We start from the raw sequence: 144,179 nt of genomic DNA, 5'->3' as shown, positions 1-144,179 counted from the left end.
ATACCACATGGTCTCTCACACCTTCCAAAAGAATTCTCCTGGCCTTCACAACATCTTTCTTCCATTGGGCTGATTATTGTGCATCAGAATGCTCGGGTTTCACAATGTCAATTTTAACATATTTTAACACACCATTATGATCAAGCACCGCTTCCATTCAGTCCTTCTATGCTATGAAATTCGAGCTGTCCTCAAGGGCATACTCCGATTTCACCCTGTTGAAAGAAATTCTCTCGAATCTGAAGGAAAAATGTTGCATTGAAGATGCAAATCAAAATCTTTGAAGGAGAAGATTAATTCACTGGTTTCTAGTGTGATTTCCATTTTGATACCATGTAGAAACTAGTAGAAAATTTTCACTACTGATGTATTTGAACTGAAAACAAGAGATTATAAATTTCCTCTATTATTTTGCGAAATGAAACTCACAATTTAGAAACACATGCAACCATTAAAACACCATAAGAGCACAATGATTTATAGGGGAACCCAACTCGGAAAAACCCCTTCATTGTTTTTCATTAATCAAATAAGAATCAGAAACTATTACAATGTCTTTTTTTTATCCTGAAGCAAACCCTACACTGTAAACTTTTTCTTCTACTAATTGTCTTGCCCTGGCCAACACTTAGCCATTTCAAGGCCCCAACTTGCACCTATTTCCTTGTACAATTCAAGAGAAATTGACCTCCTAAATAATAGGGAAATTCTTTGTTTCCTAGCGCAAATCCCAAAGAATTGATCACCTGCTTAACTGTCAAGCCTAGACACTGAAATAGTATACATTTGATAATTACAATGTGCCTTTTCCTCCACTTCTTCTAGGCAATTCGAATTCCATGTATGTATGTGCTATTTTTAGCTGATTGACTAGTTTAATAGAGAGATCACCAAGTTAACAACCATTCTACTACTCAATTAACCTTCAACTGACTCAACTAGTTGCTTGAGCTCAGTTAACTGAGTTCAACTAAACATAACTGAATTATATTGCTAAATTTTGGCAATCACTTCATGCACAACTCTACTTCTAGCCTCTAACTCGAATTTACTAAGTGAACTAGTAGATAAAGCCATGTCACACAAGTTAACTACAGTGCAAGTCATCCTACTAATGTGGAAAATCAAATTACTCAATTTGACTAAGGCAAAAGTCAAATTGAGTCTTTCTTGCTACATTTTCTAACATAGGAAAATGAGAAGAATATAACCAAATTGAGAAAATAGTGAATTTAGAAACAACATTGAAGATTTATTCTAGATTTAGATACTTATTGGTTTAATAATTAGTTCACATGTTTTTTCTTCTTTTTAATTTCAAAATCAATATAAATAATGTAGTGATAAATCTATGAGGACTTTAACAATGAAATTAGTGTATTGTATTAATATGCAAGATTAAATTCTTGACATGAGAGGTAAATCTATGTTTACTATATTTAAATTCCAGTTCTTTCAACATTATGTAAACTAAAAGGAGGTCTTATGCATGTATAAAATGTTGATTACATATTTTTATGGACCATAAGATAGCAAATGGGCATACATTGATGCATGGGAGGTTTTAATTTTTTCTTCATGGATAATGGAAGAGTTTTGACCTTTCTTTCCAATGGTAATTAGAGATAAAAGTTGAATTAATAAATATTTTGTGGCTAAGAATTGAGTGATAAATAATGCGATAGTGATTAAGAGACATTTGTTTGATTTTCTAATAGACTTGGTGATGCAATTTTATTCCTATTTAGATTATGTAAAATACATATTTATTTTTATGTATTTATAAGTAAATTGTTTAAAGTAGACATGTCTTTATCATTGTGAACATGGTGTAATATTAGCTATGAGAAATGCGAAAACATGAATTTTAATGACTATCTTGTGGTAAATATGTGAAAGAAATAATATTTCTTAAGTTGTTCATTAAGAAATAATCAAATATATTATTTCTCAAAAAGTTAAATCTAATATAGTATGATTTTTGTATTATTTAACTCATATTTATTATTAAAAAAAAACAAAACAAAAACAAAAACCAAAACCAAAATAGCACCAAGATGATGTACATGTCAAAATATTTAATCTCTTTTAGTGATTGATAAATTTGTGATTAAGATGGATCTATAGTGGTTTTATATCTCTATATATAGATCGACCATAGTGTAATTTTTCATTGTTTAAATTGTTATTTTGAATGATCTATTATTATTAATATATTATATTAAAGTTTGAATGTGCTACTCCCCGATGGGGGTGAGAAACAAGGCAATCATTCCTACACATGGACGATAATGTTAGACACCTGGCTGATGGTGTAGGGGTCGACCTCCCTGTCCTCTCACGATGTTCTTAGTACATGCAAAGTTAATTTTGGGCATGTGAATTTCCTATCACCCGTGTTGGGGGGGGTAGCAGAAAATTGTTGAGGGTATATGGAAGGTGGTGAACCTGTCATGGCAAGCAATTTGGTTGTTGTGGTGGTTTGTTAGTTGAGGCTTGAGCTCGGATAACAATGTGAACCTTTGCATTTGACATCTTGATTGGGACTGGTGGCGTTTCTGTCGTCGGTGCCCCCTCCTCAACGTTAAGGCTACCAAATTGGTTGCTTTCTTTTCTCGTGGGTGGCCTCTCGCTTCTCTGAGAAGGATAAGAGATTAACGCACAATAGTTTGGTCGACCTGCGAGCTTGGTAGTGGGTGGTTGGGTACTCGAGCTTTTGGCTCTCCTCTGTATCTTCAGGGCATCATGTTTCCTCTTCTGAGCGGCTCTCCCCTAGGTTTCTACATCTGTAAAGGTCTCCCGTGGTGGTCGGGTGTCTGCTCTCAAGGCTTATGGTTAGTGCTATGCCTGCAAGGGGTTGGGGTCTATGAATTGCGAGTTAATAGTTTCACTGTTGGTCTAGGTTCTTTGTGTCTGGATGCTACCCTGGCAAGTTTGGTTAATGCTCTTCCAATGTGGTTAGGGGGCTTCCTTGTAGTCGTAATTCATGTGTGGGTTAGCAATTTATTGCTCATTCTGTCTTTTCCTAGTGACAGTAGCCTTATTGAGATACGTCCGAAACCACCCAACACTTGTTCCCTCCCTCTGACCAAGCGAATTTCATCTAGTTTGGGAGGGCGAGGATCTTATTTTCAGGTGGAAATGATGGCAGAAGTGTCTCCAAACTCTGGTTGGTGTGGTCACACCACTAGTAGAGTGGGTCGAGTGGTTTCTGGAGGTTGTGGTGGTCGTGGTGGTTCATTGGTTGGTCATGGTAGTCATGGTGGTCCATCGGTTGGTCATGGGGGGAGCACAATACAGACTTCGAAGAGGGGTAGGGGGACGCAGCGAATGGGCATTGGTAGTCAAGGTAAAGCAAGACGGCCTGGGCATGGAGGCATAGAAGATCACCATTATTGTCTAGCTAATTGTCAGGATTTGATCCAGTCTATACTGGACCGCCTGGAAACCTCAAAGAGGGCGCAATAAGAAGAACATGAAGCACTCATTGCTACATTGAACAAGATGCATTATTTCCAATGTCATGTTCGAGAACGGGTCGTGGTGGTATGGTGTGGCCACAATTAGCTAACAGATAAGGTGGAGAAGATGGAGTCATCGATGGCGTACTTTGAGGAGCATGTACAATGCTCCTTTAGGGACTTCTTCGGACAATTTTGCTTCAATTACTTCATATGACTGATCATGGTTACAAGTGTTTTACTTGTTTTACGTGTTTTCTGGTGCTTTTGGCCTCCTAAGTCGTGGATTGTGTCTCTAGTTGTTCTTTTGTTCCTTTGTCATATGTTGATCGCAGTAGTCAACAAAACTGGTCGAGATGAGACTACCTACATTTTGAAACTGATGTATTCCTTTTTTTATGGATGAATAAAACTTTGACTTTAAAAAAAATGAATGAGTTATACATTTTTGTCTTATTAAGAACTAACTTAAATATTTTACCTTTAATTATTTTTTACTTGTGAGTATTGAAATATTTTTCTAATTAGGTTAGAATGAATATGAAAGAACTATCTAAGCAATAGAAAAACACTTGTGGTAATTTTACAATTATAGTTTCAACCATACTAAACTTTGTAATTTATAAAAAAAAATCTTTTCATTTTTTTTAAAGTAAGTCACTTTGCATGTAATTTCATATATAAAATTTTGATATAAGTTCACCAATACATAATCTATAATAAATATTATTTCATAAAAATAAACATCATGATGGTAACCATATAACAAACATAAATATCATCTAAGATACACATTCAAGTTCGCTACCATCATCTAATTATATACACCTCTAACACATATAAACGTCATTAACTAGCACACAAATCTAATAATCTAATAGGGCATCATCATTGTGATCACATCTCACAAAACAAAAGCATTGTAATTTAACATCACCACCACACACATCCTCAAATTAATATACATCTCATGTCAAAAAACTGCTATCACATACACGTATATCTGCAAGCACATTAAATGAACATATCTAACATGACCCAACAATATACACATAAACACCAACATATAAATTAAGTACATAAACATGAACAAAAAAATGCACCATATATATATATATATATATAAAACAATTCAAATAATTGTTATCAGATATCTAGTTTGTAGCAGACGACGATGGATGGTCAAGTACTACCTCAACAGTCAAATTATCAGGTGGAGGACAATGTGGTTAGTTTTCTCTCTCAAGAGAAACACAAGGCACCTCCGCCAATACTGGGACGTAATCATCAGGCAAATGATGAGGAGTTTTACTACCTGAAGGATCACTGACACCCTGACCATGATTCGATTGGGTAGTACTACTAGAAGCATGATCACCACCCTCATCATCATGATATGACTGGCTAGCATTGCATGAAGGCTCATGTAATGTATTTGTTGCATGCCCCGCATCCCTCCTTGTTGTCAGTAGCCTGGTAACTCTAACGATATGATGCATAAGAGTCATCATATCGTGTAGACAAACCCTAGAGAGCTCCAGGAGCCTAAGATCTACCCTGATGTCCCTCAAAGGGCGAACTCCCTACTCAACCAAAAGTCTAGACAATCGGTTGCAGTACTCTATCCTAATTTTGAGTCCAACCCTATGGGCCCAAATTCCTATGCCCCTATGCATCTAAGGATGTGCCTCATCACCCTCTTGGGCCTCGCCCATCTCTGCATCTGATCCCTTTGGTGGGGGAGGAGGCATGTCCCCAACAAATGTGCTGATGTCTACAAAATGTATAGTACACAACAATAATTATACAATTTCATTAAACAAGTTAAAGAACGTGTTAGAATAAATTTTATTCTAATTAATTAAGACAATAAAATTAAAGTAGACTAATTTAAAGAAAACACTAACATTACCTCTATCATCTACAGGCTCATCTGGGGTGAAGTGGATGTTGGGACACTGTTTCCAATCCATCCCCGCATAAGGACACGACACCAAGGTAAACGTGTGGTCATCCTCACTAGGCAGTAGAACCAGTGCCTAGGCGGAAATCCTGGTTGAATACTCTGGCAAGCCTCTCTTGGGCATCATTTGGCCCCACATGCACATCCGCACCTCAATCATTGGCCTAGGAGGGCAACGGTCAAATGTAGACCTCGTCTAGGGAAATATCTCAAAAAAAAAAGGTTCTAAAGCGGAAGGGAAGTTCGTCCTCCCATGTACCTAAATCCCTACAAAACTACTTCAAAAAAATGACAGACCATCTGATACATTGTGGTGCCTACATAAAAAAAAAAAAACTGACATAATACAAAAGAGGGCAACTAATGTGTTTCCCATCACTAGTATAGTGTGCAATGATGGTCATTAATAATGAGAGGCACCTAACCTTCTATGCAACAAAAGAAGCAATCCGTAACTGTCCACCATGCACCTAAAAATATGTTGGACAAGCTATATGACACCCAACATATCTCTGAGAGCGGATAAGCTGACTCTCTATTGCAACCCCATGGGGGACATAAGGGAACTCTGAGAAAATCCTCCCCTCTCCTGGATAGGACAGTGATAAAATATATATCCTCCTTAGAGGTCCTATACCACGTCTTAGGACTGACACAAAAAAATTGTGCCTAGACATTCCACCGATGGATCAACTATGCGCCTTCAGGGATGTAGCCTCCTCATAGTACTTAAGGAGGCCTGCATTCCTCGAGAGCACTCGAGTCGTTGTGCTAACAGGGCGAGGGTATAAATCCCTCTCCCCCTCTCATGCCTCCCATGGTAAAACCACATTGTATTGGTTTGTCATTTTCTCCTTCTCCTGTTGTTTCTCCCTCTATTGACGTCCATGATACATGATTGACATAGAAAATTCATCAACCTCATAATAATAATAATAATTAATAAATGAAAAATGTATTTATAAATCTGGACACATAAATTTCAATTAAAAAAAAACATCCCCGATGCACCCAAAAAACAGTAATGCACCAGCTTGGATACATTGTCAAACACAACAACACTGACAATAATACATACATACATATGATGCACCACTTTTAGTTTGCATACATACATTTTCAACACGGTGCGCGAGAAAACCTTACCCCCCGGTGCGTAAGTATAACCTTTTCGCACCGGTACGGAACGCACCAAGAGCACCGTTTCTTTTCCTTTTTTAATAAAAACCATATAGTGGTGCTCTTTTTAAGACGCACCAGGGCGTTTTAATAAATGAATCGCAATGGTGCTTCGTGGCAATATAGCATAGTGATTTTTTAAAATTAAAAATCGCATATCAGTTCTCTTTCTAAGATGCATGAGGGCATTTTAATGCATGAACAACACTGGTACTTCGTGGGAAGATAACACTTCATTTAAGGAAAAAAAAAAAAAAACCCTATAGCGGTGCTCTTGTTAAGACGCATCGGGACGTTTTAATACATGAACCACACCGATGCTTCGTAAGAATATAGCACCACATTTTTAAAAAATTAAAAACCCCCTAGCAATGCTCTTTCTAAGATGGATCACAATGTTTTAATACATGAACAACATTGGTGCTTTGTTGGAATATAGCACCATATTTTTTTTAAATTAAAAACCCTATAACGGTGCTCTTTTTAAGTATGCATACAAGAAAAGCATCGGTGCTTCGAGAGGATATAACACCGATATTGTGAAAAGAATTTTAGGACCGATATTTTTTAAATTTAACCTTTATCTGGTGTTATCGGCTAGTGTAAGCACCAGTGCATTATATATAGGTGGTGCACTGTTGTTTTAAATAACGCTTCGGCGATGCGCTATACTCTGTACACACCAGGGTGTTAGAGTATTGGTTTAACACTGGGTCGTCGTCATAGTATAGCACTGAATTGGGTAAAATGAAGTTTATGACTGACATTTGATCTAGGTGGATATTGATGGCCACCTGCCTATTCCACTTGGAACCCCACCATTGTTTCTTTCAGTTTTTCAATTTCCTTAATTGTAGCACAATTTACTATTTTTGGCAGTTTTTGAGCCCTAAACTTTTGGATCCGTTTTGAGGCCCTAAACGAAGTTTTTCTCGAAAACGGCCTCCCCAGATAGATCTTTCTAACGAGGTATCGTGCACATCAAATAGAGATTGTATACCAATGTTACAACCTCGGGAAGTTGATGTACCAATTTACCCCAACGGGGCCCATAGTTTTGGGCCTCATCTCATAGGGTTGGGTTTTTGGATGTTTAGGGTTTTCCATTATTTCTCAATAATAAATAGGCCTTTGAGCCTCATTGCAACACAATTCATAGGCATGTAGCTACCACATCTCTTCTCAGAGATAAGCTACCATCGCCCGAGCTAGTTTATTTACATTTTGTATGTAAGCATATTTCAGTTCTTTGATATTAATGAAATGAAGTTTTATTTCTGTTGCATCTTTGTGTTTATGTTTATATATGTATTCTGTTGCATTCCTGCATAAATTTGAATCAACATTGTTGTAAATTTAACTATTTTCTAGTGCTATCAAGTTGTGTACGCACTGATGTTCTTTTTTATTTAGCGCATCGTGTTTTTTATTTTTATTTTTTATTATTATTATTTTAGTATGTTAAAAAAAATATGCCACAGCGCACCATGTTCTATCAGTCACCGTTGCTCATATGTATAGTAAAGCATCAGTGCATTTGTATATTATAGACGCGCCATTAAAAAAAACATTCACTAGAACATCCATCCACCCACCTCTGCTGCAAACAAATTTTTGTGCTATTTTTATAGGGGCTTCCGGAAAAACCTCTGCTAGAGGATCTTTTCCTTGTAGTGAGACTTAAAAAATTAGAAGAACAAGAGCAATATTGATTGCATGTAAAACTATTTTCTCGAAATGAAGGCTTTTCTTGTTGCAATGTTGTCACTAAAAATACAATATTTAAATTACCAGAAACAAAAATTGAAAGCCATCATACAAAACTGATGTTTTGGATTACAACTTGTACAACAAATTTACATTCAGTACAATACAAAAATAATTTATGAGAAAATGATTATATTGTTCATTCATCAACGTCCATGATTATCAAAATTGAAGATTTATGCCTACAATATCCTTGAAATTTGCCCCCAAAATCTCATTGAAATTTGTCGGGAACATCCCTAAAACATGCCTGGAATGAACTGGGGACAACCAACAACTCCCTGAATCCTCACTCAAGTTCTTAGTTTTTTGGGAACATTTCCTAAGGGTCCCCAAGTCCTTGAAACATGGAAACACATGGTATGCGGGTTTTTTTGGTGGTACGTGTTTCTGTGCAACATAGTTGATTCCACATATGTAATTATATCATATGATAGTGAATACTTTATATGCTACAGAGTTTGGTTATGCTTATGGTGAATTCATAGGGAAATTTCTCAATGCCCCACCATCCTAAGAGGCACTAGGGTGGGCAATTGCATTACTAATCACAACATATTCCACTCTTTATTATCTTTTTTAGTAATCACACCAATGTACCTAGACAACCCATATAAAAGAGGAGGTGGCCAAATGAGCACATGTATTCATCCCACAACTAATCAACCATGGTATTTGTAGAAGCATACTACCTTTATGAACACCCCATTGGTATGAGGATCATGGTATATTGAGATTTATATGCTACCCATGCATAAAACAAAGTTCACACCTAATGTATAATAACACACAAGAAAAAAAAAAAGATTTTAAGGTCATGGAAATTGTTCCAATACACAAAACATGGCATATCCCACAATTTCTTATCCTATTTATCATCCACTCTAATATTAATACCTAATTTTTTTTTGTTAACTTTATTTTATACTAGTAGCCAAAATTATAGGATTACAAGGGTGGAGATATCCGTGATTGTTTAATTATACATTGCAACATAACCATATTTAAGGTTATTTCACCCTCATGGGTCTATGTGGATATTGAGTTTAATTTTTATCCTAGATTTTATGCTACGAGGTTGAAATTGAGGATGTAAAATGGATGCATGCCCATACAAAGTTCTCATGTACCAAATTTGAGGTGTTGATTAAATTGCAACCTCAAAAATCACCTTTACCATTTTGTATTATCTATATTGTCTATAAATTACAAAGCTAAAAAAATATCCTTTGAGCATTTTGTAATTTTCTTTTCTTTTATTTATTTATTTATTCAAAGAGAATAAAAACTTTCACAACTTAGGGTTAGTCATAATATATCATCTCAAAAACAAATACAAGTAAACATGCCATTGGATTGTATTAAAATCTTGTAAGAGTAATTCTTTAGTGGGTCATGAGATGGAAAATTTTCACCCATGTGAACTGGATTTGGGACTAGGCATTTTTTTGTGTTTAAGAAAGATAAACTCTTAACAAATTAAAGGTAATTTTCACCCTACGCTAGGCAATTTAAACTAGCTACTAATATTTCAAAGAAGACTAATATCCTTAATATTTAATTTAAACTAATGACCAATATTTCAAATAAACTTATTATCTCTATCTAGTCCTTACTATATTAGGTCACGTGGTTTTCTTAACACACCTCAACTCAATTTTAATTTCATTCACTCATTGTAATAATTTCCTCAATTTTAATTTTGTTTAAGATTAATCAAATATCATTAAAAAGAAAGTATTTTGGATATATGTACTAACTACAGTGGTTGGGAAGTAAGTTTTGCACTCTCTTCATATAGGTTTAATTATCATTGATTCTTTGGGCTGTTGTAATAAGATTAGAAAGATAAACTTCCCAAACCCCATACATAAATGTCTTACCCTTATTAAATCATAAGTTACCTTACTTTTCTTTCCCCTAGAAAAAATCGTAATTTACATTAATATGGTGATGAATATTACATGCTACATAATCAGACTATCATGCCAAAAATGATTGTTGATCATATCAACAAGTCACAAAATGTCTATCAAACTAGTACTGATATATATATAAATACATTGTAAAGCAAAATTCAGATATACTTAAAAGTCCGAAAACTATATTGATGAGCTGAATATGTGGCGAGTACTATAGAATGTTGTATCATATAAGTAAAAGGATAACAAAACGATGTTGTTCAATTTCCACGATCTTGGGTCTAGGTTAGAATCTTAGAATCTCTGATGCTACCAAACCAAGAATCTCAACAAGAACTACTTTGCATAGCGGAAAATATAAAGCAGTAGATCACATGTACACAAGTATATTTTCTTAACAAATATTGTACAGTAATGTACAACCCAATCTTCGTTATATTAAACCATATTTGAATAATACAACAGTCTATGGTATACAAGATATAATGACAAACTTCGTTGCGGAGACTCTCATGTCGTATCTTGTCTTGTCGGTCCTTCGCTCCCATACTGCTCACTAGCTGCCCCTTAGTCCTTTAAAGAACAACACATCGAGACTCTAGGAGGGCTGCCACCTAACATTGTTGCATGTACACGGGCTCATAAATCTGCTCTCTGGGTATTCCTAATTTCCGAGCTCCTATCTGCCTTCTAGTAGTCTCTTTCGTCCATCAAAGAGCTACTCATTAGGCTGAAAACTTCACCCAATCATGCACCAAACAACGTCCTTCTTGTATGTTTCTCTAGGGCTACTTTGGGTAGCCAATGCACTTCCCTCCAATCAGATCAATGGCTCCCAATACTACACTGTCGATTGTGCTCCTAGGAAGACTCTTCACCTCCTTGGAAAGTATTCCACATGGCACCAAGAGGGTGCAAGTCAATCTGATCCAAACCGGTCACCTCTTGACCAATGTTCCTCCACAAAACATTGTTGCCATTTATGTTCGCATACTGTTGTTTTTCGCAGTCCTGGTTAGGGAACTCATTGCATCCCTAAACACACCCCACAATCAACAAACCAACCCTTTAAAGGTTGTGACCCACCTTGGAAAGATTCCTCCCATGCCACACTTCCTTCTTAGGGCATTGTTGACCTTTGACATCCCTCACACAATCCCTAGTTATGTGCTATGGCCTGCAGCCTAGCACAACAATTGTCCTGTAGCCTCGGCCTCCAAGAATTGTGCCCAAACAATCCTCCAACAACAACATTCTGCTCCTCCTGCACTCGACCTGGTTGCCTACCTCTTCTGCACTTGAGAACAACACCTCAGATCTTGTCTTGGCCCTTAAAACAGTCACCCAAACCCTCACTGTCACATACCTTTCTGTGTTGCAACTAGACTAGAGCTATCTCTCTCCACTGAGTCCTTCTTCTTGGAGGAAATGTTGCACACTTGGATGCTCTAAACACATCACATCACCCTCTATTTATAGCCAAAAGAGGGGCTCCAACGAATAGATGAAGAGACACGTCTATTGGACTAATTTACTTCAAGCCTACATGACTTGAAAACCAATAATTACTTGTCAACTTCAAAAAATCATTTCTCCACTTCTACAACTCGGAATTCGACGATTCTCGAAGCATTGGAGTCTCCTTTTCACCCTCTATCATCTCATGCAATCACATGTAGAAATGTGCTCCCAAAATTTCCCCAAACATGATTGAGTGCAAAACCCCATCCTTGGGTTCCAATCCCACAAGCAATCCTTGTGGCACTTGCTCTCCAAACCCTGAACCATAGGGCTTGGAGTACCTCCCAAGCTACACAAAGAAACACTCACTCTTAGTGAGGTAGGTACTTCCAAGACTAGGAAGTACTTTGTCTTCATCATCACTACTCGCAACACTTACCCAACTCCTGGGGCTCACAATCGCAGTAATCCCTGTACGGTGAACTACACCCTTCTTGGAAGTGTCACTATCACTATTGCAAGCACCCTGCTTCTTCTTATCTTGTAACATCTTCCACTCTCTCCATGATTCCTTCTTTGCAGTTGTAGGATCATCCTTTCTCCCCACTAACCACACGCTCTTCTTGGATTGCAGAGTCTCCCTTTGAATATGCAAGCTCCCTCTCGAACTAGACTCCCTCTAAGTCTCTGGAACCTAGACCTTCTCAGGAAGGTGTAACATTTTCTCAGGAACCTGTACATGCTCTTCTAAAGCCCACACCTGCACCTGCACCTTCTCCTACTTCTCTGGAACCTACACCTTCTCTACCTGCTTCTCTCCATGATCCACAGACCTGCTCGTAAATTAGTAGAGACCATGCTCTCTAACTCTGAGTACAATCCCATCAGACTTAGAGCCGATGGGCCTTAGTCTTGCCTTCCCATCCTGGAACAAGACCTCAAACCCCTTCCCCTCGATCATCGAGATGGAAATCATGTTATATTTGAGTCCTGGTACAAACAGTACATCCTGGACCCGCATCACACGTCATGTCTCCATCTTGAATGACACAACTCCCAATCCTCAGATCTCAAATTGATTCTTGTCACCCAACACCATGTGTAACTTCGAGTCCCATTCAGCTAGTGATCAGGTGCTCGGTATTTAGCTCAAAAATCAAAGTTTTCAGATTGGCTCAAAACCTAAACGACCGCGTTCGTCTTGGAAAAATGATCCCAACGCAACTCGTTTCGTCGAAAACCGAGTTCGTATGAGAAAGTTATTGTGTCATGATCGCTTTACTAAACAAGCGAAATTTTAAAAAAAATGCCCAGTCACTGCACAGTCAGTAGTCTGTACTGCTGATGTGGCAGGTGACTAGGCATGGTCAATGATTGGTCAACAACAAATCAGGCTTGGACAAGTGTCACCATATGGTTGGGTTGTACATCGGTGATTTGGCACGTTCTTATTGGTTTGATTTTAGAACAAAGGAAGAATGCCACGTGGCAAGCCCAAAAGCCGCCACATGGCACCTCCCATGGATTGGATTGGTTTCTAACTATGGAGAAAAATTTATTGGCGATGGTCGGGGTCGAACCCACGACCTACCGAAAAACCAACCTCAAGCCTTAACGGTTCGCTCTTTATAATGGTTCTTAACCACTAAGTTCTTCGCATAAATTTAAGTTGTATGCGTTTGAAGGCTAGCAGTTAGGGGAGGGCAACCCTCCCCCCATATGAACACAACTCCATAAACCGCAAGTAGTTGCAGTTTAGTCTAGCGGCTATCCACCAATCAACATATAGTTAGCATGTGAATAAGGCCATAACTCCGACGGTCAGTTAACCCAGCAGTTCCGCTCCAACATTCAATGCGACAGTTAGCATGTGAACAACGGTGTAACACCTAACGGTTAGGGGCTCCCACTGACCCTAACTGCAATGGTTAATGCGACTACACCATTCCATGTGAACAGTCCATCATAAGTGTCGAATGACACGGTTATGCTTAGCACTAATCCTGCGTTAAATTTAATTAAGCGCAATTTTGTATTAATTAACTGCAGTTTAAAACTTGCGGTGATTTTAGCAGTTCCCCTAAATTCGGGCCTGCCACCGAATTTAGCGAGACTAACTGGAGATGTTCCAAATTTAGAGGAGAAAATGTAGGACAAGACTAACTGAGCTCTAAAGAAGTCAATTTTCTACCAAATTGAGCTTAGAAAGAGGTGTTCTTGGCTAATTTGGACATTCTAAACACATTGGTGTAGGTATCAGGAGCCATATAGGTAGTGGAAGGATTCGAAACGGAATGATGGAAAGCCACCTCCATCTCCACCATCCTCATCATCTTCCTCATCATCTTCACTATCTCACACAGCATCATCTTCTACTACCATCACTGAAATTGTCGATACTCATTCAAAAACCCCAAAAGGAAAGACTCCATTACTGAAATTGGACATAAAATTTGAACTTCCCATGTACAATGGAGAGGTGAATGCATAAAAGTTGGAAAATTGGATTTGACAATTGGAGGTATACTGCAGAATTCAGAACCTTCAAGAAGACGACATAAATATATAGTTGGCTTCATTGAGGCTAGAAGGAGCTGCACTAGTTTGGTGGGAAGCAAAGACTCAAGAGGAAATGAGGATCCATGGTAAGATATCCATCACTTGGGTTGAATTTGTTTCTACAATTAAAATACAGTTTTATCCTTTAACCTATATGCAAAAATCTATTATGAGTTGGCAGAATTTTAGGCAGCTTAAAGGCCAAACAGACCAAGATTATATACAGGAGTTTAGGAAAGGGGCTTTGTTATTAGGAGTGAATTTGAATTCCCAAGACACACTGCTGAAATATATTGGGGGTTTACATTCTGTTAAATTGGAAACTAGGGTCAAACTCCATGTGGGTCAGAGTATTTATGGCAGCTGATATTTTTATTGGATCCCTCTCGTCGAGAGGTGTAGGATTGATCTAAAGATCATTTGATTCCGATAAGTATTTATGGAGATATGAATTTATTTTGATTATGGATTTATCATCTAGCTGACCAGCAACGGCTCAGAAGCCCAAACAACATGGCTATTCATCACCTACGTTTTAGTATAAATTGAAGAGGACATGAGGTCATTTGGGCATGCACATTCTTCATGTGCTCCCCTCTCCACGTCTTGGGTTTTTGGAGAAGGAGAGACACTAATGAAGGATGCCCTAAGATGATGCCCTAATGGAGAACGTTGTCATAACAACGCAGGATTTGGCAGCGTGGTTTAAGGATCTATATGCAGTCGTGAAGGAATAAAATACATTGCTCATCAAAGACCTAGCCGCAGTCAATAAGCATATCACACAGGCCCTAGATCTGGCAGCGTAGTTTAAGAGATACGTGGATATATATATATATATATATATATATAGACACGCAGTCATTCTGGCAGCGCAGTGGAGACATATATGTACGCATAAACAGAAGTCATAATCCCGCAGACATTGAAGACATCCACGCAGTTCCTATACGCTGAGCAGGCAATCTATACGCTAGAATGACGGACCTTATCCACGCAGTCCATACGCTGTAATGAAGGCTATATATATGCACAGTATGGTAACCTTATCCACGCAGATTATACGTTGGAATGAAGGACCTTATCCACGCAGTCCATACGTTGTAATAAAGGCAATATATACGCACAAAATGATAACATTATACACTGTCCATGGAAACCTTTATACACAGTTAATGAAGCTGCAGTAAAAACCTATGTGCAGTCACGGAGACAGTCATACGAACTCGGATACTTCTGATGTTTTGAAGAGTAGTTACAAGATAAATGTTGAAACTCTGTCCACTATAATAATCATACCGTTAAGGGAATGAAGTAGCATTGGAGCCGTAGTCAAGGTTGTCAAAGTCGCAGTCATGTTAATGAAGCCACAATAAGGGTAACGATGAAGCTGCAGTCATAGAAATGAAGCCGCAGTAAGGACAATGAAGCTGCAGTCAAAGTAAATGAATCCACATTTCTATATGGGATAAATCTAGGGTTATGTTGTGTCCTCGAATATAAGGAGCAGAAAAATCTAGGTCAGCCTCCTCTCGGCATACTTATAATAAAAATGATGCCCTCAGATGGATATAAAAGATAAGTCAGTGTGTGATCTACTACTGCCTTCACTATGACATACCTGTAGCAGCCTCAACAAGATGTATTGCAGAGCCATGGAAGAAGTTTCCATCATAACAAAGATTCTTGACATACACAAAGAAGGAGACTATATCATCACAACATGAGGCAGTCTCATCATACTTCAAGGAACAATGATAATGATCATAGTCTAGATCATGACTGAAATTGATCATACATAGATGTGATCTCATAGTCTCGGAAGAACTCAGTGCAGCATGATGCGTGGGCAGCATGAAGCATAATGATGTGTGAGCAGCATGAAGCAACATGATACATGGGTAGCATGATGTATGAGATCATGGAAAACATGATGTACGGGAAGCATAGTGATCATGAGTAGCATGATGATGCATGATGCAGCATGATGGTGCTACATGGTAAGGTGCAGCAAATGAACGAAATGGATAGAAGTCATCACCTAGGAGAATCAGTTGAAGCAGAATGTCTTCAACTGATCTCATGTATCATCGTTATAAGAGATGATCTATGCTCAGATCTAGATAAGCCAAAATGTTGACTTCTGGTGTAAATGTACTATCTCTCTCACTTTCTCTGCTGAACTTTGAAGAACATAAAAGAAGAATTGATCAAGGGTTTCCCCACACATTATGGGGTTTGTCCCTAGCTAGCGCCACATCCTGTGTCCTCTTGTCTTGGTTTGTCTTCTGCGATTTATATTTATGTTCTATTCGTAGTTTATCTTAATGCTGATGTGATTGCTAACTATGAAAATTTAAATAAATTGCTCTAACATAGAACATACCTAAAACTAACATGGGATCAGAGCTGAGGTGAAGATAATGCCCAAGCAAGAGTGAAAGAGCAATCACCAAAGACAGATGGGACAAGACAGACGGATCAATGGGTTCCTCATAATTCACCTAGAGTGAAGTCGAAGCAGAGAACGTTATCAGAATGACGCGGCGGAAGTTTCTAATGGCCTACCTAAAGATCACTTCACTGGGAAGTTCAGATCTAAGGGTAGAAGGAAAGGTAGATGTCTTGATGATAAGTTTGGCCCTTATGCGAAGGAGTGTTCGAATGGCAGAGATGTAGGTCATCAAGGACACAACTGACTCTTCAAAGCAAGGAACCCCAGGAATGGAAGCCGAAGGTTTTAAGGTGGCATTTGTCAATGGAAAGGTATGTGTTCAAAAATAGAATTTTCAAAGATGCTTTTGAGTTTAGGGTTGTATTAAGTTACAGGAAGTCCACTGGGGACCATGTCCATTAACACAGCACCGAAGGTTTGTAAGTCAGATGGTGACAGGGAAGCCTGAATTCAAAAAGAGCATGAAAGTACATGTTTGAGATGTACCGAAGGAAAATCTTACAAGGGGACCATTCCCCTCATGTAGCAGGTCCACAAGTTTGAAACAACTCGTGGAGTTTGAGATTCATGAATAGGAATCTCATGTATATAGGTGGAAGAAAGCCCTCTATGGCTTGAAGAAAATCACCCCGGGTGTAGTATGAGAGGACTGATAGCTGGATGATGAAGCTGAGATTCACTAAAGAGTGAAACCGATCCAAACCATTATCCAAAGGTTATGGATGATAGACCTCTCATACCGGCACCTTATGCGGACGGACTATTTCTGACAGTTGCAGACCCTCTCATTTGTAGAAGTAAAAGGGAGTTGGATTCTGGACATATGTTTTGCAGTTAGCACGGGGAGCTCATATTTGGTTGAGCCTCACTGGATGGTGCCAATAATCTTCTGAGATGTCTTCAGGGCACAATCTCTCATGGATTGAAATACACTACCTAAAATATGAAACTGCATGATTATTCAAATGTTGATTGGGCAGGTAGTGTGGAGGATCACTGGAGCACTTCTCAGTGTTGTTCCTCTTCGGATTCTGCTTCGATATCATGGATGAGTAGGAAGCAGAAGTCGGTTGTTATAAGCACCGTCGAGACCGGATACATATCTACGAGTATGATCTCATATGAAGATGCTTGGATGGGGAAGCTCCTTAGTGAGTTGTTTGTACACATGATGAATACCACTGTGATTCTCCGTAACAACCAGAGGTGGGATTCGATTATTGAGGAATCCTGTATTCGACGATTGCTCCAACAGATAGACATTAGATATTATGTTACCCAGGATATGGTAAGTCGATGAGCAATGAGGCTTCATCGCACTGAGATGATGTACAGGTCGCTAAAGCCCCGGGGGAAAGATCAAATCTGTGATTTTCTAGAACGACTTGGAGTCGTCAAGAGACCCTTGTACAAGGGTCCTGCATGTTGCACATATTGAACTTTGGGAGCTCTGGGGGCTTGTGGTTCTTACTGGAGCAACATTCGACCACAGGGTGACTCACCCTCCCCTGGTGGTGCGCACTAGGAAAAGATGATTCACTCTCTTGTGGGATAGGATGATTCACTCTCCTGTGAACAGGATGATTTGCTCTCCTGTAGACAAGATGATTCGCTCTCTTGTGGGACAAGATGATTCGCTCTCTTGTGGAACAGGATGATCCGCTCTCCTGTGTAGCAGGATGATTAGTTCTGTTGTGAGGCCTGGATTGATGTGTTCTCCATGGTGATTGTAGCAGGATTGATGTGTTCTCATGTGATGCCTTGATTGATGTGTTCTCCATGGAAATTGTAGTAGGATTGATGTGTTCTCCTGTGAGGCCTGGATTGATGTGTTCTCCATGGCGGCCTGGATTGATGTGTTCTCCATGGTGATTGTAGCAGGATTGATGTGTTCTCCTGTGAGGATAGGATTGATTAGTTCTCCTGTCGAGGCATCCTACCCACGCAGTCTGGGACTCATGGGAAGTACCTCTCATCTGATCAATGAGAAGGGAAATTAAGTTAGGGACCATAGTAGTACCGATGGATGCATCGTTGTATCTACCGTACTCCCTACACTAGTATGACCTCCATTGATCTGGGATCAATGATACTGGTCTGGGACCAGTGGTACATACTCTGAGACTGACTTTGTGTCAGTGCAAGACTGGTCTGGGACTAGTGAGAGTGGTACATACTATGATGCTGACTTCGGGTCAGTTGAGACTGGTCTGGGACTAGTGAGAGTGGTACATACTATGATGCTGATTTCGGGTCAGTTGAGACTGGTATGGGACCAGTGGTACACTCTCTGAGCCTGCGATACTGGTCTGGGACCAGTGGTAGGAGTGGTACCCACTATGATGTTGACTTTGGGTCAGTTGAGACTGGTCTGGGACCAGTGGTACGCACTCTGAGACTGACTTTGGGTCAGTGGAGAATGGTATGAGACATTCTCAATCAATTCTTCTTCTTCATAGTTCAACAGAGCTAAGTTGAGTAGAGCAGAGCAAAGCTAGTAGAGCCAATAGAGCTGAGCAAAGCAAAGCAAATCCAGCCGAGCTAAGCAAGAGTAGAGCAGAGCCATCAGAGATGTGTAGAGCAAAGCAGAGCTAGCAGTGCCAGCAAAGCTGGGCAGAGCAGTACAGGGCACTGATGGCAGAGATAGTACAATCGAACTTATGGATAAACAGATGGAGTTCTCCCTAGTTGAGAGGAAGTGTTAAATTGGCAGCTAGGGACAAACTCCATGTGGGTCAGCATAGTTATGGCAGCTGATATTTTTATTGGATCCCTCTCATCAAGGGGTGTAGAATTAATCTAAAGTCATCCGATTTCGATAAGTATTTATGGAGATATGAATTTATTTTTATTATGGATTTATCATCTAGCCGACCAGCAACGGCTTAGAAGCCCAAAAGACATGGCTATTCATCACCTACGATTTAGTATAAATTGAAGAGGACTTGAGGTCATTTGGGCATGCACATTCTTCATGTGCTCTCCTCTCCACGTCTTGGGTTTTTGGAGAAGGAGAGACACTAATGAAGGATGCCCTAAGATGATGCCCTAATGGAGAACGTTGTCATAACAACGCAGGATCTGGCAGTGTGGTTTAAGGATCTATATGCATTCATGGAGGAATAAAATACGTTGCTCATCAAAGACCTAGCCGCAGTTAATAACCATATCACGCAGGCCCTAGATCTAGCAACATAGTTTAAGAGATACATGGACATATATATACGCAGTCATTCTGGCAGCGCAGTGGAGACATATGTACGCATCAACAGAAGTCATAATCCCACAGACATTGAAGACATCCACGCAGTTCCTATATGCTGAGCAGGCAATCTATACGCTGGAATGAAGGACCTTAACCACGCAGTCCATACGCTGTAATGAAGGCTATATATACGCACAGTATGGTAACCTTATCCACGCAGATTATAGGCTAGAATGAAGGACCTTATCCACGCAGTCCATACGCTGTCAGAAAGGAAATATATACGCACAACATGATAACATTATACGTTGTCCATGGAAACCTTTATACACACTTAATGAAGCCGCAGTAAAAACCTATGTGTGGTCACGGAGACAGTCATACGAACTCGGTTACTTCTGATGTTTTGAAGAGTAGTTACAAGATAAATGTTGGAACTCTATACGCTATAATAATCATACCGTTAAGGGAATGAAGCAGCATTGGAGCCGCAGTCATGTTAATGAAGCCGTAGTAAGGGTAACAATGAAGCTGTAGTCATAGAAATGAAGCCGTAGTAAGGACAATGAAGCCGCAGTCAAAGGAAATGAATCCACATTTCTATATGGGATAAATCTAGGGTTATGTTGTGTCCTCGAATATAAGGAGCAACAAAATCTAGGTTAGCCTCCTCTCGGCATACCTATAATAAAAATGATGCCCTCAGATGGATAGAAAAGATAAGTCAGTGTGTGATCTACTACTGCCTTCACTATGACATACCTGTAGTAGCCTCAACAAGATGTATTGTAGAGCCATGGAAGAAGTTTCCATCATAACAAAGGTTCTCGACATACACAAAGAAGGAGACTATATCATCACAACATGAGGCAGTCTTATCATACTTCAAGGAACAATGATAATGATCATAGTCTAGATCATGACTGAAATTGATCATACATAGATGTGATCTCATAGTCTCGAAAGAACTCAGTGCAGCATGATGCGTGGGCAGCATGAAGCATAATGATGTGTGAGCAGCATGAAGCAACATGATACATGGGCAACATGATGTATGAGATCATGGAAAACATGATGTACGGGAAGCATAGTGATCATGAGTAGCATGATGATGCATGATGCAACATGATGGTGCTACATGGTAAGGTGCAGCAAATGAACGAAATGGATAGAAGTTGTCATCTAGGAGAATCAGTTGAAGCAGAATGTCTTCAACTGATCTCATGTATCATCATTATAGGAGATGATCTATGCTCAGACCTAGATAAGCCAAAATGATGACTTCTGATGTAAATGTACTATCTCTCTCACATTCTCTGCTGAACCTTGAAGAACATAAAAGAATAATTGATCAAAGGTTTCCCCACACATTGTGGGGTTTGTCTCTGGCTAGCGCCACATCCTGTGTCCTCTTGTCTTGGCTTGTCTTCTGCGATTTATATTTATGTTCTATCTGCAGTTTATCTTAATGCTGATGTAATTGCTAACTGTGAAAATTTAAATAAATTGCTCTAGCATAGAACATACCTAAAAATAACACATTCCTATCTGAAACATACTATCCTTATGTTTAATCCAAATAACTTAGATGAGGTATGTGTGCAAGCCACACACCTTGAATCTAGAGGAAAGAAAATTCAGGCAGAGGGTAGTAAGAGGAAGCCATTCAAGGGTAAGGATAGAGAAAAGGGTGGAAAATGGAAGGGAAAGAAGAATGCAAGTGTGAAGAAAGAAGGGGAGAAAATCAAATGCAAACACTATTCCAAAGAGGGGCATGATGAAGCCCACTATTGGAAATTGCATCCCAAATTAAGGCCTAAGAAACAAAACAATAAGGGAAAACAAAAGACGACCGATACCACACAACATGACCTTGGTTCATATTCTAGTGATGAGACCATGATTTTAGCCATGGTTACAAAAGGAAAAGAAACTGTTGCAAGCACTAGTTCATCACATAGTCAAAATAACACTCCAAATGAAGGGTCAAGAATAGAGTTGTTTCATGTTAGAGTGATTTCAAATCATACAAAGATTGATGCATTATTTGATAGTGGGTCACAATCAAACTTGATTTCAGAAGACCTGGTTAAAAATATAAATCTTGAAACTGTACCTCACCATAAGCCATATCCATTGGGTTAGATAATAAACAATGCAAACTTACAGGTTACAAGGAAGTGTTTATTCAAGTTCTCCATTACTGAAAAGTTCATTGATGAAGTTGAGTTAGACGTAGTTCCACTTGACATCTCAGGAATCATTTTGGGTAGTCCTTATTTGTATGATAGAAAAGCGGTATTTTATCACCATGACAACAAATACATATTTCTCAAGAATGAGGTGGAGTACATAGTGAGAGCCAATTGCAAAATGCTGAACATTTCTTTGGTTAATGCAGGGCAAATGAAGAGACTAGTAAATGCAAGTAAAAAATTTGTGCTTCTCATGATCAAGAAAAAGAATGATATTGATTATGAATCTTTTGAAGGTTGTGATGATAAATTGAAATATGATTTTTTGATGTGGCAACCAAGCATGGTGAGATGTTTCAGGAACCAAAGAGGTTACCTCCCAAGAGGGGAATTTAGCATGAGATTCAGTTGAAACAGGATGTTCCACTTCCGAACATTGGCATGTATCGCATGTCTATTATGGAGAGTTTGGAAATCAAAAATAAAATTCAAGAATTGCTGAGAAAAGGTGTGATATTCCCATCTACTTCCCCATGTGGTTCACGCATTGTCTTGGTGCCAAAGAATGATGGAACTTGGCGCATGTGTGTGGATTTCCGTGCACTGAACAAAATCATGGTAAAGAATAGTTATCCACTCCCAAGAATTGATGATTTGCTTGATCAATTGAGGTATGCAAAGCATTTCACTCAGTTAGATTTACAAAGTGGTTATCATCAAGTTAGGATAGCTTAAGAAGACATTTGGAAAGCTGCATTTAAAACTAAACAACGATTGTTTGAGTGGCGTGTTATGCCTTTCAGTCTTACAAATGCTCCAACTAATTTCATGAGGGTAATGAATGATGTGTTAGGACCATTTCTAGATGATTTTGTCATTGTCTACTTAGATGATATCCTCATATTCAGCAAGTCAAGAGATGAACATGTCATGCATGTAAACAAAGTACTTGATGTCTTGAGAAAAGAACAATTGTTTTTAAAGATGTCGAAGTGTGAATTTGGCAAGACTTCTTTGGTGTATTTGGGACACATTGTTGGAGGAGGTGAACTGAAGATAGACCCCTCTAAGGTTGAGGTCATTCTGAATTGGCCCAAGCCCAATACAGTTACAGAGGTAAGAAGCTTTTTAGGGGCAGCACAATATTGGAGAAAGTTTATTGCTAATTTTTCTTCCATTGTAGCTCCATTACATGCATTGACAAGTGTTATGAAAGTCTTCCACTGGGGATATGTACAGCATAATGCATTTGATGCTTTGAAGCAAAAGATAAGTTCAGCACCATATTAGCACTTCCAGATCTTAGAAAGCCATTCGAGATTCAAACGGATGCAAGCGATTATGCCATGGGATCAATTCTATTGCAGCATGGTAAGCCCATTTCATTTCATTTTGAAATATTTAATGGAGCTGTAACTAACTATCCCACATATGACAAATAACTTTATGCATTGGTACAAAGTGTTAATAAATGGAAGCACTATTTAATGGGAAAGGAGGCCATCATCCTTACCGACCATCAACCATTGCAGTAGTTATAGTCACAGTCAAAGTTGCAGCAGTCGCGACATTTCAGATGGATGGGTTTTCTACAACAATTTCATTTGGTTATCAGGTATAAAAAGGGAATCTACAATAAGGTAGCTGATATGCTTTCAAGGCCTATTATAAATTCATCTGTCATACTCAAGAATAATTCTATTTTCCATGAAAGTTACATAGAAAAGTATGCAAATGATAGTGACTTTCAAGAAGTATATGCAAGCTTGAGTCAAGGAAATGAAATTGAAGAGTTGGATTATCATGTAACCTGGGCAAGTTGTGTATTCCACAGGGAGAAAGAAACAGTATCATAAGGGAGGCGCACACTTCATTGATTGTTGGACACTTTGGTGTAGGCAAGACAATAGCGAATCTTCAAAGGTATTGCTATTGGCCACGCATGTTGGATAATGTTTCTCATTTCATAAGAAGATGTTCTTTATGTGCTATAAGTAAGCCAAGCAATATGAAACTTGGTTTATACACTCCACTTCCGGTACCTTCACATTCATGGGAGAGTATCTCAATGGATTTTGTAGGAGGTCTTCCATTGTCAATGGAAAGGTCATGATTACTTGTATGTAGTTGTAGACAGGTTCAACAAAATGTGCATACTAACACCATGTAAAAAGAAAATTACATCTGAACAAACAACTCATCTTTTCTTCCAAAACATTTGGGTTCATTTTGGTCTTCCTACTTCTATTGTAAGTGATCGGGATTCTCAATTTGTTGGGAATTTTTGGTCAAATTTGTGGGACACAATGGGCAAAAATTTGAAGAAGATCACAACCTTTCATCCACAAACTGATGGACAAACCAAGGTGGTCAATAGAATAATTATTCATCTTCTTAGAGGATATTGCATCAAATATCCCAAGTTGTGGGATGAACAGTTGCATTACATACAACATGCATACAACAAGGAAAAGCATTCTTCAACAAACAAATCGTCATTTGAGGCATGTGTATGGGTACTTGCCAAGATCACCATTGGACTTCATCTTTGAGAAAGATGTCACCTTTGAAGGTCACAGTGACATCGATAAGGCAAGGAAGTTCATAGAGAAAATTCAGTTGATACATCATACAATGCAGGAATAGCTTGAGAAAAGTCAAAGCAGCTACAAAGCAAGGCATGACAAACACTAGGTTGATCACAAATTTCAAGTTGGTGATGAAGTTTGGTTATATATTAGCAAAGAGAGACTTCAAGGGGAAGGTAAAAAGCTTAAACCAATCCATTATGGTCCTTTTAAAATTCTGGAAAATATTGGTAACAATGCATTTAAGCTTGATTTGCCTCCTTATATGCAAATATACTTTGTTGTTAATGTTGAGAATTTGAGATTTTTTGAGCCTCCTTTGATTGATGATCAAGGAGAGCATGTTCAACTTCCATTAATAGATGATTTATTGCCAGAATATCTTGATGAACTTCAGCAGGATCTCATACTTGACAAAAGAACCAGAACTTCAAAGAGAGGGGATGTTGAATACCTTAGAGTGGGACTCAAGGGACAAAAACCTTCTCAAGCCAAATGGTTGCAGATCGAGAAGGTGAGGAAGTTGTACCCTCACCTGCTGAACAATTGATAGTATCTTTTGGGGTCTAAAAGGCTTCTAGTGGGGAGGAATGATAAGGTGCTCAATATTTAGCTCAAAAATCAAAGTTCTCAGATTGGCTTGAAACCTAAACGACCACGTCTGTCTCGGAAAAACGATCCCAATGCAACTCGTTTCGTCGAAACCAAGTTCGTATGAGAAAGTTATTGTGTTCTGATCGCTTTGCTAAACAGGTGAAATTTAAAAAAAAAATTCCCAGTCAGTGCACAGTCAACAGTCCATACTGCTGACGTGGCAAGTGACTAGGCATCGTCAATGGTTGGTCAACGGCGAATTAGGATCGGACAAGTCTTACCATATGGTTGGGTTGCACAACGGTGATTTGGTGCGTTCTTATTCGTTTGATTTTAAACCAATGGAAGAATGCCATGTGGCACCTCCAATGGGTCAGATTGGTGTCTAACTATGGAGCACAATTTATTGGTGGTGGTCGGGGTCGAACCCACAACCTACCACATACCAACCTCAAGCCTTAACCATCTGCTCTATACAATGGTTCTTAACCACTAAGTTCTTCGCATAAATTTAAGTTGTATGTGTTTGAAGGCTGGCAGTTAGGGGAGTGCCAGCTCGCAGGCCAACCCTCCCCCCATGTGAACGCAACTCCATAAACCACAAGCGGTTGCAGTTTAGTCTAACAGATATCCACCAATCAACAAACAGTTAGCATGTGAACAAGGCCATAACTTCGACGGTGAGTTAACCCACGGTTCCGCTCCAACATTCAATGCGATGGTTAGCATGTTAACGACGGTGTAATGCCTAACAGTTAGGCGCTCCGATGGGTCCTAACCACAATGGTTAATGTGACTTCACCATTCCATGTGAACAGTCCATAATAAGCGTTGAATGTCACAGTTATGCTTAGCACTAATCCCGCGTTAAATTTAATTAAGCGTAGTTTTGTATTAATTAACTACAGCTTAAAACTGATTGTGATTTTAGTGGTGCCCCTAAATTCGGGCTTGCCACCGAATTTAGCAGGACTAACTGGAGATGTTCCACACTTAGAGGAGAAAATGTAGGAAAAGACTTACTGATCTCTAGAGAAGTCAATTTTCAACCAAATTGAGCTCAAAAAGAGGTGTTCTTGGTTAATTTCGACATTCTGAACACATTGGTGCAGGTATCAGGAGTCATAGAGCTTTGTAAACAACATTTTTGCCACATTGAGCTAATATAGAGGCCCAAGCCATGGAAGCTGGACCAAGGAGATGTAGCCCAAGAGGGGTGAACTCCTTCATCAAAACACTTTGTTAATGTGTCTATTTGATGATTTGTTGCACTGTACACATGTTTGTTGTTCAGTATTTGTTTCTGAAGCTATTTTGCTCATGAATGTCTTTTTAAAACTCAAGGAAAAGTACATGATTGTATGCACAAACAACTAATGAAACCTCAGCACAAGAAGCAATAAGCATGCACATATTTATAAATTTGTAATTGTTATTAGCACAACAAAAATAATCACACAAAAATAGATTAGCTAGAGTCTCAAAATCCCCATGTGACCCTGTCATATGCTTCGTCGCACCACTGTCCACGTACCATCCATCCTCATTGATAGTACCTTGCAAGAAATGAGAAATCATAGCAAAGTCCTCCTCTTCCAATCTCCTAGAGATATCATCTATCTCAGTTGAAGTGGCAACACTGGCGGCCTACTTTCCTTTCCTTTTCTCATCATCTCCCTTCTTCTTCATTGGACATATCGACGAATAATGACCCATCTTGCTACAGTTGAAACACTTGACTTTACTCAAGTCCTTCTTTTGCTTACCCTTCATTCATGTTGCAAGTGCCACGTCATCATTGAAAGACTTATTCTTTGGATGAAGATCTTCATCTTGCACCTATTCCTGAATGAAGTAATCCCACAGCCTATCCCAGTCTGGCAGGTTCTCCCTGGCAATGATTCCTTTGATGAAGGTCTTCTATTCCTTGGTGAACCCTTTCAAGGCAATCCTTACCATATCTCCATCTGAGATAATCACACCGATGGAAGCAAGCTCATCTTTGACATGAGACAATCTCGTCAAACACGAGTTCATGCTTTCACCCTTTATCATCTTGGTGGACTTCAACTTATCCTCCAATACCAGTACCCGGTTCTCGTTCTGATTTTGGAACAAATTTTGAAGAGCCATCCACATCTCATGTGCATTGTTCTCCCCAAACAAATGAGGTATTAGGGCATCCTTCACACCATCTAGGATGCTCAATCTCGCCCTCACATCCAAATCATCCCATATTTCCAACTCCTTAGGGTCGGTTGGATTCTTGATCTCTTTCTTGGAAAAATCCCAGATCCTGTTGACCTACAAGACCAACTTGATCCTTTCCTTCCAAGGAGTTGTTGAAGCCCCGAAAATCGGGTCGACAACAAGGGGGATACCCACCCGGTCCGGACCTTGGTTGGCAGCTCCTTATCCGTTTGGTATAGCGGGTCCGACTGGGGATAATGGGACCAGTTTCCCAATTTAAGGGTATGCGTGTGTGTGTAGAGTTGGATGATGCTAATCTAAGAGTACATAAAGCTAATTTAATTCAAACTTCTAAACTAACTCTATGCTATTGTAATCTAATGAGAAACAACACATCTAATCTACGCTAACTCGGGGTGAATTTCTTCTATTATGCGATATAAAGAGATTTCAAACAATAACTGGTAATAAAGATCATTCAGCTATCATAAGAATAGAAATCAATTAAGATAAACCACTTTGCATAAAAAGTTAGGCAAAACAGTTGTGAACAGCGTATCGCATAATAAGTTATTCATATATCAAACATAAATAAATGACTCCACCGTACAGAAGTGCCAAATGGTAACTCATACATTCATGCAGTAACATATAAACAACTGAAAACTGTATATCACTTTAGGAATATAAGCAGAAATGGCCAAGAGATAAAAGTACCATTTATGACTAATCCTACTCATAAGCTTCAAGCAAAAACGATTTATCTCTACTTGTTCTAACATCTACTAAGAGTACAAAAGTGCAACATCAGTAGTAGACATTAAAATGCAAACATTAATAAATCTCAATCCATCCATTCATCAAAACCTCCTCTGAGGGTGCAGAAGTGCATGTTCGGAGGACAAGTTTTTGACAAATTTCTGGACCCTTCTCCAAATGCATGAGAAGGGTTAAAATACTACTTCCTAATTCTAATAATAGTGTTTTTACAAAATTTAGGATGCGGTTTTCAAATGACCGTCCTTTTTCTAATCTAATTTAAAAGAAAAAACAACATTCTAAAATAAGGCTACTTCTGAACTTGGTCTTTAAAGCTGCAAGTGTTCATCATGGGCTTGAGGAGAGTCGGCTGGCTGACTTATGCGCTGAGCTGGGCTGCGAAAATAGAATCTATGAGAGCTGGCACTACTTTTTCGGCCGCGTTTATGATGCACTTCACAGTCATCCATTGATTATGCGGCTTGACCAAGTATGCCCAGTAATACTCCCAATTCAACCTGTTTAATGCTTGGATCGCATTTCCCTTTTCCTGTGCTTTCTGCTTCCAGTCGTAGTTTATTTGGTAGGTACCCTGGGGTGGTCTCTTCATACATCATTCTATACAAGGGTAAGATAAGCCCGTGACAAATCTGGTAGAAGTGTGGGACGAACTGAGAATCCCATAACACCTTATGATAAACATGGGTAGGTAATGGGTCCTGGGTAGTCCATTTCCAACCCATAGTGGGAAATTTAGACACATAACAAATAGAAACCATAACATAAGCAGACAGATAAAAAGGAGGATAGATCCTTTGAGACAAGGATCTTTTAGACCGATAATTGATAATAGCCATGTATAGATTATCAGAAAAGATCTTAGCCCAATCCATAATATCGGCGTTTGTGGCAGCATCTATTAATGGTAGCCATTCAGATGAAAACTTATTGATATCCGGCATCCCAAATAATCTACAAAGTATGGCCGCAACAAAACAATACGGAGAGGTGAGGGAACCAATGCTGTACATACCGTTTTTGTCCTTTTTGAGCGGCTCCTCTTTTCTGGACCAATCTTTGGTGGTCTCTGCCAGGTTTGGGTTCTCTGCCACAAATTTCTTAACGAATTGTGCATTGTAAGTCACCTGCGGTTCAGGAAGATGGCACATAAGCTTTAAATCTTGCGCAGCGAATGATCCGATGAGCCCATGTCCTTGAACCTTGAATTGTCTGTTGTTCATCTCTGCATTGTCAAGTATCCACTTGATCATATCCGTATATGGTAGAATTTTGGGCCTTGCTGCTATCCGGTGAAGAAATGAACATGCTAGCTCCTCTAAGGACGCCTCGGAAGAGCGTTGTGAGCCCGCGACAGCATCAACCTTCATTATTCTAGGATTTTCTTCTTCAAGCAGCCTGTACATGCTTTCCCATGTCGATATCCCTGCGTCTCTGTTACAGGCTGTGTCTGTATACAAAGGCGCCATCTCCTTCGTCTTTTCCTTCGCCTCAGAGCCTTGAGCTTTATTTTTCTTTCCCATTTCTTCCTGCGTTTGGCTTTGAATCGTCTTAGCTCTTCGTTCCTGCAGATTACGAGTGAAATGGAAATGACTGATCAAGAAAGGTGATGGGAGAGTTTTAAATGCAACAGATATATCAAATATGCCACCTTACATGAAGTAATTCTTTACAAAAGCACGCGTCCTCATTTCATTTAATAGCTGACAACTAATTCATTTACTATCATTAAAAACGCATGATCTCGAGTCAGATTATGGTAAGTGGCTTTTCTTTGAATGGCGTGCCCGAAAGATTCGTGATGAAGTGATTTATGATTTGCTTACGTAACATCACAGATTGCGCGAACATAATATCGCAGCGATCGCAACATCGCAGGTCGCAGAAGTTTAATGTTTGCCGAATCTTGCCAGCTCATTTCTGCGATATGCGATCTTGCGATCTGCGTTATCGCAGATCGGCAAATCTTGAAGTTTTTCCTTATGAGTATCACTTTATTGCGATGCGATATTATGCTTAACACTAGAGTCTTGCGCATACCGATATTATAGAGAAATGGAGGCATTTCCTACCTTTTTTACAACGCGGCTTTAAAGATATTTCCCTTATCATAGGCTTAGGTCAAAAAAATATTCAAAGGACCTTTCTAAGCTTACGATGGTAACCTTATTTTGAAGAAAGGAAACTCTTACTTTTTTCCTAAAATTTAACTAAGGGTCCCCATTCATTTAGTATTTTGGACAACACTTAAATGAACAAGGGGGGGGTGTTGCTGGCCACAACAATTGGCGATTCACTTGGGAGAACCAGTTATCTCTGATCTTCTATTGACGTTTTCAAACTTCCGAAACAAAAAATTTTCTCAGAGAACTTAAACTTTATTATAAAAAGATAAAGCATATTATACTTCAAACTGTCAATGATATTTCGTTTCAACCTCTTTCTATTTTAATTACTTGTATCCTCAGCTTGTCCTTGCATTTACATCAGCCATTACTTGGTCTTGTAAAACATAAAATAAAGTTTCCCCTGTGTAGCAGCCTTTTAAATATGCTCCTTTGTCGCAGGTAGAGCCTCTGCTGCCAGCAGGCGTCCATAGCCTCGATAGGGTTACCTATTACCCAGTAATGATCCTTTATCATGCTTAAGGCTATTTACAACTTTTCAGAGAAAAACCCATTTTGACACTTTTTTCCTTTTTTATTCTCTAAAGAACAATGTCTTGGTTTGGTGGCCAAATTATGACACAGTCATTCACTTGATTTACACTTTTGCTGAACAAGTTGGCTCGTGATGAGACCCCTTGTCTTTTGATTGCAACAATCTTGAGTCGTTGCCCTGTTTTGGTAGACAGTATTGGCAAAGTCAGCAAGTTATAATATCTGTGATCATGATAAGCCGGCTCGTGATGAGACCTCTTATTCTTTGAGATATAGTGTTTTTTCGGATTGTTCCTCTGAATGCTGCGATTTCCTTTAGCAGGGAGGAAGTCAAATTTTCTTTCCTTAAGAAAGTTCTGGACGACAATAATAGAGTTTTTTGGAAATGGCTGTTTCTACAGAGAATCTTTATTTCAGTATTGATACCTTTCATTGTACTGACATAAAACAATTTCTTCACTAAGATAGCTTTCTTCAAGTTTCTTGGAGTTGAAACTAGTATCATATCTGGGTTAAAGTTCTATTGATAATAAAGATCAAGTTTCCAAAAGATTTGCTGTTCATAGAAGCAGAAGTTCAAAATCTTGATAGAGAAAAGGTGTCTTTAGTAAATGTCAAATGCTTGTTAACCATGGCAAATTTTATTACGGAGAAAAATATTTAACGAAATGAGAGGTAGACATTCCCTAGGGTTATGTACAAAATAGGGATAATCTCTTCTCTTATTTTGCCTACCAACTATTAAAAGTAAACCTAATAACCTAGCTAAATTACTCCTACTCCTATTCTAACTATATACAGAAAATTAACTAGGTAAAATGATATTTCCAGTGGAGCCATCTTTTCATTTTTATTCCTACACGTATGTAACTTTCAAACATCAGTGTTAAGAAAAAAAAAAATCTTGGACTGTTAATGTTGGATGTGGAATAAGAATGTGTAACTTCAGTTGGAATTCTGTCTGAAATCTCTTTCTCATGAAAACTTCTTTCCAACTGGATACCTATTGGATCATAAAAATCAGGATGAATTTCTGTTATGGATTGATGATCTCGTAATAGGAAAGATGACAAGCCAGGTTGCGAATATGATTTTTTAGTTTTAATGGCCTGTAACCTACTATGCGTTGAAGTTGAGCTTTTAGCAATTTCTTGTAAAAGGAAAGTTTCCATATATGAATCACTAAATAAGTCAATGAAGAATAGATGGAAATTTCTAGAAAGAGATTTATCAATTGGCGCGAATTGCCGACAAGTTTCGAAAGGTACTTTCCTTCGTTGATGGTGTTTTGGATGCCAAATAAGTTTTCTAAGGAAGTCTAATATTGATTGATCTTGGAATTGAAAAAGTTCTATACTTCCTTGACACAGTTTAGCTTTCCAAAATGGTAGCACATCTTTCGAATGTTCTTTGATAAGGTGCTCAACATACCACAATAATCTATCAAAAGTCTAAAAATTTAAAACACAATCCGATTTTGTACAAAATGAGTGCAAGTGAGAAAGAAAGAAATGATTATCTGTACAAATAGTGTTACAACACAACTGGGATTGACTTGGAATATCTTGTTTTTCACAAGAACTGGCCAGAATTATGGGACCCGAGCAATTTCGAATTTCGTCTTGTGAATCAGAAGACAAGTTATGATTGTGAACAGGCATGGGGGTTTCCTCATGATATGAATCATAGATCAGGGTATTGTCTTGGATAGTAAAATCATGCAAATGATCTTTTACTTTGAAATGAGGATTGACTGATATGATTTCTGAATTAGAATATTTCTCATTATCTGAGCTTTGTTGAGTTACTTGGGATAAATCAACAACATCATCGTTGTCAAAGTAGCTATCATAAATGATTTTACAAGTTTCCCGAGATTTCTCTTTTTCGTGATATATTTTCAGACAAGGAAGGTCAAGTGGTTCTTGTTTGAAAATGATCAAAGGATGTTCTATAGCTGTCTTTTTATCTTGAAAACCTAATGATGATTCACTTGAATAATCCTCTGTACTTTTTGAGATATCTTTAATATTGAGAGGGGAAAAATTATCATCACTAAAAACATCAGGATAAAGAGAAAAATGCGATTCTGGAACAATGCATTTGAAAATATCGTCATGGAAAAATCTTTGTTCATCAGATTCATCATAGACATCGGGCTTTAGATCATACCTTTGTGTACTGATACTTTTTGAAAGAGAAATAGTTTGTTGTTCTAACCTTGGCATCTGCATTTGTTGATTTGCAACGATATTATCTGACCTTGTATCGAAGTCATCTCCTGGTTCCAAGGCAGGCTTTCCTCCAACATTCTCGCTTTTGTCTTCTTGCATTAGAGCATGCATGTCTCCTAGGCTTTGGGAACTTTCTTCATCATGGGTGATTTGTATATTCAAATTGGAATCCTCATTCACATTAGAAGAAAATGAGACAAAGCTTGAACTAATTTCTACTTGATCAGACATAGGAGGCAGGGAATACTCAGCATAATCTGAAGATTCTTCATCCATGAGTTCACTTTCAAGATCATACTTTAGACAATTAAGATGAAATCGCATATTAAAATCCCTAACAGATTCATCTTGTTTCCGTAGATAATCAATTTCATCATATATCTGGTCATAGTCATAACAATCAAATTCAAAAATGAAAGTCTTGACGAATTGGTCCCAGCTGTGAATTGATGCAACTGGGAGGGTTCTGCACCATTTTCTAGCTTCCGCTATGAATGTAAGAGTAAAAATTCTGCATAAAACGCCTTCATCAATTCCTTGAATATCCGAACTTGAAACTCTTTGAATAAATTGAAGAGCATGATTAAAAGCAGAAGAATTATTCTTACCATTGAATTTTACCTGAGACAAGAGTCTTACCACTTCAGGTGGAGTGTTGGAAGAGGTAGGAACATGGATGCAACTCCAAATGGGAAGTTTGTGAGCAGCCATCCTGATTCAGATGTTACAATTGAAAATCATTCCAACAGACACTATGTTCAGGCCCTCCTTCTAGCGCCAAATATGTTGAAGCCCCGAAAATCGGGTCGACAACAAGGGGGATACCCACCCAGTCCGGACCTTGGTTGGCAGCTCCTTATCCATTTGGTATAGCGGGTCCGACTCGGGATAATGGGACCAGTTTCCCAATTTAAGGGTATGTATGTGTGTGTAGAGTTGGAGGATGCTAATCTAAGAGTACTTAAAGCTAATTTAATTCAAACTTCTAAACTAACTCTATGCTATTTTAATCTAATGAGAAACAACACATCTAATCTACACTAACCCAGGGTGAATTTCTTCTATTATGCGATCTAAAGAGATTTCAAACAATAACTGGTAATAAAGATCATTCAGCTATCATAAGAATAGAAATCAATTAAGATAAACCACTTTGCATAAAAAGTTAGGCAAAACAGTTGTGAACAGCATATCGCATAATAAGTTATTCATATATCAAACATAAATAAATGACCCCACCGTACATAAGTGCCAAATGGTAACTCATACATTCATGCAGTAACATATAAACAACTGAAAATTGTATATCACTTTAGGAATATAAGCAGAAATGGCCAAGAGATAAAAGTACCATTTATGACTAATCCTACTCATAAGCTTCAAGCAAAAATGATTTATCTCTACTTGTTCTAACATCTACTAAGAGTACAAAAGTGCAACATCAGTAGCAGACATTAAAATGCAAACATTAATAAATCTCGATCCATCCATTCATCAAAATCTCCTCTGAGGGTGCAGAAGTGCATGTTCGGAGGACAAGTTTTTGACAAATTTCTGGACCCTTCTCCAAATGCATGAAAAGGGTTAAAATACTACTTCCTAATTCTAATAATAGTGTTTTTACAAAATTTAGGATGCGGTTTTCAAATGACCGTCCTTTTTCTAATCTAATTTAAAAGAAAAAACAACATTCTAAAATAAGGCTACTTCTGAACTTGGTCTTTAAAGCTGCAAGTGTTCATCATGGGCTTGAGGAGAGTCGGCTCGCTGACTTCTGCGCTGAGCTGGGCTGCGAAAACAGAATCTATGAGAGCTGGCACTACTTTTTCGGCCGCGTTTATGATGCACTTCACAGTCATCCATTGACTATGCGGCTTGACCAAGTATGCCCAGTAATACTCCCAATTCAACCTGTTTAATGCTTGGATCGCTTTTCCCTTTTCCTGTGCTTTCTGCTTCCATTCTGCTTCCAGTCGTAGTTTATTTGGTAGGTACCCTGGGGTGGTCTCTTCATACATCATTCTATACAAGGGTAAGATAAGCCCGTGACAAATCTGGTAGAAGTGTGGGACGAATTGAGAATCCCATAACACCTTATGATAAACATGGGTAGGTAATGGGTCCTGGGTAGTCCATTTCCAACCCATAGTGGGAAATTTAAACACATAACAAATAGAATCCATAACATAAGCAGACAGATAAAAAGGAGGATAGATCCTTTGAGACAAGGATCTTTTAGACCGGTAATTGATAATAGCCGTGTATAGATTATCAGAAAAGATCTTAGCCCAATCCATAATATCGGCGTTTGTGGTAGCATCTATTAATGGTAGCCATTCAGATGAAAACTTATTGATATCCGGCATCCCAAATAATCTACAAAGCATGGCCGCAGCAAAACAATACGGAGAGGTGAGGGAACCAGTGCTGTACATATCGTTTTTGTCCTTTTTGAGCGGCTCCTCTTTTCTGGACCAATCTTTGGTGGTCTCTGCCAGGTTTGGGTTCTCTGCCACAAATTTCTTAACGAATTGTGCATTGTAAGTCGCCTGCGGTTCAGGAAGATGGCACATAAGCTTTAAATCTTGCGCAGCGAATGATCCGATGAGCCCATGTCCTTGAACCTTGAATTGTCTGTTGTTCATCTCTGCATTGTCAAGTATCCACTTGATCATATCCGTATATGGTAGAATTTTGGGCCTTGCTGCTATCCGATGAAGAAATGAACATGCTAGCTCCTCTAAGGACGCCTCGGAAGAGCGTTGTGAGCCCGCGACAGCATCAACCTTCATTATTCTAGGATTTTCTTCTTCAAGTAGCCTGTACATGCTTTCCCATGTCGATATCCCTGCGTCTCTGTTACAGGCTGTGTCTGTATACAAAGGCGCCATCTCCTTCGTCTTTTCCTTCGCCTCAGAGCCTTGAGCTTTATTTTTCTTTCCCATTTCTTCCTGCGTTTGGCTTTGAATCGTCTTAGCTCTTCGTTCCTGCAAATTACGAGTGAAATGGAAATGACTGATCAAGAAAGGTGATGGGAGAGTTTTAAATGCAACAGATATATCAAATATGCCACCTTACGTGAAGTAATTCTTTACAAAAGCACGCGTCCTCATTTCATTTAATAGCTGACAACTAATTCATTTACTATCATTAAAAACACATGATCTTGAGTCAGATTATGGTAAGTGGCTTTTCTTTGAATGGCGTGCCCGAAAGATTCGTGATGAAGTGATTTATGATTTGCTTACGTAACATCGCAGATCGCGCCATCGCAAATCGCACCATCGCAGATCGCGCGAACATAATATCGCAGTGATCGCAACATCGCAGGTCGCAGAAGTTTAATGTTTGCCGAATCTTGCCAGCTCATTTCTGCGATATGCGATCTTGCGATCGACGTTATCGCAGATCGACAAATCTTGAAGTTTTTCCTTATGAGTATCACTTTATTGCGATGCGATATTATGCTTAACACTAGAGTCTTGCGCATACCGATATTATAGAGAAATGGAGGCATTTCCTACCTTTTTTACAACGCGACTTTAAAGATATTTCCCTTATCATAGGCTTAGGTCAAAAAAATATTCAAAGGACCTTTCTAAACTTACGATGGTAACCTTATTTTGAAGAAAGGAAACTCTTACTTTTTTCCTAAAATTTAACTAAGGGTCCCCATTCATTTAGTATTTTGGACAACACTTAAATGAACAAGGGGGTGGGGTGTTGCTGGCCACAACAGGAGTATAGTTGGACAACCCTTCCAACCTGTCCTCATACTGAAGACCTGCTTGCAACTTTGACATTGTAGTGAGCCCTTCACTTACAATGTGACTAACTCCCTCTCACGCTGTACTTCGTTGCACACAACTCTGATTTACTTACTTCCAAATTAGCTCAGACACACTCTAATACCATGTTCAATTTCCATGATCTTGGGTCTAGGTTAGAACCTTAGAATCTCTGACACTACCAAACCAAGAATTTCAACAAGAACTACTTTGCATAGTGGAAAATATAAAGCAGTAAATCACATGTACACAAGTATACCCATTTTTTAACGAATATTAGACAATAATTTACAACCCAATCTTCATTATATTAAACCAAATCTGAATAATATAACAGTTTATGGTATACAAGGTACAATAACAAAATTCACTGCACAGACTCTGATGTCATATCTTGTCCTGTCGGTCCTTCACTCCTGTACTGCTCACTAGCTGCTCCTTAGCCCTTCAAAGGACAACACATCAAGACTCCAGGAGGTCTGCCACCTAACATTACTGCATGTCACATTTGTTGCATGTACACAGGCTCATAAGTCTGCTACTTGGGTAGGCCTAATTTCCGAGCTCCAATATGCCTTCTAGTAGCCTCTTTCGTCCATCAAAGAGCTACCCATTAGGCTACATACTTCACCCAATCATGCACCAAACAACGTACTTCTTGTATGCTACTCTAGGGCTACTTTGGGTAGCTAACACACTACCCTCCAATCAAATCAATGGCTCCCAATACTACACTGTCGATTATGCTCCTAGGAAGAATCTTCACCTCCTTAAAAAGTCCTCCACACGACACCAACAAGCTGCAAGTCAATGTGATCCAAATCGGTCACCTCTCGACCCAACGTTCCTCCACAAAACACTACGATCATTTATGTTTGCATACTGTTGTTTGTTGTAGTCCTGTTTAGGGCACTTACTGCAGCCCTAAACACACCCCTAGTCAACAAACGAGCACTTTAATGGTTGCGGCCCACCTTGGAAAGCTTCCTCCCATGCCATGCTTCCTTCTTAGGGCAGTATCCACATTTGACAGCCCTCATGCAGTCCCTAGCTATGTGCTATGGCCTACGACCTAGCACAACAACTATCCTGTAGCCTCAACCTCCAAGAATGGTGCCCAAACAGTCCTCCAACAACAATGTTCTGCTCCTCCTGCACTCGGCCTAGCTGCCTGCCTCTTCCGCACTTGAGAACAACACCTCGGATCCTGTCTTGGCCCTTAAAACAATCACCCAAATCCTTGTTGTCATGTACCTTTCTGTGTTGCGGCTAAGCCAGAGCTATCTCTCTCCACCGAGTCCTTCTTCTTGGAGGAAATGCTGCACACTTGGATGTGCTCAACACATCACATCATCCTCTATTTATAGCCAAAAGAGGGGCTCCAACGAATAGTTGAAGAGACACATCTATTGGACTAATTTACTTCAAGCCTACATGACTTGAAAACCAACAATTACTTGTCAACTTCAAAAATTCATTTCCCCACTTATACAACTCAGAATTCGATGATTCTTGAAGCGTTGGATTCTCCTTTCCGCCCTCTCTCATCTCATGCCATATCATGTAGAAATGTGCAACTGGAATTGCCCCAAACATGATTGAGTGCAAAACCCCATCCTTGGGTTCCAAGCCCACAAGTGACCCTTGTGGCACTTTACTCTCCAAACCCTGATCCCCAGGGCTTGGAGTACCTCCCAAGCTACCCAAATCAACAAATATCACTTGTGAATCTGCCATATCCACTGTGATGAGTTAGGTATGCAAAATGTTAAAATATTCGTCACTACGATCATGTATGCAAAATGTTAAAATATTCGTCACTACGATCATGTATGCAAAATGTCAAAATATTCGTCACTGTCTGACTGATGTGTTTAATGTATCCTCGGTAAATGGGCGATGATAATACTGATAATTCTCTAGCCTTCACTGTTATGTCACATGCCATACATCGAACGCTAGCTGCGAGCCCTCTTTTGATAGTCAATTTGAAAGACAGTTCTGCTCCGTGTAAATATGTTGACAAAATGGAATCAAAATGAGATTTAAGCAACATAACTTCATCCAAAATGCCTTTGAGTGTGTGTGTGTGAGAGAGAGACATGTGGATTTCTGATTAAACTAGTCAACTACCACCTCTGAGTCACCAAAAACCTAAAGGTGCCAATAATTTTTTTTCAATAGAGAAAAGGAGGAGAAGTTTTAAACTGTATAGCTCTACAAAATTGTTTGAACCCTGACCCGGTCCAACTTTTTAATTCAAAATGATGAGAGACATTGAGGTGAAGAACAACGCCCCCTCCGCATATACCTTGCTACGAGGAGCCATCAAAATATGCCCAGGCGAGTGAATGATCAATAGACTCCGCGATAATGGTTCGAGGGCCATGTGTATTTACATCATCAAGAAGGAGGTTATATATCGCCAAGATTTGTGCCGCTGTAAGTTCAGGAGAGAAAGTACTATTCTAGAAAATATTTCGATTCCGTCTAATCCAAATGCCCCAACATGTAATCAGAGGTATGTTTTATAACTTTTTTGGTGTTGCCTCGTTCCATCGTTTGTCCCAAGCCTGAGGGAGGTTTTGTCCCTTCCATTTAATATTTATGGAGAACCCCTGGTAAATTAGGTTCCAAACTTGACAAGCCACTTGACATGTTAAACATAAGTGTTCAACAGATTCCTCAGATTCTCTACATAAAGCACACCAAGTTGGGCCATGGAAGGAATGCTTTTTTAGTTTGTCGCAAGTAGGTAATTTATTTTCCAGTATGCACCATAGTAACATCCTTGCCTTGGTTGGTCCTTTCAACTTCCAGAGATGCTTCCACCACCAACACTGAATGTCAGGTTCATTTGAGGCAATGATATATAAATAACCAACTTTGGGTGAATATGATCCGTGTTTGGAGTGTACCCACAATAATTCATCTTCCCGATCAAATATTCAGGTGTGAGATGTAGCTAGTGCCCCAGTATAGTTGTCCCATAAGTTATCTTACTAGTATCAACTCACATTTTTTTTAAAGAGTGAGAAAACTTATCATAATTCAATTGTCAAATCAAGAATGTGGACAACCATCACTGGTTGCTATCCTCTAATGCAAGTTGACTCATCATTATTATTTAAGGAAAACCACACCACCTGTAATTACGTGTTGATGGTCCTTAAGGTGGCAAGTTTTTACTCCTGCAAGATACCTCTGGACTTTGGACCATTAATCTATTTCCTTATGTCCGAGAAAAATAAACTCTTAGCCCAGCAAAATCAATAACAATGCCAACTTACTACTACCACTTACACATTGTTGACATTAATATGGAATTTATAATGAAAACCTCACGACATGAAAAAAGAGCATGAGATCTTGTCCCCTTACAATGGGTCGGTCGTGAGAAGTTTGGGTCGATTTCTCAAAGCCTAAGGTTACGCTTGACTAGAAATGCACTTTATCATCGTAATATGTCATCATCCTTCTAAGTCTCTCTACAATTTCATCAAGCTGTCCACGAGACGCGAGTTTGGCGCACCAGGCGGAAAACGGCAGTCAGGGCCAAATCGTTATTCACAGCTTGTTCGGTCTCTTGTACGCAGGTTTTCCTTTTCCTCCGTAAAACCCTTTCTCTATTGAATTCGACGTAAAAATAAATTTCTGATTTGTAGCACTACCGGGCTTTCTTTTTGTTGTAAACTTGTTCCAGTAGTCCCACCCGTGTTGCTGTATGGATTTTATCTCGAAACGACCTTCCTTTCATGTTTGTTATTTAATGTCCATCCGCTTTTGTTTCGGAGGGGCTGGCAAACAGGTCAAATAGGTCTCATAAATTTTGTTTGCCTCCCCTTTGTTGGATTTAACCTATGTATGCGATTTTATCAATGCGTAAACTATCTGTTTTGTTTGCTTGAGATGCAGGGTTGATTCCAAATTTTATCACTGTGATTGTTTGGACATGCATTTAAAGAATTCGGCATTTTAACACCTGATTATGCGCACAACTCTAAAAGTGTTCTCCATGAGTAATGTATGTAGGTGGGTGGAAACGTTGTAAATTAAGATTGGGTTGAGTAACATGGCCAGAAATCACCAACAATTCACTAGTATTCACAGTATGTGCCCGTTCTTTTTGCTTCAGAGCATTTACGTTTATAGGGTTCAGGTTGTTTTTTTTATCTTCCTAGTTCACATCATAGTTTCAGCTCTTACAGATGCTCTGCATAAACAGTCAATTACTGTCTTTTTTTTGTTTTCCTCCCAAGCAAACTGCAGTTTGTCAGGTTAGTTCACATCGTAGTTTCATCTCTTACAGATGCTGTGGATAAATAATCAGTCACTGTCAATTTTTTGTTTCTATCACTGAGCAAAGGCTCTGTTTGAGGCATTCATATTGATAGGGACTCGGCTGTTTATTGTGTTATTTGGTAAAAGTGCAGTCTTAATGTTAGTGCACATCATGGTTTCAGCTTGCACATATTCTCTGAGCCGTTATCGTCCATTGACGGTATGTCACTTGCCCTGTTCACTCGAGCATTAGGTTTGAAGACCTTGATATAGTTTGTAACATTGTATTATGTGTTAACTTTACATGTTGTCTTTGTTACAACATATCCTTTTCCATTTGTTCTGGTTACAATGCATTTTGAGATTTTAAAGGTGCTTCCTTTCTGTCAGACCAGGAGTAACTCCAGACTTGGCAGAAAAACTGATTCATTTATTTCATTAGGTAGCTATTGTTATATACATGAATGTGACTGATCAGTTCATCTTCTTGATGACTGTTCACATTCCACATTCACCCAATCGCAGAGGATTAGGTGTCAACATTCCCCCCTTAATCTGAAGGGATGTTGGTGAGTCCAAGCATCGTTCTGAATCTTTCAAGCTTTTCTCTTCCAAGCGCTTTGGTGAAGATGTCTGCAATTTGCTCATTTGTGGAACAATGACGAAGATGGATTGTTTTGGCCTCAACATGATGTCGGATCAGATGATATTTAGTATTGATGTGCTTTGTACGATCATGGAACTTTGGGTTCTTGGCCAACTTTATTGCAGAGGTGTTGTCAATCATGAGTGGAGTTGATTGTACTTGTTTTACCTGCAAATCTTCAAGAATTTTCCTGAGCCACACAATTTCTTTCGTTGCTTCAACTGCTGCCACGTATTCTGATTCTGTTGTGGAATCTGCTGGAACTGATTGTTTGCGTGATCTCCAAGAGACAGCTCCTGATCCAAGACTCATAGCATATCCTGAAGTAGATACTCCAGTTTCTTTGTTTCCATCGAAGTCTGAATCAGAGTATCCAATCAAGCTGAAGTCGTCCACCTGTGTATATTTGATTCCAAGGTCTTGAGTTCCCTTCAAGTACCTTAGAACTCTTTTTGCAGCAGACCAATGTCCCTCACAAGGCTTTTGCATGAACCTGGAGAGGATTCCAACAGTAAATGAAATGTCTGGTCTGGTAGTAGTGAGGTAGATGAGACTTCCTACAAGCTGTCTATACTTTGTTGCATCCTCAAATTCCTTTCCTTCAATAGATGTGAGCTTTAAGTTTTGTTCCATTGGAGTAGAAAGAGGATTGCACTCTGTCATGCCAAATCTGTTTAACAAATCTCCAATGTATTTCTTTTGAGAAAGAAATATGGATTTTGGATGTTGGGTTACTTCAATGCCAAGATAGTAATGAACATAGCCCAAATCAGTCATTTCAAAACTTTTTCCTAATTCTTTCTTTATGGATGCAATATAGCTTTCATTGTTCCCTGTCATTAAAAGATCATCTACATATACCACAAGATATACAACTGTTTTGCCAACTTTCTTGACAAATAAAGTTGCATCATCAAGATCAAAATGATTGAAGTTGAGTTTCAGAAGATGCTCAGTTAGTTTTTCATACCAGGCTCGTGATGCTTGTTTGAGGCCATACAAGGACTTCACAAGTTTGCATACTTTATGTTCATGTCCTTTCACAGCAAATCCTTCAGGCTGGGAGTCGGGACATAAAAACATTCTCTTTTAGATCTCCATTCAAGAATGCAGTTTTTACATCCATTTGATGGACTTTCCAACCGTTCTGAGCAGCTAGTGCAAAGAGTGTCCGGATGGTGGCCCATTTTGCTGTGGGGGCAAAAGTTTCCTCATAATCGACCCCTTCCTTCTGTGCAAAGCCTTTTGCCACAAGCCTAGCTTTGTGCTTGTCAAGTGAGCCATCAGCTTTGTACTTGTTCTTGTAGACCCACTTGCAGCCAATTGGTTTGGTTCCAAATGGAGGATCAACCAGCTTCCAAGTGCCATTCTTTATGAGGGCATCATACTCCTTTTTCATCGCTTCTTTCCATTCATCATGAGAAGCAGTTTCTTTGAAGGAAGTTGGTTCAAAATCTGTAGACAAGTTCAATTCACAATCATAAGTAACATCCATATCAACAGGTGAATTAGAGTCATCTACATCACCTCCATTTTGTCGGTTTGAATTTCTGGTTCCTGTTTTTCCAAGAACATCAGGATGAACACTTTCAAGTGTCTTTGTCAGCCACTTTGGGGGACCAATCTGAGATGGTCCAGGCTGCTCTGTTGATTGAGTTGGGACTGAATCAAGATTGAGTCTCCCAATTCTATCAATTACATCACTTAAAGCATCATCCGTTGTTGGAGTTTCATGCAGAGGAGATTGTTCTTCAGAAGAAGATTCCACATGTTGTTCTAGTATAGGAATCCCCCCTTTAAGATGTGGAATTTGATTATCAAATTCTTGAAATGATTTCGTTTTTGCGAATCTGTCCAAGCGATCAAGTTGCCGCTCAACAACATTGTCAAATTTGGATGATTCAAGAAAAATGACATCTCTAGATACAACAAACTTTTTATTTACTTCATCATAGAGGCAGTATGCTTTAGAGGTGTTTGAATACCCCAGGAAGATACACTTACGACTTCTAGCACCAAGTTTGTTTCTATGTACCTTTGGTATCAAAGCATAACAGGTGGAACCAAAGATCCTGAGATGTTTTACCGAAGGAACATGTCCATACCACAATTCATAAGGAGTCTTGTTTCTTATAGCATTAGATGGACATCTATTCTTTATATATGCAGCACATAGAACAGCATCAGCCCAAAACATTATCTTTACATTTTTGAAGAAAAGCATGGATCGTACCATATTCAAGATTGTTCTATTCATTCTTTCAGCTACACCATTCTGTTGGGGATTATAAGGCACAGTTGTTTGATGTTTAATCCCATGTTGGCGAAGATAGTGTTCAAATTCATTTGATGTATATTCTTTTCCATTATCAGTGCGAATAGACCCAATATGAGATTGTGCATCATTTTCAATCCATTTATGAAAATTCTTGAATGTTTGAAAAGCATCAGATTTGTTCTTCAATAAATAAACCCAACACATTCTGGTGTAATCATCAATAAATGTCATGATATATTTATTTCCATTTGCAGAAGGAACATGCATTGGACCACATAAATCTAAATGAATGAGTTCAAGCTTCCTATGTGCTCTTGAATGTGAATCATGAAAAGACTGTTTGCTATGCTTTCCTAGAATGCAAGCATCACATTGCTTATGTTTCCTAGGAATTGTAGGCAAACCAGCAACACCATTTTTCTTCAATAAGCGGAGACTGTCATAGTTTAAATGTCCAAATCTAGCATGCCATAATAAACTTGATGGAAGTGTACCTTCTTCATGATGAGAAATATATGAGAAATGATGTGCATGAGCAGAGGTTCCTTGCAGTTTGAGAAGCCTTTCTTCTTCTATTCCCCTCATGACAAGTGAGTGGTCAGATGCTTTTCTTACCTCAAGCTTGCCATCAAACATATGAATGGAGTGACCTTGCTGGCGGATGTGGACCAAGGACAACAAGTTTCTCTTGAGTTGTGGGAGATATAGAACATGATCCAGAAGAAAGTCTGGAAGACCAGACAGTTTAAGTCTGATTGTGCCAAGCCCTGATGGCTTGATTTTTGACTGATCTGCAAAGTATACTGCTCCATCAACATTGTCAGTGAAATCTTCAAAAAAATCTTTCCTATGAGTCATATGACAGGTTGCTCCTGAATCAAGCAACCAATCATTTTTCGAAGAAGCAAGTGAAGCATTAAACAAATCTTCATTTACTCCAATGTTACATTGTGCCTCAATATAGTGAGCGGATTCAGGTGCTTTACCTTTGTCTGTATCATCAATTTTACCTTTCTGCTGGTTTCTTTTCTGCTCAATTTTGTCCCATGGTAGCTTGCATGTAGAAGCATCATGTGAACCATTTCGTTTGCAGCGAATGCAATGCAGATCTGCTTTTTCTCCTTGAGAATGTCTGCCCCCCCTGCCTCTGAAGTATCTTCCTCTTCCTCTTCGTCCACCTCTTCCTCTTGTAGAATCTTGAGCAGGATGCTTTTCTTTATGAGCAAGGCAAACAGTCTCTTCAGAAGATTCAGGGACTGTCTTCTTTCCAAAGGCTTTCTCTCTTTCAGCAAACTTTTTCACAAGAGAGTCAAAGGTTATATTTTTAAGATTTCCATTTGCTTGTAAAGACTCAAGATAATTGGAGTAAGTAGGATAGAGTTCCTTGAGAAAAGCAATAAGAGGGATATCCAGCTCCACCTTAGTGGATTTGATATCATGCATTATGGATTTTACTTCAGATGCAAGAGCAAGAGGATCATTATTTTTTAGTTCAAGAGTGAAGAGTTTAATCATGAGCTGAACAACTTCAAGTGCAGAATGTGAGTCATAGAGTTCTTTGAGCTTTTGTAAAGCTTCAAAGGCAGTTGAATATGATGAAATATGGCGACTTACTTCTTCATTTACAGATGCTGCGATTAATGCATATGCTTTGCTGTTCTTGTTATCCCAAATGACGAGCTCTTTGTCTGATGTAGGCTGTACTGGGTCATTGTCTCCTTCTCCGACACACACTCCCTTCCACAACTCATTGAAGATGAGGGTGTGTTTTATCATCCGGGACCATTCAGGATAGTTCTCCTTGCCAGTGAGAACTATCCCTACCATAGAGATGATTGAATGCATTCTGTAAAAATACTTCTGCTGGAAAAAAAATCCTTATGTTACAGACTTATGCGCTTTATTTTCCTCTAACGTTTGATAGAAGCATCAACATTTCTTTGTACATATCACTTCAATATATCATGCAATACTACTATGTTTTGAAAAAAACGCGCAAGGGATCACTTCAATATATCACTTCAATATATATCAATATATCATGCAATACCACTTTGAAAGCAGCGCAATATATCACTATATCACTTCAATGTATCAATATATCACTTCAATATATTACTTCAATGTATCAATATATCACTTCAATATATCATGCAATACTACTTTGAAAGCAGCGCAATATATAAACGCTTTAAAAGTTTTGAATGATACTGCACAATACTCAACACTATGAACAAACGTTTTGAATGGTATACACTGCGCACAGCCTTGATTGCAACACGTCCATGGGTTTAGTTCATCGCAATTCGAATTCAGTTTCCACTTCTCTTCCCACAGACGACACCATGTTCTTGCTTATTTTCTCTACAGGAGATGGTCCAGACACCGCGTTTCTCAAGAAACCAAAACAGGTAGTAAAATGGTTTAGAAGCAGCATTGATCAACAACGTGGCTTTGAAAGAGAGCTTGGTGCAATGGGTGACATAAAAGCAGATTAAATATTCAACTTTGAAATATGCGTTAAATACACTCAATCATCACAGCGAAGGATCGAAACTTGTATCGATTGCCACGGCAAAGAATCGATGCTCCAAATTTATATGGAATCCTTTACCCAACTTACAATCAACCACAGTTCTTCACAAGGTTTCAACACGCATTACCTTTGCTGTGTCTGGCAATTCATGCCACTGTCAAGACTGATCAATACGCCGTCCAAATGCCTTTCAATACCATGTTATCTCCAGCTGTACAAGGTTAACCGAACCAGCAACCACAAAGACCCGTTCAGACCGTTCAAAGCCTCATTCGGCTCCGCGACAGCTTCTGGGACAAGTCTTTCCCAAAAAGACTCGAAATATTCAGTTTTCACCGTCGAATAGCTCAGAATCGCCAGTTTTCTGCTAGAGGGTATAATGAAAAGAGCAGCGTTCAACAGTGACCGTTAAAGAGGGTATAATAAAAAGAGCAGCGTTCAACAGTGATGCTACTGACAGACAGGCGGGGGCAGCGCATTATGGACAGAATAATCAGATGAATGCAATGCAATGGAGGCAGAGCATTTCAGGACAGACGCAGTGGCAGAGATGAAGGGAGTTACGACTATTCTTAGGATTTGCTCTGATACCATGTTAGACTAGGAGTAACTCCAGACTTGGCAGAAAAACTGATTCATTTATTTCATTAGGTAGCTATTGTTATATACATGAATGTGACTGATCAGTTCATCTTCTTGATGAATGTTCACATTCCACATTCACCCAATCGCAGAGGATTAGGTGTCAACACTTTCCATTCCTGTTTTTGTTTTAAACCTATAATTTTGAATATGATCGCGCATCATGCAAGAAACTTGCATCAATAGTGCTGCAAACTCATATTACCTTATGCGCTGAACACTCAGTCATTTGGACAAAATTATAATGATTCTATGCCGCAAACACTGAACTAGATCAAGGGAAACAGAGATAGAGACCATGACTACAAATCTGTGAACAATTAAGAATTGATCAACTGTGTGAGACAAAATTGGGTAGAAATGAACATTTGGATGCTAAGGCTATAGTGAAATGATGTATTAAGGTTCATTTGCTTTGTCCAAAATGTTATTTCCAATTCCCTAGTAATTTGTTGTTACAACATTCCCTGCAAGAAAAGCTGTTAAGTGTTTTTCTCCTATAGTTATCTCCCTTATCTATTGGAAGAATATGCAATAAGCCAGTTGAATATTCTCATGATATTTATGTCCTCTTTTTATACGAGTGTGTAATGGCTCAAACTTCAAAAGTAACCATACATAAATTATATATAGAAATTCATAACCATTTATTGATAAAAGTAAAAGAAAATTCATTAATAATTGTATAATCTACATGAAAATTGAGTGACGAGAATCTTACCCGAGAGTTGAAGAATTGAAGAAATCGACTTACATGAAAACCGAGTCGTGTGAATCTTACGTGAGAGTTGAAGAAATTGACTTACATGAAATGTGAGTGGTGAGAATCTGTTATGCAACCAACTCACAAATTGATAGATCAACGGCTTAAAAATTATCCTCTTCGAGGGGGAAACCTCCTTTACATTACATAAGTGAACAATTCTTGGATGGTTCTGTTAAAATTGGTAACTAGCGCCAAACTCCACATGGGTCATCTTATTTATGACAACTGATATTTTTCTTGGATTCCTCTCCTCGAGAGGTGTAGGATTGATCTAAAGATCATCCGATTCCGACATGTACAAATGAAGTTATGAATTTATTTTGATTATGATCAAATTATCTAGGTCAGCCTCTTCTATATGTCGGCTCACCTAATCCAATAGTCACGTCTCTTGACCCCCACTGATTAGTATATATAGATGTTCTTTCTCCCTCACTCAACACACATCCAAGAAGAGCATCAAAACGTTAAGAACACCTCTGCGTTTGAAGTGCAGATCTGAGGCAAGGATGAGGAGAGGGCAGCCAAGTTTAGGAGAGGTTCTCGATCTCTCTGTGGAGAAAGCCGCAGCTAGACGGTACGTAAAGAGCAGACTTGTGGGCAGTTTGTGGCATGTCTCCCTTGCTAAACAAAACCACAGATCAGAGGTAAGGTTAAAGGGTTTTATGTGCTTAATTACAGTGTTTGGGTATTCTGTTTTGGGCCGCAGGTGATGATGTTACAGCAACATGCGTGGAGGTTTGTTGAGAGGCTGAGAGACCTAGTAAGGGTCCTCTCACCTAGCCGTAGCTCCTAAGGAGACACCGCAGCCCAAACTAAAGGTGTAAACCCTTGTCCAAGTGTCAAACTCTGTGCTGTAGCAGATCCAAGATCTGTAGGGTGCCTTGAGGTGGTTTCTTAGGGACATACAACAGCAGATTGGAAGCCTAGAAGGACAGCAAAGGGTGACAAGGGAACACAGTGATTGGAGGACTGTTGTGGTAGATTTTTGGAGGGTTTTTGGATGCCCTAACGTGAGATAAGAAGCTACAACAGTAAAGCACAGAAATCATGACAAGGAGGCAATAGCAAGGTGGTTGTAGATGACTCTTTGGTAATGTTTTGATTGATAGATCAATCAGCGTGGAGGATAGGAGCTTATAAAAGGGAGGCCGCAATAGAAGAAGGATTTTCTGGGATAGTTATGGCTGGGAAGGAGAGCGAGTTCCCAGATGTGATAAGGGGAAGGAAGCCGCATCAAATTATGTAGTGGGTCGCTGTAGGTTTCAGTTGAAGCCCTAACCTGTAATCAAAACTCAGTCCATGAACAATAGTGAGAGGTATTCAGAATTGCAGTCTTCAGCCGTTGGTGCCAGAATTGCAATTTCATTGAGTCAACTTCATGATTAAGATCTTTGATGTCAGATCTCCTATTTGGCAAGTCAGTATTGACTTTAAGTCATTGTACTCTATCTCTCTCTATCTGTTGAACTATCGAAGAATATACAAGAAGAATTGATCAAGGGTTCCCCACATTGGAGTTTGTCCTTGGCTGGTGCCACATCTTGTGTCCTCTTGTCTTGGCTTGTCTTAAACTGTTTATGTTTATGTTTATGTTCTATCTGCATTTTATTATCATGTTTGCTATCCTTCTTAGCTTGCTTGAGGGACATTTGTTTGTATGGTTGTAGTCGTAAAAATACCCTGTCGCTTACATCAAAATTTCTTTCGCTGCGATGCTGATCTGCTTCTTGTTTCATTCGATTCTACGCCAAAGTCAGGTTATCCTTTAAGAGTTAGAGAACTTTTTGTTGATGCTCGATGTGGTCTTCCACTGCTTGAACATTAGAATTTTCTCTTAAAGATGATGTGATGGACAGTGGATGATATCCATAAAGTGCCATAAATGGGGTCATTTTTGTTGTAGTATGGAAGGAAGTGTTATACCACCATCCAGCGAGAGGTAACCACTTGACCCATTGTGTTTGTTTATCAAATACGAAACAACGAAGATATCCTTCCAAACAGTTGTTCAGTATCTTAGTTTGCCCATCAGATTGAGGATGATAAGAAGAGTTATGAGCTAATTGAGTATCTAGACAAGAAAATAGTTCCGTCCAAAAATTTCTAGTGAAAATGAGATCTCTGTTGTTTACAATAATCTTTGGGTTTCCATGTAGCTTTTGAATTGTTTCCATAAATGCAGTAGAAATTGTACTGCCTTTAAATGGATGAGACAATGCACAAAAGTGTGCATACTTGGTAAGTATGTCAACTACCACCATGATGACACTCTTTCCTTCGAACTTGGGTAAACCTGTGATAAAATCCATTGGAACCTCCCAACATTGAATTGGAATGGATAAAGGTTGAAATAGACTTGGGGTATTAATTGTTTCAACTTTATTTTGTTGGCAAATCAAATATTCCACCACAAACTTTTGAATATCAGATTTAAAGCCATCCCAAAAAAATTCCTTCTTAACCCTGTGGTAAGTTTATAAAAATCCCGAGTGCCCTCCTCCTAAGGGAGAGGTGTGCAATTCCATAATTATTTTTTGTTTGAGCTGGGAATCCTTACAAAGATATAAACGATCTTTGTACCATAATGAATCATTTTTCCAACTAAATGTATAAGATGTACTGGGATCTTGATGCAACTTTTGAATGAGTGTCCACACTTCTTTGTCATTCTTCCATTCATCCCTCGCTTCGGTTATCCAATCTGGTTGGGTAATAGAAATGGCACAAAGCAATGCTTTCTCATCCTCATCCTTTCTTGAGAGTGCATCTGCAACAACATTTTGCTTCCCTTTTTTGTAGATGATTTCAAAGTCATACCCTAACATCTTTGTGACCCATTTTTGCTGCTCTTCTAAAGATAATCTTTGTTCCAAAAAGTATTTAAGACTATCATGATCTGTTTTTACTTTGAAATGCCTTTCCATTAGGTAAGGTTGCCATTGCTTTAGTGCATGTAGTATTGTCAACATTTCCTTCTCATAAATAGGTTTGTGTACATACTTTCCTTTGATTGGGCGACTTTTAAAAGCAATGGGTCTTCCTTCTTGCATTAAAACAACACCAATTCCATTTCCTGAGGCATCACATTCCACAATAAAGGTTTTTGTGAAGTCCCGCATAGCTAAGACCGGTGCTTGGCACATTGCCTCTTTAAGATGTTCAAAGGCTTTAGTCGCTTCCAGAGTCCGAGAAAATGCATCTTTCTTTAGTAATGTTGTTAGAGGTGCTATTATTCTCCCATAATTCTTAACAGACTTGCGATAATACCTTGTATCATTCACACGTGAGATAGACAAAAGTCATTTTCTAATTGGGCTGAATTGCAAGACAATTTCTGGGCGTTGACCAGTGTTGACCAAGGACTGTTTGACCACCTTTGACTGCGTTTTGGTTTGAATATCTCTATTTCTCTAGGCCACATTAGAGGGCACACAGATCGAGGAAATTTGGGTAGGTTGACTAGAGTTGACTTCAGGCTGACCACAGGTTTGACTGCAGAAGCAAGCGCAGACTTTCACTGAGTTTGATTGGTTGTTTTGGGACTGTTTTGGGTTTGTTATCTAGGCAATCCCTTCTACGAATAGAAGTGATTCCTCTAGCCCAATGTGTGGGTCTAGTAACAACTGTGACAAAACAAGCAAACTTCCATAACCTAGATCAAAATGATAAATGAGGAAGGGGGATGGCCTACCTTTCTTGTTAAAATTGGCAACTAGGGCCAAACTCCATGTGGGTCATCTTATTAGTGGCAACTGATATTTTTCTTGGATCTCTCTCATCGAGAGGTGTAGGATTGATCTAAAGATCATCCGATTCCGATAAGTATTCATGGAGATATGAATTTATTTGTGTTATGGGACAATTCGTCAAGGTCGGCCAGCAACCAAATAAACCCCACATGTGCTCAACGTTTTAGTATAAATAGAGGTGCCTTGAAAGTCATTTGGACACACTCACTTGGGATCTCTTCCTCTCCACTTGTCTATGGGTTTTGGTGGGAGGAGAGATCCTAAGGGACAACGCTGCCCTAATGGAGAAAGACTCTTCGCTATCAAAGGAGATGCCCTAGAAGGCTCTACGCTGTCATGGAGGACAACCCTTATCTTAGCCACAAGGAAGCCCTAATGCTGCCCTATGGAGAAGCCCTACGCTGGCCATAATGATGCCCTAACGCTGCCATAAAGAGCCCTAGACGTGGAGAAGGAAAAGGTCTTTTAAGAAGCACCTACGCTGCCCTATTACAGTCAATGAAGCCAACCCTATGGACAATGTCCTAGAGGAGAATTATCTCATCAAAGAGAAGCACCTACGCTGCCCTAAAAGGAGGCTCCTAGTTGCAGAGGAAGAAGGGTTCTATTCACAGCTAGCCACTGTCCTAAAGGGAGATCCTAGCCGCAGTAAGGATGTGCCTTAGCCGCAAAGATCAGGCCGTTATCCTAGAGAAGAACCCTTGCCCTAAACGCTGTCTGTGGGAACTGCAATGCACAACCTAAAAGGGTCCCTTAATCTGTTGTCAAGTCAAGCTCTAAAGGAGCCCTAAACGCAGGTCTGTACATCACCTTATATCCGCTGTCAAGGAATCCTAAAGCTGTATGTAGGAGGCTCTACTGAGACCTAGAAAGGAGCCCTAATCCGCATCTATTAATGATACTAATCTGCTATTATATATAGTTCAGATGAAGCCCTAAAATGCTGTTAATCGAGGCCCTTATGTTCAGCTTGAAGTAGTCCTAAAGAAGCACTCATTAAGAGATATGTTCACAACAAAGGTGGCTAAAATTATCACAGCATTAATACATGTGTGCTGTAGGTGACAGCATGGAAATCTATGTGCTGTAGGTGTTACAGTGGGAAAACAGTATAGTTGTACATGATGCAATACATGGACAACAAGTACATGAAACAGTACATGGAGTAGCGAGGTACACCATTTCTAGATGGGACAACGAGTACATGGAGAAGCAAGGTACAACATGTCTAGATGGGACAACTAGTACATGGTGCAGCAAAGTGCCGCAATGGTACTTGGGACAACAGTATGGCAAACATGGAATGACAATGTCACTAACACTGGGACATTAGTGCAGCATAAGGTACAACAGTTTGAAGTGTACAACATGGTCATGGGGTCCAGCATGGATGATGGGTGTAGCGTGGTGCAGCATGGTGAGGTGCAGCATGATGACGAGATGCAACACGATAATAGGTGAAGGAGTCACCTTGGAGAATCAATTGAAGCAACTTGTCTTCAACTGATCTCATGTATCATCTTCTTAGAGATGATCTATGCTCTTATTTAGATAAGTCAAAGTGTTGACTTCTGTTGTAAATGTACTCTCTCTCTCCCTGCTGAACTATTGAAGAACATATAAGAAGAATTGATCAAGGGTTTCCCCACATTGGGGTTTGTCCCTGGCTAGCGCCACATCTTGTGTCCTCTTGTCTTGGCTTGTCTTTTGCGATTTATGTTTATGTTCTATCTGAAGTTTACTTTAATGCTGATGTAATTGCTAATCTGGAAAGGATATTGAGCTAACTGTGAAAATTGAAATAAATTGCTCTAAGCATAGAACATACCTAAAATTAACATGGTATCAAGGCTAAGGTGAAGACAAAGCCCAAGCAAGAGTGAAAGAGCAATCACCAAAGACAGTTGGGAAAGAACAAAAAGATTAGTGGATTCCTCATCCCTCTTCAAATTCATCGAGGGCAAAGTCGAAGCAGAGAATATTATTAGAATGGTGCAGCGGAAGTTTCTAATGGCCTACCTAAAGATCACTTCAATGGGAAGTCTGGATCTAAGGGTGGAAGGAAAGGCAGATGCCTTGGTTGTAATAAGTTCGGCCATAATGCGAAGGAGTATCCGAGGTAGGGACACATCACTTGATGATGATAACAATCATTCCAGGGACATATTCAATGATCAGAGGAATGACAGGTAATGCAGGTTATCAAGGAAATGACTAACTCTTCAGAGAAAGCAAGGAACCCCAGGTATGAAGAATCAAATGTTGTTTCTAAAAAAATAAATAAGCGTTATCTTGTATTGGCCCTCTCCTTTAGATTCTTTGGGAATCTGGCTTATTGATTGTAGTGCTTCAAGGCACCTCATCGGATAGAAGGGTGCTCTCTCGAATTTGGTAGAGATGGAAACAACTGTGGGATTATACTTGGAGTCGATGCCACCTATCCCGGAAAGGGTGTAGGGAATGTTGCCCCTCAATTGAATAAGGGTAACTCGATTCGTTTACAAGAATCTCTTTTATGTTCCTGATCGCAAGAAGAACCTGGTGTCCATTTCGGCAATGGAAGTCAAAAGGTTTCAGGGTGGCATTCATCGATGGAAAGGTACGTGTTTGAAAATAGAATTTTCAAAGATGCTTTTACTCATGGGTTCAGGGTTGGAAATTTGTATCAAGTTGCAGGAAGTCCATTGGGGACCATGTCAGTTGACACAAATCACCAGAGGTTTATGAGTCAGATGATGACAGGGATGCCTGAATTCAAAAGGAGCATGAAGGTACATGTCTGAGATGTATCAAAGAAAAAACTTACAAGGGGACCATTCCCCTCATGTAGCAGGTCCATAGGTTTGGAACAACCCGAGGGGTTTGAGATTCATGATCGGGAATCTCATGTGTGCAGATGAAAGAAAGCCCTCTATGGCTTGAAGCAAAAACACCCCGGGTTTGATATGTGAAGATTGATAGTTGTCAGATGAAGCTGAGATTCACTAAGAGTGAAGCCGATCCAAACCATTGTTTAAAGGTTGTGGATGATAGACCTCTCATACCGACACCTTCTGAGGACGACCTATTTCTGATAGGTGCAGACCCTCTCACTTGTAGAAGTATGAGGGAGTTGGATTTAGGATGTGGAATGGTAAATTGCAAGCCCGTGACTACCTCGAGGATCTTAACTTTCAGAAGTTATATGGTGGTGATGCCGGACCAGATTTGGGAAATGCCTCTGAGTTTCATAAACTCATTTGCATTAATGTTCTTGGTGAACTTCCGTTCGGATATATGTTTTGCAGTTAGTGTGGTAAGCTCATATTTGGTTGAGCCTCACTAGATTGGTGCCAAGAATCTTCTGAGATATCTTTGGGGCACAATTTCTCATGGATTGAGATACACTGCCGAAAATATGAAGCTGCATGATTATTTGAATGCTGATTGGGCATGCAGTATGGAGGATCGCTAGAGCACTTCTCAGTGCTGGTTCTTCTTGGGTTCTGCTTCGATATCATGGATGAGTAGGAAGCAGAAGTCGGTTGCTATAAGCACCGCCACGACCAAATACATAGCTACGAGTATGATCTCGTATGAAGCTGCCTGGTTGTGGAAGCTCTTCAGTGTGCTGTTTGTACACATGATGAATACCACCGTGATCCTCTGTGACAACCAAGGGTGGTTCGATTGTTGAGGAATCCTGTATTCGATGATTGCTCCATTAGATAGACATAAGATACTACCTTATCTGGGATATGGTATGTCGATGAGTGAGGAGGCTCCATCACATTGAGACTGATGTACAGGTTGTAGACATTTTTGTCAAAGCCCTGGGGAAAGGTCAAATCTGCGACTTTTCTGAATGACTTGGAGTCGTTGAGATACCCTCTTATAAGGGTCCTGCATGTTGCATGCATTGAGCTCTGGGAGCTCTGGGGGGCTTGGGGTACTTACTGGAGCAACACACTACCATAGGGCGACTCACCCTCCCCTAATGGTGTGCTGTGTATAGGGTGAATGGCTCAGCCTTCCCTTGTGATACCCCGAGGCGACTGAGGGACAGGATGATTAGTTCTCCTGTCGAGGCATCCTACCCATGTAGTCTGGGACTCATGGGAAGTACCTCTTATCTGATCAATGAGCAGGGAAATGGGGTTAGGGACCATAATAGTACTATCGATGGACGCATCGTTGTATCTACCATACTCCCTATGCTAGGATGACCTCCATTGATCTGGGATCAGTATGAGTGGTTTGAGACACTCTCTTGTGATATTGATCTGGGATCAATAAAACTGACTTCGGGTCAGTAGAGAATGGTATAAGACATAATTCTTCTTCTTCATGGTTCAGTAGAGCAAAGTTCAGCAGAGCAGAACAGAGCAAAGCAGTGCAAGGCACTGATGGCAGAGATAGTACAGTCGGACATATGGATCAACGGATGGACTTCTCCCTAGTTGAAAGGGAGTGTTAAAATTGGCAACTAGGGCCAAATTCCATGTGGGTCATCTTATTAATGGTAGTTGATATTTTTCTTGGATCCCTCTCATCGAGAGGTGTAGGATTGATCTAAAGATCATCCGATTCTGATAAGTATTCATGGAGATATGAATTTATTTGTGTTATGGGACAATTCGTCAAGGTCGGCCAGCAACCAAATAAACCCCACATGTGCTCAATGTTTTAGTATAAATAGAGGTGCCTTGAAAATCATTTGGACACACTCACTTAGGATCTCTTCCTCTCCACTTGTCTATGGGTTTTGGTGGGAGGAGAGATCCTAAGGGACAACGCTACCCTAATGGAGAAAGACTCTTCGCTATCAAAGGAGATTCCCTAGAAGGCTCTACACTGTCATGGAGGACAACCCTTATCTCAGCCACAAGGAAGCCCTAACGCTGCCCTATGGAGAAGGCCTACACTGGCCATAATGATGCCCTAACGCTGCCATAAAGAGCCCTAGACGTGGAGAAGGAAAAGGTCTTTTAAGAAGCACCTACGCTGCCCTATTACAGTCAATGAAGCCAACCCTATGGATGCTGTCCTAGAGGAGAATTATCTCATCAAAGAGAAGCACCTACGCTGCCCTAAAAGGAGGCTCCTAGCCGCAGAGGAAGAAGGGTTCTATTCACAGCTAGTGCTGTCCTAAAGGGAGATCCTAGCCGCAGTAAGGATGTGCCTTAGCCGCAGAGATCAGGCCGCTATCCTAGAGAAGAACCCTTGCCCTAAATGCTGTCTAAGGGAGCTGCAATGCACAGCCTAAAAGGGTCCCTTAATCCACTGTCAAGTCAAGCTCTAAAGGAGCCCTAAACGCAGGTTTGTACATCACCTTATATCCGCTGTCAAGGAATCCTAAAGCTGTATGTAGGAGGCTCTACTGAGACCTAGAAAGGAGCCCTAATCCGCATCTATTAATGATACTAATCTGCTGTTATATATAGTTCAGATGAAGCCCTAAAATGTTGTTAATGGAGGCCCTTATGTTCAGCCTGAAGTAGTCCTAAAGAAGCACTCATTAAGAGATATGTTCACAACAAAGGTGGCTGAAATTATCACAACATTAATACATGTGTGCTGTAGGTGACAACATGGAAATCTATGTGTGCTGTAGGTGTTACAGTGGGACAACAGTATAGCTGTACATGATGCAATACATGGACAACAAGTACATGAAACAGTACATGGAGCAACAAGGTACAACATGTCTAGATGGGACAGCTAGTACATGGAGCAACAAGGTACAACATGTCTAGATGGGACAGCTAGTACATGGTGCAGCAAAGTGCCGCAATGGTACTTGGGACAATAGTATGGCAAACATGGAATGGCAATGTCACTAACACTGGGACAATAGTGCAACATAAGGTACAACAGTTTGAAGTGTACAACATGGTCATGGGGTCTAGCATTGTGATGATGGGTGCAGCATGGTGCAACACGGTGAGGTGCAACATGATGACGAGATGCAGCACGATGATAGGTGAGGGAGTCACCTTGGAGAATCAGTTGAAGCAACTTGTCTTCAACTGATCTCATGTATCATCTTCTTAGAGATGATCTATGCTCTTATCTAGATAAGTCAAAGTGTTGACTTTTGTTGTAAATGTACTATCTCTCTCTCTCTCTACTCAACTATTGAAGAACATATAGGAACAATTGATCAAGGGTTTCCCCACATTGGGGTTTGTCCCTGGCTAGCGCCACATCTTGTGTTCTCTTGTCTTGGCTTGTCTTATGCGATTTATGTTTATGTTCTATCTGCAGTTTACTTTAATGCTGATGTGATTGCTAATCTGGAAAAAATATTAGCTAATTGTGAAAATTGAAATAAATTGCTCTAAGCATAAAACATACCTAAAATTAACATCTCTCCTATGCGCTCGACCTTTGATGATGATCTTGATCCCTTAGCTCCCAGGCTCGCTCCTTGTTATTACTTGTGTTCGAATACCTGCAAGAGAGATCAAAAGACAACAACAAGAGAGATCATAGCATATGCATTCCAATGTAAGTTATACAATAGATCAAGGAGTATTGTACTAAGCAAACTATCATAGAAAAGCTTATGGGAAGTAAAACATGCTTTGTATTAATGATTAAATCAAAGAGGGAAGCATACAATTGGTGCCTTGATGTTGAAGGCCTCCTTCAGGATGGTTCCAAGTCCAAGCCAAACTTAACAAGCTCTCCTTTCCTCTCTCACCAAAATGGCAACATCTAAGCACAATCGAGCAGAAGAATGGCAACCAATAATGACCAACCCATTGAGGAAAGTGAAGAACAGATTTATAGTGATGGAGAGGGAGTTAGAGATCCACCAAAGGGGGAAGAATGTCCTTATCCCAAAGGTAAGACCCTAAAGGTAGAATCAAGGGCTCTAAATGGGAGTACTCACCGTATCTTCATCCAACAACTACCAACTCATCGTTCTCGAGGCTTCTAGTAACAGAAGCTTCTGCTTCATTTTTGGAGAAACTGCCTGAAGAGGACCAATGCAGATTTTCCTATCAAAAGTCGCGCTGCCAATGCTAGTCACTAGTTAGACAAAAGGTTACCAACACGGATTTGCCTACTAAAAGTAGCGTTGGTCTTGCAAATTAGGGTTTTTCTAGAATTGCTTCAAGACATTAGTTCTCCATCTCTTTAGTGATGTATTGAGCATATAATTCATGGTGAATGAGTTTACACAGCTTTTGTCACTTTATGACATTTGTGACGGCAGTGGCACAAAGGACGACACTTCAGGTACAAAGTTGGGAATGTGACAAAATACTGTGTAACAGATGCCCCCTAAAGCATGAAAGTAGAATAGGAAGTGATGGTTGAAGTGCTTTATCAGTTAAGGCAAGGAACTTGGAAGACCACTGTTAGGAGACCTGCAAATCAAACATGATACAATATATGACATCTCTGATATATACATATGCTTGATAATACATCTGAATAGGCATCAAAATATAATACATGAATCCACGGTATGGATGCAACCATTTATCTGAAAAGGATCATGTCTATGGATCCACGACATGGACGCAACCATCCGTATGAAAAGGATCATGTCTAAGGATCCACGACATGGACGCAACCATCCGTATGAAAAGGATCATGTCTAAGGATCCACGACATGGACACAACCATCCGTATGAAAAGGATCATGTATACAATCATGAATACTCAATAACTCCTCGCAACTTGGATTTTAACAGATGAGATCCAAGGTCTTCATCTCTATCCTGACCAAAGTACGAATCTAACCATGTGAATAGATGTGTTGACGTCGAACATGGTAGAAACCACCTAATTACCAGTCAATAATGTAAACTGTTAACAGGCACGAGAGAAACCACCAATAATGACGATGGTCCTCAAGGTACACCAATACAGTCTTCAAGTGTGAGTAGGTGAGTTGAATTTGAACACTTGCATAATCATTTGATCGAAGGCCAATGATGTAAGTCTTTGCAATGGGTTGCTGGCACCAGAGGCGAGGTTTCTAGTAGTTCCTTTCTAGCTAGCAGTGTAATTTTCTGGTCAGCGTAGTGCATCGTTGGAGCAATGATTATCAACATTTGAGATTATTGTTTTATCACCTGGGTTCTGTCACGCTTGCCATTGAGACAATCCCGGGTGCACTTCTTCATACTATTGTACTTGCTCCATTGGATTGATAAAATGGCTCAGCTGGTTCTTGCTTTTGGAGTTTTTATGAGTATTTGCTGAATGTTTTAAATTTCTGGTGTTGTATTTGTTTTTGCTTTACATATCACTATTTATCCAAGTTTGGAACATTACACTGGTAGAATTCTTCCCATTGAAGATCCAAAGGTCAAAAAGGGATTTCGAGCTTCCATTACAAAGATGTATAATTAAGAAGAAGGGAGAACAATTAGGAGACAATGGATGCAATTTGCAAGTCATAGTGGTCCCTTCAGCAAGCTTGATGCCAGGGAAGATTGCAATAACATTGTTTGGTGGACCATGCATGGGGATAATGCTCCAGAGATCCAACAACTTGCTATTCACTTATTGGCTCAGATTGTTAGTTCCTTTGCAATAGAGAGGAATTGGTATATAGCTTCATCCACTCTATCAAGAGGAATAAACTTTCCTCTAGGAGAGCAAAGAAGCTAGTTGCAGTGCATAATTCTCTACGTCTTGCACATTGGAAGACATCAGAGTATCGAAGGGGATCGACAACATCATGGGATATGGATCCAGAGAATAGTGCATAGATAGATGATGAGGAAGGACCAGATGGGCTGTAGCATGGTTTGGTTGGAGTTCCATTGGTTACTCAAGAGACTCTAACTCTGATAACGACATTCCCATTGATGGTCCCGATGACTTCATGCAACAGATGGATGTAGAGGACCAATCATTGAGATTGAGTCCTTGATGTTGATTTTATTTTCAATGCTCTTTATCCATTTTTACTTTTCAGTTTTAACTTTTGAGTTATGACACTTGATATTGATGACCTCAAACTGATTCGTGACTCTTGACTCTTAACTATTTTTGAGTTTGAGACTTTGAGTTATGTAAATTTTGAATTCAGTAATTCACTATTTTAGTGTTCAAACTTCAGTATCTAGCATATAGTATATAGTAATATAGTGGTGTGTTTTGCTTTCAATTTACATTCTATAATGATGAATGATGAATTTAATTTTTAAATCAATGTAGATAGTAGAATGATGAACGATGAATGATATGGATCAATGTATTTGAATATTTCATTATTGAATCCCATGGTATGGATGAATGATGAGTATGTCATATGAATGATTTATGTATCAAAATGAGTGATGAGGATGGATCAATGTATGTCATTATTTAATTCAATTATGAATTTAAATTTTATGTGAGGATCAAATTTCAATGTATTATTATTAGTCTATTTATGCTTTCATTATTGAACAATGAATATGAACTTGATATATATATACCCTGATGTCCCCTCGCACCTCCAAAATTTCATTGTTCCATGGGGACGCATCTCCCAGGGTCAGGTTCATGCACCCCTCGCACCTAGGACGGGGAGTCTACTGGGGTGCGTTTCCTCACGCACCCTTTTTGGGGAGTCTTGGGGAGACGCAAGGGGGTGCGTTTCCCCAGTATGGGGGACGAGACTTCCGAAAAGGGGTGCGTCTGGGCATCCCCCCTCAAAACTTCAGTATCTAGTATTAGTATATGGTAATATACTAGTGTGTTTTGGTATCAATTTAGATTTTAGAATGATTAATTTTATTTTTAAATCAATGTAGATTGTAGAATGATGAATGATGAAAGATATGGATCAATGTATTTGAATATTTCCTTATTGAATTTTTTTATTGAATCTCATGGTATGGATGAATAATGAGTAGGTCATATGAATGATGTATGTATCAAAATGAATGATGAGGATGGATCAATGTATGTCATTATTTAATTCAATTATGAATTTAAATTTTGTGTGTGGATCAAATTTCAATTTTCAATGTATTGATATCCATATTACTATTAGTCTATTTAATATTTATGCTTTCATTGTTGAACAATGAATATGAACTTGAATTTTGTATATATATATATATATATATACTCCGATGTCCCCCCGCACCCTCGAAATTTCCCTAAAATTTGAGGGTACTCCCACACGTTCCCCTTGTGTGTCTCCCCGCACTAGAGTCTTGGTGGAACATTGCAAAATTTCCCAAAAATTTGAGGGTACTTGCACATGACCCCCTAGTGCATCTCCCCGCACCGAAATCTTGGTGGAACATTGGATTTGCACAACATATTGCAAACTATTTCCCGGCTCAAAAGATGGGTGTTCTCAATACCCTTGCTACTCGGGCCCTAAGGATCTCGGACAAGAAGAGCTTTGAGAAAGAAAAATCCCATCTGCTTGATGTCTTTGTTGAGAATGGTTATAGTAGATACATGGGTCAGAGGGCTTTCCTTAAAGCTTCCAAGAACTCTTTGACTAAAAGGGAACCGAAGGAAAGAATTCCAGGTGTCCATCTTCCGTATGTTCAGGGGACCACTGATAGAATTGGAAGGATTCTCAGGAAGCATAGTATCCCTGTGACCTTTAGGCCCCTGAACACCATTCGTATGTCCCTCAGATCGGTGAAGGATCCTATCGACCCTAAGGATATGAAAGGTGTTTATATGATCCCTTGTTCCTGTGGGACCCCCTATATTGGGGAGACTGGTCGCTCCATCAATCAAAGGATTAGCGAGCACGCAGCGGACCTTAAGCATAGGAGAGCTAAGTCTTCCGCTTTAGCTGAACATGCTGAGAAAACCAATCATCATGTTTGTATTGAGGAGGCTAGTGTTATTGCTAGGGTTTCGCATTTCCATCATCGAAAATTTAGGGAAGCACTTGAGATTGAAAAGAGGCCAAGCAATCTCAATAGGGAGGATGGCTGGAAAATCAGTAGGTGTTGGGTCCCAGCACTCTCTTCCTAGTCGTTTTCCGCCCTCCTCTTTAGGTCTTTTTTTTTAATATTATTATTATTATTTTTTTAATTAATTTTTTTTAATTAATTAATTTATTATTATTATTATTTTTTTAATGGCTTTTATGTTTTCTCGTCATTATTTTTTCATTTAATTATTTATTTATTTTTAGAGAGTTAATTTTTTTTTTTTTCATTTCTGATTATAAGGTCCTTTGTGACTAATTTTTCATGTGAATTCTAATTAGCTTATAATTTTAATAATTCTTCTAAATAAACTCCCATTTCAATTATTTTTATATATATAGAAGGTCCTTTATATAACCAATTCTCCATTTAAACTAGCATCCTTTTGATTTTACTTTATTTTATTCAGATATTATAAAATCCTTTATGTAACTAATTTTCCATTTAATTATTAATTAACTTATAATCTTTGATAATACTTTTTTACTTTATATATTTGTATTTAGGCATTTAATTTATTCATATATTATAAGGTCCTTTATTTAACTAAATTTCCTTTTAAATACTATTTAACTTATAATTTTTAATAATATTTTTTGAACTAAATACCCATTAAAAATATTTTATATATTTTTATATATATTTTAAGGGATTGGTCCTAAATATTATTAATTAAATTAATAAAATAACTTTGACCCCGGTCCTAGAGTCAAACTAGCCGTTGGTCAAGTTAGCCGTTGGAGGCTCTGCTCAGACTATTTAACTTGCTAAGCTTGATCTGTTTCTTCAACTTGTCCTGACGATGAACCACACTAGTTGGTTCGAAACGCGTCGACAAATGGTATTCCATGTGATTTTCGCCGAAAAATCTCTCACAAAAAATGTTGCAAACTAATCTCTTAGAGGAACCCATCCATGAATTCATAGAAGAATGCTCCATCTTTAACATGCACTGATGCATCAATGGATTTAATAAACATTGCATCCCTAGGACAAGGTAACAAGAAATTAATGTGGTCAGACCCTTCCCATTTGTCCAACCATTGGACTTTGCCATGCATCCAATGGCCTTTGATGATTTCCTTAGGTCCTCCAATCTAGTTTTGATGTCATCCTTTTCTGTTTGAAGAATTGGCCCCCTCAACTCCTTGTATGCAGGGCACTTACACCTTGAACCAACAATAACAATGGCATCACAAATTGGTTGAAAAAATGGATTAGTCTTTGTGATGCTCAAAGGCATGTTGCTTCAGCAAAGACACCTGCCCATCACATTGTTTGCTCGTTGTATCTCCTTTTTATCTAACCATTGATTGGATGGAAGGTTATGCCTTATCACCAATTCTTGGAATAAAGAAACATGAGGTCCTCATGGAAGATTAATTTGTGTAGTCCCTTTCATTTCCTTGAGTCACAGTTCTGCCTGTGGTTCTTGAGGATCTAGCCACTTTATCGGTAGCACGTTCAACTTTGTTAGCAATTGCCTCTTCCCCATTTTTATCGGTAGCACGTTCAACTTTGTTAGCAATTGCCTCTTCCCTATTTTTATCCTTTTCATAAATGGCATTGTGGGTCGCTCCCATAATCTATGGTGTTGATGCACCACAAATCTCAAGATCATGCCCTAGGATTTTAGTCGGGTGGTACTTAAACGAGCTAATCCCTTCTGTTATTTTCGACCTCTTGTCGATTTGGGGTAGCTTCGGATGTGCTCCAGCCACAAAATTTGGTGGAGGGGTTGGGGCACATGAGATCTCCAATACCCAGAAAGGGTTTGGGCAGATTCTAAACAGATCAAGAGATATTAATGTGTAAACTTAGGGAAAATAAAATATTAATGTGTATTAATATGAAACTGTGTTAGAATGGTCCAAAAGACATGGATCAAGCCAGATCTAATCTTAGTCGTTGATTAGGGACTTAATCTCGGCCATTGATATGTCAACAGGAAAAGTATAAGAGGAGGCTTGAGGGTCACTTGGAGAATACTCTAGAGTAATCAGTCATTCTATTCTCTAGAGCGGGGTTTGCTAAGAGAGATAGAATTAGTGATTGGGAGATGCAGCTGAGGGGCATTTGAGTACAAAGAGACAGAGAGGCAGAGAAAATGCCAGAAAAGCAGCGCGCAGTAGCCGGGGAGAGTGACGCAGAGCTAGCCAGGGCTCATCTAGGGCCACGCAGAGGCAGTCAGGAGCTGTGTGAAGCCTCAGAAAGGCCAACGTTGCTGACGTAGAGGGCCAGAGGGCTGCCACAAGGCCTCCTAACGTTGACGCAGACCCATCCGGGGTGACGCAGGGCCAACGCTGGGTAGAGAGGGGCTGATGTAGTCCAGAGAGAGGCTAACGCTGGGGTTTCTGGGGCAGATTTGTGCTGAGTAGCTGCTGAAAGGTTTATCTGGGGTTTCAGCCAAGAGATTTGTCAGAAATTGAGAGGTATTATTGCCAAGGAAATTCTCTGTTGGGTAGGCCAGTTTCGGCACCCAGATTGTACTATGATATTGCTTAATAAGAAAACCCTTAGATAACTGCACCAGTTTTCTCACATTGGGTTTTTTCGGGGACATTAGTCCAAAAATAATGGTGTCATATGGTGTGTTTGTTTATGTTTCTTTTAGTTGCTGATCTATAATATGTTGAGCATGCACTAGTGTTTGTTTTCAATGTTTACATTATAAATAACTTGTTAAGGAAAATAACGAGTAGGTAGGAATAAATCAGATAAAGTGCATGGAGGGTTTCTAACTAAGTAAACTTAGAAACTCCAACATGGTATCAGAGCGTGATTGCAGATCACAGGAGGAATAAGGACATTAGCTGAGTGGAGCAATAACAACAGAAAACAACTGTTCCGAGGTGACAAAAGCTGTTTCTAGCAGAGAAACAACAAGGGAAGGGTGACGCAGTGCTTGCGTCATCAAGGGTGAGCCGAGAAGAGGTAGCGTAGAAGCTAAGGAGGCAAAAGGAGCCTCACGCAAAGCCACGCAGTAGCTGGGAGTGCTGACGCAGTTGGTTGAGGAGGCCGGGTTGCAGTGCCGGGATTGCGTAGAGCCTAGGAGCTCTCACCTTCAGGTTGCCGGGGTTTAGAAGGCTGCGAGAATATTACAGAGTGGAGCTGGTGAGGTACTGTAGTCAAAACAGTACCTGACAGAGCAAGGCCAGAAGAGTTGCTACCAAGGGTTTCTAGCCAAGGAACCCAGATCAATGGTGCGGTTGCACAAGATGATCAGAGTAGGGGGCATCTCGACAGCGGCAGAAGGATTTCCAGGAGGGAAATCAGGACTCAGAGGTAGTCCAGAAGAGAACTTCCAGAAGGGAAGTAGAGACTCAAAGGAGTCGAACAGAGAACCTTCAGGAGGGAAGTAGAGGAGCATCATGGCACTACACGGATTAAGAGACCAGGATAGACTGGACGGAGCATCGAACTTCGCAGTTTGGAAGGCCATAATCTTATCTGTACTTGACAGGGATCATGTTAAGAACTTCGCCTTGAAGGTAATAGCTGTCCCAGTTGACCCCAATGATAATGACAGGTACGAGGAGGTGATAGCATTATCCTTGACGGGGTCAAGGATCATGTGGTACCACACATAGCCGAGAAGGAAACGACATTTGAGATGTGGGAGGCTCTCAAGAAGCTGTACCAGCATACTTCTGTGTAGAGAAGAATGCTGCTTGAGAATCAGTTGAGGTTGTATCAGATGAAGGGAGAACCAATTGACACCTTCCTAGGAGGACTGAATGAGATCCGAGATTAGTTGACTGCTATTGGGGTGACACTGGATCAGGAGCTGATGGTGAGGACAACCCTGAATGCTGTCTCAGAAGACTGGGAGGTATTTGTTCAGAGTATACTAGGCAGAGGGACACTTCCACCTTGGGATGAGATGTGGGCAGCTCTTCGCCAGGAAGATCAGACGGTAGCGGTAGCAAGCGGATCAAAGTCAAACAGGAGGAGGAAGATGTGGTCCTAGCATCTGAGGGAAAGCAGGAGAAGTGGAAGAAGAAAGATCTCTCCAAGATCAAGTGCTTCCATTGTGGGGAGTTGGGTCATTATGCGACCCAGTGTCTAAGGAAGAGGAGTAAGGGAGAGTCTTCTGAGACTAAGGTAGCGCCAGCACGGGTAGAGAAGGAAGTTTTGACAGACAATGACTGCCCATGAGTGCACACACACCACTTGAGAAGAAGTGGGGAGACATCGAGCTGTAGTCAGGCGGACTACAGGCGATGAGGGGCAGAATCCTTGAGGTACCTAGCCTCTTGGGTTAGACCTTGCTACGGGAGCCCCGAAGAGGTGTAGCAAGATTGGCTGATGTGGGTAGAGACGAATGCAGATGGAGCGGTAGAGAGAGCTACAGTGCAAGAGTCTCGAGACAGTGTGAGGCTAGCAGGCTGTAGCAGTGTGAGAGGCACATGAGTGTTGCACCAGTGCAGGATGGCATATAGAGGTGTGCAACGGTGCGAGATGCAGGGAGTTGTTGCAACAATGCAAAGGTCAGAAAGGGAGCACTTGTCAGCGACAAAGGGAGCTTCAACATCAGTGGGTGTCTCTAGCCCAACAGGGAGGTTAGATTGGGAGATCAATTACTTACTTCTCAGTAATTGAGTTGCAGTGCAGCGGTGGGCAGCACGATGCAACATGATGAGAGGAGGTGCAGTGCTGGGAGAAAGGACCAGTAGCAACATGGATGCAGAGGGAGTTGTCGTACAGATGCAGCAGTGGCGGTGGCAAAACCATAGGCAGCAGTATAGGATGCAGCAGTGCAAAGGATGTTGAGTAGGAAGGCCTAGCATCAACACAGGTACCGATGCCGGATGATCAGAGTAATACTGAGCGATGAGTATTGCTAGAGCATAGTCCTCGCTAAGAGGGAGTGTTGATTTGGGGTAGCATTGGATGTGCTCTAGCCATGAAATTTGGTGGAGAGGTTGGGGCACATGAGATCTCCAATACCCAAAAAGGGTTTGGGCAGATTCTAAACAAATCAATAGATATTAAAATAATTAATATTTTTAATGGAGTCCCTAAGTCTAAACTTAGGGAAAATAAAATATTAATGTGTATTAATACGAATCTGTGTTAGAATGGTCCAAAAGACATGGATCAAGCCAGATCTAATCTTAGCCGTTGATTAGGGACTTAATCTCGGCCGTTGATATGTCAACAGGAAAATTATAAGAGGAGGCTTGAGGGTCACTTGGAGAATACACTAGAGTGATCAGTCATTCTATTCTCTAGAGCGGGGTTTGCTAAGAGAGATAGAATTAGTGATCGAGAGATGTAGCTGAGGGGCATTTGAGTACAGAGAGACAAAGAGGCAAAGATAGTGTTGGGAAAGCAGCGCAGTAGCCGGGGAGAGTGACGTAGAGCTAGCCAGGGCTCATCCAGGGCCACGCAGAGGCAGACGGGAGGTGCGCAGAGCCTCAGAGAGGCCAGCGTTGTTGACGCAGAGGGCCAAAGGGTTGATGCAGGGCCAACGTTGGGCAGAGAGGGGTTGACGCAGTCCAGAGAGAGGCTAACGCTGGGGTTTCTAGGGCAGATTTGTGCTGAGTAGTTGTCGGAAGGTTTATCCAGTGTTTCAGCTAGGAGATTTGTCAGAAACTGAGAGGTATTACTGCCAAGGAAATTCTCTGTTGGGTAGGCCAGTTTTGACACCTAGATTGTACCTTGATATTGCTTAATAAGAAAACCCTCAGATAGTTGCACCGATTTTCCCACATTGGGTTTTTCCGTGGACATTAGTCCAAAAATAATGGTGTCGTATGGTATGTTTGTTTTTGTTTCTTTTAGTTGCTGATCCGTAATATGTTGAGCATGCACTAGTGTTTATTTTCAGTATTTACATTGTAAATAACTTGTTAAGGAAAATAACAAGTAGGTAGGAATAAATCAGATAAAGTGCATGGAGGGTTTCTAACTAAGTAAACTTAGAAACTCCAACACCTTTGTAGTGTACAAGATAATCTTTATTGTTTTGTCCATCTTTAGGTTCACCATACTACCAAAGTGGCTCCAATGGATTTGGTATATTGGTAAGGCAATACTCAACTTCAAATTTAGGGCAAAAGAAAATGAAAAAAATGAACATCAAACACTGCTGGAAAAAAAATTTCTTGCTGGTAAAAAACAGACCTCTAGATTGTTGTATGAGCCATAAAAAGTTCTGATAAGAGGCGATTGGGCGAACACTGTTGGGAAAAAATCACCATGCTGGTTTAAAAAAGAATAGGCCTTTCGATTGTTCTTTGAGCCATGAAAAATGATAATTGAAAGCAATCATATGGACTTTTGAAAACCCTGCCTAAATCTTGAAAAAAACTAGTTCGAAGGTGGAATTTGAAGAAATATCTGGGATTTGAGAATATCAACACCGTAGAAAGATAGGAAATGATCCCTGCTCCAATAAAAAAAACTTTGATGGTGATGAAAACAATGGTTTTGGCCCTTTTTGCACTGGTTGTTGATGCTGGCAAGCCCCTTCCTTCTCATTCCCCAATAGCTGCAAAGACAAATAACCTCCAAAAAACCCAAAATCGCTTTTAAGGAACCTAAAATTGCGATTTCTTATTTTTATTTTCTATATTCTGTTACGGCACTAAAAAATCTTATTTTTGTTGGTTTTTACTAAAAACCACAATATTTCCCTGGCAATTTTTTATTTAGAGTTTTTCTTTTTGGTTTATATATAAATCTACTGTAATTAGCAACTTTAGAATGTGACCATGGTGTCCTTCGACCTTTCTTGCAGGCTGTTATAGGTGTGCCTTCCTCAGAAACCAACAAAAAGACCAAGCTGTTCACTCCAAAGAGTCCAAACTCAAACACACAAAATAAATGAATGATGGAAGATGTTGAGGGAGAAGACTTTTGCTTTACCGCTTGTGGTTACCCTAAACCTTGTAACCACCTATGGTCCCTGCATAATAAAATGTTAAAAGAAGCCTTATTTCCTCAATTTGTGGCACAATTGTGTGGAGTTAGGGAGTGTGGAACGGCATGAGGTGGGAGTACTAGGACAGTGAGGCTGGAGCAGGGTGGGGCAAGATTGCTGGAACAATGGGGGTATGTTAATTTTTCTTAGGGCTATATTGTTCTTTGTTTTGATAATTGCATTTCTTCATTTACACATTGAATTCACCCCATAATATCATAACATTATTCAAATTTACATCATTATTCATTAACATATGAAACTATGTAGAAATAACAATATCATCATCATCAATGCGACAGAACATAAAGGAACAATAGAAGAAAGACATTCACACATAGAGACACCAGGATTGGTCGGAGACAAGGGCAAAACCCACTATGGGGAAAACCCTTCAAATTCTTCTTCTTATTAGATTGTCATCGAATGATTCAACAAAAGGGAGTACAATGATCCATATCTTCATCCATATAACTATCCAGCTAAAAAAACTACACAATATTCATGAAATGAAACCGACAATGCTTATACTCAAAACTATGATTTTAAACCCTGTAATGAACTGTCCTTGTTTGCGGTCCACTACCGAACACTGCGGTCACTGAGGGAAATCTTCGGACAATTGAAATTTCATTATTTAGGTCCCAGTCGCACAAAGGAGTCATGCTTGCGACTAAGAAGGTTCCAGTCGCTCCTTGGAGCCTATAAGCTAGCGACTGCAGTATGCGATTGAGACTTAGAAACCCTAGATGCCAGTCACACGGAGGACAACCTGTGCGTGCGACTGAGATGCTTCAGTCTCACGAATGAGCCAACTAGTGAGCAACTGTGGTCGAGTTCTTCCTGTGTCATGCCTGCGACTAAGGCCCAAAACCCTAAACAAAGATGCGAGCTTTAGACCTTGCAATCTCGTATTCGAGCGAACCCATTCTTCTGTGGACGAGCCTCAAACTTGTGCGAGCCAAAAACCAAGAAAGAGAATAGAAGAATGATCCATGATGATGTCCAAATGAGGTTGAGGTCACTTGTATTTATAGTCTTCCAAGGGTGTCCAATTTGCTTTAGGGCTGATCTGATCAAATATGTACATGTGGGCTCATAATTCAAAAATATACTTTCCCTTGTCCAAATTAGATGATCTTTAGGTCGATTTTGGTCCTCTCGAAAAGAGGAATTCAATGCAATCATGATTTCCATCAAATGAGCTGTCCAAAGTGGAATTTGGACCTAGTTGCCAATTTTAACAGTGGAGTGGTTAGGGAATGTATTAGACTGTGTAGGGAGAAGAGAGGTTTGGACAGAGGCATGGAGCATCCTTAGTGCTTAGAAAGCATGGTCATGGAAGTGCTCCCATGAGAGTGCTAGGGTAGCGGGACCGAATGGGTGCAGAGCAGTTTGGGAGTGTGCTGGAACATGTTAGGAGCATGGCAGTTCAGACAGAGGCAGGGAGCACCTTGAGTGCCTTGGAAGTAACAGTCCTGAACCAAGGTGTGCACTAAGCCAGATTTGCTAACAAGTTTCAAATGCGTAGTGGGAGCATTCTCAAAGATAACACTTTGGTATGCCTGGTTCTGACCTATATGCTAATATGTCTCAAGAGTCTTGTTGACCGCTGTTAGTAAATCGAGGATTGGATGACATTTCTGGATTTTTAAATAATTAAAATACATCAATTCATTATTTTCTTGAACCTTTAGTGCTTCGAGAGCGTGGTCACAAAAGCACTCCCATGAGAGTTCTAAGGTAGTGGGACCAGACTGGGGGCAGAGCAATTCTGGAGCATGCTGGAACATGTGGGGAACATAGCAGTTCAGACAGAGGCGGGGAACACCTTGAGTGCCTTGGAAGTAACAGTCCTGAAGGCACTCCTATACAGGAGACTGTGATCCCAAGTTGTGCACTAAGCAGATTTGCTTGGAGCGTCAAATCTGTAGTGGGGAGCATTCTCAAAGAAGACACTTCTGGTATGCCTAGTTGACCACTGTTAGTAAATTGAGGATTGGGTGACATTTCTAGATTTTTAATTAATTAAAATACATCAATTCATTATTTTCTTGAACCTTTGACAAAAGACATCTTAAGTTGAGTAGCATGAAATGCATATCCATCTTCTCCTCTGGATCTGAGAGTAAATGCTTTGAAAACCAGATATGGAAGGGAAGCTTCCCAATGCTTTTGGAGCGGGAAACATTTTTGGGCATAAAATACCCTGATCCCATGTGGCTGACATAAATTTTTATGCCAAAAAAGGGGCCCCAGAGATGAAAAACAGTAAAAAATAGCATAAGACACAAAAGTGTGTAAGCCCTTTAAATCTCATCCCCTTTCTTTTTTTTTCTCACCACATTTTTCACCACAGCATCAACAAGAATGTTCTTTTTCCAGGATCACTGATGTAATGGAATCTATAAAGGGCTATTAGTCTACTCTCTCTCTCTCTCTCTGCATTGTGAATGATGATTTGTTGTTTCTGTTATTAACTGATTTGTTAAAAGTCAATGTCTCTCATGCACATTGTATCTATTACCATTTTTCCTTTTCTTAAAGGTCAGGGAGGTTTGTCACTGAAACCATTCTATTGCAGAAATTTTCACTGTTTCCCTCTGTTTGGCTACAAAGATCTTAAGCATATTGATTTTTGAATTCGTTGAGCGATCTTGATAGTTACCAAGATTTTAAAAACATTCTTCTATTATGTTGTTTTAATATTGCACAATATCAAACATTGCACATTGGCAATATCAAGTAGACACGTTTAGTTTTGCAATGTTTCAGCATGCCGATTGTTTCACAATTGAAATATTCTGCACACACTACTTTGGAGCCTCTGAAGGCAATGTTTTTAACTTTTTATAAGCACTCAAGTTATGAATCTAACCTGAAAATACATTCTTTACTGTTTTCTTGAGGTTATTTTTTTTGTTACTCCAGATACCTAGCTGTTGTTAGGCATGTTATCCAATGGTTGCACACAAAAATAGATACTTGGTGTTCGAGATATTTCTTGACCCCAATAGAGAGAATGGAAAGGAGGATGAGGTCGACCTCAACCGATTCAGTATCATGAAAGCCATTAAGGATAGTTTACTAGTCAATTTTGGAGAACATGGACTAGCTGCTGCTGTTGGTTATATTCAAGGTAATCTGGATTCTGGAAGACTTTTTAAACTGAAATACACTTTTTCTTTGTTTTTATCAAAACTCTTGTTATTCAGGGTGTCAGTAATGCCATCATATTATGTTCTTAACAAATAATGAACTTGAAATTTAGGGTTAACATTAAATTGCAGTTGTATGGTTTTAAAATTTAAACAACTGTTTTGTTATTGCTGAAATTTATACTTCACATGATGAAGGAATCAATTTACAGTCCTTTTATATCATGCTAAAACAAATGGAGGGTTAATGCTATGTTAGTTTTGGGATTTTGGTTACAGTGAAGTATGCCAATCCTATTACGAAATTGTGCATTGTGAGATGTTTGCGGAAGGACTACCATAAAATTTGGTGTGCAATTACTCTCATTACGAGTATTGAGCAATGCCCTGCTTTCTTTAATTTGCTGGACTTGAGTGGTATGTATAATTCTTTCACCCTGCCATGAATTTAAATTTTGGAATAAATTGTTTAATTCCTCAGTAATGAGTAATGACATGAATTCATACAATTGAAGTTTTGACAATCTGGCACTAGTTGTCTATTGCTTAGTGGAAAATGTAAGCCAGAAATGTTAGAATATATCTTGAAAAAATAATATATTGAGTGTTACTTATGTAAGTCACTGAATATGGCTAATATTATAATGTAATGATAGGTTAGGGATTAGGTAGCTTAACCACCTTAACCACCCTAGGGGTGCTCTATATTAATGTATTGAGAGAGAGCTTGATGAGAGGGTGGTACATGTAATTGTGGGTAGCCCACCTTGGGCCCCAGAGTATGTACTTGTTACAATATGTCATGAATATTTGCCTTATTTATTATTCTCTCCATATTATTGTGTGTATGCACCAATATATAAAATTTAACATGGTATTGAATTATGGAGTCTGTAAAGAAGAAGAATGCAATAGCCAAGGAGTTAACAAAGAGATGAAAATGTGTACACATGATAAATTCTGAAAGGAGAGTTGTGCCGTTGAGTTTCTTTTGAAAAATTTAAGAGGATCTTTTTCAATTTATTAAATAATCTAATGTTTTCAAGTTTAGGTTTGAAATATTGGGAGATAAAGAGGGGAAAAGGTTTAAACTGTAATGTGAGGATGCTCAACGATGATTGAAAAACAACATGAATACCAGGTGGCCCCCCAATGTCAACAAAAATTCTGCTTTTGAGCGGTGAACCTGTTATTGCAGGCCTGAGAGACAATAACAAAACCATAGGGAGGAGAACTAGCTTCCTTCAGTGTGAATTGAATCGAGCAGACACAGAATCTAAGTCACATGACATGAGGACACGAGACACGGAGGACATGTAAATACGAGTATTCAATACGAAACACAGCGACCTAGAAACAGGACATGGGGGACACGTTTTATATATATTTAATAAAATATATATATATATATATACCGAAATATAGTTGTTTATCCATATTAAATTGCAGGTTGCAGCTTATCTAATCAAATTAAAATATAATTACTTCTCAAAGTTCATAGTTCACTTTAAAAAAAAAATTAGAATCAAAATTTACTATTTAGAAATTAGAATGTGATATGCTTGGTCTTGATTCTTGAATATTCAATGTTCATTGTTCATGTACAACTTACAAGCACATAAGAAACTACTAAGTACTTACTACTAACTATACATTTAGAACTTAGATATTAAAACCATAAAATGCAGATTTTCCATTAAGTCATCAAAATCAAAATGTATCACTGAACAACAATGTTGCATTAATCATTATCGGGATAATATCGGCGCGAGGAAAAAATCGTAATTATCGGGAAACAATTGAAAATAATCGGGAAAAAATCGTTTGGTACAAAAATCTATATATATATATATATATTTTTTTTTTTTTTCAATTTTTTTAATATCTGAACCATCTACAACATAAAATAAATACATTGACACATAAATATGATAAAAGAACTAATATATAAGATGTTTAATATCATTTCTAGTGCTAAAATCACACATAACATTGAATCATGTCCTGAATAGTAAGTCCTGACTCCTGAGTCCCAACTCAGCCTCAAAATATCAACAAAAAATATAATAATGTATCTCATCATGTCATAATGTCATATACAATATAATGAAGAAAATAACTGAAGTCTAATCTTATTGATTTCCTCTGCCCCTCTTGCGAGAAAATGCCATAGCTTTCCCTTTCCCTCTAGATGTAGATGCTGGTGCTGGTGGAGTTGGCAGTGGAGTTTGCTATGCTCTAGACGCTGAAGAACTAGAAGTAGGAGCTATAGGAGGTAGACCACGTCCTCTACTGGTGGCAGGGGTAGCCCGGGCAGGTGGTGTCACCTAGAAACATTACAATCTCCCAATCCTGAAGTCCTGAAAAACTGATAAGATTACTGCATTTTGAATGAAATCTAAAATTCTACTTTCTCCATATGAAATCCAATGAGGCCGGAACCACTCTCAAACATCCTGAGTCATTTCATGGTAATGTTAAAAATTTAAGTAAAAGGATGAAAATGAAGATTAAGGAGAATGTCACTTTTACTTTAAGAATTTAACATTACCATGAATAGCATATCAATACTAGGGCCTAGACTTGATCATTAAGCTGCCCCACTCAAAAATTATTTGTTTCTTCCAAAAAAAATTGCAGCCTAGGCAGGCAACGTTTTCTATCAACGGAATACGCGTTTTCCAGATGCGGGACATAACGAAAACTGGCGAATATGTTTTACATTTTACAAGACACGATGAAAAACGTTTTCGACACGTTTTAGGCCGTTTTCGTGTCCGACACGTAAAATATGGGACACGGGACCTTGGAGGACGTGTCCTGTGACTTAGCTTAGAATTGATAGAGAAAACTTGTGAAGTAGGCAGCGAGACCCAAAAACCCAATAGGAGGAATGCGCGACAGATTGAGAGAAGCCCACAAATGAAGCTCAAATAAGCAGAGCCAAAAAGACTTGAATAAAAATGCAATGTCATGAAGCAAATGAACTGATAGAGCAGAAAAAGTTTGTGTGGGGCATGAGCAAATTTTGTGGATAGGCTAGAAAAATGTGAGCAAGTGTAGTGGATATGCAATGTTAATTTCCCAAACCTAGCACCTGTCACTTTATTAACCTAGCAGATTACAGATCTACTGAATAAATGTACAACTAGGTTCTTAACATAATTAATTATTCAGCAGAAGCAAAATATTAACAACCAATTCAATCACATGCGGCACACATTCTTCCCAATCAAATCAGCTTGTCATTAATAACTCAATCAGAACCTACTTGGGCATCTGTCTTGGGATAGTGGCCCGATTGAGAAATTTACAGTTACAAGTTACAACATACCCTGGATCTGTTCTAGTTGATGAGGCCCTAGATCTTTCATTGATCTCCTTGGCTGATATTGATCTCTTATGTTTCACTTCTGCACCTTCCTCAAACCCTACAAACTTGAGTATCACACTTCTCACTTGAGAGAATCCCTCTCTTAATGGCTTGTGTCGTTGTATGGTGTGTCCTCCTCTTCTTAGCCTTGCTTTTATAACTTTACATTGAGCTAAATCCCTAATCCTAATCTCCAGAGTGATTGACAATCGAGATTAGATCTCGCCTCACATGAAATCAACGGTTGAGATTAAAACATAATTACTAAAGTAAATACTTTTCTTTTCCTAAGTTTCTTAGCTCAATAGCTAACATAATTAATTATGTGCTTTTCCTAAGTTAGACTTAGATTAAGTTACAATAGTAACTTACTCATACTTGAACAAGTATCCTAAGGAGACTTTGGGCTACTTTTGTATGCCTAGACACTTAGGCCTGTGCAGAAGTACCCGCGTAAGCTACAAACATCAACTCTCTCTCTTAGCAAGGGAGGTACTTTTGCCATGTGGAATTGGCTTTGATCTTGGAATTGCATCTATTACCATGGCTCCTCCCTTTGAAATGGAAGCCTAACTTGCCACTTGGTTTGAGTTTTTTTCTTTGAAGACTTGCTCCCTTTGGACTTGTTCCTAGAAGCCCTCTACTATTGAACATCCTGTAAGGTCATCTCATACCAAGAAACCTTCCTGACAGACTTAGAAGGATTTGTTAATTGCTCATCCCCACCTAAACTTTAAGGTTGACGCCCTTTGAACTACTCAACCTTTGGGGCTACCTTCACTGTGTTCTCTATCATCGTTCATCTTCTTGCTATTACTCGAATAGGTTGGCCCTTTGGCCTATACAAGTTGCTCTCTCTAACTACAATGATGTGACACTTGTCAGAGCTAAATGCCATGGGTCTGATTAGTGCTTGTCTATTATGGAATGCTACACAAAACCCCTTCTTCTATATCATGGAGACTAAGAGCAAACTCTACATATGTTCGGGCAACCATGGAACATCCTTTACTTCCAACTTGCCTCCTGACTCTTCTTGGAATATCATTGTTCCTATTACATACCAAAATGGGTAACCCCATAAGAGGAAAATTTTCTCCTACATTTGAAATCTAGCTGGTTAGCAAGACAGCCAGCAACCCCTACCAGCCATAATTAGTCAATGATATGCCATGTGCCTCTGCCACTTGCATCAGCCATGTGCTTTTCAGCATCTAACATTAACGCTTGGATGAAGGTGGACTGCTATTCAAAAGGTACTTTGATCATTTTGCAATGGAGTGATTATACTTGTTTGTTTTGGGCATTTAGTATGGATAATAGGGTGATCTAGAAAATTGACAAACCTTGATTGTAATTTCGTTCTCTCATCTCACCAGGGGGGTTAATCTTTAACCCTAGGCCAGTGGGACCTCCCTTAAGGCCCTTTAGGTTATAGGAAGGGTACTACCTGTAAAGACATGTTTGGGATAGCGTGTTCCATTCTCCCTATATCATACTTAACACCTTCCATGCCACATTACTAGTCCTATATCTCATCTCCATTCTTCAGGTACAACTTGTCATTGGTTCTTGGGGATTTGGCATTCATATGTTCACATACCTTGAGTAGGGCTCAGGAAACTTGCCTTGGGATGTTGATGTAGCTAAAAGAAAAGGAAAAATCATATCATGGCTACAAGAAAACAAAAGAAAGAAAAATCAAAATGCAAAAGATGGCCGGGACATATGTTAGTTGTCTAAAAACCAGAAAGCTAATCTGTGAATTTTTGCTAAGTAAAGAGCGGAAACTAAACTTTAACATTAATTCAAAAATATGTTTAGTTTTCTAACTATCATGCATCGAAAATAAGGAATAATTGAAGACAAATACACAAGTGAACAACACTATTAATTTTAGATAACAATGGTATGTTCTATGCTTAAGAGCAATTTACTTCAATTTTTCTTATTAGCCCAATATTAATTTCCAGATTAGCAATCACATTAACATGACAGTAAATGCAGATAGAACATAAAAAAACACAGTGGAAGACAAGCCAAGACAAGAGGACACAAGATGTGGCGCATGCCAGTGACAAACCCTAATGTGGGGAAACCCTTTGATCAATTCTTCTTATTATTCTTCAAAAGTTCATCAGAGAGAGAGTACAATATACAAAATTCACTTGCCTAATCACAGTGAAATTTGTCCAGTCAAGTTGTAGTCATAGGAAGCCCTAACCAGAAAGTCAACACCGGTCAATGTGGCAGAGTTTCTCCTCCAAATCAGCTCAGTCAAACCCAGTCAACTCGACCTCCAATATCAGTCCAAATCAACCCAAAATAGTCCCAAAAATATTAGTCAAACTCGGTCAACACAGAGTCAAACCTGCGGTCAACTTTCTTGCGGTCAATGCTGGTCAAACAACTCTGAATGCCTTGATTTTTGTGCCTAGAAATGTGGCCTGCCCAAACAGAATATTCCCCAAGAAAAATGCAGTCAAACTTGGTCAATTACTACCCGGTCAACGTTGGTCAAACCCTCCTGCAATTCGGTCAACGCCCAAAACAGAAAATTGCAGACTGTCCTTCGCACGTGTGGAGAGAGGCTGCCCAGAAATGCATACACCCAATCAGATGAGAGAGAGAGATGTGTGAGAGATGAGTGTCCAAATGAGGTAGATGCTCCTTCTATTTATATGCAACGTTGAGGATGAATAGACGTGTCTTTTGGGCTTTTGAGCCTACATTAGATTGTTGGCCGACCTTGACAATTTGTCCATAATAGAAATAAATTCATAATTCCATTTGTACATGTCAGAATGAAATGATATTTAGATCAATCCTACACCTCTCAGAAAGAGGAATCCAATAAAAATATCAGCTGCATCATATGTGCTGTCCAAGGTGGAGTTTGTCCCTAGTTTCCAAATTTAACACTCCCTCTCAACTAGGAAGAACTCCACTTGCCAAACCATCTGACAATCTGTACCATTCTTGTCATCCTTGCTTTGCTCTGCTCTGCTGAACCATGAAGAAGAAATGATCGAGAATGTGTTATACCATTTTCCACTGACCCGAAGTCAGTGTCCAATAATCGAGAGTGTATCATACTACTCTCCACTGACCTGAAGTCAGTCTCCATTGATCCCATATCAATATCAAAGATCCTAGCATAGGGAGTACGGTAGTAAACAATGCGTCCATCGGTAGTACTATGGTCCCTATCCTCATTTCCCTACTCATTGGCCAAATGAGAGGTACTTCCCATGAGTCCTAGACTGCATGGGTAGGATGTATCGGTAGGAGAAGGTGAACCACTCATCCTGCTCATATGCCATAGGAGAAGGTGAACCACTCATCCTATGCATATCTCAACCATCATGGGGTATCGCAGGGGAAGGTGAACCACTCGCCCTGTACATCGCGCACCACTAGGGGAAGGTGAACCACTCACCCTATGGCCGCTCATCGCTCTAAGAAGTACCCCAAGCCCCTTGGAGCTCCTAGAGCCCAATATCCAAATCAAACGGGAAACTCATAAGAGGGTCTCTCCACGACTCCAAGTCGTTCACGGAAGGTTAGGAATTTGACCTTCCCCAGGAGCTTCGTAAGAATATCTGTGACTTGATCATTAGTCCCAGTATGATGGGGCTTTATTGCTCCCCGTTGTACCATATCCCGGATAAAGTGGTACTTGATATCAATATGCTTGGAGTGTTCATGAAACACAAGATTCTTAGAAAGATGAATCCTACTTTGGTTGTTGCAATAGATCAAGGTGGTATCATCTAGCACATGTCCAAAAAACTCACCTAAGAGCTTCCTCAACCAAACAACCTCACTGGAGGCCATACTAGTAGCAATATATTCAGCCTCAGCAGTGCTCAAAGCAATCGAATTTTGCTTCCTGCTCATCTAGGATATCGAAGCAGAACCTAGAGAGAAGCAACATCCTGATGTGCATTTACGATCCACCACACTGCCAGCCTAGTTAGCGTTAGAGTAACCATGGAGCCTCACATTCCCAACAGTGTATCTTAGTCCATAGGTGATTGTGCCCCGAATATATCTCAGAAGATTCTTGGCAACAACCCAATGCATGTGATGAGGCTCGATCATAAACTGACTCAATGTATTCACTGCAAAACATATGTCCGGATGGGAGTTCACCAAGAACATCAGGGCCCCCACGAGTTAACGATACTCGGAAGGATTTCCCAAATCGGGCCTAGTAGCACTTTTGCATAACTTATGGAAGTTAAGTTCCATCGGAGTAGTCACGGACTTGCAGTCCACCATCCCAAATCTTTCAAGTTAGCTTCACAGTGTATTTTCCTTGAGAAAGGAAAATCTCACCTGGCTTTTTCCAAACCTCCAACCCTAGGAAATAATGCATAAGTCCTAGGTCCTTCATCTCGAATTCGAAAGCCAACTCCCTCTTACATTGATGATTATAGGTTCTGCATTTGTCAGAAAGAGATCATCCACGTAAAGTACCAATATGAGAGGTCTGTCATTCTCAACCTTAAAGTAAAGGTTTGGATCAACTTCACTTCTTGTAGAACCCAACTTCATCAGATAGTTGTTGATCCTCTCATACCAAGCTCGGGGAGCTTGCTTCCCCATAGAGGGCTTTCTTCAACCTGCATACACGTGTTTGACGATCTTGAACTTCGAACCCCTTCTATCTTAATTGAACCATGCAAGAAGGCGGTTTTGACATCCATCTGGTGTAGGTTCCATCCTTGCGAGGCAGTAAAGGCTATAATCGAACGGATGGTGGTATATCGGGCAATTGGTGCAAATATCTCATCATAGTCCACACCTTTCTTTGAGAGAAGCCTCGAGCAACAAACCTGACCTTGAACTTTTCAACACTTCCATCAGCTCCATTCTTGATCTTGTACTATGTAGAGCCATTTCGAGGTGACAATGGATTTGTCCTTGGGTCTAGGGACCACACCCTAAACATGATTCTTCATAATCAACTCATACTCTTCGTTCATACAATCTTTTTAAACTTGGTGCTTCACAACTTCTTCGAATGTGCAAGGTTCAGATTGAACAATGGTGCTCATGGCAGTTAAGTACCCTTGGTACCTATTCGACTTCTTACTTTCACGAAATGTCCCCCTTGGTGCAATATGTCTCTCGACATCTTTGAGAGTTTCCCTAAGCCATGAGGGTCTCCTTTTTGAGGAGGAGGGCTCATGAGGAGGTGGATCAATGGGATCCATTGGTCCTTCAACATCGGGCATCGGCTCATCCTGCGGTTCTCCCTGCTTTCCTGAATCTGCTTCTTTGTCCTTCCTTGGAATAGGAAGGTTACTAATCTTCCCAAGGGCAACATCTTCATCGAAGGTGACATCATGACTTATCTCCACTTCTCTTTGACCAGGCACATAGATTCTATATGCCTTAGAAGTTTCATTGTAGCCCACAAATGTTCCTTTCTTCCCAGATGCATCCAATTTGCTTCTCTTTTCTTTCGGCACATGAAAATATACGGGGCTACCAAAAATTCTAAAGTGAGAAACATTAGGTTTCTTACCGGTGAAAACTTCTTCAGGAGTTTTGGAGTCCAACGCTTGATGAGGGCATCTATTTTGAACGTACACAACAGTGTTGGCAGCTTCCGCCCATAAGAACTTCGGAAGGCTTTGATCATGAAGCATGGCACGAGTGGCTTCTATAATAGAACGATTCTTCCTTTCAACAACACCATTTTGCTTAGGAGTATATGCGGTAGTAGTGTCCTTCTTAATGCTAGCTTCTCTACAATAGTCATTGAACTCATTTGATTCATATTTGGTTCCATTATCGGTCCTCAATATTTTGATCTTCTTCCTTGATTGATTTTCGACCAAAGTTTTGAAAGAACGAAACCATGAGAATACCTCGTCCTTCTTCTTCAAGAAACATATCCAAGTTTTGCGAGAGAAATCATCCACAAAGATTGCATAATATGAATATCCTCCCAAAGATGTCACGGGCATCATACCATATAGATCACAATGAAACAATTGCAAAATGTCGGTAGTCTTGCTATCACTTGAGGGGAATGGTCCCCTTGTATGATTTCCTTCAACACATCCCTAACAAACACCTTCATGTTCTACTTTAAATTCGAGCATACCTGTCACCATCTTCCTTGCATCGGGTAGAGCCTTATAATGTAGATGAGCAAACCTTCAGTGACATAATTTGGATTGGAGAGATGTGTCGCAAGAAATAGCTCCCAATGGGCTTCCTCCAACTTGATATAGGTTATCAACCCTGAATCCAAGAGTAAGCTTCTTTTGAAATTTCCATTCCAAACACCTACCTTTCCATCAATGAATGCCACCTTGAATCCTTTGTCTTCCATCGCTGTGATAGATACCAGGTTCTTCTTTAAATCAGGTACATATAGTACTTCTTATAGATGAATGGTGTTACCTTGATTCAATTGAAGAGTAACATTTCCAACTCCCTTTACGGGATAGGTGGCATTGTCCCCAAGAATGATTTCCAAATTTGTATCCTTTTCTATCAGATTTGAAAGAGCTTCCTTATACCCAGTAAGTGCCTTGAGGCACCACTATCAATCAACCAATTTCCCAAGGTGTCCGGAGGAGAGGCAGTAGAGAGGGAAGATATAAGATAAAATTCTTTTTTGCTTGTTATCAACAACATTAGACTCATCATACCTAGAGTTTCTTGATCTTTTGGGAGGTCGACCATTTCCATGTTGAGCAGCGGGAGCATTTCTTTTTCCTTTGTTATTGAATCTGCCATTCCTTTGATTGTTGTTGCCCTTGAAATTGTTGTGGTTGTGGTTGTCATCATCATGAGGTGTATCCCTTCTATTAGGACACTCCCTAGCATAGTGGTCAAACTTGTTACAAATGAAGCATCTTCCCTTCCTTCCATTTTTGAATTCTGGTCTTCCTTGACATTGCTTCTTTGAACCTGCATTGTTCTTCTTTTTAGCATGAGTGGAGAATGTAGTAGGATCATTCTTATTTGAAGGCATGTCCATTTCCATCATCCTTGTCTCTTCTTGAGAACATCTAGTTAGCAATTCTTCAAAACCTGGAATCCCGTCGTTGTTGAGGATAGTAGTGTTGAACACATGCCATTCACGAGGGAGGCCTCCAAGGGCAATGAGAGTGAGCTCCCTGTCAACAATAACTTCTCCATTTGAAAGAAGATCATTTTTGATCTCGGTAATCCTCATGAAGTAGGATTGGATATCTTCACCTCTTCCCTTCTTTATGTCCTTCAACTTGTTCTTGAGGAAGAGAACTTGGTTTGCATTGCTAACCCTGAACATGCCAACCAACCTATCATACATCTCCTTGGATGTGTTCAAATCAGAGATGCATGCAAGCAAATGCTTGTTAATAGAATCCCTGATGACCTTCTTGCCTTGACTTCACCTTTTCTTGTATTTTGTCTTTTAGCGGCAACTGATGCATTTGAAGGAGGTTCAATGGTCTTTCCCTGCACATAGTCCATAACATCCTGCTCTTCCAAAGTCAAATCAACAGACATCTTCCATGTATGATAATCAGAGTTATCATTGAGCTTGTCATCAGGCTTGAAGTAAGATGCTGAGGCAATTGACTTTGTCCTTGCCCAACAAATCTCAATGATTGCTCTTTTTCACTCTTGCTTGGGCTTTGTCTTCACCTCAGCTCTGATTCCATGTTAACTTTAGATAACAATGGTATGTTCTATGCTTAAGAGCAATTTACTTCAATTTTTCTTACTAGCTCAATATCAATTTCCAGATTAGCAATCGCATTAACATGACAGTAAATGTAGATAGAACATAGGTAAACACAGTGGAAGACAAGCCAAGACAAGAGGACATAAGATGTGGCGCATGCCAGGGACAAACCCCAATGTGGGGAAACCCTTGATCAATTCTTCTTATTATTCTTCAAAAGTTCAACAAAGAGAGAGAGTATAATATACAAAATTCACTTGCCCAATCACAGTCAAATCTGTCTAGTCAAATTGCAGTCACAGGAAGCCCTAACTAGAAAGTCAATGCTGGTCAACGTGGTAAAATTTCTCCTCCAAATCAGCTCAGTCAAGCCTAGTCAACTCGGCCTCCAATAGCAGTCCAAATCAACCCAAAACAGTCCCGAAAATATCAGTCAAACTCTGTCAACACAAAGTCAAACCTGCGGTTAACGCTGGTCAAACAGATCTGAATGCCTTGATTTTTGTGCCTAGAAATGCAGCCTACCCAAACAAAATATCCCTAAGAAAAATGTAGTCAAACTTGGTCAACTGTTGCTCGGTCAATGCTGGTCAAACACTCCTACAATTCGGTCAATGCCCAAAACAGAAAATTGCAGACTGTCCTTCGCATGTGTGGAGAGAGGCTGCCCAGAAATGCGTGCACCCAATCAGATGAGAGAGTGATGTGCGAGAGATGAGTGTCCAAATGAAGTAGATGCTCCTATTTATATGCAATGTTGAGGATGAATAGAAGTGTCTTTTGGGCTTTTGAGCCTACATTCGGTTGCTGTCCGACCTTGACAATTTGTCCATAATAGAAATAAATTCGTAATTCCATTTGTACATGTCAGAATGAGATGATATTTAGATCATTCCTACACCTCTCGGAAAGAGGAATCCAATAAACATATCAGCTGCATCATATGAGCTGTCTAAGGTGGATTTTGGCCCTAGTTGCCAAATTTAACAAATACACACAAATTTACCTAAGAAACCCCAACCGGAGAAAACTTGCAATCTTGGTGTTTTTATATTATTCAACTCAACAAATCTTCAGAAAGAGATTACAATCATGAGGGAAAAACTTCCCTTTGCCTCTGCAAACCCTCTACGCACTCGTCTACGCCCTTCTCACAAACTCGGCCTCACTTCTACGCTGCTGTATGAACTCGTATGCCCTGTATGACCTCCATTGCGCACTTGTTTCGTCCTCTGAAGAAATCTGTGAATTGTTGGGAGTGACCTGAGGCTAATCAACCTCCCTTCTCTCTCTAATTCGTTGATCTGAAACCTTATTGCTGAGTTGAATACTCATCTTCACTGAGTTGAACACTAAAATCTTCTAGTGCCTAATGACAAAGTTCTGTGCCCTTTTCCATCTTAGAAGTCGACTTGGGCCCACCACTACCACGAATGGCTGAAATTAGATCTCCTTGGATGGCTGAGATCGATCTAATTTTTGACTAGAGGAAATTTTCCTAAGTAAAAAACACTAGAAAAAGTAATTTCTGTGCCTTGGCCCCACTTGTGGATCCCTCTGTCAATTTTAGTGCACCTGCTAAATTTGGCAGAACACTTCCTCCTTTAACTTCATTTAACACTCCCTCTTAGAGAGTAGGGTGTTTTGAAGTACACCTAGTTTGTCCCTGAAATAGAAAAGCTCCCTCCAGGCAAAGCCTTAGTCAATATGTCTGTTGTCTGCTCTGTTGTGGGAATGTACAAAACTCTAATCTTGCCCCTCTAAACACAGTTTGTGATATGGTGGTACCTGATCTCGATGTGCTTGGAGTGGTCATGGAACACTGGATTGTCAAAGAGCTTAATGCAACTATGATTATCACAGTGTATCACTGTAGGCTCCAACCTATGACTAAAGAGTCCAACAAGCAACTTTCTCTACCAGATGGCATCATAAGCTGCCAAGCTAGTAGACATGTATTCGGTCTCTGTTGAGCTCAGTGCCACTGATCTTTGCTTCTTGCTGAACCAGGAAACAACTGCTGACCCAAAACTAAAGGAGCAACCTGAAGTACTCTTCTTGTCTATGGAACCCCCCCAATCTACATTTGTGAAGCCTTCCAACGTCACTCCGTCAATCTGTTTGTACATCAACCCATAACCCATTGTGCCTCTGAGGTATTTAAGAATATGTTTTGCAGCTAGCCAGTGTACTCTAGTAGGCTCTTCCATGAACTGAATTAACTGGTTCACTGCATAATAAATGTGTAGTCGTGTGTTCAGCAGATACGTCAACGACCTTATAAGCTGCCTGTAGAGAGTGGCATCAACTTGCTCTGCTCTGCTAGCGTCTACCTTCCTTGAGTTTGTCACCAGAGGCGTGGCCATGGGCCTGCAATCCTGCATACAAAACCTCTAGAGAATCTCCAGAGCGTACTTGTCATGTCCCAAGAAAATCTATTTGTCTCCCTACCAAACCTCCAACCTAAGGAAGTAGTGCATGAGCCCTATATTGTTCATGTCAAACTCTGCTGCAAGATCCTTCTTGCAATCTTTGATGAGCTTCTTGTCCCCGTCAATATAAGATCGTCTACTTACAACACAAGAACGAGAGGTTGCCCCCCAACCACGATGTAGTAAAGGTTAGGGTCAACTTCACTCTTGGTGAAGTCCAGTCCTAAAAGATAGATATCTATGCGAGAGTACCACGCTCATGGGGCCTGCTTGAGCCCATATAGAGCTCTTTTGATCTTGCACACATGCTTTTCCCTGCTATGTGCCTCGAACCCCTTTGGCTGCTCTATGTAAATCTCTTCCTCAACCACACCGTTGAGAAAGACAATATTCATCTCCATCTAGTGGATCTTCCACCTCATTTGAGTTGCCAGTGTTATAATGGTCCCGATGGATGAGTAACGGGCCACAGGTGCAAAAGTCTTATCATAGTCAATGCTCTCCACCTGAGAGAACCCTTTGGCTATGAATTTGACCTTGTATTTCTCCACGCTCCCGTCAGCTCCGTGCTTAATCTTATAGACCCACCTGGATCCAATCACAGATCTTCCCTCTGGTCTAAGAACAATATCCCATAGATCGTTCTGCATGATGAAAGAGTACTTTTCCACCATAACATCATGCCAAACCTGCTAAGAGGTTGCCTCATTATAGCTAGAAGGCTCTGCTTTTATGGCTTTAGTCATCAATGCCATAAAACTTGAGTATCTCTGAGGCTGTTTTCTTTGCCTAAATGTGGAGCTGGGTGCCCCAACCTTACCCTAAGCTTCTTGAATCATCTAATCAACCCACCTCGGCTTCATTCTGCCCGTGCTAGGAGTCACTACTGAAGTAGGCCCTGCTTGCTCTTCTCTCTCCTCTAGTTCTTGTGCAACCTCCCCATCTGATTGTTGTACGACTTGCCTAACAACTGGTTGTGACTTGCCTTGAGGGGCTGGCTGAGCCTCCTACTTAGGAGCTACAAGCTCCTCAACCTTTGCTGTAGCCTGCTCATTCTCTAAGAACTTCATAAGAGCCCTTTGCTCCTCAAACTTGACAACACACCTAATGACTGTCTTTCATTGTGCTGCTATGTGCTCCTTGTATGCCTTGGATGTCTCATTGTAGCCCTGTTGTAGGCTCCAGCTTCTTCCAGGTCTCAGAAGGCACATGATAGTAAACTATTCTGCCAAATGTCTGGAAGTGTGAGACATTTGACTTCTTGCTGGTAAATGCCTCCTCTAGGGTAGCTCGTCCAAACACCTTATGTGGACTCTTGTTTTGTAGATAGACTACAACGTTGCATGCCTCTACCCAACGGACTAATGGTAGTCCCTGGTCATGCAACATGGCCATTACCACTCCAACAATGCTCCTGTTTTTGCGCTCTACCACCGCATTCTGTCGAGGTTTATAGGGTGTGGGGAGTCCCCTGTTGATGCCTTCCTTGGCACACAAATCATTGAAGGCATTGGAGATGTACTCCCCTCGGTTATTTGTTCTTAGCGCTTTGACCTTCTTTCCTGCCTGGTTCTCCACTAATGCATTGAATTCCTGGAACTTTGAGAACACTTCGTCTTTCTTCTTCATGAAGAAGATCCATGTCTTCCTCGAATGGTCATCAATGAAGGTGACGTAGTACCTATATCCCATGAGGGATGGAGAAGAGAATGGACCACATACGTCTGAATGAACCAAGTCTAGGAATGCCCTTGGCTTGGTTTTCACTACTAGGAAAGGATGCCTTGGCATACTTGCCAAGTGTGCAACCCTTGCACACGTCATGCTGGTCCTTGTTGCACTGTGACAATCTTGTGGCTATCTTCTTGAGGATTTTCTGCACTTCATGGTGTAAATGGCCCATACGCTTGTGCCATAGCTCCCAAAGGTCTCGATCCTGCTCACGGTCCTCCTTGTTTCTACTCAAGGCCTTGACTGTCTCAAATTGTAGACTGTAAAAGGTTCTTCACACTCACTCCAATGTGCTTCATGTCTCTAGAATTTAAGGGCTCTAAGGTAGGCCTTTCCTCTATTGAAAGTGACCTCATAACCATTTTCCTCTAGGGTTGAAACAAAAACAAGGTTCTTTTTAAGTCCTGGAACATAGAGGACATCCTTGAGATGAAGAGGGTTACTAGATTCCCTCTCAAATTTGATAGTACCCATGCCCTTGGTCAAGTATCTGCCATCATATCCTAGCTCAATGTGAAATTGCATGTCCTTCTCTGTCAATTGGCTGAAATATTCCTTGTTCCGAATCATATGGTTGGATGATCCACTGTCAATATAACATACATTGCTGGCTACAGAGCTTGCTATGCAAGCTATGAGTGAGAGCTCCTTCTCAAACTTGGAATTGAACTCGTCCACTTTTACAAAAGCTACCACTTGGTCCTTTTTGGACACCTTCTTCCTCTGTGGACACTTGGTGGTGTAGTGTCCAAATTGATGGCACTGGAAGCATTTTATTTTGCTGAGATCCTTCTTCTCTTTCTTGTCTTTGGAGCTGGATTCGACCCCTCCTGCACCCTTCTTGCCTTTGTCATTGCTCCCTTTGACAGCTAGGGAAAAGTTCTGTTCCTCATGCTTAACATGAGCTCTAGATCTAGCCTGCCTCCTAGCCTCCTTCTGAACATTGTCACCCCACAACCGCTCCCAGTCTGGAAGCTTCTCTCTGCCACTCACTGTGGCCTAGATGTCGTCCCACAATTTGTGAAGCCTTAGTAGCGCAAGGCTCACCATATCTGCTTTAGGTATTGTCTTCCCCACACTGGCCAACTTATGGTTCTCTTGGGTAAACCTGGTGAGATAAGAAATTATGGGCTTAGACTTGCCCGCCCGGATGTTTCTTAGTTTGCCCTTGAGCATGAGTTTTTTGGCTTCGCTTGAGCCCTAGTAGAGGTTTAAAATAATTGTGAACATTTCTTTGGTAGTCTTTTTGCCTGAAAGATGTGGCACAATATGGTCTTTGAGTCCCTCAAGAATGATCCTTCTCGCTCTGGCATCATTCTTGTTGTGTTGAGCCAACTGTTGGGGGTCAGTTGGTGTGGTTGGTGGGTTCTCCACAAACTCCTTCACACCCTACTCCTCAAGTACCACTATAATCCTCTCCTTCCATGAGCAAAAATTTGCTGCTCCCTCCAAACAAGGGTTGCGGGGTAGCGCCCCCCCTCTCGAACCTGCTCTTGGAGCGCGCTCTCGAAATTCACTCCTTGTGGGAGTGAATTTTGAGAGCGCTCTCCCTATTTTTTTTTTCGCTCCCTGCTTATTCAAGAGTGATAAAGGGAGCTATTGAAGATTGGAAACAATTTATTTTGAGTGGTGCAGCCTAATGTTCAAGCCTATGGCCCTAGTGTTGATATGCAGTTCATGGTAATGTTAAATTCTTAAAGTGAAAGTGACATTCTTTATCTTTCATTTTCATCCTTTTACTTAAATTTTTAACATTACCATGAAATGACTCAGGATGTTTGAGAGTGATTTCGATCTCATTGGATTTCATATGGAGAAAGTAGAATTTTAGATCTCACTCAAAATCCAACAGACTTATCATTTTTCAGAATTGGGGCGATTGCAATGTTTCCATTGGATTTTGTCATGTACTAGGGTATGGAACTTGTATTTAATCAAGAGCACCAAGCCCTCTATGCGGGGGAGACTCCCAATAATCAAGAGCACCTAGGGTATTAGGGTATGGAACTTGTATTTAATCAAGAGCACTAAGGCCGTTCGACTATGCAGGAGGAGACTCCCAATAAAGCACGAGACAAGAAATTAGAAATTTCTTGTGGCAAGAGGGTCAAGAAGTAGATAATAGATTTACTTGTCTTTTCTAGTTTCTAGTACTTTTCATAACTATTAACTCTTTCATATTTATTATGGTATTTTTTGTAAACAATATATGACAATTTAAATTCGAAGTTTGAAGTTGGCATTTATACCTCATTGGTAATGAATTATGAACATGATGCTTCGTGAAAGTTGAAATATTTCATTTCATGTTAGATATTCTTTGTTATCGTTTGGTTATTTGGAAATGGTAATGGTTACAAGTACAAGTTACAACTTTAATGATGAAGATTATAACTTCTAGATGTTTGATGTTATATGGTTCAATCTATGTTTTTATGTTTTTTATATTTAATTCATCATTCTACATGCTTTTGTTGACACATATGCATCAAAAAATATAAAAATATATATTATATAAAAATTCGCTCCCAATTTGCTCCCAAACCGGGAGCTTTTGAAAATGCCGCTCTCGCTCCCAAACCGAGAGCTTTTGAAAATGCCGCTTTGGCTCCGGCTCCCGCTCCTCACTTCTGCTCTTGCTCCCAAGTAACCTTGCTCCAAACTTTGCTCTTGCCTCAAACCTTGGTAAAACATTTTACTGGTTGAAGTCTTCAGAAACCCTTGCGTGTTGGTTTAACTAGAGAAAACTATGTTTTGTGGGTTAAAACCCTAGGTTTCACTGCTAGAAACCCTAGCGCAACCCTTTTGCGCCTTTCTTTCGCACTTTAACTTGGTGTGAGTTAGAAAACACAGTGTTGTTTTCACTTAAAGACGTTGCTCTGATACCATGTTAGTTTTCTAAAACCGAACTAGCTAATCTGTGATTTTTTGCCAAGCAAAGAGCTGACACTGAACTTTAACTTTAATTCACAAATATGTTGATGTTAAAATTGGCAACTAGGGCCAAACTCCAAATGGGCCATCTTATTTATGACAGCTGATATTTTTCTTGGATTCCTCTATCTGAAAGGTGTAGGATTGATCTAGAGATCGTTCGATTCCGACTTGTACAAATGAAGTTATGAATTTATTTTGATTATGGACAAATTTTCAAGGTCGGCCAACAAACTTACGTAGGCTCAAAAGCCCAAAAGTCACATCTATTCATCCTCAACGTTTGCTATAAATACATGATGCCTTAGCCTCATTTGTACACACTCATCTTCACACTTCTCTTTCTCTCTCCTCATTGATTGGGTACGAATTTCTGGGCCTCTCTCTCTCCACATGTCCGAAATTTCAGGAGAGCGAAATTTCAGGAGGCCGACCAGCATGTGTTGACATCCTTTGACTGCGTTTTTGTGAGGGCTATCTCTGTTTGGGCAGGCACATTTCTGGGCACAGAAATTGAGGCTAAACGTTAACTATTGACCAATGTTGACTGCAGCTAGGGCTAACTGCAGGTAGGATGTTTGACCAGACTTTGACTGGGCTGAATTTGACTGTTTTGAGCGTTGTTTTATCTTGTTTGGAGGTCGAAGTTGATTGAAGTTGACCAATTTGTTGAGGTTCAAATCTGTCCTGTTGACCAATGTTGACTTTTCTGGTTAGGGCTCTTTTGCTATTGTTATAAATTATCAGATTTGTAAATTGTACTCTCTCTCTTTGCTGAACTATTGAAGACTAAAAGAAGATTTGATCAAGGGTTTCCCCACATTGGGGTTTGTCCCTGGTTGGTGCCATATCTTGTGTCCTCTTGTCTTGGCTTGTCTTCTACTGTTTATGTTTATGTTCTATCTGCATTTTACTATCATGTTGATGTGATTACTAATCTGAATATTGATACTGGGCTAATAAAGAAATTGAAGTAAAATTGCTCTAAAGCATAGAACATACCATTGTTGCCTAAAATTAATATGGTATCAGAGCTGAGGTGAAGACAAAGCCCAAGCAAGAGTGAAAGAGCAATCACCAAAGACAGTTGCACAAGGACAAAAGGTTCAATGGGTTCCTCATCATACTTCCCGGCTGAAGACAAGCTTCATGATAAATCTGACTATCATGGATGGAAGATGTCTCTTGATTTGACCTTGGAAGAAAAAGAAGTGATGGACTATGTGCAAGGTAAAATCCTTGAACCTCCTTCAAATGCACCGGCTACTGCGAAGACCAAGTACAATAGGGCTAAAGTCAAAGCAAAGAAGATTATCAGGGATTCCATTGACAAGCATCTGGTAGCCTACATCTCTGAATTGAAGACCTCCAAGGAGATCTATGACAGGTTGGTCGGCATGTTCAAGGTTAGTAATGCTAATCAAATTCTATTTCTCAAGAATAAGTTGAACGATATTAAGAAGGGCAAGGACAAGGATATTCAATCATATTTCTTGAGGATTACTGAGATCAAGAATGATCTACTCTCGGTTAGAGAAGTCATTCCTGACAGCGAACTTACTCTCACCACCCTTGGAGGACTCCCACCTGAGTGGTATGTATTTAGAACCACCGTCCTCAACAATGGTCGCATTCCAGGGTTTGAAGAATTGACATCGAGATGCATTCAAGAAGAAACAAGAATGGTGGAGCAAGAAATGCCTTCTAATAGAAGCAACCCCACTGCATTCTTTGCTCATGCTAGAAGGAGAAATAATGCAGGGTCTAAAGGTCATTTCCATGGAAAGCCTGGATCTAAGGGAGGAAGGAAGGGCAGGTGCTTTGTTTGCAATAAGTTTGGCCATTGTGCAAGGGAGTGTCCAAATAGAAGGGACACATCGCATGATGATGATCACAATCATTCCACGGGCAACTTCAACAACAACGATCAAAGGAATGACAGGTCCAATGGCAAGGGAAAAAGGAATGCGGGACATCAAGGAAATGGTTGACCCTCCAAGAAATCAAAGAACTCCAGGGATGAGGAATCAAATGTTGTTAACAATAAGCAAAAAAAGTACTATCTTATATCGACCCTCTCCACTGCCTCTCCTTTGGACACTTTGGGAAATTGGTTGATTGATAGTGGTGCCTCAAGGCACTTCACCGGATACAAGGAAGCCCTCTCTAATCTGATATAAAAGGAAACAAACTTGGAGATCATCCTTGGAGACGATGCCACCTATCCTGTGAAGGGAGTAGGGAATGTAACCTTTCAATTGAATCAAGGTAACACTATTCATTTGCAAGAAGTACTATATGTACCCAATCTTAAGAAGAACCTGGTGTCCATTTTAGCAATGGAAGATAAAGGATTCAAGGTGGCTTTTATCGATGGAAAGGTACGCATTAGGAAAAGAAATTTCAAGAATGCTTTTACTCTTGGGTTCAGGGTTGACACTTTGTATCAAGTTGGAGGAAGTCCATTGGGAGCCATGTCTTGCGACACATCTCTACAATCTGAACTATGGCACCGGAGGTTCGTCCATCTTCATTATAAGGACCTTCCCGATGTGAGTCAGATGGTGACAGCTATGCCCGAGTTCAAAGTAGAGCACGAAGGTGTATGCTCGAGATGTGCCGAAGGAAAACTTACAAGGGGACCATTCCCCTCAAGTAATAGCAAGAGCACAAATATATTGCAATTGATCCACTCAGACATATCTGTTATGATGCCCGTAAACTCTTTGGGAGGATACTTATATATCTCGCCTTTACGGATGATTATTCTCACAAGACCTGGATCTAGTTCTTGAAGAAGAAGGATGAAGTGTTCACCTAGTTCGGACGCTTCAAAGCCTTGATCGAAAACCAATCTGAGAAGAAAATCAAGATATTGAGGACTGATAATGGGACCGAGTATGAATCCAATGAATTCCAAGATTATTGTAGAGAAGTTGGCATTAAGAGGGAGACTACCACGCCATACACTCCTAAGCAGAATAGAGTGGCTAAAAGGAAGAATCACTCTATTGTAGAAGCAGTTCGTGCCATGCTTCATGATCAAGGCCTTTCGAAGTTCCTACGTGCTGAAGCTGCAAATACCATTGTGTATGTTCAAAACCAATGCCCTCATTAAGCATTGGACTCCAAGACTCCCAAAGAAATGTTCACTATTAAGAAATTCAATGCCTCTCATTTTAGAATTTTTGAATTCCCGTATATTTTCATGTGCCGAAGGAGAAAAGAAGCAAATTGGGTGCATCTGGGAAGAAAGGAATCTTTTTGGGCTACAGTGAAAATTCTAAGGGATATAGAATTTATGTGGTTGGTCAAAAGGAAGTTGAGATAAGTCATGATGTCACCTTCGACGAAGATTTGGTCCTCAAGAAGATCAACAACCTTCCTATCCTAAGGAAGGAAAAAGAAGCTGACATCGTAAATCAGGGTGCAAAAGAAGATGAAACGATGCCTGATGTTGATGAACCTATAGATCCTATTGATCCTCCTCCTCATGAGCCCTTCTCCTCCAAAAGGAGACCCTTGTGGCTTAGGGAGACTGTTGAAGATGCCGAGAGACACATTGCATCAAGGGGGACTTTCTGTGAAAGCAAGAAACTGAACATGTATCAAGGATATTTGACGGCCATGAGCACTATCATTCAAAATGAGCCTTCATTATTCGAAGAAGTTGTGAAGCATCAAGTATGGAAGGATGCTATGAATGAAGAATACGAGTCAATTATGAAGAATGATGTCTGGGATGTGGTCCCTAGACCCCAGGACATGTCGGTTGTCACCTCCAAGTGGATCTACAAAATCAAGCATGGAGCTGATGTAAGTGCAGACCCTCTCATTCACAAATGTAAGAGGGAGTTGGCTTTGGAATTTGAGATGAAGGACTTAGGACCAATGCACTATTTCCTAGGGTTGGAGGTCTGGCAAAAGCCAGGTGAAATTTTCCTCTCTTAAGGAAAATATGTTGTGAAGATATTGGAAAGATTTGGGATGGTGGATTGCAAGCCTGTGACTACTTCGATGGAACTTAACTTTAAAAAGTTATGTGGTAGTGTTGCTGGATCTGAATTGGGAAATGCTTCTGAGAATCGTCAACTCATAGGAGCACTGATGTTCTTGGTGAACTCCCGTCCAGACATATGTTTTGCAGTTAACACATTGAGCAAATATATGGTTGAGCCTCATCATATACATTGGATTGGTGCCAAGAATCTTCTGAGATATCTTCGGGGCACAATCACTTATGGATTGAGATACACTGTCGGAGATGTGAGGGTGCATGGTTATTCTGATGTTGATTGGGCTCGCAGTTTGGTGCATTGCAAGAGCACTTTTGGATGCTGTTTTTCTTTGGGTTTTGCTTCAATATCCTGGATGAGCAGGAAGTAGATATCGGTTGCCTTGAGCACGTTGAGGCGAATACATAACTGTTAGTATGGCCTCCTGTGAAGCTGTCTGGTTGAGGAAGCTGTTCAATGAGTTGCTTGGACATGTGCTGGATACCACCGTGATCCTCTGCGACAACCAGAGTGGGATCTGATTATCAGAGAATCTCGTGTTTCATGATCACTCCAAGCATATTGATATTAGGTACCACTTTATCCGGGATATGGTACAACGAGGAGCAATAAGGCTCCATCACATTGGGACTGATGAACAGGTCGTCGATATTCTGACAAAGCCCCTGGGGAAGGTCAAGTTTTTGGCCTTTCGAGAACGACTTGGAGTCGTGGAGAGACGCTCCTATGAGAGTCCTGTATGAGATGGCCATTGAGCTCTGGGAGCTCTGGGGGGGCTTGGGGTGCTTCTAGGAGTGGTGAGCAACCATAGGGTGAGTGGTTCAACCTTCCCCTAGTGGTTTGCTGTGTACAAGGTGAGTGGTTCAACCTTGCCCTGTGATACCCCTTGGCGATATGTAGGCAGGATGAGTGGTTCATCCTTCTCTTGCTGACACATCTTACCCATGCAGTCTGGGACTCATGTGAAGTACCTCTCATCTGGAAAATGAGTAGGGAAATGAGGATAGGGACCATAGTACTACCGATGGACGCATCATGTACTACCGTACACCCTATGCTAGGATGACCGATATTGATCTGGGATCAATAAGAACTGACTTCGGGTCAGTAAGAGTGGTATGAGACACTCTCTTTGGATTGGAATTGACTTCGGGTCAGTAAGAGTGGTATGAGACACACTCTTTTGATTGGAACTGACTTTGGGTCAATAAGAGTGGTATGAGACACTTTCTTTTTATTTGGGACTGACTTCGGGTTAGTAGAGAATGGTATGATACATTCTCGATCACTTTTTCTTCTTCATAGCTCAGTAGAGCAGAGTAGTGCATTGATGGCAGAGATAGTACAGATCAACAGATGGATTAGCAGATGGAGTTCTCCCTTGTTAAGAGGGAGTGTTAAAATTGGCAACTAGGGCCAAACTCCACATGGGCCATCTTATTTATGATCGCTGATATTTTTCTTGGATTTCTCTCTCCGAAAGCTGCAGGATTGATCTAGAGATCATTCGATTTCGACTTGTACAAATGAAGTTATGAATTTTTTTTGATTATGGACAAATTGTCAAGGTCAGCCAACAAACTTACATAGGCTCAGAAGACCAATAGTCACATCTATTCATCCTCAACGTTTGCTATAAATACATGATGCCTTAGCCTCATTTGGACACACTCATCTTCACACTTCTCTCTCTCTCTCTCCTCATTGATTAGGTATGAATTTCCGGGACTCTCTCTCTCCACATGTCCGAAATTTTAGGAGGTCGAAATTTTAGGAGAGCGAAATTTCAGGAAGCCGAAATTTCAGGAGAGCGAAATTTCAGGAGCCCGAAATTTCAGGAGAGCAAAATTTCAGGAGGCTGAATTTTCAGGAGACCGAATTTTTGGACAGTTTGACCAAGCGTTGACCAACATGTGTTGACATCATTTGACTGCGTTTTTGTGAGGGCTATCTCTGTTTGGGCAAGCCACATTTCTGGGCACATAAATCAAGGCTAAACGTTGATTGTTGACCACCGTTGACTGTAGCTAGGGCTGACTACAGGTGAGCTGTTTGGCCAGACTTTGACTGGGCTGAATTTCATTGTTTTGAGGGTTGTTTATCTTGTTGTTTGGAGGCCGAAGTTGACCGATTTGCTGAGGGTCAAATCTTTCTTATTGACTAGTGTTGACTTTTTTGGTTAGGGCTCTTTTGTTGTTGTTATAAATTATTAGATTTGTAAATTGTACTATCTGTCTCTGCTGAACTATTGAAGACTAAATGAAGATTTGATCAAGGGTTTCCCCACATTGGGGTTTGTCCCTAGCTGGTGCCACATCTTGTGTCCTCTTGTCTTGGCTTCTCTTCTACTATTTATGTTTATGTTCTATCTGCATTTTACTATCATGTTGATGTGATTGCTAATCTGAATATTGATACTGGGCTAATAAAGAAATTGAAGTAAAATTGCTCTAAAGCATAGAACATACCATTGTTGCCTAAAATTAACAGTTGAGTTTCCTAACTATCATGCAACAGAAATAAGGAACAATTGAAGACAAACACACAAGTGAACAATTCACACAAATTTACCTGGGAAACCCCAACTAGGGAAAACCTGCAATCTTGGTGTTTTTGTATTATTAAGCTTAACAAATCTTCAGAAAGAGATTACAATCATAAGGGGAAAACTTCCCTTTGCCTTTGCAAACCCCCTTCTCACAAACTCGGTCTCATTTCTGTGCCCCTGTACGAACTAGTACAATCTGTACGACCTCCTCTGCACACTAATCTCGGCCTCTGAAGAAGTCTGCGAATTGCTAGAAGTGACTTGAGGCTAAATCAAACTCTCTTCTCTCTCTAATTCGTTGATCTGAAACCCTAGTGTTGAGCTGAATACTCCTCTTCGTTGAGCTGAATACTCCTCTTCGTTGAGCTGAACACCAAGATCTTCTAGTGCCCAATGACCAAGTTTTGGGCCCTTTTCCCTCTTAGAAGTCAACTTGGGCCCACCACTGCCATGAATCGCTGAGATTAGATCTCCTTCGATCGCTGAGATTGATGTAATTTTTGACTATAGGAAAATTTAATTTTTCATAAGTAAAAAACAATAGAAAAAGTAATTTTTGTGCTTGGCCCCACTTCTGGGTCTCTCTGCCAAATTTAGTGCACCTGCTAAATCTGGCTAAATCTGGCAGAACCCTTCCTTCTCTAACTTCATTTAACAACATAAAGATTAGCACGTGGGAAAAAGCCTAGAATGAGCTCAACCTACCTCATATGGCCATCACCCAGTTCCTGAGCGCATGATGCTTCATTACATAAAAAAGGAACCTTTGCATGTCCCAACCTCGATGAACAATAAATTGACTCATCTTTAAAGGGTAATATAATTGCTACATCACACAAAGCAAGCTCTAACCTTGAGCTATAAACAGTGATACAAGGAATAATCGAGAAGTAGAAGGCGCACAAGAGGGGTGGAAAAATCACACTGAGCTAGTAACTCATGCATCCATGAATGCTCCCTCCTCACATCTATACACTCAATGTGTGGACACTCGCATCAGCTTGTGCTTTTGACCATGGCACTTGACCATGTAGTCATCTCCCCTCCTTTACCATGTTATTATTCACTAACACCTATCAATTGAGGGGTGGAACAAGGAATTGTTACTTCCCCTTTGGGATTGGAAACACCTAATAATGTTGACCGTTAGGCACCCCTACCTATGGAGAAAACACTTTTGCAAAAACTTGGTCCTGATTTTAGATAGAGATCTCTGTTTGAAGTATTAAATTACCCTTAACATTCAAGTTTGGTTCTCGTAGATGCATTATTGGTCAGTCTTTGATGAATGGTTGCTTTCACTAGAATCCATGTTGTTCTTGTTAGGTGGTTTAGTAGCCCAGGCTTTTAGTACCCACTCCATTGGTGTACCCAAAACTTCCAGAGAAGTACATTGGCCTAAACAGGTGCAACATTGAGAGACTAGAGCCTCCTAGTAGCACAAACAGATGACACATGTCCCAGAGTTCCTCCAGGGCCCAAGACGTTGGTAAACTTTGACCTAATTTTGAGGATTCTTTAGTATGACTCCACTGAACCTAGTATGCTCCTAGGTTGGCCTTGGCCCTTGACAGAACCTGATGGGTAGGCGCTGATTCAAAGCCCAGACGAGGATGGTCTCCCATTGAGAGACTAGGAAGGGCTAGTTGCACCAAAGGAATCCCTAACGTTTGAGAGGAGGCCTAATTTAGTAGTTGGAGTCCCATGGAGACCACTTGATGGCACCCTAGTTGGATCTTGGGACCCCACAGGAGATATTGAGGTGGATTTGATGTCCAACCCTCAAATCCTGGATGATCTAGCAATATATACATTCTTTGACTCCTCATCACCCTTGGACATGGCATTTGGAGCATTTATGATGGATGATGTCAGCATTTTAGAGTCTATGGCTCACATGGGTGGGAAAATTAGGCATAATTTGTTGTTATCTAATGGGTTGGCTTGTAACCTAAGGTCAATTAGCAATTAAACTTGTTTTAGGGGCTTTGTAATCGAAAATTAAGAGTCGTAATCCTCATATAAATAGAGGATAGGCTCATCTCATTTCATCATCATCACTTGTGACATTTTCTACCCTCTTAGAGAAATTCGGCCTAGCTGAATTGTTACTTGAATCTTGTGGAAATGTGGTCTATGGTGGATTTTTGCTAATGGAGCTATTTTTTGGCTTTGGAGATGTCATTTTGGAGCAATAAGGAACTTGTTCATTCATTCTAGTTTGTAAGTGTACCTGGTATTAGATAAATGATAAATCTTTGTTATTTTATGGCTATTGTATGGAATGGTTGATTATTTAGGGTTTCGATGTGCAAATTTATGGTTGAAAATTATTCTATGGATTCTTGATGATAGTATTGCATGCATTACCCACTTATAGAATGCAAATGACAATCCCATGGGTGAACGTTTCAACTAGCTCTCCCCATTGATGGTTAGGGTTTGAAACCTCACAAAAGTGATAGTTAGGGTTTGAAACCTATGGTTTCGTTATCCCCTTGCTCTTTTGCCAAGGTTTAATCATCTTTAACCATCCCCTCTATTCCATCACTCAAGGTTAAAGCACTGGCCTTATGTTACATGGTTGATCATATTGAAATTGTTTTCAAGTTTCAATTTTATCCTCTAAAACTTGATTTTCAGCCTCTTAGCGTAAGTCGCTAGTTAGGGATAGGGCACATTTCTCAACTAGGGTTTAAAGCGTTGCTCGGTAGAGGGATTCAACACGAGGAGGTGAGGTATTTTCCACAAAATCAAGACATGCCCCTGACAACATCAAAAGGCCTGGAAAATTCTTTGACATACATTTGACGCCTGGAAATCTTTATTGTATGATTTTGAGGGTTGTAGTGAATTTTAATAGGTGGTAGTTTTTAAGAAAAAGTTTGTGACTAGTTGGATAATCTAGCTAGAGCAATGCAGTGGTAGCAGTAGTAATTATTATGACAACGATATGATGAGCAAAGGTCTCGTAACTAGACAAGCTGATGTAATTTGAGCAGAGTCATTGATATGGTTCTTATCCTTTGAGTAGAAGCATAACAACAGTATTGATAACAATGTCATTGGCATTTGTATGCTAGGGTTTTAAGTGTTTGCTTGAATCAAGACTATTGGCTGGATGTTTAATGGCATGAATAGATGCAAATTTGATAGAGCTAGGGTTTGATATTACTACAAATTGTTGTAGCTTGTGCAGTGGTGCTATCGCTGTAGACTTGACAGAGTATATTTCTAGGGTTTGTTAGCAGAAAGGTTTATGATGCAGACATATTTTGTCTTGAGATTGGCTTTTGGGGCAGCAAACATGAGGTTACCAAAATTAAGGAAATGTTATTGATAAGGTTGTTTGATGCATGGATCCAGTTTGAAAATTGTGAAATGTGGTCCACTATGATGTATTGAAGGTCGGAGCCTTTGGGGTAAGTGGCAGCTTGTTGAGTAGGGTGGTAGTGTGGTGCAAGGCAGGAGAGTGGAGTCTCCTTTAGGTTGGACCTTGAGAACACTTTAGGGTGGCAGGGTGGTGCTAGGGAAGGTTGGAGCCTGCATAGAGCATATTGGAGCATCCTTCCAGTTGGGGCTGGTAAACAGGGTGTTGGAGCATCTTTCAAGTTAGAGCCCATAAACTAAGCCGTTGGAGCGTCCTTCTAGTTGGAGCTGGTAAACCAGGGTGTGGGAGCGTCCTTGAGGTTGGAGCTTGTAAATCAAGGGGTTGGAGCCTCCTTCAGTTGGAGCTAAATTTTTTGGAAGTTGGAGCTTCCTATTTGGTGTAAATTTATTAAAGACAAATATTAAGAAGCGTTCAGTGGTTTTTCTCCCAAAAGGGTTTCCGCCTAAAATCTCTGGTGTCTATTATCTTTGATATTCTGCATTGTTGAATGGTGTTGATTTATTTTATGATCTAATGATAATGTTAATTAATGCTCTGTAAAGTAAAAATTAACTGATTGAAGAGAAACACTGATTCACCCCCCCCAGTATTTCCATGAATTGGGATCAGAGCAGGTTCCTTCAGTTGCAACTTAATAGCTGGAAGGAAGATCTCAGGTGAATCAAGATGGGAAAGTCAAGGAAGCAAGCCGCCAAGCGTTCAAAGGAATCAAAGGAAGTCCCTGATATTGAAATATTTTCAGAACCTATTACAGTTGACAAAGAGAAACAGGTTGGTCCAATTCCTTTGTTCAATGAATCAAGTTTTGTATTTTGGAAAGGTAGAATGGAAGCCTATTTGGGAGCTATTGGATATGAAATACCTCTACTGATGAATCAAGAAAATACAATTCCAAGGCCATGAGTATCATCTTAAGTGCCCTGCTAGATTCTATGAAATCTAATGTAGGACGATGCTCATCTGCCAAACATCTTTGGGAGAGAATTCAAAATATTCATGCAGGTCAAGGTCATGTTGGTCAAGACAAAGATGATGATGATCATGCTTCAAGTCAAGCAGATTCTCATATGGAAGATTCTAACAATAAGGAAGAAGACAAAGAAGAGGAAGTAGACATGGAAAAGGTATTAATCAATGCTTTGAAAGAGCTGAAGAACACAGAGGAAGAAAATCGCAGGCTCAAGGAAGAAGTCGATCAAAAGCAACAGGAACTTGATGTATCTATTGCAAATATTAACAGGCTTAAAGAACAAATGCAGGACACTGATAAGAAGGATCATATCATCAATAAAAGGAACATGAACTTGCTCATCTAATGAGTCATCTCAAAGAAAAGTCTAAGGTTGAAGAAGACCTTTGTTCTAACAATAAACAAGAAGACAAAGAACAGGAAGTAGACATTGAAAAGTTATTAATCAATGCTTTGAAAGTGCTGAAGAACACAGAGGAAGAAAATCGCAGGTTCAAGGAAGAAGTTGATCAAAAGCAAGAGGAACTTGATATTAACAGGCTTAAAGAAGAAATGCAGGACACTGATGAGAAGGATCATATCATCAATAAAAGGAACATGAACTTGCTCATCTAATGAGTCATCTCAAAGAAAAGTCTAAGGTTGAAGAAGACCTTTGTCACCAGTTGAAAGAAGAGAACACTTGTCTGAAGATCCAACTTGAAGAGGCCAAGAGAATCGAAGAAGAACAAAAGTGTCAGATTCAAAAGAAGAAGAGGATTGCATGAAACAAGAAGAGGAAATTGTATCCTTAAGAACGAAATTTGATAAGCTAAACAAAAGGATGAAGAGCACACACATGTTGGATGATATTCTCAGTTGCCAAAGATCTCCATGTATCAAAATAGGTATTGGTTATGCTGGAGAATTGTCATCTATAGAAGAGGCGAGCTCTAACACCCCACAAAGAAAAGACAAGAAGTTTCCTCAAAGGTCAAATCAAGGGCAGAAGAAAGTTGTAAATGTTGCAGCTCCAGGAAGTAATGTTGAATCAGTCAACAGTCATTAAAGGGTTATACCCTCTCCATGAGGGAACATTTACAGAAGATCTTCCCGATAAGGCATCTCATCCATGTATCCCAGTATGTTTAATGGTTATTGCTTTTCATGTTCTAACTTTAGGCATATGGCTAGGGACTGTAGTGTGTATAACAGGGTTAATTATCAAGGACATTATCAGATTGCCAAAAGCAAGCTTGCAAGATCGAAGGGCAGATTTCAAAATAACTATGCCAGCAGAAATTATATATTAGTTGCTCCATCATTAAGGTCCAATATAGAATGCTTCAAATGCCATCTCTATAGACATTGCTCATAATTGCAGACATAGTATCGAACTGTCAATGGAAGACGACACTAACATCAAGTACAAGAAGATTTGGACAAGAAAGCAAAAGGAAGAAGATCAAGTAAATGAAAAAGCCTTTGCAGTTATGCTTTCAGGTTTTGTAAGGTCAAAAGATCGTGATGAATCTGCAATGGGCGATGACATGGTTCAGGATGATCCGACCGAAGAGTTGGTTCATACATTATTCTAGAGAATCCAATTTGATGACTCTCTGTTCTGTGAATATTGAAGAGGGGGAGTCGTGATAGCAACAATTGTACTTTTGAAGAACTATCCTTGACATGTTGATAGATGGAAAATGTGAAGCAGTCATCAGTGTTGTGGGCAGATTAGTTAGTAGCAGGTTTTAAAGCAGAATTGCAGAAGATCTCAGCTGTGGTAAGTCATGAAATGCATAGCATGTCAGGGGGAGTGAAGCAGTCTATTGTAGGAAGAGAGAGGAAATCATTTCATCAGGGGAGCAATGGTATGTTACAGGAAAAGAAAAGCAAACAACTTGTCAGGAGGAGTAACCCTTTGCCATTGATGTCAAAGGGGGACACTGTTGAATGGTGTGGTCATTGATGCGGACATCGTCCTTGAATGCTCTTAATATGTGTCCATGAATTGCGTTAATCAGAGGCTCCAGTGATCATATTGCCCCACACTTATTGGTGAATTGGAGGAAGAGGATTTGTGGATTTGTGAATTTGCTCCTTAGCCCACCATCATTGGATACTCCTCATCATGTCGAAAGTATGAGGCACATCACGAGGACTCTCATGTTTTGAGAGATATGTTTGTTTAAGGTTGATGCCCCCACATTATGGTCAAAAACCAAAAAAGGATAATGATGTGCAACATTATATTGACACACTTCATTAAGGAAAAGAGGATAATTTTAAGTCCCCAAATTCATCATAGTCCAAATCTTGAAGGAAAGTAAAAATTTGAATTTCCTTGTGGTCCAAAAATAAGAGGGAAACTTTGGCTCCAAGTTTTGGAATTCAAATTTAAAAATTATTGAAGTCGACCCTCTAAGAGGCCTATTTGCTTCTACAAGTACATGACTCTCATCTTCAAATGGCAACGAAGAGAAATTTGCTACGTTCTCTAAAATTAGATTTGGCCTTGAGGAATGTTGAAGATCTAACAAGAAGGCAAGATGTTTGAAAGGGTTTTTGGGCTTGTGGGTTACCTTTGTATTATGGTTTAGGATTTTGTTAGTTCTTTCTTATTTGTAGGTGGACTTCGCACAATGATTGAAAGGATAAATTCGGTGTATTATTTCTGTTGCATGCTTAGGACAATGATCCAAAAATATTATACATGCGACACTAAATTGGCATCCGAATGTTTGAAGACACTTCAAGTCATGTGATCTATTAAACTTACGTCCTGTAGCATACTTTGTGAAATAGAGAAATCTTGAAACACTCTATTTGGTGATTTTTCGCTGACACTCTTAAGGCCATCTCAGAAGCTTCAAGAATGAGTACAAATCTGGGCATCCATTGTGGTTTTGGCTCTATTGCACTCCAGATTTCATCAAACTTGGAATGAAAAGTCATCAAATGGGGTTTTAGCACACTAACATCAGTTCTAAGGAGCATATTTAGATTTCATACCTTATTCAAAACCAAGTGAAACTTCTGCTGATTCGACCCACAGGTACAAAAATATATTATTAAGATTTACACTGTCGGGAAGATCACATTGGCATGGAATCACACTTCATCGCTATCGCATAATTTGTGTTGCCACATTGACATGGCCGACATAAACTTGGTTAACAATATTACCAATACATAGCAGAGTTCAATTCATATTTCCAAAAATATAACTTCCAACCTTGAATTTAATTATGGAGGATGCTTGGATAGAGAAAGCATGTGGAGTTTGAATTAACTTCTAGATAGACACGTCAAAGCCCACCTTTGTATTCATGTGGTTAGTCTACACGAAAATAAAGTGAAAGCGAGACATAATTAATGTGCCTGCCTGGTATCAGGTTTACTGGCTCTTCGTTTGAAGTCACTTAAATCATTGTGCAACAATTTTATAATATATATCTGACATCGTAGGTTTGGCGTCCGACAATCATCAGATAAATTTTTATTTATTACTATTTTGCTTTTGTTTTGTCAAATCTGTTGCCATTATTTGGGCATTTTGTAGAGAGAGACTTAAAAGGAGCAATCTATATAATGATTAACTTGATATTTGGTTTGAATGATCTTTGGGAGGTTTTGGGGTTTTGAGCCAATTTAAAAAATCGAAAGAAACTCCATGATTAGGAGAAAGCAACAAAAGGCCTGAAAAATTCTTTGACATACATTTGATGACTGGAAATCTTTATTGTATGATTTTGAGGGTTGCAATGGATTTTAATAGGTGGCAATTTCTAAGAAAAAGTCTGTGTGACTAGTCTAATAATCTAGCTAGAGCAAGGCAATGGCAGTAGTGGCAACGATAGTAATTATTATGATAGTAATTTGATGAGCATAGGTCTCGTAACTAGACAAGCTCATCTAATTTGAGCAGAGTCATTGATATAGTTCTTATTCTTTGAGCAGAAGCATAACAACAATATTGATAACAGGGTCATTGGCATGTATATGCTAGGTTTTTAAGTGTTTGCTTGAACCAAGACTATATGGCCAGATGTTTAATGGCATGAATAGAAACAAATTTGACAGAGTTAGGGTTTGATATTACTACAAATTGATGTAGCTTGAGCAATGGTGTTATGGTTGTAGACTTGATACAATGAATTTGATTCATAAATGATGTTTTGTTGTTGAGCACACATGGATCTAGTTTGAGTGAAACATGGTCCACTATGATGTATTGAAGGTTGGAGCCTTCAGGGCAGGCGGTAGCTTGTTGAGTAGTGTGGCAAGGTGGTGCAAGGTAGGAGAGTGGAGTCTCCTTTAGGTTGGAGCATGAGAACACTTCAGGGTGGCAGGGTGGTGCTAGGGCAGGTTGGAGCTTGCATAGGGCGTTGGAACGCCCTTCCAGTTGGAGCTGGTAAATAGGGTGTTGGAGCATCTTTTAGGTCGAAGCCTATAAACTAAGGTGTTGGAGTGTCCTTCCAGTTTGAGCTGGTAAACTAGGGCATGGGACCATTCTTCAAGTTGGAGTCTCCTTTAGTTGGAGCTGAAATTTTTTGGAAGTTGGAGCTTCCTATTTCATGTAAATTTATTAAAGACAAAATATTAAGAAGCGTTTGGTGGTTTTTCTCCTGGAAGGGCTTCCACCTAAAATCTCTGGTGTCTATTGTCTTTGATCTTGTGCATTGTTGAATGGTGTTTATTTATGTTATGATCTAATGTGAATGTTAATTAAAACTCTATAAAGTAAAAATTATCTGATTCGCCTCTTAGTGTTTCCAACAGTTCTGAGGATGCAAATGGTTGCAGATGTAAAGGGCATCTTCCCCAGCCAAAATGTCCTGTCCCTGGCTAATCAAAATGTCAAAGCAACGACATTTTCCAAAAGGAAAGATACAAATAAGCCATCGATGTGCTTTATGCCTTTGTCATCTCTTGGACATCTTCATCCAAATAGAAGGGTTCTAGTTTTATTGCAAGAACAACTATTACAAAAATGGATGGTAAGCTGAGTTGTGATGATATAGATGATGCCATTGGCAAATTTCTTTTTTTGCCAATGGCACTCCTTTCCATGTTAGTCCCTCTCCTTGTTGTAAGGAGATGGTCTGTGCAATTGCAACATCATCAGGACCCTCATATGCACCCCCCAGTGAGCATAAGTTGAGGATAGTGATGTTAGAAAAGAAAGTGTCTAGTATTAATGTGTAAAGAGTAGCTGAGATTGAGATACCCGAGGATACGCTGTTATATGATTATGGATGGATGGACAAACATTGCTAAACATCCACTTATCAACATCATAGTTACATGTCGAGATGGGCCTTTCTTTCTTAAAGCTATCGATTGTCCTAGAAAGCACAAATATGGAGCTTTCTAATTTGAGCTTCTTCAAGATGTTATAAAGGAGGTTGGACCTACCAATGTTTTGCAAGTTGTGACAAATGCAGCAATAGTGTGTAGATCAGTTGGGTTACTAATTTAGAGTAAATACAAACATATATTTTGGACCCCTTATGTGTATGGACTCAACAATGCAATGAAATACATTGACAAAATTTAGTGGGTATCCACCTTGGTGACATATGCAAGAGATGTGCAGATCTTTATTTGCAACCATGGCACCTCCTTAGCCATGTGCATGTTTCACTTGAGGAAGGAATTCCACAAGCGCACAAATATTAGATGCGCTCACTATGTTCTCTCATTGGAGAGGATATTGGAGGTGTAATCAACATTATAGGCCACAGTTGTGACTCTTGATTGGCATTAGGGGAATTTCGAGGTCTAGAATGGGCCTCTAAGGAAATTATAAAATAATAGTGGAAATAATAAAATACGCTTAGATTACATCATCAAATTTTAGAGGGAAAAAAGAAAAAAACTATTTTTCAACTCGTATTTTCAACATATCTCCTTATCGATTTACTCAAATTTCGAGCGGCAACGCTCATTGGATGAGGAATTTGATTGCTCATCCAAGGAGTACCCATGTTGCATACTTTTGTTGGACCCTACTACACGAAAAATGAGAGATACATAAAAAAAACGTGATTTCATGTATTTCACGTTTTTTCTTGTATTTCTCATTTTCGTGTAGTAGGGTCTATCGTAAGTATGCACCATGGGTACTCCTTGGATGAGGAATTAAATTTTGCATCCAACGAGTACTCTCGCTCGAAATTTGAGTAAAATCTTAGGGAGATAAGTTGAAAATACAAGTTGAAAAAGTAGTTTTATTATTTTATTATTTTTTTAATATTTTTACTTTTTTACTCCAAAAATGGTGAATCATCCCCCATGGTTGACATCATCATCCTGAATCCTATTGGTTCTTATAAAGTTTATTTGGTTGTACATTTTTTCTAGGAGGCCCATTTTAGTTCTCAAAATTCCCCTAATGAATAGGTGGATAGAATCCAGGATAGATGAGGGGAAGAGCATCAGATTTTGGATATTGGATGATGATTGGTGTATAGATTATAATTATTTGGTGTCATGATTCCGAACACTCTACAATTGAGGTCATTTGCTACATTGACACAGATTCTCTCAGTCTTGGAGAAATCTATGAGACTTTTGGTAACATGTTGGGTTAAGTAAAAACAACCACTTGTGAAAAAAGATCCCTCAGAGTTCTATGCGAACTAGATTCAACCCATAATTCAAGATAGGTGGGATTGAATGAGCATACCTTGGCACATGGTAGTGTATGTACTTAACTCGAAATGGTTTATGGCAAGGCTTTGTAGAATTATTTCCATTGAGGATCCAAATATCAAGAAGGGATTTTGAGTTGTCATTACAAAGGTGTACAATGCAAAAGAGGGGAGAACTCTTAGGAGATAGTGGATGCAGTTTGCAGGTCTCAATGGCCCCTTCAACAAACCTGATATGAACGAAGGTCATAATGACTTAGGCCAAGATGACATTGTTCGATGGTCGACCATGCATGGGATGATGCTCTAGAGATCCAACATCTTGCTATTTGCTTTTTGTCTCAAGTTTTTAGTTCCTCTGCACCAAGTAGGAATTGTTCCACATATAGTTTCATCCACTCTATCAAGAGGAATAGATGTGCTTTTAGGTGGGTAGAGAAGTTTGTTGTAGTGAACAGCGCCCCATGTCTTGCGCATAGGAAGACACTAGAGTATTGGAGGGGAGTTGGGACTAACCACATGATATGATGTGGATCTAGAGTATGGTGCACAGACAGATGAGGATTGTAATATTCCTAATGGAAATTTACAATGATAAACAAAGCAAACATAGCCAAAAACACACATAAAATTACTCAAACATCAGAACACCATTTTAAAGCCAAAACTACACTGCTGAGCCATTTTATTATAATAAGAAGAGGGTACAATGAGGTGTTGGGAAGAGTGCACCTAGGCTTGCTTAAGGCAAGCTAGCTAAGTCCAAATGAACAATAAGAAGTCCCTCTCAAACCTGTTGTTGCTCTCTCGTAGCTGGCATTGAAATTGCCTAGAAATATGCGGCTCGCTATGAAGAAATGCTGCTAGGGCCTCCCCTGGTGCTAAGAAAATTTCTGGAAATTAACCTTGGGCTCTCCACCAATAACCCACAAAAACCCATGAAGGAATTGGCCAAATGTTGACCTCAGAATTTCGGCCCAAATTTCCCCTAGATCCTCTAGTTGCTGGCTGAATTGGGACCCTTGTTTGACCCCTCAAATTTTCCCAGAAATTTTGACAAATTATTTCTTAAGTCCTTATCAAAAACTCAGAAAAACCCAAAAAGAGTTTGTCCTTGTTTTGACGCTCCAAAATTGACCCCAGATCCTTGGCCCTCCTCCACAATCAGAAGATGTAACCTGCAACAGATTCTGTGTTTGCTGCTCCTCCATAGTGTTGGAAAATTCCCCAAAATAGTTGCAATCTCCAACAAAGTACCTCCCCAGACTCCACCTCAAGCCTCAACCCCAAAATCACTTCACTCCTCAACCTCCCAGCGTGCCTGCTCCAAGAACTACGAATCCCTACGTTGTTGTTGCTAAGCCTCTCCACAAGCTCGCACTCCCTACTGCTGGAACAATAAAAAAAGGATGGAACTCCCTCCTTGGGCTGGCACTTGAAGTCCACCAAAACAAGAGTTGAGATCTCCATTTAGAGACACTCGTTTGCTAAACAACACTTGCAGACTTGGCTTCAGCTCAAGCGTGCTATGTCAAAGACAATTTTCTCAAAGATGAATGAATGACCAAAATGAGTGCCTCTTTCTCTATTTATCAAAGAGCCTCCAAGATGCCCATATGGGCCCAACTCGACTTTCCCTATCAACTTCGCTCCAATGAGAACGTCTTCCACATGTGGGTCGTAATTGTCCATGGGGTGGCCCCCACACTCCACTAGAGCCACAATATTTCACTTCCTTCCTAATGTTTGGGCCCCCACTTAATCGCAAAATTCATGTGGGACTTCTGAACCCACATCTCCTAAGTGCAAACATGAAATAAGACAAAATTGGGCAAGATTGATATTTCCCTTAGCAATATTGCTAAGTGGGAATATCACAATTCTCATTGCCAAAACGTTGCTTGTCCTCAAGGAACTGCCGAACAAATGCTCTCTCTAGTTGTTTCTCCCCATTGTCATTGCAAAATTGTGCTAGGGTCCCAGAAGCGCCATTGATTCGTCCCTGACCTCTGCACTGTCTTGACATGATAGAATCCCTCAATACCAAGATCCCAAGCCATCCTGTCCCACCCGAGGCTCCCCTCGCTCCACTCACTATCCTGCGCAGTATAAGCTCCAGAAGTCCCCTGTATACCATCAATGAGTAGGGGATCATGATAATGTGGCACTATGCCCAACTCCTCGTGAAGCTGTCCTACCATGTAGGCCATCCCATGCACTCCAGGAGTATACTCTTGAAGATACCACCCAATCCCTGTAGAGGTAGAATCTCGCTCACGTGAGCTTCTCCTGATATCATCCTGCTGGCCCACCTGCCATGCTAATGAAGTCCCCCATGCCATCGACGAATCGCTAAAGCCCAATGGAAGATCTGCATGATCTCCCCCAATAGTAGCCAACTCATCCCTAAAGGTTATTGAGCTGTGAAGAGTGGTGATGATCAAGTCCCTTGCTAATCTCAGAGTGGTGCCACCATGCTGATGCTGCGTTACTCTGATTATGAAATATTCGCCATTGTGTGCGAACTGTATCCTCCTCTCCTGAGGCCTAGTGGCGAAAGATCTGTGAGAGCCAAGCTCATCCTGCTCGGGCATCCCCATGATGACAATATCTACCCCTCAACTGCCAATCTCAACCTTGAGCCATAACATGATAAGTCTGCCTCGCCATGCAGTGGAGGTCTCAGTGATCCCCCATGTGTCAAACCTAAAGTGAACTGGATCACCCTCTGCCATGACCACACTCATCACAAAGGGGAGTGATCCACCCGCCAACCGGATCCTTGGATACCCCAAACATACGGGGAGCTCATAACTCCCACCCCCCACAGGATGTTGCTGCGTAGCGCTGCTGCCTGCTAGAACCCATCTGGCCCTCATCTCTGAACATTGTATGTATCCCTTGGGTGGACCCCAAGTATCAAGAGTAAGTCCCATGCATGCGAACCTGCCTTACTCCTGCCAGACTACGCGGTGAAATCCGCTATCCCAACTCCTGATGGTACACCTGGACATTGTTCGAAGTTTGGGTACCCTCCTATAGACGAAGTCTACCATCCATCGTCCCTCCAGTGTGAGCCCAGGGGTGGAGCATAACCCCAAGTATCAAGAGTATGTCCCATGCATGTGAACTTGCCTTACTCCTGCCAGACCACGCAGTGAAATCCGCGATCCCAACTCCTGCTGATACACCTGGACACTGTTCAGAGTTTGGGTACCCTTCTGTAGATGAAGTCTACCATCCACCGTCCCTCAAGTGTGAGCCCAGGGGTGGAACATATGCTACCTCGACAATCAACCACGCCATCCCTAAGCCTGTATCCGACAACTCGTGCACCTACCAAGGGTCTCAACTGGAGAGTCTCCTCCCGGCTCATGACACGCGGTGTCTCATCCAACTGTCTAGGGTGAGCCTCCCATGCCTTGCTGCCTAAATGGAGAGTGTTAAGGGGCAACAACCAAACACTTTGTGACTGTAAGCAACACTGGAGGATGATGGGCGAGTATGTCCCAAAGGGTATGATCAAAAGTCTACTGGAATGCTCAAGAGTGATCCTACAGACAACACTCTCTCTACCTCGGATCTACTGATAACTCCCTCGAAGCCTTGTCTCCGCTAAACATGGTGTCCCTAGATGCCAAACAATGTCCTCATTGATCCTAGGTGAGTTGCATCTAATGGTACACACAATGCCCTGGTCCATAAGTCTCCTTGGAGGTAATGCTCCAAGAGCTCGCCGTGCTGTATCATGTGTCACTGCATACCACCAAGTATCGCCGTACTCCTCGACATGCCACTGTATGCTGCAACCTGTCCCTGTACACCACTTTATCCCTTGGGTGGACTCCAAGTATCAGGAGTATGTCCCACGCATGCGAACCAGCTCATCCCTAAAGGTTATTGAGTTGTGAAGAGTGGTGATGATTAGGTCCCCTGCTAATCTCAGAGTGTTGCCACCATGCTAACGCTGCACTACTTTGATTATGACATACTCCCCACCGTGTGCGGACTGTATCCTCCTCTCCTGAGGTCTAGTGGCGAAAGATCTGTGAGAGCTAAGCTCATCCTGCTCGGGCATTCCCATGATGCCAATATCTACCCCTCCACTGCCAATCTCAACCTTGAGCCATAACATGATAAGTCTGCCTTGCCATGCAATGGAGGTCTTATTGATCCCCCATGTGTTAAACCTAAAGTGAATGATCACCCTCTGCCATGACCTTGCTCATCACAAAGGGGAGTGATCCACCCGCCAACCGGGTCCCTGGATCCCCCAAATATTCAGGGAGCTCATAAATCCCACTCCTCACAGGATGTCGCTGTGTAGCGTTGCCACCTGCTAGAACCCATCTGGTCCTCATCTTTGACCCTTTTATGTATCCCTTGGGTGGACCCCAAGTATAAGGAGTATGTCCCACACATGCGAACCTGCCCTGCTACTGCCAGACCACGCAGTGAAATCTGCTATCCCAATTCCTGATGATACACCTGGACACTGTTCGAAGTCTGGGTACCCTCTTGTAGACGAAGTCTACCATCCATCGTCCCTCCAGTGTGAGCCCAGGGGTGGAACATGTGCTACTTGGGCAATCAATCACGTCATCCCTAAGCCTGTATTCGACAACTCGTGCACGTACCAAGGGTCTCAACTGGAGAGTCTCCTCCTGGTTCATAACACGCGGTGTCTCATCCAACTGTTTAGGGTGAGCCTCCCACGCCCTTCTGCCTAAATGGAGAGTGTCAAGGGGAAACAACCAAACACTTTATGACTGTAAGCAACATTGGAGGATGACAGGCGGGTGTGTCCCAAAGGGTATGATCAAAAGTCTGCTAGAATGCTCAAGAGTGATCCTATGGACGAGACTCTCTCCGCCTCAGATCTATTGATAACTCCCTCGAAGCCCTGTCTCCGCTAAACATGGTGTCCCTAGATGCTCAACAATGTCCTCATCGATCCTAGGTGAGCTGCATCCAATGGTACACCCAATGCCCCAGTCCTTAAATTTCCTTGTAGGCAACGCTCCAAGAGCCCAATGTGCTGCATCATGTGTCATTGCATACCACCAAGTATCGTCGTACTCCTCGACATGCCATTGTATGTCGCAACCTGTCTCTGTACACCACTGGATACCCCCGGCTAAGGCTATATCATCTTGTACCGTCTTGTCTGTGTCAAGGCACCAATCACTCCCCGCGTGTACTCAATATGATGTAAGGCACTCCTACTCCATAATGCGATCCAACACACTACTATACACCACCATGCGCCTCCATGTCCACCTGTGGTCCACTGTTCAATGCTAGATGCTCCCATACATCCTTGGATGTGATGGCCTAGAGCTGTCTCTATGTGTTGGCCCACACCTACTCGGTATCATCACCTCCACCATCGCATCACTATACCCGTCGATGAATGGATCTTCACTCCAAATCCCCCTCGAGGGATCTGAGAAGTGAATCTCCCTATGTGTCAGCAGTGATGCCACCACTGCTTTGCTCCTGTGTGTCCTCTATGCCCCACACAAAAGTGAAGAGTCCCAAACTCCATACAAGGCACTGTCTGGTGACTTGCCAATGTCACCTCCTCTAAGAAACTCTTGCTAGAGTATGTTGTTCACCCTGTGATTCCGTGTATAGACGTCATACCAAGACAACCAAAGGAGTCTGTCCATAAACTGGGTGGCCACTGGTGCTGAACGAGACTCCCTTAGCGAATGTGCATGCCCAACTGCTAGGTCAACTGTACCATCCAGGTTGTAGTCAATCGACATACCTGGCAAATGATAGGTAGTCCCACCCGGATCCCAATGCAAGTCTAGGCTTCCGGTATCCCCAGTGCTTGGAAGCTCCTGCTGAGCTACACTTGGGTCCACCACCATCTCCATAGCCCACTCCACAGGTTACCAACTCAGAAGCTCTCGCCATCCAACACCAAGAGAGGGATCGAATGCACGAACTCCTGCACATAGAACAACCTCGACACGCGGATGTTGCACCTTGTGCAACTGTGATCGTCTCATCTCGCTATCCAAGTCAACACATGAGATCTGACTAGGTAGCTTCGTCTCCCTCTCTCCAATGGGCAAAGGTGACCCAATAGTGCTGCTAACCTGGTCATCCCCTCTGGTATGTCTAGACAACTCTGCCTCTCTCAATCCAATGCCTAAGGGTGGGCTGATAACGCTGTAGATCTTGTCAGTGCGCCTCTGGAGCGAACTGTGTTAGAATCCCGTGTGGTCTCTATGCTGCCCTTCATCAATGGCTAGCCCAAAGGATAGCTGCACATCCTCCTCCATCATGGGTGACATGGGCCTCCAACTACTCCATAGACAACCCAACATGCAAGACATGCTCATTAGTCAACTGTAGGTGGCCGCCGTTTTGAATCTTTGTCATAGACTAGGATGCCCATCAATGGATGTGTGCTCAACTTCCTCCTCCAATCTGTCTATTGGGGCTACCAAATGAAACTCCAACAGGGGTGACTCCTGCGTCATCCTCGTGCTCCTCTTGCATGCCATTAGCCTCATGCTCCACCAGCTGGAACATATCTAGTTGAACTCCCTCCTCCATGGGTATGTTCTCTCTCATCTCGTCACTACCTCTGCCTCCCATCTTTGTCATTGCAATATGTGTCATTGCATACCACTAAGTATCATCGTACTCCTCAACATGCCATTGTATGTCGCAACCTGTCCCTGTACACCACTGGATACCCCTGGCTAAGGCTATACCATCTTGTACTGTATTGTCTGCGTCAAGGCACCAGTCACTCCCCGCGTGTACTCAATGTGATGTAAGGCACTCCTACTCCACAATGCGATTCAACACACTATGATACACCACCATGCACCTCCATGTCCACCTATAGTCCACTGCTCAATGCTAGATGCTCCCATACATCCCTGGATGTGATGGCCTAGAGCTGTCTCTATGTGTTGGCCCACACCTGATCGGTATCACCTCCACCATCGCATCACTATAACCGTCGATGAATCGATCTTCACTCCAAATCCCCCTCGAGGGATCCGAGAAGTGAATCTCCCTATGTGTCAGCAGTGATGCCACCACTGCTCTGCTCCTCTGTGTCCTCTGTGCCCCACACAAAAGTGAAGAGTCCCCAACTCCATACAAGGCATCGTCTGGTGGCTTGCCAATGTCACCTCCTTTGAGAAACTCCTGCTAGAGTATGTTGATCACCCCGTGATTCCGTGTATAGACATCATACCAAGACAACCAAAAGAGTCTGTCCATAAACTGGTTGGCCATTGGTGCTGACCAAGACTCCCCTAGCGAATGTGCATGCCCCACTGCTAGGTCAATTGTACCATCCAGGTTGTAGTCAATCGACATACCTGGCAAATGATAGGTAGTCCCACTCGGATCCCAATGCTAGTCTGGGCTTCCGGTATCCCCAGTGCTTGGAAGCTCTTGCTGAGCTACACCTGGGTTCACCACCATCTCCATAGCCCACTCCATAGGTTACCAACTCAGAATCTCTCGCCATCCAACCCAAAGAGAGGGATCGAATGCACGAACTCCCGCACATAGAACAACCCCGACATGTGGATGTTGCACCTTGTGCAACTGTGATCGTGTCATGCCGCTATCCAGGTCAACACATGAGATCTGACTAGGTAGCTTCGTCTCCCTCTCTCCAATGGGCAAAGGTGACCCAATAGTGCTGCTAACTTGGTCATCCCCTTTGGTATGTCTAGACAACTCTGCCTCTCTCAATCCAATGCGTAGGGGTGGGCTGATAACGCTGTAGATCCTATCATGCGCCTCTGGAGCGAACTGTGTTAGAATCCCGTGTGGTCTCTATGCTGGCCCTCATTAGTGGCTAGCCCAAAGGATGGCTGCACATCCTCCTCCATCATGGGCGACATGAGCCTCCAACTGCTCTTCCATAGACAACCCAACATGCAAGACATGCTCATCAGTCAACTATAGGTGGCTGCCGTTTTGAAGCTTTTTCATAGACCAGGATACCTCATCAATGGATACCTCATCAATGGATGTGTGCTCAACTGCCTCCTCCAATCTGTCTACTGGGGCTACCAAATGAAACTCCAACAGGGGTGACTCCTACGTCATCCTCGTGCTCCTCCTGCATGCCATTAGCCTCATCATCAACCAGCTGGAACATATCTAGATGAATTCCCTCCTCCATGGGTATGTTCTCTCTCATCTCGTCACTACCTCTGCCTCCCATCTTCGTCTCTGCAGTTTTACTACTAGCATTTTGTTCAACAATCATGCTCCTCTTATTTTCTTCATCTGTGGGTTAGCAACCACTGTTTCTTCTTGTTGCCCTTGCTGACAACCACTCTTTGCACTACCCCACTAGTCTCTCGATGCTCCTAGTAACATTTTCAAATTTCTCCTACTGAGACATTTTTGGGTATAAGTTCAATCTAGAGATAATGTGGGATTAGTGTTTTAGCCTCTAGAATTTTAGTCCACAATAGCACTTGTGCATATGTGTGATTTAGACCCACAGTTGGCCAAAATCATGCTTTGATACCACTTGAATATTCCTAATGGAAATTTACAATGATAAACAAAGCAAACATAGCCAAAAACACATAGAAAATTACTCAAACATCAGAACACCGTTGAGCCATTTTATTATAATAAGAAGAGAGTACAATGAGGTGCTGGGGAGAGTACAATGAGTTGCTGGGAAGAGTGCACCTAGGCTTGCTCAAGGCAAGCTAGCTAAGCCCAAATGAACAATAAGAAGTCCCTCTCAAACCTGCTGCTACTCTATCCTAGCTCTGCTTTGAAACTGCCCCAAAATACGCTGCTAGTTGCCAAGAACTATTGCTAGGGCCTCCTCCTGTGCTCAAAAAATTTCGGGAAATTAACCCCAGACTCTCCACCAATAACCCACAAAAATCCACAAAGGAATTGGCCAAATGTTGACCTCAGAATTTCGGCCCAAATTTCCCTAGATCCTCTAGTTGCTGGCTGAATTGGGATCCCTGTTTGACCCCTCAAATTTGCCGAGAAAATTCTGCCAAATTATTTATTGGGTCCTTGTCAAAAACCCAGAAAGGGTTTGTCTTAGTTTTGACACTCCAAAATTGACCCCAGATGCTTGGCCCTCCTCTACGCGCAGAAGATGTAACCTGCAACAGATTCTATGTTTGCTGCTCCTCCAAAGTGCTGGAAAAGTACCCAAAATAGTTGCAATCTCCAACAAAGTACCTCCCCGGACTCCGCTTCAAGCCTCCTCAAGCCTCAACCCTAAAATCACTTCACTCCTCAACCTCCTAGCGTGCCTCCTCCAAGAATTGTGCAATCCCTATGCTGCTGTTGCTGAGCCTCTTCACAAGCTCGCACTCCCTACTGCTGGAACAATAAAAAATGATGGAACTCCCTCCTTGGGTTGGCACTCGAAGTCCACCGAAGCAAGAGTTGAGATCTTCGCTTGGAGACACTCGTGTGCTAAACAACACTTGCAAACTTGGCTTCAGCTCAAGTGTGCTATGTCAAAGACAATTTTCTCAAAGATGAATGAACGACCAAAATGAGTGCCCCTTGCTCTATTTATCAAAGAGTCTCCAAGATGCCCATGTGGCCCCAACTCGACTTTCCCCACCAACTTTGCTCCAATGAGAGCGTCTTCAACATTTGGGCTTTTATTCTCCATGGGGTGGCCCCCACGTTCCACTAGAGCCGCAATATTTCCCTTCCTTCCTAATGTTTGGGCCCCCTCTTAATCCCAAAATTCATGTGGGACCTCTGAACCCACATCTCTTAAGTGCAAACATGAAATTAGACAAAATTGGGCAAGATTGATATTTCTCATAGCAATATTGCTAAGTGGGAATATCACAAGGATGGATTGGATGGGCTGCAGCATGGTTTGGTTGGTGTGTCATTGGTTACTAACTTACTCATGAGAGTGACTCTGACTCAGATAGTGACACTCCCATTGATGGTCTTAATGACTTCATGCAGCAGATGGATGTAGAGGACCAATCAATGTGGTTGACTCCTTGATGCTCATTATATTTTTAATGTTCATTGTCCATTGTTAATTTTCAGTTTTAACTTTTCAGTCTTTACTCTAGATATTGATGAGCTTAGATTGTGTTCGAGTCATCACTCTTTGCTATTTTTGAGTAATTTCAATTTACTATTTCAAACTTCAATATCTAGTATTTTGCTTAGTACTATTTAGAATGATGAATGATGGATCTGAATCAATGTATTTCATTTTTGAATCTGAATCTGGATTGTGTTTAAGTCATTTACAAATTTAAATTTAGTATTTACATTGCACAGTGACAAATTTCCATGTGATGAATTTGTATAATCCAAATTTAGATGACACGTAGGCCTTTTGATGCCATCCTTTTACCATTAGCCCTTTAACACCTAAATAATGTATATGGTGCCACAAAGTTTACCCCACTTAAAATAAATCACGAAGTCTTTCAGGGCAGAAGGTTTTTGCTTCAATATATGTTGTAATAATTTCCATCAGACATTCCCCATTCATGCATAGTTCTTGGACTCTCCTACCCTTTATCTTAAAAGTGGGGTATAGATGAGGCCATCTGATGGTATCAAAATGTGGGTGGGGGTGAGGGTGCGGGTGGCGGTGGAGGAGGAGGGGGGGTCCTTTGAAAGTGTGGCTCAAGATCTAAGTTTTAGTCCATTGACATATGGTAAGTTAAATAAAAAAAAATTGCTAACCATGACACATTTCTGGCAAAAGTTGTTTCTAAATATAACAAGCTGTGCTCATAGGGTTTCAAAATTTATCAAAAGGATTCCACTCATGCAAGGATGAATTTTACGCACATCAGAATTAATGCTCCAGTATAGTGGATCAATTTATAAGTCTGGTTCATTTATGCTGCTGTATTGGCGCTAAACTTTATTACACATAGCTTTCCATTTGGGATCTCTCAGATTATGCAGTAGAGAAGCATTGAAATTGGATGCATGCTCGGAGACTTGTATGAACTCGGTGCTTATTCTGGTTATTGGCTACCTCAAGATGTTTGATGAAGTATGGGACTTGAATTGAATCTGAGGCCGTGATAGTGGAGACATGGATTATGGAAAGGGACAACTATTCACAGTGATCGCCTCGTTAGGTTAAGCCAACGAAAGTTTGCTTGATCATTTCTCCACTAACCGTGCTGGCTTTCCAGATGGTGGATGGGTTGTGTCCAGGATGATGTTAGCAACATTGTCTCTTCTGCTGAATGGGGCATGCATCTGGATGCAAGAGTTAAAATAATGGTCAAGTGCCTTGATTTTAGTTGGTTTGTATCGATGAAGATATAGATACAAGGTGGCCATAACTGTAGATGCACAAGGGAATGTTGCAGACTGCATGGCAGTCTCAACATGTGTACTTTTGAATGGGTTGAACTTGCTGCTTGTAAACTTTATCTATGGTTTTGTCTCTGGCTAGTCGGATCTGATCTGGCTAGTAGTGCATTGGCTTGTTTTGCGGCTATATGTGGATCGATTGTTAGTGCTGCTTATGAAACAGTGTTTAGTATCCAGCCTTATTTATATTAAATTTATGTGCACTGCTTGCATTATCTATATGAATAAAATAAAAGTTGTGCAAAGCAATGTTACATTTATCGTTATCGGCAATTTATCGCCGGGGTCCAAAATTTTAATTATTGGCAATATCAGGAAAATTGTCAAAATTATCGGGAAACTTTAAAAAATACAAAAATATTAATTTTTTTCTCAATGTTTTAACTTCTTAAACAATATCAACATCAAGCAAACACATTGCTACATAAATATGAAAATAAAATCGATATATAATATGTACAAGATGTCAAGTGATACATCAGACATCGATATTGAAATATGATATTTGTCCCGAGTCATAAGACCTAATAGAATGATACAAAAATCATATCAAAACAAAAAATTTGCACCTCAAGAGATGAATCATGGCAATGAAAACAACGCATTTCCCCTTGTTTGCTTGATGGAAAATGGTCACAACATCTTCCGCTGGACCAAAAGATTGGTCAACCAAAAAATACTTAAAATATTCAAATTTTGAAAAGAACATATAATTCATGTGCATCCATATGAATCCAAATTATTATACAAAAATATGCAAAATTTCTCATGGATATAGCAAGAGTGCATATAACCAAAATGTTGGGAATCACAATTGCCGTTACACCAAAACCCACAGCGTTAGTCAATGATTGCATCGCCAGAGATAAGGATCCATGAGAAGTGGTTAGTCCATGTCACGAAACACATGGGGAGCGTTGGTTTATCCAATGTCCAACAATCCCCCCCCAAACGCGCGCTGGGTGTGTATCGAACTCGTGACCTATGCTCTGATACCACTTGTTGGGAATCACGATTGCCATTACACCAAAACCTGCAGGTGCTAGTCAATGATTGCATCACCAGAGATAAGGATCCACGAGAGGCGGTTAGTCCATGTCACGAAACACACGGGGAGCGTTGGTTTATCTAATGTCCAACACAAAATATTATTGAGTGCAAGGCATATCCAAATAAAAAAAGATCAATAGAGACACTCTAAATGGCCTCTGATATCCAAAGAAAATCATGCTACAACAAATAGCTACATAACATCAAAATCATTGCCTAAATTGGGATCCTCTTCATCAAGATCACCTGCTAAGTATTAAAATAAGATAGAAAAAGCCTAACATCCTAATCAATGATTTTGCTTGAATAATTGAGCGAAGTGTACATTTTTACTAGGGTCATGAATAATTGAGCGAAGTGTACATTTTTACTAGGGTCATGAAGGAGAAGCTCAACAGTCAATTCCACTAACGTTGAGGTAAATAGAGGGCTTGGTGATCTTGATTAAATGTTAGCTCCATACCCTTGTATATCACAAAATGTAGTAGAAACATTGCAATCCTACCAATCGTGAAATACTAAAAACTGTGAAGTCTGCTGGATTTTGAGTGGGATCTAAAATTCTACTTTCTCGATATAAAATCCAATGAGGTTGGAACCACCGTCAAATATCCTAAGTCAATTACTGGTAATGTTAAAAAGTGGCATTTTCCTTTATCTTTCTTTTTCATCAAGAATTTAATATTATCATTAACTACTAGGTTATGTATCTCATGAGATGAATTATGGGAAATGAAAACAATTAACCCTTCTTTGCTTGATGGAAATAGTTATAATATCCTCACAGTTCAATCCCTTAACTCATTTTTAAAAATTAGGGTCAAAAGAAAAATTAATTGTTAATAAGTTGAAATTGACAGAGGCAGGGCGATAATTATAAAGTTACAGTGATAATTACCTAAATTACTGTGATAATTTCAAAAGGGAAAATTATCGCAATAATTACTGCCGATATTATTGCCGAGGTTGGTTTTGGTGATATTATCGCGATAATTCCGATGGTATCGCGATAAGTGCAACATTCCTGCCAAATAATGTGACAAGTTAGAAGAGTAAGGGAATATTTAAAATAGAGAGCAATAATTTTAGAGAATATTGTTTTTCGTCACCTGATTCTCATCTTATGAGCATTGTTGAAGTTCCTTGTATGATTGGTCTAAAAAAATTTCATGTTCGGTAAATTCATACCATGGCTTATAGTTTTGTTTACTCGAGAATTGCATGAAGGGGTGTCTGCAATACGAATTTTCTGTTTGAAAAGTAATGTCTCTAAAAACTTAAAAAAGTAAATATTTAATGGTGGTTGAAGTTAATGTAAAAACTGCTCAAGCTAGTTTCTGTTTTGTTGTGCAGGGAGCATTAGAGCTTGCAGGAACTATGCTCTTAAGTATGACGAAGCAAAGTTCGAGCAATATAAGCTCATGAGAGGAGATGAACTATCTGAGGCCATATTTACACTTGTACATAATTGTTTTGAAGAACTCAAAGTTTTGGAAGGGTAGAGCTGGGTGTTTAACAGTTTACATACCCTTGGAAATTCATCAGGTTATTAGATTGTTTATTTCAATAGCTGGTTTAGTATTTAGCGTCGAGAAATTTCTAGGATGCAGTCAAAATTTATCTCCTTTGTAGACTCTTACTAATTTTTTTTTTTTTTTTTTAGTATTTTGGGTTAGGATTTTAACTCTTATAAGATTTTTGGTCAAGGTTAATAACATGGTTAGATTGTAGACTTTTCAGGTCTAACATGGGTTTTTGAGTTGGGCTAATCTGAATCTCAATAGTATAAACCATTCTGCTTGTTTTGTATCTTCTTTCATGCATATGCATTACTTGAATGATTTGCATGGGCAAATAAGTTCTTTCTTTTATATTGTAGATTAATTTTATGGGTCGTTATCAATATTTGTATTTTCGAAAGTAAGTAATAGTGGGGCTGAATCCTTGAAAGCATTTGTTAACGGATCCTTCATATTCCTCGGAAGGTTTGTGTTTGAATGAGTCTAAGATTATTGATCTAACAATGGTCAACAATGGTTACAAGGGATGAATTTCTTTAAAGTATGACATATTTATAGTTTCATCTAGAATGAATTTTATGGAGGTATCATATAGAATCAATGCCAACTTTATGGAGTTTGTTTGGTACCGTATATGAACAATGCTAAGTTTACACCAATCTATGCATTTCATTGGGGTCAAGAACTACGATTTGTTAACTCATTTTGCACAAAGAGAGAATCAATCATGTTTACCTGAAACCTTGAAAGTTTAGAAGGTTCTGCGTAAATTTTGTTTGTTGGACCACACACTACATTTTTGGGATCGTGTGATACTTCTAATATTTTTGGTTTTAATAGAAATAATATTCACAGAAAATAATTGTTAACATATTTGAATGATGTGTATGTTTATGAGAGATTTTTCGGCGTAAATCACATGATATTTCATTTGTCGGCGCATTTCGAACCAACCAGCGTGGTTCATCGTCAGGACAAGTTGAAGAATCAGATCAAGCTTTGCATATTAAATAGTCAGAGCAAAACCTCTAACGGCTATATTTACTTACCAGGTAATGGCTATATTGACTAACGACTAAATTTGACTAGGAAACAGTTAGTTGGACTGGACCAGAGGCATAAAAATAAGTTAATTTAATTGATTATTAAATTGATAGTTAGTTATATTATTATTAAATTAAAAGTCAAAGGGACATATGAATTTTACCTAGAGGTTTTAACTATTTTATAATCTATATATATATATATATATTAAATTAATAGTATAAAATGTATTAACTATTTAATAAATATATATAAAAATATAAATATTAGAATAAGTCAAGTGTTAGAAAGAATAAAACTATAATATTTTAAATATTCAGATTTAATTAATTGTTTATTAACATATTATCATATAACGATTAAAGTAATTATATTTATTTTATCATTAAAATTATTAGCATAAAAAAAAAACCACATATATCAATCAATAAAGAACAAAGGCCAAAGGATATGGGATAACAAGAACAAGCAAAAAACGAGGGAGTGGAGGAAGGGAAGAAAACGACTAGGAAGAGAGCGTTGGGACCCAACAACGACTGATCTTCCAACCATCCTCTCTATTGAGATTGCTTGGCCTTTTTTCAATTCAAGGGCTTCCCTAATTTTTCGATGATGGAACTGCGAAACTCTAGCAATAACACTAGCTTCCTCAATACAAACATGATGTTTGGTTTTCTCCGCGTGTTCTGCTAAAGCGAAAGACATGGTTCTCCTATGTTTAAGGTCAGCGGCGTGCTCACTAATCCTTTGATTAATGGAGTGACCAGTCTCACCAATATAGGGGGTCCCACAGGAACAAGGGATAATATATACCCCTTTCATATCCTTAAGGTCGATAGGATCCTTCACTGATCTGAGGGACTTACGATGGTGTTAAGAGGCCTAAAGGTCGCGGGGACATTATGCTTCTTAAGAATCTTCGCAATCTTATCAGTGGTCCCTTGAACAAACAGAAGATGGACACGAGGAATCCGCTCCTTTGGTTCTCTTTTAGTTAGTGAATTCTTGGCAACTTTGAGGAAAGCTTTCTGACCCATGTATCTACTATAACCATTCTCAACAAAGACATCAAGGAGATGGGATTTCTCCCTCTCGAAGCTCTTTTCATCAAAGATCCTTAGGGCACGAGTAGCAAGGGTGTTGAGAACACCCATCTTCTGAGCCGGGAAATGGGTGTTGAGAACACACATCTTCTAAGATGTGTATGTTTTTAGATTTAAAAATATTCTAAAGCAGGTAAAGTTAACAATAATGTTATAAACGGTGGATAGTACTACTACCCACCCATCAGGTTGAGAAGAAAACAAAATAAAATAAATTTTACAACGAAATGTTGGACGACAATCACATGCATCAAATGATTTTGAAATTTTGGATGATTTCATTTTGCGTTAGACCAAGAAAGATGGTAAAAATCTATTAGTTTATTTTGATCAATTTAAATGGAGAAATTTTCTGAAGTAGCTGTATGTAAATATGGACTTCAGTTTCGCACCCACGAGGGTGGATTTTTGATCTTTATTGTGGTCCATGGACCTGCACAGCACACCCTTAGGGGTCTCATTGTAAATACTAAGTTAATAGTGGATAGACAACCACGGTACAACATATGCCAATGGGCATCTACAACATGTAATTTCACCTTATGAAATTATGAATTTTCTTTCAGGGAAAAAAAAAGATAGTCATAACTTTTCCCAAAGAATGACTTATCAAACCTTATGTGTATTTATACGTGTTTGTTGCACTCAATCAATATACTCATATATAATAATGTATCAATAATTTTGTACTAATTAGTCATAATGATCATTATTATATATTGATTATAAATAATGATAGTCATAAATTTTCCCAAAGGACATGGCTTATCAAACCTTGTGTGTATTTGTACATGTTTGTTGCGCACACACACTTCATGATAGGATTGTTTCATGCATTCATGATGCTCTCATGAAGTAAACCACTAGGTTTATTGTAACACTGATAGCCACTCATTGGGATACGTTACTACCTTTGCAATTTAAAGTCCATCAAGTTCGTGCAATCTCTGATACCATGATAAATTATATCCACTAGAGCCCAACATCAATCAAAATACAAATTAACTACTTTGTAACTTTGTTTGGTCACCATGCCATGCATAATTTTGTGATTCAAGTACCATTGCTACCTTAATAGATCTATGTTTGCACACACACACACACACACAACCTATTAAGCATGCAAGATTACACATGCTTCATAGCTAACATATAAACGTAGAAATATCACATCAAAAGCATATGAAACATAATAAAAAATACTTATCTTTTAAACAAAACACTAAGGGGCTATAAACCTCGTATGTTCCACCCAACTATAAATATCACTATGTAGTGTCCCATTTTTCCTAAAACAATTTTGTGACACCTAATGAGGGTGATATTTTTATGGATTATGTATGACAGATGTTATGGACTTGGATCAGTGACTTGATTGGGGAATGTTATTGTAAATATTTGTTATGAATAAAATATTCATAAAAATATTAAATACATAAATATTAATAATTAATTAAGTAATTATTAAACATTATTATGTATGAAGAGGTAAATAGTAAAAAAGACACAATTATTCACCCTTTGTGGCCAGTCACTGCCTATATAGGCAAACCGCCATGAAGGTATTGTACACCATTCAATTTATCAATAATAAAAATATTACTTATTACACATACAATACACAACAACATACTTTATATCTCTACGTTCAAGTTTTCTCCTTGAATAGTGGTACCAGAGCATATTGTTGAAGTATACAAACTTTGTTTGTTACAGTGGTATCAGAGCATACCGTTGAAGTATATGAACCTTGTTTGTTACAATATTACATACATAGTTATATTTTTTCTTATGTGTCAATATATGACTAATTATATGTATCAGATCAACTTTGACGTATATCTCTTTTCGTTTTCCATCTAGTTTATGACATGAATGTGACATATGAATGAAAGCTATTGTGTGAAATAGTTAACTGACTGTAATCTTTTCTATGATACATGATTTACATGATTATGTATGCTTAACCTTGTATTGAGCAGGATTTGATAGGAAACTAAGTTATTTTCTAAGAAGGGTGCTGGAATCAAGAGTAACCATGGAGGTCACACACACATTTGAGTAAAACAAGATTAAGTTTTTGTTATTTGCTAGGTAATGTGAGTCTTGAGATGACCGACATGCCTAACCTGTGGCTTGAGTAGCCATGACCTAGAGGCATTTAAGTCGTCAAAATCACCTAGGGAATTATTATAAAAGTTGAATCTTCCTTTCACACATTCAATACGTTGGTATATTACTTGTTTAGATATCATGCAATCAAATTTGTAGTGTTGGAAATATTGAGGGGGTAGGGGGGGTCGTGAATCAATATTTCATAAATTTCAACAATTAAAGTATCAAAACGATTAGCCAATAATATCACATCAAATAAACACACGATTATATATGTAGAATGTTTTAATATTACAAAGGAAACTACACCTTTTTGTTTACTAGCTACAACTAGAAGGGCTATCAACATAGGTGGACATGCATCTAGATTTACTGAATTTTTGCAACCGTGTCATCATTATATCAAAAGCGCATTCTCCCTTTGACATCAATGACAAATTCTTTCAACAATTGCCTCCTTTGTCACTGATGTCAACACTCATGCTCCACCTGTCTTCATGTTTCACTTCCTTCATCTCCATTTTGCACTTCCTTTTCTCTCTCCCTTTGGCATCAATGGCAAAGGGTGACTATTGTCTTTGGGGCTGCTCCCCCTGAACATATGGCACTCAGCATGACTTTTGTCTTCTTATCCTTTCCTTCTTTGTCATTTTCATGACTCTTTTGCTTGGCTAAGTTTTTTTTGCTATGTTTGGTCTAGAATACATATGTTGTTTGGTCTTCTTGTGGCTGTTGCAATCAATCTTCTTGAGTTCTCTTCTTTGATTTCATACTTTCAAGAGTCAAATGAGAGATTGTACCCTTGATCACACATCTTGGCAACACTAAGAAGATTGTGCTTCAAATCCTTAACTAGCAAAACTTTTTGTGCTTTCATATGTTCACTTCCAAGACTTTCCACACCTGTTCCAAGTATCTTGACAAAAGAATTATCTCCAAACGCAACAATACCACTCTTTTCTTTTAAGCTGAAAAATTTGTTTCGATCTCCATTTATATGTGTCGAGCATCGAATGTCTATGTACCATTCATCTTCTTTATCTTCAATGATCAATGTTAAGTTGCAATCTTCCTTCTTTTTCCTTTCCCATTTCATACCTGGCTTTTCTCTCTTTATGATTGGAGCATTTTAAAGCCTGCAATCCTATGCCTTCTGACCAAGATTATTACATTTGTAGCACAAAATATTCTGATTCATTAGTGGTTCAAATGGATTGTAGTTTCTATGGGTAGATCCATGAACATTTCCTGATATGTTCCTTCCATACTCATTTATTTTGTATTGATTTTACAATGGATTGCTTTATGCCCAAAATTTCCCCAGGAATAACAATGACCAAGAAAAATATTTTCATACTTGGGAGAGTAGGATGATTTTCTAAAGTTGTTATGTCTTGAAGGTGGTTAAATCCATTGTTGATCTTGGATGTTCTTAGGAACATGAGCAAAACTTCTTGAAGTAGCAACATTTATAAATTCCCCTTTAATTTCCTCCTTCAAAGGCTTGGAGCTTGTGCCTTCCTTGCTTGAAGATGTGCCTTCATAACCAAGACCTGTTTTATCACCTGGAGATCTTTGACAACTAATAATATTATCCAACACTAGTGAGCTATTCAAGTTCTTGTTAAGCTTATCAACTTCAACTTTCAATGTTACAACTTCCTCTTCAAGCTTCTTACACTCTTCTTCATTCTTCTTCATTTGGATCTTCATCACTTCCTCAATTCTTTTTGCTTCTTCAAGATGAACTTTTAAAGAGACAATTTCCTCATCATGCTTTTCAAGAAACTTTCTCAATTATCAGTTTTTATTTCTAAACAAGGCGCTTTCCTTTTCACTACAACTTTTCTTGAAAGTCTTCATCCTCATGTTCAGCCTTTGAATCTTTTTTGAGTCCCCATATGATAATCTATTGGTTCTTCATCATCTAAATCATTGAAATTTTCATCATCATGGTCATTATCTTGATTTTATTGAGTTGTGAAGAGAACTCTTACATCAGGTTCTTCTATATCACTTTCTTCTGAAGAGCTACTGTTCTCTTTAGAATAAATATTTTTCTTATGAAAACTTTTCTTTTCCTTGAAAATACATCTCTTAGCATAATGTGTTAGTTTTTGTAGCATCAAATGTGTTTTAGCCTCGAAATTTGGTGGAGAGGCTAGAATGCATGAGATATCTAAAACCCAAATATTGTTTATGGAAATTCCACATAGAGATGAATTAATTAGATTATTAACCTATCTTTTTTAATGTTTCCTAAGTCTAAACTTAGGAAAACTGGTTAATTAATCAGAATTAATTAAGTCAAGGTGAGAATAGTCTAGAAACCCACATGGATTGACTTCAAGATGACCCTAGCCCTTGATTAACTTTTAATCTTGGTTGTTGGTGCTCCAACAAAGGATTACAAGAATAAGTCAATGGGCACTTGGAGAACACACTAGACACACTTGATCATTAGTTCCTTGTGTAGATCGAGCTAGCGGCAAGAGTTCAAGCTAGAGAGGGACACAGTGTCAGCGAGGGGAAGGGACAATGATCTAAAGGAATATTTCCAGATATGGAGAGGAAACAACAAGAGGCTGATTTATTCCCAGTGCAGGCAGCGTGAGTGCACGTAGCATGAGTGCAAGCAGAAGCTTGAGTACAGGCAACCACGCTAGTACAAGCAGAAGCCTGAGTATGGGCAGCCACGCGAGTACAGGCAGAAGCTTGAGTATGGGAAGTAGCACAAGTATGAGCAGAAGGTAAGTGCATGCAACCGCGTGAGTACAGGCAACACGAGTGCCGAGGTTGCTTGTGGAGGAAGGGAAATTCCCTTAGATAATTTTGACTAGATTTTCTTGCTGTGGATTGTTAGTTTCAGGCATCCAAATTTTACTCAGAATTTCACTGTTGCATAATAATAAAACCCTCATCCACTACACCGATTTTCCCAAGTTGGGTTTTTCTGGGGACATTCATCCAAAAATAACAATGTCATATTTTTATGTGTCCTAGATTTTCTCAGATTCCAGCGCTAATTTTCTTTCACAGTATTTATTTATGAAAATTACTATGTGAATTATTTGATATTTATCGTAGCAAATAATAGATAAATTATTAAATAAATTAACAATTAGAAAAATAATTTCCAGTTGTTGTTATAGATGAAATTTTCACATGGTATCAAAGCATGAGTGATCAACTGAGAAGTTTAGAAGCAGAGAAGGCAATTTCATTGTTCATAGGGGGCAACAGTCCGAAAATCTCGAAGGCTGCACAATAATTAGACAAGCAGATCAAATTCTTGGGCAAGGGTTCAATTTTTAGTTGCGGGTTCGCAGAAAAATTGATCTATCCAGAATATTGATTCCAATCGTTAGAGGGAGCAACAACAACTCATATTTTCGCTGACCAGATTCCTTGGTTGGACGCAGAGGGTTTTGCAACAGTTTGCAGTAGTAGAATAAGTGTTGGGTGGAAGAGAAAAACACACACAATAGAAGGAATATTTCTCTTAGGGAACTTTGAGTTTCAGAAATTCGATTTTCCAGTTGCAGATTGATAGTAGTTCCGAGTAGATATTCTCACTCTAGAAGGGAGTGCGAATAACAACTATAGTAGTCGAGCAGAGGGAAAGAGGGAGAATTTCGAGGTTTATTTTCTCCATTTTTGAGTTTTCAGATTTTGCAGCTTTGTAGGGATGATCGTACAAGATTTCCAGAGGAGGTTGTGCGAGTTAGACATAATGTAGATCTGGGCAGCGGATCGACTTCCAGTTGTCGGAGGCAGATACTAGAGGAAGTGCGAGTTGTATTGTGTGAGTTGCAAAGCAAAGGGTTCCAACCATGGACTAGGCTTGAAAGGAGCTAGTGGGGCACCAGATCCAGGAAGAGGAGGAGTATGAAACTCCAACGTGTTGAATGGGTAGGGTCCAACGCAGTTGCAACAAGGAGAATAGTCAGATCAATTTCGGATTGTTGCAGTGAGACCATCATCTTTGCTACAAGAGACCACAATATCATAGTAGCAGATTCAACGTCAGGAGACGTAATTTGTCATTAAACAGTTGCAAATCTAGTTGCAACTAGAACCCAAGAGACAGTTGCAGAGCTAGATGTAGTGACACAGGAAATGCAAATTTCCTAGTTGTAATATGCAAGTGCAATTCCAGCCATAAGATTCCCAACGCAAAACTACGTAGTCCAGTTTCTAGTGCAAAAGGAAAGTGCGAGTTTCCAAGAGGGAGCAAAGAAATTTCCCATAGGGAGATTGAGACTCAGAGGGAGTCTAGTTTCAGAGGGAGCATCCGTATGGAAGCTAATACTTCAGGATCTGGGTAGATCAAACTCATTATTGCAGTATTTGCAGCAACAATGCGGAATCATCTACATAGCTGTAGCAACAACAATATGAGTAGATTAGGTTTTTCCATGTTTGCAGACATACATCCAAGAGTGAGGTAGGGTGATTTGGTGATTTAGCCCCAGAGAAATGCAAAGATTCGATAGGATCCTTGAGGTGTGCTCCTCATGGATCATTATCTCCCTACAGGGCCCCACAATATTTAGTAGAAAGATTGACCAATGTTAGAGATGCAGTCAGGTTTTAGAGTGATAGTTGCAGACTAGTAATAGTCAGGTGCTGAGAATCGTAGTGCAGTGTTGACAACAATGCAAAGTGGCATAATGCAGAGTCAACAACAATGCATATTATTTAGTAGACAATGCAATGGCTAGTAGTAGTCAGGGCTCGGAAGAAAAATGCATCATATTGAAAACAATTGATTCAATATTTCAAATGCTTCTTAGTTGTAGTAGTTGCAGTTGCAACAACAACAAATGAGAGGGAGTTACAGTTGCAACAACAACAAATGGGAACAAATGAGGTAGTTGCAGTTGCAACAACAATAGATGAGAGGGAGTTGTAGTGCAAATGTAGAGTTGGAAGCAGTATAACAGTGTCAGCAACAACACATATGCAACATCAAAGTTACGTAGTGGTTGGTGGGTATCAATATCTAGACATCAACAATGTGACAGGAGGTGATATAGATACAATGTGTTGTGGCAGGGTGTGCAACACTAGAACACAGTCCTTGCTAAGAGGGAGTGTTAGTTTTTTTATAATCAGATGTGTTATAGCCTCAAAATTTTGTGGAGAGGCTAGAATGGATGAGATATTCGAAACCCAGAAATTTTTTATGGAAATTCCACCAAGAGATGACTTAATTAGATTATTAACCAATTTTTAATGTTTCCTAAGTCTAAACTTAAGAAAATTGGCTAATTAATCAGAATTAATTAAGTCAAGGTGAGAATAGTCTATAAACTCACATGGATTGACTTCAAGATGATCCTAGCCTTTAATTAAGTTTTAATCTTGGTCGTTGGTGATCTAACAAAGGATTATAAGAAGAAGTCGATGGGCACTTGGAGAACACACAGACACACTTGAGCAACAGTTCCTAGTGCAGATCGAGCTAGAAGGAAGAGTTCGAGCCAAAGAGGGACACAATGTCAGTGAGGGGTAGGGACAGTGATCCAGAGGAATATTTCTAGATCCGGAGAGGCAGCAACAAGAGGTCGAGTTATTCCTAGTGCAAGTAGCTCAAGTGCGGGCAACGCGGGTGCAAACAAAACCTGAGTATCGGCAACCACACGAGTACAGGTAGAAGCCTGAGTACGAGTAGAAGCGTGAGTACAGGCAGCCACACGAGTGCAGGCAACATGAGTATTGGGGTTGCTTGTGGAAGAAGGGAAATTCCCTTAGATAATTTCGACCAGATTTTCTTGTTGTGGATTTCCAGTTTTAGGCATCTAGATTATGCTCAGAATATCACTGTCGCATAATAATAAAACCCTCATCCGCTACACTGGTTTTCCCAAGTTGGGTTTTTCCAGGGACATTCGTCCAAAAATAATGGTGTCATATTTTTATGTGTGTGTGCTAGGTTTTCTCAAATTCCAACACTATTTTTCTTTCGCAATATTTATTTGGAAATTCACAGTGTGAATTATTTGATATTTGTCGTAGCATACAACAGATAATTGTTAAATAAATTAACAATTAGAGAAATAATTTCCAGTTGCTGTGATAGAAGAAATTTTCACGTAATGACCTATTCTACCACATTTAAATCATTTTAAAGGTAACTTACCTTTGTGTTTTTTGGTTCCCCTTTTTAAGTATCAAAATAATTAACTGATAACATCACATCAAATGAACAATATACATATATATATATATATATATATATATGATGCTCTAATATTACAAAGGAAGCTACAACTTTTGGTTTACTAGTGACAATTGGAAGGGCTATCAATATAGGTGGACATGCATATGAATTTACTGAATTTTTACAACTATACCATCATCAAATTAAAATCCCATTCTCCCTTTGACATCAATGACAAATTCTTCCAACACGTGCTTAAACAAGTTGGAAGAATATTTGTTATTAATGTCAAAGGAGACACCAACTCAAGTAGATAAACACTTAGGTTTGTAGAGGGCTCTAAGCCCTTTCCAATGAGCTATAACACGTCTCCTCACTCGTCTCTGATGAGGGGAAATGAATTTTTGAAGTGGGAAAATCATTTTTTTGACCTCCTCTACAAGTTGGCCTACATGAGGATAAGTCGACCCCTCTCCCAAAAGACATGTCTATTCAAACATAGAAGAATTATTTTAAATTAACATAAGTTCTCCTCCATTTGGCCATTCAACTCGGCAAGCAAGACAAAGAATAAACTCAGACTTGAGGTGGAAGATTAAGAGGTTCATACCTCCTAAACCTTGGAGTTGATTGAGGAATCAAGACGAGGGTTCTACCTTTGGGTTTTTTGGTAAAAATATTTACTGTGGATTTCATGTGATCTTGGAACATCTTGGCACAAACCTTTTTCTGAGTAGTATTCTTGGTCTTGGAGAAGAATTCTAGGAGAAAAATTCTAGGAGAAATATTCTTGGCCTTGAAGTAGACCATCCTGTAGTCTTGAGGTGCACCTTCGTTTGAGGTAAGACCTTAGCCTTGAGGCAAACGAACCACAAACTCCTGCAATCCTCGACCTTGAGGTAGCACAAGTTTTCGGGCCTGAGATAGGGGGGTTTATACTTATGGTAAAGCTTGTCCCGAGGAATACACTTTTGACCCTAGTCAACCCTTTAAAGGAGAAAAATGTTGATCAGTGGTTGTCATTGATGTCAACCCAAGCAACACTAGGGGCTACCTCTATCTTGCATGGGCATTTTGACTTGAAAACTCATATTATTTTGCATCAAAGTTCTTCTCGATGGATTCTACTCATCGAGATGTTTCTATTGATATATGGTACACCTCTCAGTTCTTCACAGTTTGAGAGTTACTTGCGTTCGGAGTTGGAAACCCCCATTAGTGGACTAAAACCCAAAAGGTTGAGACATCACCTTATTCCCCAACGATTGTCAATATATGACAGGGATTCTCACCATAATCTCACCTTGTATAAGTTGAATAAATTGAAAATCCAAAGATAGTAATCCAATCATTGACTTGACCATATGCCTAAGCCAATCATTGATTTCAAATTTTTAGTGGAATTGAAAGTTTTTCTATATAAATATTAATAAGGGGTAGTAATTAATTAAATTAAGGATATTTATTATTATTTAAGTAATAAGTACTAAGAGTTTTATTAAAGCTATTTTTTAAAGTATTTAGTATTTATTAAGAATCACTAAGTTATTAAAATATGAGATATTTGGATTACATGGCACATTTAAAATAATTTTTTAAATTCCTAAATTCCTAATATGCCTCCCTAACGTCTATCTCATAAAATTCTCTAATGTTCATATTTACAAGCCCCTTACAATTAAACCTTAGTCTATAAAAGAGATAATATACATCATTCTCCATGAAGTACTTTTATATGACTCATCCGTAAGATTGCTTCTGATTTTTTTTCGGTCATCCCTGGGGAAGTAACGCAGATCATTAGCAAGGGACAAGGTTTAATCTCTTTTGAAAGTTTAATTTTGCTAAAGACTTGTTTGAGTGCAGGACATCAGCCTTATGAAAATGACACAGAAGTGAGGGCTTATTACATTATTTTTCTGATTAATTTATGTCACCCTTGAGGAAGTAACGTAAATCATTAGTAAGGGACAGGGTTTGATCTCTTTTGAAAATTAAATTTTTCTAGAGACTCGTTTGAGTGCAAGACATCAACCTGATGAAAATGACACAAAAATAAGGGCTTATTACATTATTTTTTTGGGATCTGGTGATTTGTTGGATATGCTGTTCTAAAGTTTGATGGGTAAGGCCACATGCTTGTTTTAGCCATAATCCTTTCAAAAGGGTGTTTCTCATCTGCGGCTACAAGAGAGAAGCTTCATTAAGGCAGTGAGGTAGCATAAGCGTCTCATTTGCTACCACAAGAGACAATTTTTCCTAAGGTAGTCTCGGTGACAAATATTAGCAAGGCCCTTTTTATATAATCCACATGATCATCAAAAACCTTACCCTATAGTGAAGCATTCAATTAAAGAAAAGGAGAACTACAATACTAAACAGTGGCACGAGTACAGGACAATTTCATTTACAAATTGTTTCATCGTTAAGGATAGAGAAAGAGCAGTAAGGGTTGTGTGTTCAAGCATCAAGACTTCAAGGTGACAAAGACAACATTGTTGTACATTCTTCCTGCATCAAGGTAAGTCAAGGAAGAGGAAAAAAAGGTGATTGGGACATTAGCAAAATATCAAAGACAATAGTCTTTTGAAGTGTTTTAAGCCTTGCAATTTAAAAGTATATCTACGATGCATTCAAAAGATCACTGTAGCTAGCAAGGACCATACATCAACAAGGGCAAGTCTGCTACAACAAGGTATGTCCATTCAGTTTTTATATTTTGAATTCTGAATTTCTCTCTGACAAATGTTTTGCAGGACAGTGTAAGTGTTTTGTTTGTGCATTCGTTTGGGTCTTGTTTGTTAATGCATGTGTAGGAAGGAGGACACTCTAGGACAACTTGGACACATATTGGAAGAACGTACAGTACCCAGATACCATCATGTGAAGCAAGCACAACAGTGCATCAACAACTGCAACTGATCCAAGAAGTCTTATCAAGCGCCAGGTCCTATCAAAAGTCATTATTGTAAAGGATCATCATTGTAAAAGAGTCATCATTGAAAGAGTCATTATTGTAATAGAATCAATGTTAGGTCCTTATAATACTATTGATTACCCCATTACTATTGTATTATATCCCTTATTAATATTGTTGTGCCCCTATTGTCTCCATATTGTTATTGCTGTGCCCCATAGAATCCCTCTATTGTTATTTTTGTGCCTTTATATTATTATTGTTAGGTCGGCTGGGTTATATTGTGACTCCTTAGACTCCTATATATAGAAAAGAGGTTTTGTCATTTGAATCATCAAAGAATCATTCATTTGTGTAATGTAAAGGAGATCGCCCCCTCAAAGAGGCTAAATTCTAAAGCGTTCATCTATCTTTTCTATCTTTTTGTGAGCTGGTTTCATAACATTTGGTATCAGAGCTTTGGATTTTAGGGTTTCGCTGCTCCAAATAGGTCATCATGGAATTTTCGCTATAACTTCTTTTCTGCGACGTTTCAGAAGCAAAAAAAAAACCCATTTGAGACAAAATCGCACTAAACCTTGGGTCCGAATTTCAGAGCTTTTCGCGCTATTTTGTGGAGATATGATTTGAGGAAGTTGGTCTTTTTGCAGACTCCTGAATTACATTCCAAACAGGTGACCTGGGGAAAATCATCATAAATTTCTCTCTGAGCATCAGATTGAAGTTTCGTAAGAAGGTACAGAAAGAGGACGGACTGTAGTTTCTTGTATATATTTTTCAGAGCCAAAGGTCGAAACAAGGACATGTGGCATGTCGTACAAGTTCACTCTACTGAACTAGTCTATAATCAGGTCACTGTGGGAGATTTGGCATAACTCTTCCTTGGAGAATTTAAATTTGGATCAGACTGGTGGCATTAGAAAGAGGATGCAAAGAGCTACTGCAGGTCACAATTTCAGAACTGGATGATCCGAAATTATAGAGATACATCAGAGACAATATCGAGCTCCTACAAAGTGAAAAAAGGTGTATAGATTTTTTTAAATTTTTGCTTAAGCTTGGTTTGAAAAATTATTTTGAAGGAATTCAAAGGGCATAGTAGAGAATTATTATCGGTAACTGATGCCTTGAGGAAAGAAAATGCAAACACCTAGTAAGCAACCTGAAAGCTCTAGCATGACTCATGAAGAAGAGGAAGAAATGCTACATGATATATCGAAATTACAAGACCAAGTGCAACAAATGTAACTCTCACAAAAGCCAACAGAAGCTAAGCTAAATGGCGTGGAATCTAAGATAAAGGGAGTGTAAGCTAAGATGAATGGCGTGGAAGCTAAGATGGATGATTTGAAGATAGATTTGAAGACAGATTTGAAGAGAGACATGACAGATTTGAAGAGTCACATACATGGCAGATTTGAAGATAGATTTGACAAATTTTCTACAAGAAATACTTACAAATGGTGAAAGGGTAGTAAAGGAAACTCATGGTGCGAACAAAAGAAATTTTGATCATGATTTCATAGACTCTAATGTTGGATTGAAAATCCACCATATTCCAAAAATCGATATGAGGAAGTTTGATGGCAAGGATCCAGCAATATGGATATTATAGATGGAGCAATTTTTCGATCTCAATAATGTGCAAAACACACAAAAGGTATGTATTGCAACTTTATATTTGGAACCAAATCAGTTTGTATGGTATCAATGGCTTTGCTCTCATAAACAAATTATCACTTGGACAATTTTACGGAAGAATTGACAGCACATTATGAGGATACAAAAAACAACACTTTTTTTAGCCAATTGATAAGTCTCAAACAAAAGGGTTCAATAATGGAGCACATTGAAGAGTTCCAAAAATTGAACATAAGGGTAAAAAATATTCTAGAGGAGCATAGGGTTGATGTGTTCATAGGGACTTTAAAGGATAATATCCAACATGATGTTCGCCTTTGGGAACTTGATTCATTAGAGAAGGCATTCAGGTTAGCAAGAAAAATGGAAAGCAAAATTATGGCAACTAGGAAGCATACCACTCACAACTATAAAGATGGAAGTGTTGTTGCCCCTAGTCTTCCACAACCTATAAGGTTGACACCACAACAATTGGAAGAAAAAAGAGCAAAAGGGCTTTGTTATAGTTGTGATAGCAAATACACTAAAGGTCATAAGTGTGCTGAGAAGAAATTATTCTACATAGATTGTGAAGGGAAAGAAGACAATGAGCAAGAAAGGTCAAAAGAAGAGGATATACTCCAGGAACAAAGCCTAGATAAAGAAGAAATGGATCCGACCATATCTTGTAATGCATTGGCGGAAATTACCACTCCTCAAACCATCAAGATAGAAGGACAAATCAAGAAGAAAAAGGTAATAGTGTTGATTGATTCAGGAAGTACCCACAATTTTATTCATTGTAAGGTAGCAAAAGAATTGAATTGCTTCCTATATCCAGCACCAGAGTGTCAAGTGATGGTTGCAAATGGAGGAACAATAAATTGCTCTGGAAAGTGCCATAATATCAAGCTATCCATGGGAGAATATGTATTGACTAGCCCAATGCTTTCCATTCCAATGGGAGGTGCTGATGTTGTACTAGGAGTCCAATGGCTACAATCCTTAGGTACAATAGCTTTTAATTTTCAAGAACTTTTCATGAAATTTTCTACGGAAGGAAAGGAAGTTGAATTAAGGGGTATTGAAGGGAAACTGAGAAAGATAATCAGCTCTAACAGTATGACAAAGCTTCTAAAAAATGAACAAAGAGGTGTAATTGCACAATTATGTTCGCTAGATGTTTCCACATCGAAATCATTTATTTCTCCAGATCTCCAAAAAGTCTTGGACAATCATTCCAAGGTATTTGAGACTCCCAAAGGTCTCCCACCTATTCGTGATCATGATCATGCTATTCATCTGATTCCAGGAAGTGTTCCTCCAAACATCAGGCCGTACATATATACCTATGCCCAAAAGAGTGAAATTGAATGTATGGTTGAAGAAATGCTAGAGGCTAGTATAATTCAACCTAGTCAAAGTTCTTTCTCTGCTCCAGTAGTATTGGTGCACAAGAAGGATGGATCATGGCGCATGTGTTCGGATTATAGGGAGCTCAACAAGCTCACTATTAAAGATAAGTTTCCCATCTTGTCATTGATGAATTACTGGATGAATTGCATGGATCAATTTACTTCACCAAGTTGGATCTTCGTTCAGGATATCATCAAATTAGAATGAAGACTGAAGACATTCCGAAAAAAGCATTTAGAACTCATGAGGATCATTATGAATTTTTGGTCATGCCTTTTGGCCTTACCAATGCACCTTCTACATTTCAAGGTTTGATGAATTCCATTTTCAAACCCTTCCTCAGAAAATTTGTGTTAGTATTTTTTTGATGATATACTAATCTACAACAAGTCTTGGAAGGATCATGTTGAACATGTTGATAGGGTGCTACAACTATTCGAGGAGAAACAATTATATGCAAAAAGATCCAAATGTTTCTTTGGAGTACAAGTGGTGGAATATCTGGGTCATATTGTATCTCATGAAGGAGTTAAGGTAGACCCTAGCAAAATTAAAGCCATTAAGGAATGGAAAATCCCCACATCCATAAAGCATCTGCGAGGATTTCTCGGGTTGACAGGGTATTATCGCAAGTTTATTAAAAATTATGGGAGAATAACAACACCTCTAACAACATTATTGAAGAAAGATGCATTTTCATGGACTCCAAAAGCAACAGAGGCCTTCGAACATCTTAAAGAGGCAATGTGCCAAGCACCGGTCTTAGATACACCGGACTTCACAAAAACCTTTATTGTGGAATGTGATGCTTTAGGAAATGGAATTGGTGCTGTTTTAATGCAAGATGAAAGACCCATTGCTTTTGAAAGTCGTCCAATCAAGGGAAAGTTTTTACACAAAGCCATTTATGAGAAGGAAATGTTGACAATACTACATGCACTTAAGAAATGGCGACCCTACCTAATGGGAAGACACTTCAAGGTAAAACGGATCATGATAGTCTTAAATACATTTTAGAACAAAGATTATCCTCTGAAGAGCAACAAAATTGGGTCACAAAGATATTGGGTTATGACTTTGAAATCATCTACAAAAAAGGGAAGCAAAATGTGGTGGCAGATGCACTCTCAAGAAAGGATGAGGATGTGGAAGCATTGTTGTGCGCCATTTCTATTATCCAACCAAATTGGATAAACAAAGCAAGGGAGGAATGAAAGAATGATGAAGAAGTGTGGGCACTTATTCAAAAGTTACAACAAGATTCCAGTACATCTGATACATTTAGCTGGAAGAATGATTCGTTATGGTACAAATATCGCTTATACCTCTGTAAGAATTCCCAACTCAAACAAAAGATTCTTATGGAATTGCACACTTCTCCCTTAGGAGGGCACTCAGGATTTTTAAAAACTTACCACAGGGTTAAGAAGGATTTTTTTTTGGGATGGCCTTAAATTAGATATTCAAAAGTTTGTGGCAGAATGTTTGGTTTGCCAACAAAATAAAGTTGAAACAATTAAGACCCCATGTCTATTACAACCATTATCCATTCCAAGCCATCATTGGGAGGAGGTTCAATGGATTTTATCACAGATTTACCCAAGTCTGAGGGAAAGAGTGTCATCATGGTGGTAGTTGACAGACTTACCAAGTATGCACACTTTTGTGCATTATCACATCCATTTAAATCCAGTACAGTTTCTACTGCATTTATGGAAACAATTCAAAAACTACATGGATACCCAAAGATTATTGTAAGTGACAGAGATCCCATTTTCACTGGAAATTTTTGGACATAATTATTTTCTTGTCTCGGTACTCAGTTAGCTCATAGCTCATCTTATCATCCTCAATCTGATGGGCAAACTGAGATAGTAAACAAATGTTTGGAAGGATATCTTCGTTGCTTTGTATCTGATAAACAAACACAATGGGTCAAATGGTTGCCTCTGGCTAAATGGTGGTATAACACTTCCTTCCATACAACAACAAAAATGACCCCATTTATGGAATTTTATGGATATCAGCCACCATCCATCACATCATATTTAAGAGAAAATTCCAAGGTTCAAGTAGTGGAACATCATATCGAGCATCAACAACAAGTCCTCCAACTCTTAAAGGATAACCTTGTGTTGGCACATAATAGAATGAAACAACAGGCAAATCAACATCACAGCGAAAGAAGTTTTGATGTAGGTGATTGGCTATTCCTATGGCTACAACCATATAAACAAATGTCCCTCAAGCAAGCTAAGAAGGATAATAAATTATCACCAAAGTATTACGGTCTGTACAAGGTGTTGCAAAAGATTGGTACTATGGTATACAAATTGGAGCTTCCTGCAGCTTCTTGAGTGCACCCAGTTTTCCATGTTTCATGTTTAAATAAGGTTATAGGTGACAAGCTCCCAGTTCAAACAATATTGCCAGAACTTGACGAGGAAGGAAAAATTATATTAGAACCGGGAGCAGTCACAGAAACAAGAACTAAACAGCTATGAAATCGATCAATTTCGGAGTATCTCATCAAGTGGAAGAACTTATCCACTGAAGATTCCACATGGGAGGATGAGAATTTTATACAGAAGCATCCAAAACTACTCAAGCGTTGAGGACAACACTTTTTTGAAGGAGAGGGGCATGTTAAGTCCCTATAATACTAGTGATTACCCCATTACTATTGTAGTTATATCCCTTATTAATATTGTTGTGCCCCTATTGTCCCCATATTGTTATTACTGTGCCCCATAGAATCCCTCTATTGTTATTTTTGTGCCTTTATATTATTATTGTTAGGTCGGCTGGGCTATATTGTGACTCCTTAGAATCCTATATATAGAAAGGAGGTTTTGTCATTTGAATCATCAAAGAATCATTCATTTGTGTAATGTAAAGGAGGTTGCTCCCTCGAAGAGGCTGAATTCTAAAGCGTTGATCTATATTTTCTATCTTTTTGTGAGCTGGTTTCATAATAGTCAATTTGCATAGAGTCGAAAATGTATTGTTGGGAGGTATAGGACTCTTTGTTGGGATGATGTCATGGTTGGGTTGCAGTCATAGTGTGATTGGGTGTTCGGTCAAAATCATTGTAAATCATATTGTATCGTGGATCGTTGTCCCTGGTAAGGGAATCCACACCCTTGTCTCATTTCAGTTAGTATAGAGTGGCAGGGAGGTGCTAGGAAGGTGCATAAAGTCGTCTACAGGTTGGAGCCTGTGAACACTTCAGGGTGGTAGGTTGGTCTAGGATGTTGGGGCATCCATTCAGTTGACTATTAAAGAAACCAGGGCATTGGGGCATCCTTCCAGTGGGAGCTGGAGAAGAATGCTTTTCTAGAATTCTAGGAAGTTGTAACTTTCATTTCAGTTGGGGCTGGAGATTAAAGAATTTATTAGAAAAGTGTTTGGTGTTTTTTGACTTGGAGGGGATTTTCCACCTAAAATTCTTATGCCTACTGTGTTCTATTGTTTACGATTTTTACTACATAAACATTAATAATAATTGAATATTAAATAATGCTCTAAAAGGTTTAAAAAGTGCTAATTGCTAAGGAATACTGGTTCACCCCCCCGACCCCACCTCCCCCCCCCCCGACCCCACCTCTCAGTGTTTCTAGAAAAAACACACAACCTTCCCACACTGTGTTTTGGCCTTGTAAAGAATATTGTATGAGTAGAAGTCTCGACCCTTGGAGTAGTCCTATTGAGCATGTCTTCGCCCTTTAAAGGCAAAGGCACAATCATCTTTGGAGCAGAAGATACATTTGCTTGGAGTAGCTTTTATAAGACTTATTGAGCATATTTGAAGCAACCTCATTGAAGACTTGTTGAGAAGATTTGAAGCAACCTCATTGAAGACTTGTTGAGCATATTTGAAGCACCCTCATTAAATACTTGTTGAACATACTAGAAGTATTGTTGGAATCAATCTTTAGCCACTTCATGGAGTAGACATCCTTGACTACTTTTGGAGTCATATTGAAGATATCCTTAGAGAATTGTTGAAGCATTATTGAAGACATTTTTGATGTAAGTGTTTTTGTAAAGTTTTGAGTTGACGTCCAAGTAGGAGCTTGAAGTTGTCGAGAGGATTGGAGTCCTCATTTTGACCAAGTTGGAGCTTGGAGTTGATGAGGATTGGAGTCCTGATTTTGAACAAGTTGGAGCTTGGATTTGTTGAGAGGATTGGAGTCCTCATTTTGACCAAGTGGGAGCTTGGATTTGTTCAAGGTTGGATCCTTCGAAAATTCAGATATTTTGTTTTACATGTTGGAGTTTGAAATTGTTGTAAAAGAGGATTGGAGTCCTCATTATTTTTTATCAATACAATTGTTTTTATTCTATATCTTGTTTTCTAGTTTATTCTGTGATAAAAATCTTAACTGAGATAATATAACAATTGAGAGAAACACTAATTTACCAAAAAATGGTATTAGAGCCATTTTGTTTGTAAAACAACCTAACATTTGGAAGAAGGACTTTTGAATCACAATGACCAATAAGGATGCTATGGTCCCCCAATTTGATGGACCAAATTTTACCTTCTGGAAAGTTAGAATGGAGTTCTACTTAATGTCTCTTAGAGTCAAAGCTTCACAATTTGTCATGAATGGATACGAGATCCCATCTCCTCTTCCAACAGATCCGAACGGAAAGAAAGAATATCTCACAAATGTAAAGGCTTTGAATTATATAACAAGTGGTTTGTTGGATACATAATTCACTAAAGTAATGAGTATTAAAACAACTAAAGAGATGCAGGACAAGCTTATTAGCATCTGTGAAGGAGATGAAAAAGTCAGAAGGAAAAGCTCCAAACCTTTAGAAGGGAGTTTGTAAGTCTCAAAATGAATGAAGAAGAAGACATTGTTGCTTACTTAGGCTTCAGGTAGATGAAGTTGTAAACTCTCTGAAAGGAATAGGTGAAGACATCAAGGATAAGACAATTGTATAGAAAGTTCTAAGATCACTTCCAGACCATTTTGATACCAAAGTTAGTGCCATAGAAGAATTGAAAGATTTGGACACCTTGTCAATAGATGAGCTTCATGGAATTCTTATTGCATATGAAATGAGAACAAAAAAATCAACTCACAAAGAAGCTTCTTTCAAGGCATCAAAACATTAAGAAAGGGGAAGAGCTCTGACTAAAATAGTGATGATTCTGATAATAAAACAAAAATGGCACAATTTTTTAAGAAGCTGAAGAAATGATCCAAACTGAAAGGTAAGTACCCTCTCATTTGTTTTAA

The 144,179-nt window shown here is 39.7% G+C and overlaps 1 protein-coding gene across 3 annotated transcripts; it reads left to right on the top strand.

Annotated features, from left to right (window-relative positions):
• The first annotated feature begins 40,401 nt into the window (after window positions 1-40,401).
• On the top strand, window positions 40,402-122,832 carry EMB1687 (ribonuclease P family protein / Rpp14 family protein). Of its 3 annotated transcripts, none has more exons than XM_089447054.1 (4): window positions 40,402-40,594; window positions 72,635-72,864; window positions 73,163-73,300; window positions 122,377-122,832. In XM_089447054.1, exons 2-4 carry the CDS (start codon window positions 72,687-72,689, stop codon window positions 122,523-122,525), a joined length of 465 nt encoding a protein of 154 aa, XP_089303180.1. In that variant the 5' UTR covers window positions 40,402-40,594; window positions 72,635-72,686; the 3' UTR covers window positions 122,526-122,832. The 3 variants fall into 3 exon arrangements, with proteins under 3 accessions (XP_089303180.1, XP_089303179.1, XP_089303178.1); XM_089447053.1 differs by having other exon boundaries at window positions 40,403-40,586; window positions 72,657-72,864; XM_089447052.1 differs by having other exon boundaries at window positions 40,408-40,594; window positions 72,657-72,864.
• The last annotated feature ends 21,347 nt before the right edge of the window (window positions 122,833-144,179 follow it).

The sequence above is a fragment of the Pinus tabuliformis genome, chromosome X (assembly GCF_031772625.1).
Source record: "Pinus tabuliformis cultivar Carrire ecotype Pingquan chromosome X, CPIR1, whole genome shotgun sequence".
Lineage (NCBI taxonomy): Eukaryota > Viridiplantae > Streptophyta > Pinopsida > Pinales > Pinaceae > Pinus > Pinus tabuliformis.
The sequence above is the reverse complement of the archived record's forward strand: the minus strand, read 5'-3'. Positions and strand labels throughout refer to the sequence as shown.

Excerpts from the sequence above, each read along its gene's own strand:
- EMB1687 (XM_089447054.1), top strand. The coding sequence starts at position 72,687 with ATGGTTGCACACAAAAATAGATACTTGGTGTTCGAGATATTTCTTGAC. Across the intron at positions 72,865-73,162 it reads TGCTGTTGGTTATATTCAAG|TGAAGTATGCCAATCCTATT; the intron begins GTAATCTGGATT and ends TTTTGGTTACAG. Across the intron at positions 73,301-122,376 it reads TAATTTGCTGGACTTGAGTG|GGAGCATTAGAGCTTGCAGG; the intron begins GTATGTATAATT and ends TTTGTTGTGCAG.